General features: G+C 39.9%; 1 protein-coding gene across 1 annotated transcript; it reads right to left on the bottom strand.

Annotated features, from left to right (window-relative positions):
- Positions 1–66,835: 66,835 nt before the first annotated feature.
- LRIG3 (leucine rich repeats and immunoglobulin like domains 3) lies at positions 66,836–120,197 on the bottom strand. The gene is made up of 19 exons (XM_055395362.2): positions 119,656–120,197; positions 113,660–113,731; positions 113,297–113,371; positions 89,297–89,428; positions 88,674–88,817; positions 87,509–87,652; positions 87,060–87,203; positions 86,491–86,634; positions 85,180–85,260; positions 84,078–84,149; positions 81,869–81,940; positions 81,192–81,355; positions 77,289–77,609; positions 75,227–75,508; positions 73,334–73,786; positions 72,201–72,359; positions 70,453–70,596; positions 69,834–70,106; positions 66,836–68,585 (listed from the first exon to the last, which is right to left on the bottom strand). The coding sequence occupies exons 1-19, from the start codon at positions 119,889–119,891 to the stop codon at positions 68,341–68,343; spliced, it is 3,357 nt and encodes a 1,118-aa protein (XP_055251337.2). The 5' UTR covers positions 119,892–120,197; the 3' UTR covers positions 66,836–68,340.
- Positions 120,198–144,179: the final 23,982 nt, after the last annotated feature.

Raw genomic sequence — 144,179 nt, 5'->3', positions numbered from 1 at the left:
TGAGGGCACCATCACCCTAATCCCAAAACCTGGTAAAGATCCCACAAAAAAATAAAACTACAGGCCAATATCACTGATGAACATAGATCTAGCAATCAGAATCCAACAACACATTAAGAAGATCATACATCATGACCAAGTGGGCTTTATCCCAGGAATGCAAGGATTCTTCAATATCCACAAATCAATCAATGTAATACACCACATTAACAAATTGAAAAATAAAAGTCATATGATTATCTCAATAGATGCAGAGAAAGCCTTCGACAAAATTCAACATTCATTTATGAAAAAAACCCTTCAGAAAGTGGGAATAGAAGGGACATATCTCAACATAATAAAAGCTATATATGACAAACCCACAGCCAACATTATCCTCAATGGTGAAAAACTGAAAGCATTTCCCCTAAAGTCAGTAACAAGACAAGGGTGCCCACTCTCACCACTACTATTCAACTACTGGAAGTTTTGGCTACAGCAATCAGAGCAGAAAAAGACATAAAAGGAATACAAATTGGAAAAGAAGAAGTAAAACTTTCACTGTTCTCTGATGACATGATCCTCTACACAGAAAACCCTAAAGACTCTACCAGAAAACTACTAGAGCTAATCAATGAATACAGTAAAGTTGCAGGATATAAAATCAACACATAGAAATCACTTGCATTCCTATACACTAATAATGAGAAAAGAGAAAGAGAAATTAAGGAAACTATTCCATTCACTGTTGCAACGAAAAGAATTAAATACTTAGGAATATATCTACCTACGGAAACAAAAGACTTGTACATAGAAAACTATAAAACACTAGTGAAAGTAATCAAAGAGGACACTAATAGATGGAGAAATATACCGTGTTTGTGGATTGGAAGAGTAAGTATTGTAAAAATGAGTATACTATCCAAAGTAATTTATACATTCAATGCAATCCCTATCAAGCTACCAACGATATTTTCCACAGAACTAGAAGAAATAATCTCACAATTTGTATGGAAATACAAAAAACCTCGAACAGCCAAAGCAATCTTGAGGAAGAAAAATGGAACTGGGGGAATTAACCTGCCGGACTTCAGGCTCTACTACAAAGCCACAATCATCAAGACAGTATGGTACTGGCATAAAGACAGATCAATGGAACAAAATAGAAAGCCCAGAGATAAATCCATGCACCTATGGACACCTTATCTTTGACAAAGGGGACAAGAATATAAAATGGAGAAAAGACAGTCTCTTTAACAAGTGGTGCTGGGAAAACTGGTCAGCCACTTGTAAAAGAATGAAACTAGAACACTTCCTAACACCATACACCAAAATAAACTCAAAATGGATTAGAGAGCTAAATGTAAGACCAGAGTCTAGAAAACTCCTAGAGGAGAACACAGTCAAAACACTCTCCGACATAAATCACAGCAGGATCCTCCAAGACCCACCTCCCAGAATATGGGAAATAAAAGCAAAAATAAACAAATGGGACCTAATTAAAATCAAAAGCTTCTGCAGAGCAAAGAAAACTATAAGTAAGGTGAAAAGACAGCCTTCAGAATGGGAGAAAATAATAGCAAATGAAGCAACTGATAAAGGATTAATCTCCAAAATATACAAGCAGCTCCTGCAGCTCAATTCCAGAAGAATAAATGACCCAATCAAAAAATGGGCCAAAGAACTAAACAGACATTTCTCCAAAGAAGACATAAAGATGGCTAACAAACACATGAAAAAATGCTCAACATCCCTCATAATCAGAGAGATGCAAATCAAAACCACAATGAGATACCATTTCACACCAGTCAGAATGGCTGCTATCCAAAAGTCTAAATGCAATAAATGCTGGAGAGGGTTTGGAGAGAAGGGAACCCTCCTACACTGTTGGTGGGAATGCAAACTAGTACAGCCACTATGGAGGACAGTGTGGAGATTCCTCAAAAAACTGGAAATAGAACTGCCATATGATCCAGCAATCGCACTCCTGGGCATACACACCGAGGAAACCAGAATTGAAAGAGACACATGTACTCCAGTGTTCACTCCAGCATTGTTTTTAATAGCGAGGATGTGGAAGCAACCTAATGTCCATCTGCAGACGAATGGATAAGAAAGCTTTGGTACATATACACAATGGAGTATTACTCAACCATTAAAAAGAATGCATTTGAACCAGTTCTAATGAGGTGGATGAAATTAGAGCCTATTATACAGAGTGAAGTAAGCCAGAAAGAAAAACACCAATACAATCTACTGATGCATATATATGGAATTTAGAAAGATGCAAATGATAACCCTGTATACGAGACAGCAAAAGAGACACAGATATATAAAACAGTCTTTGGGACTCTGTGGGAGAGAGTGAGGGTGCGACGGTTTGGGAGAATGGTGTTGAAACATGTATATTATCATATGTGAAACGAATCGCCAGTTCAGGGTAGATGCATGTTACAGGATGCTCGGGGCTGGTATGCGAGGATGACCCAGAGGGAGGATAAGGGGAGGAGGAAGGTGGGAGGGGGGTTTGGGAGGGGGAACTCATGTACACCCGGGGCGGATTCATGTCAATGTATGGCAAAACCAACTAATATAATATTGTAAAATAATTAGCCTCCAATAAAAAATTTTAAAAAATTAAATAAATAAAAGGTGAATTTTATTATGTGTAAATTATAACTCAATAAAAAAAGAATTTTTACTGGTTTTCATCAAACTTTATGTTACAATGATATAGTTGAGAAACAGCTTAATAAAATTTTATTTTAAATAATTTATATAGTAGGCATCTTTCTTTTGTTTGATCTTTTGCTTTTGATTAAAAACCACATTTAATGTAATCATTGGCATTATTACTCTACAGTTTTCCACATAAAAGAGGTATAAGAAACTGTCTATAGAGCTTCCCTGGTGACTCAGTGGTGAAGAATTTGCCTGCCAGTGTAGGAGACACGGGTTTGATCCCTGATCCAAAAAGATCCCGCATGCCGAGAAACAACTAAGCCCTTACACCACAACTACTGAGCCTGTGCTTTAGAGTCCAAGAGCCACAACTACTGTGCCCATGAGCTGCAACTACTGAAGCCCACGTGCCCTAGGGCCCATGTTCCGAAAAAGAGAAACCAAGGCAAGAAGCCTGCTCAACTCAGTTAGAGAGTAGCCACTGCTCTCCACAATTAGAGAAAAGCTCACAAAGCAACAAAGATCCAGCAAAGCCCAAAACAAATAAATAAATAAAAATTAAGAAAGGGCTTCCCTGGTGGCTCAGAGGGTAAAGCGTCTGCCCGCGATGCAGGAGACCCGGGATCGATCCCTGGGTTGGGAAGACCCCCTCCCTGGAGAAGGAAATGGCAACCTACTCCAGTATTCTTGCCTGGAAAATCACATGGACAGAGAAGCCTGGTAGGCTATAGTCCATGGGGTCGCGAAGAGTCGGACACGACTGAGCGACTTCACTTTCACTTTCGGGACTTTCCTGGTGGTTTAGAGGGTAAAGCGTCTGCCCGCAATGAGGGAGACCCGGGTTCGATCCCTGGGTATAGACAATCTTAGACAAAACTGACAAAGCAAAACAATGTAGAATTAGTTAATTGGAAATTATAGAAGATATAAAAGAAACACATTTGTAAATATTAGTGATGTTTTCAGGTAAGAGTGTGTGTGTAGAAATGATAATGAATAAAATATGGTTTTCTCATTAACTTGGATGTATGCAACCAGAAATCTATCAGCAGCAGGGTAACTGGTAGATCACTTTTAAACCAGAAGAATCTTTGATGCCATGTTTTTTAAATAAGATATACTGTGATCAATCAGTTTTCTGGTATATACCACCCCCCACACCCCGCTTTATCGGAGAAGGCAATGGCAAGCCACTCCAGTACTCTTGCCTAGAAAATCCCATGGATGGAGGAGCCTGGTAGGCTGCAGTCCGTGGGGTCGCAGGGGTCAGACACGACTGAGCGACTTCACTTTCACTTTTCACTTTCACACATTGGAGAAGGAAATGGCAACCCACTCCAGTGTTCTTGCCTGGAGAATCCCAGGGACGGGGTAGCCTGGTGGGCTTCCGTCTATGGGGTCGCACAGAGTCGGACACGACTGAAGTGACTTAGCAGCAGCAGCAACCCCCTTTATAGGGATCCACAGGTCGATGTCTACAGGTCATAAATTGAGAAAAAGTGAATGGTGAAGAGTAATAACTGCTAAAATTTTACATCAAATCACCTAGTTGTACTAGGAAAGTTCCACTAATGTTGCTATAATATGATTTCTCCTAAAATAGTACTCGTTTTCAAGCAATGCTTGATTAATATAGTCATAGCAATTATTTCTATCCCTTTTCCACCCACACAATGTCAATGAAAACAATTAGATAACTTCAGCTAACAGAAGATTCTTTTTAAAATAATTAGTCTTTATTTTCACCATTAAATTTAAATGAAGAAATATGACTAATTCTTACAGTCATTTTAGTTCTAGAAAAGATGATGTCTATAAGTTAATTCAAACTTTCAGTGTTGTCACAAAGATTTCTCAATAATTTATTATTGAATATTAAAAAATATTTTGTTAGATATTAGTACAATTATATATCATGCTCAATTCTTAGTTAAATTATTCTTATTTATGCATGTTAAGATTTTGATACCAAGCTGTTTTAAGTTTCTAATATTTATTGTAAATAATTTTTTAAAATTTTTATATCAAATTTAACCATGTGATTATTACTACTGTTATCTATTTTGAAAGATATGTTTTTCTATTTCAAAGCTCTGAGGTGCCTGTGTTTATTCTTCTCAGGGAGTTGTCTGATAATTGTAAGGGACTGAACTAGTATATTATTCTTTTCAGAGAACAAATGAACTAAGACTTGCATCTTTATTTTCACTTATGCTATAATGTCTGATTTTAGTCATTGCCCATGTTACTACTTTTTATTATATGTTCTTGCTTTGGTTCCTGCAAAGGGCTTTGCTGGTGACTCAGACAGTAAAGAATCCGCCTGCAATGTGGGAGACCTGGGTTCAATCCCAGGGTTGGGAAGATTCCCTGGAGAAGGGAACAGCTACCCACTCCAATTTGGAATTGAATGCTCCCCTTCTTTTTTGTCTTATAAACTGAACTGCATCTTCGTACTTCATTCCACATTCAATCAAAGCAAGTGCAACTAGTACAGGTGCCCTTCCCAATCCTGCAACACAATGCACTGCAACACAGCAACCTGGTTCTTCACGAAATTTGGTTTTTAGTAGGTTTAGCCAATCATCTACTATCTGATTAGGGGGTGGTGCTCCATCGTCAAAAGGCCAATCTAGAACGTGGATTCCTTCTTTTTCAACTGGTGCTTTATCATATGTAGCATCACAAACTCGAACCAAAGTTGTCACTCCATACTTCTTAAGCTCCAGTATTCTGGTCTGGAGAATTCCATGGACAGAGGAGCCTGGCAGGCTATAGTCCATGGGGTCACAAATAGCTGGACATGACTGAGCAACTTTCACTTTCACTTGGATCCTGAATCCTTTGTGCTTGGGTATAAAATTCATGATAAATAAATGACCAGTATCTTCGGGCAGATAAGTTGAAAAGAAGAAGCAGCAGGTAAGTGAATTAAGGAGGTAGAGTGATTTATCGCACAAGGAGGGAAAAGGAGGAAGAGATATTAAGAATCAAATGAGAATTAGTTTACAATCAACTAAAAATTAGATGTAAAAGTACTTACAAATTTTAACCTTGAATTAAAAATAAAAATCTGTACTCAGGAGAGGCACATATTAATGTGTGTTGAACTTGTAGGTGATTTTCACAAATCTTTGGACAGCTAATAGAAATTTTGCCACCCAATATTTCAGCAGAACATGTGAGAAGAGGTCAATATGTTGCCTAAGCTTTGTCAGATTATTTGATCACTGTCTACAGGTCATAAATTGTGGATATTTAACTTCCTCTTCTTTATATTTGTGTGGCAGTTTAAGTTTTTCAGAAGTAACAGTCCAAAGAGTGAGGAGAGAAGCAATGAATAGACAAACCACGGAGGATTTTTCTGGCAGTAAGACTCTTCTATGATACCATAATGATGTCTATATGTCATACTTTTGTTCAAATTTTTAAAATGTAAAACCCCAAGAGTGTTCCCTAATGTAGACTATGAACTTTGGGGGAATGTGATGTGTCAATGAAGGTTCAGTGAATTGTAACAAATGTTCCATTGTGGTAGGGGATGGTGTTCATGGGGGAAACTGCATGTGTGTGGGTAGTGAGTATGTGGAAAATCTCTGTACTTTCAATTTTACTGTGAACCTAAAGTTTTTAAAACAAACAACTCATGCTGAAAACAAACTTTTGCTGCTGCTTTTATAGGAAAGCATTTAATTTATTGTGTTGCTAATCAGGTGAGTATCTATGCAATATTCTATATAATTGTTTTGCAGTCTTTACAAAATGATAAAGTTATAAATAAAAAACCATCTGGTTTCTCTAGGTTCACAAGAGTATGTTCTCAGTCTTCAAATGTATATTGTTATTAATGTCTTGTGCTATATTACAAATTACCTCAAACAGCGATCTAAAACAACAAAGAGTTTAGGTAGTCCAGAGTCTCATGTGGTTGTAGTCAAGCCATCAGCTAATACTGAAGTCATCTTGAGGCTTAATTAGAGCTGAAACACCTACTTCCAACCTCACCCATGTGGTTATTGGCAGGACTCTGAGAAAGGGCAGTGGTTCTGTAAAAGATCTGTCAAGAGAATGGAAAGACAAGAAACAGACTGGGAGAAAATATTTGCATAAGATATATCTGATAAAGGATTGTTATCCAAAATATACAAAGAACTTTTAAAACTCAACAATAAGAAAATGAACAACCTGATGAAAAAATGGACCAAAGACCTAAACAGACACCTCATCAAAGAAGATATGCAGATGGAAAATAAACATATGAAAAGATGCTCCACATCATATGTAATGAGGGGAAAGCAAAATTTTAAAAGTATTTAGGTGTTTTCATTCCTCAGATGGTATTTGCAGCTGAAACCTTTAGTTCCTAAATGTGTGAGCCTTTCCATTGTGTTACTGAGTGACCTCACGATATGTGAGCTAGTTTTGTCCAGTACAAGTGTTGAGTGAGATAGAAAGAGGCAAGATATAAGCCAGGCCTTTTGTAACTTAATCTTGGAGGTAACGTCCCATTACTTCTGCCATATTCCAACCAGTAGAAGTGAATCATCAAGTCCAACTACACTGAAGGTGTGGATATTCATAAGGGTGAGTAGCAGTGTGTGGGATCATTGATGGCCATCTTAGAGGCTGTGTACCGAAATATGCCAAAGTCACCTCAGAGTGATAGGATATCAGGATACATAGAGTTGTAATCTTTTCTTTAGAGAAAACGTTAGCTCCCAAATTTCCAATGGGAACAACTGGATAGATAGAAAGGTCCTTTATTAAGAAAGAGAATACTGGTGGAAGGCTGGGTTTGGGAAAGGAGAACTCAGTTATGGAAGCGGTTAAACTGGTTAAGCTTGTGGCTAATTTGAGATGGACAATGGGAAGTGCCAAGTCAACAATTTGTTAGATGTGTGTAGCTCAGAGGGAAAGTTTGGAATAAAGATATTTACTTGAAAGTATTCATCATATAGATGATAATTAACAATATGGGCATGGAATAAATCATAAAAGAGAGAGAGACTATAAAGTAAGAAAAAGAAGAGACCAAGTTCAAAGCCTTGAATAACTCAAGATTAAAAGCCAGTTAAGGACAGTGATCCTGCCAGGGACTCTGAGATAAACTAATGCCAAAGATGAAAGAACAGGGAAAGTTAGATCCTACTGAAGCCCAGAGCAGAGTGTTTCAAGAAAGACAGAAGAATCTACAACTTCAAATGTGCTGAGACGTCCAATAACAGGAAGACAGAAAAATGTCCATTGGCATGGCAGACAGAGAATTCACTGGTGACCTTTGCAGGAAGCCATGTGGATGAAGGAGAGGGACAGGAGCCCAGATTGGAGAGAGTTGAGGAATGAGTGGCAGGTAAGTGAATCAGTGAGTACAGGCAGTTTTTTCAAGGCTTTGCACAGGAGAGGAAAAATACAGCAACTATCAAAAGGAAAGCATTAATAGAGTCCAAAAATGGTGGTTTCTTTTAAATATGGAAGTGAATATTTCTTCACTTTTTAAATATGTGTATTATTTAAATAATGATGAGAAAGATGCCACAGAAAGAAATTAAAGAAACAAGAACAAAAAAGACTGGTGTGAGGTCCTGGGGAAAGCATGGGGATGTGAGACCGCTAACACAGTGGAGGGCTATCTATTGCACCGTAATAGAAGGGAATGAAAGCAGAAGAGACAAGAGATAGGGACGCAGAAAAGTTTACAGATTTGATGGCCAAAAAGTGAGGGCATTTTCAATCTGCTGGATATATTTCCTCCGTGAAGTTGAAGAAGTCATGTGTGGAGTGCATGTGTCTGAGTGTGTTCATGGAATGACACTTAGGTTAGGGAAGAGACACATAAGTAAAACAGTTGTTGGGAAATCTTCAAGTAAGCCGTAACAGGAGCAAATACAGTTTCCCTGAAATGGCCTAATCCTTCAGAGAAAGCCAGTGCTTGGTTAGACCATGGTGATGCACATGAACCACTCTACTCTCGTTTATAACCTTGTTTTCTCCATCATGGCTTTTGTGCATTCCTTGCTCCTTCTGTTACAAGGAGGGAATCTAGTGAAGGAAGTCTCCCCATGTGTCAGGAATTTGAGTGATAGTGACTGTTCGAGTGTTTGCTTTTAAAAGAAAGATGTCCGAAGAGGGTAATGACCTTTGCCTAATCCCAGAGAGTGAAGTGCTGATTAAGAAATACAATTCATAGCAGGGTCTGGGGTCCACAGCTCTACCACCTGTACTTCTGGGCCTCAGTACAATCAGCTGCAAGTAAAAATAATCATACTTAATTTTAGAAGTTTTAAAGAGATTTGACATGTTGTCTATCAAGTTCCTGACACTCAGACACAATTATTACACTCAGGCAAAATAGTAATAGCTGCCACTGCCACCAGCACCACTATTATCAATGTGGTTATTATCATCCATGTTGTATTTGTTGATCACAGGAACTTTCTTGGAAATAGTGCCCCCATAGACCAATACCTAAAGATCCCCTGGAGGAGGAAATGGCAACCCACTCCAGTATTCTTAGTCCAGTAAATAACTAGCACTTTCACACTTTCATACCAATACCTATTGGGAAAGGAGTCAATTTATTCATTCATTAAATAAATATTTCTGAAAGCCTGTTCAGTTCAGTTCAGTTCAGTCACTCAGTCATGTCTGACTCTTTGCAACCACATAGATAGCAGCACTCCAGGCTTCCCTGTTCTTCACAAACTCCCGGAGCTTGCTCAAATTCATGTCCATTGAGTTGGTGATGCCATCCAAGCATCTCATCCTCTGTCATCCCATTCTCCTCTCACTTTCAATATTTCCCAGAATCAGGGTCTTTTCCAGTGAGTTAGTTCTTCACATCAGGTGGCCAAAGTATTGGAGTTTCAGCATCAGTTCTTCCAATGACTATTCAGAACTGATTTCCTTTAGGATGGGCTGGTTGGATCTCCTTGCAGTCCAAGGGACTCTCAAGAGTCCTCTCCCACACCACAGTTCAAAAGCATCAGTTCTTCGGTGCTCAACTTGCTTTGTAGTCCAACTCTCACATCCATACATGACTACTGGAAAAACCATAGCTTTGACTAGACGGATCTTTATTGGCAAAATAATGTCTCTGCTTTTTAATATGCTGTCTAGGTTGGTCATAGCATTTCTTCCAAGGAGCAAGCATTTTAATTTCAAACCTGTGTGCCTCCCTAAATTCACCATCAGCTTGATAGGGCAGGAAGGCAAGTAGTCACATTACAATGTGCCAAGTGTGACATCCCTAGACAGAACCAATGTGCTGTGGGAACCAAAGTGAAAATGAGGTCAGTCAGTCATGTCCTATTCTTTGTGACCCCATGGACAGTAGCCCCCACAGGCTCCTCCATCCATGGGATTTTCCAGGCAAGATTACTGGAGTGGGTTGCCATTAAAAGGGGGGCAAAGCCAAATGTGCCTGAGAGAATGGTAGGAGCCATTACTAAGATGAAAAGTTTAAAATGGGTTTTGAAGAATGCGTAAGAGTCTGCTAGGTAGAGAGAAGGTACTTACGACAATGGGAAGAGTGTGGACAAAGGACCACTGATCAAGGAAAAAGGCAGTTTTAAATGCTCTTGGGTTTTGGTGATTTGAATCTATGAGTCAACACTTCACAAATATTGCTTCTGATATAGAAATTGGACTTTGATCCTGAGAAATAGTATACAAAGAGTGAAATTCATCTGGTCAGAAATAACTATTTCTTTGACACAAAGTTCAAGGATAGGGAGAAACTCATGAAAGTTGAAGTTTAATTTAATGAGTTACCAACAGGCAAACACATTCCCTTCCTACAAATGCTTTTTATTGTACGAACACCCCAGTCCACATGGAGTTCATGCATATCAGTTCTGTCAAAGGCAGTTAGTTCCCTCCTCTTCCCCTACCATAATAAAATCCCTCATTTGGGGTTGAGTATATCATCACCTGAACACAGATTTTACTTCTTCGGCTTTTCAGCTACTAGGTGTGGTAAAATGACTAAGTGTAGGGAAGTGATGTGGTGATTTCTGGCTTTTATTCTAAGTGCATTCCTTTCGTCCTCCTTTTTTGATCCTTGGAAGGCATGTGTGATGACTGGTGCTCTAATGATCATGATCTTGAAGTCGAAGGACCAAGATAGCTCACTTTTGAGATGGTGGAACAGAAAACTGTAAGTTCAGACGACCGTATAGTGATGGGACCAACCTTAATGGCCTATGCACAAAATTAAAGTTTATATTGCTGTAGTATCAATATTTAAGCAATTGCTTTTAAAATCTGTAACCCAACCTTTATTCTAACTAATACATCAACTAGCAAATAGCATTCTGCTTATTTTGTAAAGTTTTAGCTAGATTTTATATTTCTATGTTCTTATTTCTGCTCAAAGGGGTATCTTTTTATTTGGTATGTTTTTTCTTCTAAAGGGCATTGTGATAATTATTTTATAAGAGCAAAACAAAAAAGAGAATCTCTTTTAGTTCAACATGAAAAAATAAATATGTGCTTTTTACCCTGAGTTTCTCAAAAAGTATAATTAACTGCCTGCCTACTTGCTCTGAGTCTTCCAGTCTCTGGGTTAAGTTCTTCCAGTGGATTAACTCATTCAATCTTCCCAACAGCTCTCTGAAGTCGGTGTTATTTTCAGCCCCATTTTACAGTTCACAGAGGTTAAGTAACTGACTAATGCCTCATAGCTGGAAAGCGATGGATTGAGGCTTTTAGCCCAGGCAGTCTGACTCCACAGCTTAACTATTAAATACCACTCTCACCACTCCACATGTATGGATAGTCCTTTAAATTCTACGACCAGGGCTTGTCCTTGGCAGAAAAAATACAAGTAGAAACAAGCAAGTAAATGGCCTGGCATGAGGCACTCTTGTTGATCTATTGCTTAGTTCTTTTTAGACTTTATTCCTTGTTCCTGAGATGTTTACAGACTGAATTCCTAGTTGGCCTTTGGTGACTGAATTTTCTTTTGCTGAACCCAAAGTAAGTTTTCTGTAACCCTGTTCTGTATAGTCAGACATCTGGATCCAGAACATGGTTTTGACTATTCTGTCCACAGTGGTCTTCTTCCCATTCTTCCTGGGCTACTGTATCATTTTCTGTCCTGACTTTAGATTTGTGTTCTTGACTATTTTTAAGTTTCCTTATGGAAAAGTCAGTCACTGACTTAGAACCTTTGTTCCAATTCTTTGTGTGGCCTGGCTTCTGGATTTGTCTAAAATTTCTTTGTCTTGTCTCTTGGCCTTACTTCCAAACCCAAATTTTAAGCACTTAGGACTGAGAGCACCAATTTTGGTTTATAGTTAGATTCTAAAATAAAAGTACGATTAACTGTAGCATTGTTGGGCCACAATCTAGACACTCATTAGCTGGATCCATTCTCTCATTTATTCACCAAATATTCACTAAGCTCTAGTTATGTGCCAAATATTGTGTTCTGTGCTGAAATAAGACCTTAAATGGGTTGATTCCTACAATTATAGAGTAGTTACAAAGTAGTGAACAATATTTTCAATATAGGCAGTAGTTAGAGTGGTAAACAATAGTAACGGTAGCAAACAGTAGTCACAATAGTAAACAATGGTTACAAAATGGTAAACAAGAAATTAGAAAACTGAGTGATGAGGATGGAACCAAGGCAATATAGACCATCTGTGGTAAGTGGAGCTTGAGCTGGGTTTTGAAAGCTATATGGTTAAGGAAATCAACCCTGAATATTCATTGGAAGGATTGATGCTGAACTCCAATACTTTGGCCATCTGATGTGAAGAGCCGACTCATAGGAAAAGACCCTGATGCTGGGAAAGACAGAAGGCAACAGGGGAAGGGGGCAGCAGAGAATAGGATGGTTAGCTAGCACACCGACTCAATGAACATGAATCTGAGCAAACTGAGGGAGATAGTGGAGGACAGAGGAGCCTGGCATGCTGTAGTCCATGGGGTCACAAAGTCAGACACAACTTAGAGACTAAACAACAGCAATAGTTCACTAGGTTGACAAGAGGAGGAAGGCTAAGACCAAGGGGGAAGAATTTATACAGGCATAGAAACAAAACTGAAAGCTCAGGACAGGACAGAGGGAAGAGTTAGAGATGATGTGGAAGAGAGGTTTAGGTTATATTAGGAAATGCCTTATGTACCATGTAAAGGAGTTTAGGTTTTGAAGGGTTTTCAACAAGCCAATAAAATGATGAGATTTGCCAGCTTACCCACTCCTTAAGGCTTCTACACATCAACCAGCCACCAGGCTAGTGAACACAGAGTAGTGATTAATGAGCTTTGTGACCACCCAGAAAACATTCCTGGCAGCTGCAGGCCCCAAGATACATCTAAGAATCTGCTTCTCTGGCAACATTTAGGTCAGAGACAAGTCTGTGTTTGAGAATTCTGCTGCTGCCCGAGTCACATCTCTTTTCTGCCCTGTTGCTGTTACCAGAGCTGATTGCTTCTTCCTCCTTTAGGTTATTTTCAGGGGTTGATATATAGATTAATTGATACAAAGAAGGTTTTCATCTCCCTTGTTTTGAGATCAGGTGAGATCAATTATGCAAATGTAAAAATAATTTGGTAGCACATATAAATTCCTATTCCTAAGAAGGGCAATAACTTATTATTCTCCTGTGAAACTGTAGTTTATTGAAATGGAAAATGACAATATCTTCTTGAGAACGACATCCTGACAGGTCTTCTGATCCTTTCAGCCTAGACCTCACTGTCTGATGATGCCAGAAAGGGATGTTTCTAGAGAGGTCCTGGAGTTGCTCTTCCTGACTCCAAACTTTAAGGGTGATGGATAAAGACAGTCACACTTGATAGACTCATCACTTCTGTCTCCATGACCATTTAACTTCATGTGTAATTTTGCATATTCTGACAGCTTTGGAATATGCAGTGGATTAGAACCAAAGATTTATCAAGATGATGTTGTTTATTGATACAAGACTCCTTTAAATCAAGTAAGAAGTACTAAAGTCTAATTTTTGGAAGATGGAAAGATCTGTGTGGTCTTGTAATCACCACAGGCAGCTGTATAATATTCAGCTCATTTGGGCTTTCTAATCTAGGCTAGGGGAGCTGCTTCATGTTTCCATCTTTTAAACCATGAGAACAGTGTTTTTTTCAACTTTTACAATGATTCTAATTCCCAATACCTCAATTCAGTCCAAAGAGAAAGAGTACAAGCAGGAGGAGAATGTTCCAGGCACAGGATTCATATTTTTTCTTGGTGCAGCAGTACTAAGAATTGAATATCAAGACAAGGATTATCTTTCTGGATTTAAAAAAAAAAAAAACAAACAGAGAAGGTTACAAGGAGAAATGAACGCTGGCTAGCAGAAGCAGCAGAGAAGATTTCATACTGGACAGTAACTAGTTCTGAGGCATTTTGGATGTCTTCTTGCTGACAACTAATTGGAAATTAAACATTCCCTGGTGGCTCAGCTGGTAAAGAATCTAGGAGATCCCGGTTCAATTCCTGGGTTGGGAAGATCCACCGAAGAAGGGATAGGTTACCCACTCCAGTATTCTTGGGCTTCCCGGGTGGCTCAGCTGGTAAAGAATCTGCCCATAGTGTGGGAGACCTGGTTTCAATCCCTGGGTTGGGAAGATCCCCTGGAGAAGGGAAAGGCTACCCACTCCAGTATTCTGGCTTGGAGAATTTCATGGACTGTATAGTCCATGGGTTGCAAAGAGTCGTACACGACTGAGTGACTTTCACATATAAAAAAGAGATTCCTGCTTGCAGCTTTTTATTCTATTATTCCTTCTTTTCTCTTTTTATGCCTGACTTCTGCGTGCTTGGAATAATTCATGAGAATTACTTTAAAATTTCAGGAAAAAAAAGCAATAGGTAAAAGCTTGCTGACTACAAAAGTATTACAGAGATGATTCCTGAGATTAAAAAGAAATGTGGCAATCTTTTCCCCTACACTATCTTCAGGGGGAAGAATAAACCTGGTATCATCAAAAGCAATGATTTTATAAAACAACTATGCTCCAATAAAAACTAATTTTTTAAAAAAACAATGATTTTAGAGTCAGGAATCCTGGGCACAAGACCTCACTTCTATTGTTAAATAACTGCATGTCTTTAGACAAATTCTCTGAAACACAGTCATGTGGTCTGTAAAATGATGAAAAGTATTTGATAATCAGTAAGGGCCCTATGTTCAACAATCATTTATGTTGTTTTAGAGTAAGAAAATCTGCCTGCCACTGCAGGAAATGCAGGAAAAATGGGTTCAATCTCTGGGTTAGGAAGATCCCCTGGAGAAGGAAATGGCAACCCACTCTAGTTCTCTTGGGAAAATCCCATGGACAGAGGAGACTGGTGGGCTACAGTCCATGGAGTTGCAAAGAGTCAGACATGACTAAGCACACACACATTCACATACTAGAGTAAACCTCAAGAAACTGAGAAATGATGGGCACGGCCATTAACGTATTTAGAGGGATGGGACTCACACATGAAAAAAATGAAGTTGCTCTTTCCTCACACTTGAAGCTGGAATTAGCAACCATGTAATTTAAAAGAAAACTTTGGAACACAATGAAGCTAGCATGTAGGACTAGAGAAGAAACCAAGCAACAGCTTCGGAGAGCAGTAGAGGTCCCAATACAAACTGTACCCTGTGGTTATTCTGTATCTGGCACTTGAAGGGTGAGATTATAATTCACAAGGGGCAGCCTTTCCTCTCGCCTGCAGACCTCAGTTTCCACTAATATTCCAAATCAGTGGGAGTCCACCATGTCTGCCTTGGAAACAGCCAAGTCATTTCCGGTCTAGGAAGGAGTAGGTATCAACACTGAAGGCTTGAGTAATGAAAGAAAAATACATCTTCTAAGATCCTGGAACACGTGCCTCCAAGGAGGTCCAAGGATAGGATTCAGGGTTGTTCAAAATGAGTTTTCTTTCATTTTATTTTATGACTTTGAAAATTATCCTTTGGACAGATTTTTGTCAAATTAATAAAGTCAAATTATTACAGTATTTATTAAGGCAACTGTACAGCAGCTTGAGGCGCTGCTGTAGACAGTAAAATGACATGTGATTGTTGTGCTGCTATGTTATGATGTCCAGAATAATTTTTCTCTGATAAACATTAGGAAAAAATGAATCCTTGCTCTTATTAGGTAGTTCTGAGATCCCTTTCTTAAATGTATGCTTTTCTTAAATTCTTAATTACAGATCCAGATGCCGCAGAAGAAGGATGTATTTGTCATTTGGGGTTAGGTGTCCATCTCTTAGCTCAGTGGCTACGGCTATTGAATTGGGTCACATTACAGAATCATGGGAGCGCCTGTTTAACTATATGTTTGCAGGAAAAAAGAATTTTTAGAAAAGGTCCAGTAGACAGTCCTGTAAATAAGTCCCAGTGCAAAAGCTGAAGTGCTCTGTGAGTTTTTTATTATTCTGCCAAGAAGAGATGTGACACAAACTGGAGAGGCTTCAAGGAAACTGCTTTGGAAATAGGAGAAGTGATTTGTGCCTCAGCTTGCAGTTTGTGCCTGTCTGTATCATCCACTCCAGAAATGTGGATCTTTCATTTAATATTTTGAAGGAAGTCTTAGAGAAATTGGCGGGTATGGCCTCTTTCTTTGGCACAAACTGGATGGAATTACTGATGTCCTCAAATGCAGATAGTTCCTGGTTTTCTTCCCTTACAGCTCACTACAGGACTTGGGACCAGGTCTAGACGGTTTACTGCTGCATCCACAGTGAATGGCATACAGTAGGTACTCAGGATATTTGTTGAATATATAAATTATGATGCCATCAAAATATTTTCCTATTTTATGTCTGTTCTGGAAACTTCAAGGAAATTGATGTCTCTGGTTTGTTAGAAAAGAAAAACACAGTGTCTTTGACTGGAAGCAAAATGTTGGGACATTCTAGTTAGGTAGAGCATTTGAAAGATTTGGCAGTACATCTGGGGTGCTTTTTGTTGGCTACAGATAGAAGGCCTACACCACATTACAGCTCATTGCAATAATTATCTTTCCCATTCCTTGTTATATCCATAAAACCCAAGAGAAATCTTGATCCATAGTTGGTACCTAATAAATATTTTATAAATTAATTATTACAAATACATCAGAATGTAATGACATCAAAGATTTTTGCCAATTATCTTGAAATAAGCCATGTCTATTGCTATGATGCTGTTGCCTTCATGAAAAATAGAATTTCTTCAAGTTTATGAGAAATGGAAGCAGAATATAAATTTCTTTTTCACTATGTACAAAAATCTATTATTTTCCAGAAGACAAGTCACAAAAGCCTTGATTGAACCTGAGGAAGACATTTCATTTTCATTGAAGATTAGAGAAAGCCCATTCTAAAGCAGTTTGACAAGGAGAGACTCATTACTGACCTGGATTGTTTGCTGGATAATTTTAGCCAACATAATCAGGTAGCTTTCTGTTTTAATGCCCTGCAGTAACTAACAAGCTTTTACTGAAGGCCTTATAATATCCTTTGACCAAGCTGCTCCAGTAGAAAAGAAAATGGAGACAGAGTGAGCTGTCTAACACCAAAATAAATGCTTCTGTAAAGTGCAGTTTCTAAAGCAACAAAATAAACTGCAGGAAAATTTTCCGTACATAAGTCTTACACGTTTCAGGGGAGGCTGGTGATAGCTTTCAAAGAATTCTCAATGAGCTTTTGACTCCAGAATGTTAAGAACCACTGTTATCCCAATATTCAATTTACAGATGAAACTACACAAAGGTTAAAAAGCACTTTGTTATGGCTTCTGTGGATAATGTTCATTTTCCTCTCCTAGGAACGCCTTTAAATGAGGGTGAAGGTAGAAGGCTTTGAGCTTCATGTTTATTATCTCATTTATTTATTCATCTAGGTGTATTTTCAGTTTTGAGGCTGTGGCCAGAAGCATGTTAGCAGCTGGTTAAATCCACATCCCACACTCTTCCATTAAGTTCTCAAGTTCCAGGCATCAGCCCTAACTGTCCCTGAGGGCAGATGCCAGAGGACAAGGGACAGACCCTATACCTGGGAGCCTGAAAATTATTTGAATTAGCCAATTCACTGAAATTGTGCAACACCCTACCCATCCACACCTGACTCCCCATACAAAAGTTGTCCCTCTTCCAGCCCCCCGCATTCCAGCTTGCTGTCACCTTGTCTCTGGAAACAACCTCTGTGCTGTCATATGGAGTGGTCAATACTTCGAGTTCTGCCTTTCCTCTGTCCCTGTGTCAGCATGCTCTGTCCCACCACAAAGGTCTTTAAATCTTATATAATACTCTCACAATAATCCTGTGAAATAAACATTATGGTTTGTGCATTGCAGATGAAGTAACAGCCTCAGAGAGGTTGGTCCATAGCTCAAATTTAAAACTCTGTTAATTGATAGAGCTGATATCACAGTTCATATCTGCCTATTATGCTATTGCATCCGGTCCTAAGAATGTTTTAAATTTGCATATTCAAGTAACTCAAAATACTATATGTTTCAGTGATTGTCCTAAATTCCTTTGATCTTTAAACACAAACAAGAACAAGACAGAGACAAAAACTACCAATATATGGTTAAGAAAAGGTGACTAAAAATATGTAAATATCAATAATCATCACAAGAGACAGTGAATCTTTATTAGCAATTAAAAAAGAAATCAGTCATGGTGGAAGTACTTATACCATGGAATTTGGAAAACATTACAAATAAGCACTTTTTTTTAAATCCAGGAAGCATAATGTACCACTGTCACCGTATATATATAGTGAAAAAATGGTACTTAACAATTGAAGGTCAGTCAACAAATTAATAAATTAACATGAATTCTTACAAAAGAAATATTATAGCTGCAATAGATGAATATCAATATAGGGTAGTATACAAAATATATTGCTAATTTTAAACTGCAATTTGCAAAGATGAAGAATTACATAATCTATTTTTGTAAAAAAAATATGCAAGAAAAAAGTCTGCAAGATTATATATGTATGACTGAAAACTGGTTACATGTGACTGATGAAATCATGAGTGATTTTTCTGTTGTCACCCTAGATTTTCTAAATTTTCTGCATTTTGCATGAATTATTTCTGCAAAACTTCTGAAGTTCCCTCTAAAAGTAGGGTCTTGGTGCTATAAATCTGATTCCTTTTGTCTGATCATTGATCATGCAAAACCACCGGAACAGTCAAACACAATCAGAGGTAATACTAGCAGGTGAAGGGCAGGATATTGTCATGAAGCAGACACAGAGTAGATCTGGAGCCGGAAGTCTTGAGTCTGAGTCTCAGCATTGTTCCTTATTAGTTGGGTAACATTAGACAAGACAAACTTCCCTGTAAAGACAGAAGGGCCATGCCTGCCTGGAGCATTCCCGCAGGTTCGCTGTTAGACAATGTAACCTAAAGAATAAGACATTTTGTAAGCACAGAACAAAAGACATATGTATGATTAGGAAGTATATTCAAGAGTCTCTTACTTGATGTTAGATGACTTCATCTCTTAGCTGTTTTCAAAGCTCCACCCCTCCATTAGGAAACCTCCTCTGTGTTATCACCTTAACTACTTATTTACTTATTAACTCTTTTCTGGTTTTCTGTATTCCTCATGTACTGCACTGTTTAAAATTTCCTGTAATTTTATATTTTTGCAATGTTCTATTTAAAATTACATTTAAAAACTTAAAAAAAATCATACTCACAAAATGGTAAATCTGAGTTATATGAAATGGAGTTCTACTATGTACTAAAAATAGGAAGTAGGAATTCTGTATTTAATTTAATCAACAAATTATGATGCAAAATGATAATAAAGAAGCATATATTCAGGACAGAGAGCAATGAACACATAAAAGTGAGACTTCGAGAAATCACCCAAACTTTTTTTTTTTTTACACTACATGGCTTGTGGAATGTTAGTTCCCCAACCAAGGATTCAACCTGTGCCCTTAGTACTGAAAGTGCTAACCACTGGACAACTGGGGAATTCCCTCACCTAGTCTCTTCTGCTTTAGTGCCATCACCTGCAAAATTGAGCACTGCAGTTTGTGTATTGTACAGAAAAAACAGTATTATGAAAGAGACGTGTTTCAAAAGAAAACACTTTCCCCAACACAGGAGACTCACTATAATGTGCACTAATTTATTGCTGTGATGGTAATTCACATTTTAAATTGTAATTAATTTCTCATTTAATGGACAAGTTTCTCACAATAGACTCTTGCTTTTTGAGATTAGGCATGGAGTTTTCCCCAGCATCCAGTTTAGTTAGGAGTACATAGTAGCCACTCCAGAATAAAATTAAGGAATACATGCATTCTTAACAACTCAGAATGGATTCACAGAAATATGGAGACAGGTCTACATAAAGGAGAATATTTTTCTTGTATGAATACATTTAATTATGTCCTTCATGGCACTGAGGATGTACTGACTGCTTCCTTTCAGAGACAAAAGGGATAAGGTTTGACCTGGAGCAAGAGGAACTGATGGGCATAGAATGTATCTGATCAATATGGCAAGTCCATATTGATAGGTTCTCAAACAGAAGCCACCATATCCAGTGGACAGGGAAATGGGGGCTCTATTGGTATTAATTCAGTCTTCAAGATCCTTTGCTTCAGCTGTCCTTCCACGTCACATACCTGATGGGTCTGCCCCACTCTGCTACCACCAGCTACCATCTTCAAACTCTTGAGGTGTCCTAGTGGAAAATCTTTGTTCTTGGACCTGCCTTCTTCTTCTGTAGTCCTGCCCCTCACCAATAATTCTAATGAAAATTATTTCATCTGAAAGTATTTTTCCATTTCAACTTATGAGATATGGTTTCCCTCAAAAGCCACATTGCTCTTGTGTTCCTACCAGAGGTGTTTTCTTAGCAAGAATAGTCTGTGTATGTGGATGTTAATGACTTAATCACTTTCTTGTAAAGTTATGTCCATCTGTCGCCTAGAAGAACAGTACCCTTTAGAGAGCACTAAAGGAAACTAGAGGATGGGTAGGAAAAATGAGCAGCTATTAAAAGAGGTAAAATGCTGCCAGTGAGTCTAATTGATAAGAGCAATTAATAAAGCATTAAATGTAGAGTAACAAATATACAGCTTGGCATAAATTATAGTCACAGTTCATTTTTCTGTTGTTCCTAGAAGTTAACACACAAACCCCCGTGGCCTTCCAAAACAATCCATTCAGCTCTGTTGATGATGCTTGTTTCTTTGTTGAATGTAGTAGCTATCTCTCCAAGTGACTCAACTGTTTGGATATGATTAAAACTATGTCACAAAAGAGCTGAGGCAAACTAAAGCTGTAAGTGGGAGGAATGAAGAGCTAGGGTACAGAGGAATAGAATTTTGGCAATTAGGAGGAAAGAAAGGAGGTTATATAGTTAAAGCTATTCTGACCTTCTTTTCTAAAGTACTTGAATGTTTATCGGCGAATACTATCTCTCTGCCAGCTCTTTCACACAGCAATTATAACAATTTCTTAATCTCCAGAGAATGCTAGTATCTTCGAAGGCAATAAAACCTGTTCTAGAATGATGTCATTGGCTCGCAAAATACTTTTGTAAGCCTTCTAACAATGCCATCTCCAGAAGTTTCCACTTTAGAGATGATATCATACCCCACATATTTGACATTTTAAGAAGATCAGGGTTTTTAACTACAATTTATTTCTGATGAAGACAAAACAGAAAGCATGTTCTATATTGATTGAGAGGCAGCCATGAAAATAGGTTAGTTTCAGTACTTTTTGCTGTTATGATTAGAAGTCATAAAACCCTGAATAAAAGATATATGATTTTAAATCTGAGGAGGGCCAAATAAATCTGATGACTTTCTCTAAGCAAGAGGTGAGGACATGGCCTAGAAACCTGTTTTGTGTGATGATGGTGAGTTCGATCATACCAATTTAATTGATATAAAAATTGAAATAGGTGTGCAAAATTATTCCTCTGGGGTTATTTTATTCCCAAGATATTATAGATTTACACCCATCTAGGTAAAACTTCTTGCAAAAGGTAATTTCCATCCTGAACTCAAAGTCTAAAAAAACTTAAGAATAAATTCATGCAAACTTACAGTTGACAGTTGAAAAAAAAAATGCATCTACAGGGTATAAAGTGGCCCATGCTAATTGAATACAAATTCTGAATACCTCTCATGCATGGATTCCATTTCAATCAGCTATTAAAATGCATGATGATATAAAAATAAGACAGAAAAGGGATCTTAAAGAAATTGCATCCCCTCGGGCAGTTTGATAAGTGTCTGGAGGTGATCCAGGTCGTCCATTCACTTTGCATGAGATTGGCCAAATCTACAGAAGTAATGTGAAAGATTAATGGCATTATAATTCAACATTACAGGGCTCGCCAACCATATTTCATTCATAACCCACTAGATTAGCAATGCAGGGCGCTGCCAATAAGCAGGAAGACAACACAAAGGGAGAGAAAACTGGAGCCATGTTACTTGCTCACTGAATGCTAAAAAGAAACCTGTTACTGCATAGTTCAATACAAACGACATTGGAGCCAGATATTTTCCAAAGAACCCTAAAGTGAGTGAAGACAAGATACATTTTTACAAAGTACTATTTCCCAGGGAAAGGGCAGAGATTCTTTCTTTGATAACACACAGAACAATGATGGAAGTCTGTTCCACTTGGAGTTAGTTGCTCCCTCTATATGGAGAACCAATCAGTTTACAACCATTCATCTCGTTTTACTGACATAGCAGCTCTATGAGGTATGAATGATTGTCCTTATGTGAAAGACAAAGTTATAAAGTCTTAGAGAAGTTCAATGCCTTCCTCCACGTCCCTGGCTAGTGGCTGAGGAGCCAGAACCCGAGTCCTCTTAAGGCCAAGTCTCTGTATGGAGCAGGTGCTTCTCAAATTATGCATGTTGAAAGAATTTTTTAAATTCCCAATTTGTCATTATTTTGTGGTGATGCTTGGACTAAAAGAGAAGATTTTCCGAAAGTATTAATAGTTTTCTAAAAGTACTTCACAAACACTTATGAAGCACTTATAAATGTAAGATACTATTCTAAGTCCTTTGCACTTATTAGCTTAGTCTTTGTAATGGCCTGCCTGGTGGCTCAGCTGTAAAGAATCTGCTTGCAATGCAGGAAATGGAGAAGACATGGGTTCAATCCCTGGGTCAGGAAGATCTCCTGGAGAAAGAAATGGCAAGCCATTCCAGTACTCTTGACTAGGAAATCCCATGGACAGGAGTTTTGCGGGCTATGGTCCATAGGGTCCCAAAGAATCGGACACGATTGAAATGACTGAGCACACATGCAATGACTTTATGAACTAGTAGATCATTTGTATGATATTATGGTCATTTTAGATGGAAGAAATGGAGGCTTCTATTATATAATATTAATGACTTTTTCCTTGCTCCAGTCTGGACCACAATTATCTAGACTTGCTAAGCAGCCATCTTGGGCATTCCCTTTACTACTCTCTGGTGTGAGATCTACTTGAATCTGGTCTTATCCCCTTTCTTGATTTTCTGTCTTCTTTAACTCTTAAGAAAGGGTACACAGGATATAAAAATTTTTGACTTGCATATCTGAAAATATCTTTATTCTGCCTATATTATTGAGTGATAATTTAACTAGAAAAAATAATTTGATCTTGAAAAAATATTCCCTTAGACATTTGAGAGCATTGTTTGATTATCTTCCAAAAGCTTTTATTGCTGATGATAAGTCTGATAATTATCTGTTTCTTATTCTACGGTATGTGGTGTAGTTCTTCCTTACAATCTTCTAATCACTTTGACGTTTTGAAATTTTGTGTATAGGCCAAGTGTAGGTCTCTGGTAGGAAGAATTCTAAGATATCTTTCAAGGTTTTCCGCCACCCTGATCAACATGCTCTACACAATCCTAGGGTCTGTGAATCTTATAAGTTTTACTCTCATTAATGAGCTTAAGTTTATGGCACAGTTGAACTTAAGACAGGGGGATTAACTAGGAGCTTGAATTAATTACATGAATCTTTTAATAACAAAAAAGTTGATTTTGTCTTTTTTTTTTTTTGGTTTTGGTTTTTGTTGGTCACAGAAAAGAAAATCAGAGATTGGAAGCATAAAAATGATTCAATGCACCATTGCTAGCCTGAAAATGGAGGGGGTCACTTGTCAAAAAAGCAGGTGGCCTCTAGATTCTGGGAACTATCCCATCACGATTTCAGTCCTTCAACCACAAGGAACTGAATTCTGCCAACAAGAATAAAATTGGAAACAGATTTTTCTCAAGAGCTTCCAGGCAAGAACTTAACCTGGCCAACGCCTTGTTTCTAAGCCTTGTGCAGAGAACCTAGTCAAAGTACATTTATTCTGGATTATTTAAAAAATTTTGGTTTTACGCTTTCATGTTATAACTTTTTCATATATTTGATAATCCTATTAATATTGGAAACTACATAATTACAATTTGTTTTCTTTCCCACTAAGCCCTCAACAAATACTTGTTGAATTGAGAGGAGGAATGAACAAGATGATAGAACTTTGTGTACTGGGTAGAGTTTTAGTGAAAAAGTTCTGCTTTATGATGAACAGTCTAGGGGAAGGCTTCTTTCTTGGAGATTGACTCCTCCAATATTTTGCCTGGGATAAATGCATAGTCATGATGAACACAGAGATGATTCAAGAAAATCAAGAAGGGTTAAGACTCTGCATACATCTTTATTGTGTCTCCTTTTTCTCAACCCTTCTTAATGTTTCTGGACTTCATTGTACCCACCACCCCACAATGCCTACCTGCAAAGGTTCTCTAAGGTTGTGCTGGCGACATAGGTACCCTCCTTGACTACAGCCCCTTTCCTTCATGTTTAGTTATTTCTAGCTTCTTTTTCTATTCTTAATCAGTAAATGTTTTTCAAATTCACTTTCCAGAAATGTATTAATTTCCTTATCTGCTGAAGAGCCTCTCCATTCTTTTCATTGTGAGAATTTATAATATTTTATGCATTATATCATTTTAATATAATATTAAGATGGGGAGAGGAAGTGGGGAGATAAACACATGCTCAGCTAATAATCTTGAATCAAGAATTTGAAGAAAACATCCATTAAATTAAATTGATATATATATATTAAGCTCCGAGTAAATGATATTACTCTTTATTTGAAAAATGGTATTCGATTCTTCATCCAAATGGATACAATTGGTGGGCTTATACATTATTTTGAGCAGAAAGCCTTCCCTTAAAAGAACTCTCAATTATCAGTTCAGTTCAGTTTAGTTCAGTCGCTCAGTCATGTCCGACTCTTTGCGACCCCATGAACCACAGCACACGAGGCCTCCCTGTCCATCACCAACTCCTGGAGTTCACTCAAACTCATGTCCATCGAGTCGGTGATGCCATCCAGCCATCGCATTCTCTGTCGTTCCCATCTCCTCCCACTCCCAATCCCTCCTAGCATCAGACTCTTTTCCAGTGAGTCAACTCGTCGTATGAGGTAAGTTTCAGCTTTAGCATCAGTCCTTCCAACGAACACCCAGGATTGATCTCCTTTAGAATGGACTGGTTGGATCTCCTTGCAGTCCAAGGGACTCTCAAGAGTCTTCTCCAACACCACAGTTCAAAAGCATCAATTCTTCGGCACTCAGCTTTCTTCACAGTCCAACTGTCACATCCATACATGACCACGGGAAAAACCATTGCCTTGACTAGACGGACCTTGGTTGGCAAAGTAATGTCTCTGCTTTTTAATATGCTATATAGGCTGGTCATAACTTTCCTTCCAAGGAGTAAGCGTCTTTTAATTTCATGGCTGCAATCAGCATCCGCAGTGATTTTGGAGCCCCAAAAAATAAAGTCTGACACTGTTTCCACTGTTTCCCCATCTATTTCCCATGAAGTGATGGGACCAGATGCCATGATCTTCGTTTTCTGAATGTTGAGCTTCAAGCCAAACTTTTCACTCTCCTCTTTCACTTTCATCAAGAGGCCTTTGAGTTCCTCTTCACTTTCTGCCATAAGGGTGGTGTCATCTGCATATCTGAGGTTATTGATATTTCTCCCAGCAATCTTGATTCCAGCTTGTGCTTCTTCCAGCCCAGCGTTCCTCATGATGTACTCTGCATATAAGTTAAATAAGCAGGGTGACAATATACAACCTTGATGTACTCCTTTTCCTATTTGGAACCAGTCTGTTGTTCCATGTCCAGTTCTAACTGTTGCTTCCTGACCTGCATACAGGTTTCTCAAGAGGCAGGTCAGGTGGTCTGGTATTCCCATCTCTCAATTATACTTTCCTATAAAAGTCTTGGGAAAGAAATATAGGAAAATGAGTATTAGAATTCTCCAGTGCTTCCTGCTAGTGAAAAAAGACAAGAAGAAAAAAGGTTGAGAAACAAGCTCAAAGTTCACATATGATCTCTAAGTTCTTGGGTATGACTCTAGAGAGAAAGGACAAAGGAGAGTTGTTTATACCCAAATGGATTTCTCGTGTGTTTCAGACACTGTCAGAAATAGATGCCAATTGCTTTTAAGACAGGGGTCAGCAAACTATGGCCCATGAGACGAATCTGTACTGCCATCTGTTTTTACAAATGAAGATTTGTTGGAACACAGCTATGCCCATTTGTTTATGTATCATATATGGCTACTTTTTCACTATAGCAGCAAAGGTGAGTAGTGTAAAAGAAATTGTATGGCCCACAGAGCCTAAAATATTTACCGCTAGCCTCTTCCTCCCTGGTGGCTCAGATAGCAAAGAATGTGCCTACCAAGCAGGAGACTCGGGTTTGATCCCTGGGTTAGGCAGATCCCCTGGAGAAGGAAATGGCAACTCACTCCAGTATCACTGCCTGGAGAATTCCATGGACAGAGGAGACTGGCAGCTACAGTCCACGGGGTTGCAAAGAGTTGGACATGACTGAGAGGCTAACAGTTTCACAGCCTCTTCCAGAGGAAGACAGTCTACCTTGGTTTAAGGCAAAGAATAATCCCATTCCGTTTCTAGTAACTGGTTTAGGAAAGGGGGCATATGACCAATAATTGCCAGTGAGATGTGAAAGGAAGACAGCTTTGGGACTTTGGGAAAAGCTTTCCACCCTTTTAAAGAAATGCTCTTTTTTCTCCTGCTAGGTGTTGTGTCTGGAAATGTGGAAAGGGCCTGTTTCCTGGAAGATGTATTTGAATCATTAAATTAACCAATTTAGGAGCTGTTTTCCCTCAGGACTTCTTGTTTTGTGAGATAATAAATGTTCCTTGTTTAAATCATTTTGAGTTGCTGTTACAGGCAGCTCTGACATGCAGCTGAAAGTCTTCTTATTATAACACCATTCTGCTTCCAGTACCAAGGCCAGCAGGGAGAGAGGTAAGAAAAACTAAGGTTCTGTTTCCATTTTCTCTCCCACAGTTTTGAGAACTCTGCTGCTCTGGCTACATCACTGTTTAAAGAAGGAAGATCATTTCTAAATCAAGCTTCTCAGAACTGCAGCACTCTGTCTGTTCCAGGTCCCATTTGGATCCTTTCATCTGCTAGAAGCTTCTAGAACATTCATGCCATAAGGGAAACTCTTGCTTTAGAAGTAAGGAAATATGTCTATCTGGATTCTTTAAGATGTCTCTAAGTTACTTTACTTGAGGATTCAAAAAAAAAAAAAAGGCATTTAAATGAAAACATCAAATGGATCAAGTTTTCTAGTTTCTATAAAATTTTAACACAGTTGCAGATTTCAATTCATATTATGTGTATATATGTTTTAAATAATTAATTTTTTCTTCCAGGTGATGGTCTAAACTCATGATGGTTTCTAGAAGAATAACATGATTATTTTATTTTATCTTATAAATACTTAGTGAGTACAGTGTTTTATGCATTATCTCAAAGTACTACCTTAAACTTAATTTAATAAATCTAGTACCTTAAATTCCTTTGATTCATCACCTGGTCTACATAAGTCAAGGTTCCTCAGAGAACTAATTGAAGCTATTTTCCCATTTGTAGCTGAAACAAGTATTTTTTCAGTGCAACCCGGTTTCATAATAAAATGTTTTCTGGCAAATTCTCTTCTAGTATATAATTGTGATAGTCCTAAAGGCACTTTTAACTTTGTTAGCATCAAATTGTTCATGCCACTAGGTGTAAAACTCATAAAATAAAGATGAAATTCCCAAACAACATGAAAATTTGGATCTCTTTATTTATATTGCCGTATTTTGTCTGTTTAATCTTTTATATAGTTTCTTTTTCCTTTAAGGGGAAAAATAGACACTGACACCAAGGAGATTTTGAAGCACAAAGCAAATGCAAGTTAAAAAAATATGTTATATTCTTATATATAAATATTCCTTTTCTTGGAATCATTCCCCTTAAGTACTAAATTTATCTATTCCTTAGTCTGATTTGGGCAAAAAGAACAACAGTTATAATATTACATTCTTAATTTCTACTTAAAATTAAATACATAAATTCATTTAAACTTGATAATAATCCTATTGTTATTATCATATTATATTGCAGATAAAGGAACTGAGGTTTTTTGTTAGAGTGAGTAGTGTAACCAAGGGCTTCCCTGGTGGCTCAGTGGTGAAGAATCCGCCTGGGCAATGCAGGAGATATGGGTTCAATCCCTGGATTGGAAAGATCCCCTGGAAAAGGAAATGGCAACCCACACCTGTATTCTTGCCTGGAGAATTGCATGAACAGAGAAGCCTGGCAGGTTACAGTCCATGGGGTTGCAAAGAGCTGGACATGACTTATGGACTGAACAACAAGGCAGCCAAGGCCGCACAGTTCTTAAGTGGCAGTCAACCTACAAATCCAGTTCTGTCTGATCAGAGAGCCACTCTGCAATATTCATAAGCCATTCAAGATCAACAAAAAGAAATGAATCATTGATAAGAATTAGGCTAATAAGAATTTATTATAATAAGCAAAACTTTTATCATGAACAAAGCATAATAAGTCTGGATGAGTCAGTGTTGGAAGGGAAAATTTAGTTACCAGTTAATAGAGTTTCCATTCAACCCTCTCATTTTCCTAATTAAAAATAATAACAATGGTGAAATAACACCTATTTATTCAGAAAATCAAGGTAAACAAAACTCTTTTATCTCCATGTATATCAACTTCTCTAAAACTGATAGAAACTCATACATCTCAATTACAAAAAACAAAAACTTCTAATTAAAAAGTGAGCAAAGATTCACATTGTTGTATGGCAGAAAACAACACAGCACTGTAAAGCAATTTTCCTCCAATTAAAAAATAAAATTTTTAAAAAGTGAGGGAAGGATCTGAATAGACATTTTCCCAAAGAAGACGTACACTAGTCAATAGGTATAAGAAAGTGAAAGTTGCTCAGTCATGTCCGATTCTTTGCGACCCCATGGACTATACAGTCCATGAAATTCTCCAGGCCAGAATACAGGAGCAGGTAGCCTTTCCCTTCTCCAGGGGATCTTCCCAACCCAGGGATCAAACCCAGGTCTCCCGCATTGCAGGCAGATTCTTTACTAGGTGAGCCACTAGGGAAGCCCAAGAATACTGGAGTGGGTAGCCTATCCATTCTCCAGCCTATCCCCAGGAATCATTGCAGGTGGATTATTTACCAACTGAACTATCAGTGAAGCCCATGCGAGGTGAGGAATGTGTTAACTAACCTTATTGTGGTAATTATTTTACAATTTGCATGCTAAATCACTTCAGTCATGTCCAACTCTGTGCGAGCCTATGGACTGAAGCCCACCAAGCTTCTCTGTCCGTGGGACTCTCCAGGCAAGAATACTGGAGTGGATTGCCACTTGTTTTTGCAGGGGATCTTCCTGACCCAGGGATAAAACCCGTGTCTCTTAGGTCTCCTGCATCAGCAGGCAGGTTCTTTACCACTAGAGCCACATGGGAAGCCCATATTTTACAATATATATGTACAGAAAGTCTTCACATTGTACATCTAAACTTACACAGTGTTGTATGTCAATTATATCTCAGTAAAGCTGGGAAAAAGATAAAATTTGCCATTGTACAAGAAACCTGAAATATTGTGTTTCTTATAGTTCACAGATGAAGGAAATTATTGATAGATAAAGCTTATCACAAATTTGACAAGAGTCTAAAGATTTATTGACATTGTAATGAGTTGGAAGTAAATAAAAATTTTCTAAACTATTAATAATTTTTTAAAATCCCACAAATTTCTAGCAGACTGAATTGTCTTTCTTATCTCTCTATGGACAGATTATAAAAAAGATTTTGACTATAAAGAGATAGCTAAAAATTTAGGGTATATAAAGGTGTTGTAGGCAGTTCATTAGCAAACATTTTCTGTCATTTGTTTTTCTAGATTTTCTTATGTTTGTGGTATTTTTCAGCTTTTAGGAAATTTAGTATTTTATTAAGATTTGTTACTTCATTTAAAACAAGTATTCAGGGACTTCTCTGGTGGTCCAATGGTTAAGACTCCATGTTCCTAATTCTGGGGACACAAATTCAGTCTCTGGTAGGGGAACTAAGATCTCACATGTCTTGGGTATAGCCAAAATAAAATTAAATTTAAAAATACTTTAAAATAAAATAAATATTCAATTTACACTAAAAATAATAAATCAAGGGTTGTAGGTAAATATAAATTTACATGAAAATTTTGAAAAATAAAACCTTAATCTGTTTTATTCACCTTAGGCTTTCAATACATTATTGACATTGTCTCTTCAGATATCTGTCATATGCAAAGAGTCAAATTGAGCTAGCTAGGTTTGAGTATCAGAGAAGGCAATGGCAACCCACTCCAGTGTTCTTGCCTGGAGAATCCCAGGGACGGGGGAGCCTGGTGGGCTGCCGTCTATGGGGTCGCACCGAGTCAGACACGACTGAAGCGACAGCGCAGCAGCAGCAGCAGCAGCAGGGTTGAGTATATTTTTACAAATGTTTTAAAAGGATGAAATTAAAATAACTCAAATATGAAACAGGTGTAAGATATTAAGAAAAGTTATTATACCCTGTAGCTCTCATAACTCGGTTTAACTTCACTGGGATTTAAAGATGACACTATTTTTAATCTTGTAATATGAATGTAGTATATGCAGTTTAAGTAGACAAGCTTTACTTATCACTCATCCTTTTACCTTTTCCAGGGTAAAAAATGAGGGTATTGTTTGTTTATGTCTTCCTTGCTAAAGTATTATGATTAAAAAAAACTTCTATCGGCTTTCTTAATCAGTAATCCACGAATAAAAGATGCTTCCCCTACATGTATAGTTCAATGAAATTTCACAAGCTGAATGCCTCTGTAATCAGAAGTTATGACCAACCTTGATAATATATTAAAAAGCAGAGACATTACTTTGCCAACAAAAGTCTGTCTAATCAAGGCTATGGTTTTTTTCCCGTGGTCATGTATGGATGTGAGAGTTGGACTGTGAAGAAAGCTGATCGCCGAAGAATTGATGCTTTCGAACTGTGGTGTTGGAGAAGACTCTTGAGAGTCCCTTGTACCGCAAGGAGATCCAACCAGTCCATTCTAAGGGAGATCGATCCTGGGTGTTCATTGGAAGGACTGGTGCTAAAGCTGAGACTGCAATACTTTGGCCATCTCATGCGACGAGTTGACTCACTGGAAAAGACTCTGATGCTGGGAAGGGTTGGGGGCGGGAGGAGAAGGGGACGACCGAGGATGAGATGACTGGATGGCATCACCGACTCTGTGGACTTGAGTCTGAGTGAACTTCGGGAGTTGGTGATGGACAGGGAGGCCTGGCGTGCTGTGATTCATGGGGTCGCGGAGGGTCGGACACGACTGAGCAACTGAACTGAACTGACTGATGCTATTCAATATAGCCACATGCAATCATTTACATTTAATTAATTAAAATTAAATACAATTTAAAATTAGTTTTTTTTTAAATTCCAGACAAAATAGAGTAACAGGGGCCAGAGTCCCTTTTTTAAACTGAAATAACCAAAAGCCAGAAAAGCATATGAAATAGTTTTCATAATACTGAACTTTAGACAAAAAGAAAGGAAGTGATTACTGAAAGATGAAAACTAGCAAGGAGGGACCTCCCTGGTGGCCTAGTGGCTAAGACTCTGTGCTCCCAATGCAGGGGCCCCAGGTTTGATTCCTGGCCAGAGAATATCCCGTGTGCCGTAACTAAGACCCGGTGCAGCCAAATACATGAATAATAAATAAAATAAAAACAGTAAGGTGAATCCTGTCACTGCTATTGCTTACTGCATGGTGGTTTCCAGCAATCAATACAGCAAGGAGAAACTAAGGTAGAACCTGATAAGAAGGTACACCTCGGACCCATCAGTGTCCAGGATGACTTAAGTTTATAGGATGGAATACCAGAGAGAAGAAAGCTGCCCAGAGAAAGAATCCTGAGAATTTGCAGATATTCCTCTTTGAGTATTTAGTTGTGGAATTATCAGTACATGTGTGTGAGGAAATTACTTTAAGTCTGGAAAATGAACCACCTGAAAGAATCAGAGGGAACAGTGGCCATCACAATTTCAGGAATAGTGTTTGTCTCTTACAATCAGGGCAGAAATTTCATAATTGACAGGACTTGGGTTAGAGACAAGAAGTCTATTGGCTAAGTGGTGGGAAAAATTAACCCTAGACTAAAAGAGATCACCTCCAACAGACCTCCACAACCAGAAATGTTACAGGAAGTCCATCAAGCAGAATAAAAATGTTACCAGATGGAAACTCAGACCTTCACAAAGGAATAAACAGCACCATAAATGGAAACTACATAGATAAATGTAAAGTCTTTTCTTCTTATTATTTACATCTCTATAAAAGACAGTCAAGCATTTAAAACAAAAATAATAACAATGTACCATGGGATTGTGATATATGTAGCTGTGTTTGTGTGCCTAGTTGCTCGGTCCTGTCCAGCTCTTTGTGACCCCATGGACTGTAGCCGGCCAGGCTCCTCTGTCCCTGGGGATTCTCCAGGCAAGAATACTGGAATGGGTTGCCATGCCCTCCTCCAGGGTATCCTCCCAAACCAGGGATCTAACCCAGGTTTCCTGCATTGGAGGTTGATTCTTTACCTGTATGACCACCAGGGAAGCCCATATGTAGCAGTAAAGCAAATTAATAACACAATGGCTGGGAAGGTCGAAATGGAAACACTGTTGTATACTCCATATGAAGTGATGTACTGTTATTTGAAGGGAGAATATGATAAATCAAAAATATATATTATAAACTCCAAAGCAACCACTGAAGTAATATAACAAAGAGTTATAGCTAATAAACCAATGGCAAAGATAAAACGGAATCATGAAAAAGAACAAAAAGGAAACAGACAACTAGAAAACAAAAAGATGGCAAATTTAAATGCAACCATATCAATATTCACATTAAATGTTAATGGTTTAAGTATCTAAAAGGCAGAGGTAGGATTTAATTAAAAAGCAAGACCCAACTGTATGCCACTTACAAGAAACTCGGTGTATAAAGACAAAATTGGTTAAAAGTAAAAGGATGAGAAAAAACATACTGTTAACACTAAGCAAAAGCTAGAATGTGCTGATTGATATTAGACAAAATTTCAGACAAGTACATTATCAAAGAAAAACAAGCAATTTCTTAATGATAAAGGGGTTAATTTATCAAGAAGCAATAAGAAACCCTAAAGGTTGAAGCATCTAATAACTGAGCTCAAAATAAATGCAGCAAACCAGTAGGAATGGAAAGAGAAATAGACAATCTAAAATGTATTTGAGAGTTCAACACTGTCTCTTCATTAGTAGTAGAACAAGTAAATCCCAAAACAAAAAAGCAGAGTAAGTGACAATTATAAAACATTCCTATTCTCCATGCTGTTTCCTTACCTAGCTGTTCCTTGCCTACAATTCCTTTCCTTTCCTTTACCTGATTGACACATAAATATTTTATGTTCTCAGTACCTCTGAGAATCTTACCTGTATATCTTTTGCAACTTTGGGCCTAAAAGTTCCTTTTTAAAATTTCCCAATTTCCCTGTTCTATATTGCTTTAAAATCAGCTCATTTTGAGACTGTCTGGAGGGTATGGACTTTGTGCCACCATTCATACTATCAACACATCGAGAATGCAGCAAATATTTTGTGTTACATGTGAACAATACAGCTGTGTAATTTATAAAACATACATAGATGCGAATCTTTATCTGGAATGCTGATTGTGAGCAATTTATAGAAATATAAATTATCTTTGGGGCAAACTGTTGTGAACAACACCAAAGATGCAATTATATTCTATAGAAATATCAATCTCCATCACAGATTGAAATATATATATATAGTATAATATTTAAAGGGGAAATGGCATTTTAAAAGCTATGTTATAAAGATTAATTTCTTTAGAATTCTAGCTAGACATGGCTGTCATTATATTCATTATGTCTTGTAGGAGTACTACACCCATTTCAAAATACACATACCATTTCACCTACATTTTGACATTGGATCTGCTCAACAGCACTGTAACAAAGGTAAGACAGGTATTGCCATATTATATTGTTGTATCTGCCTCAAAGAATAGTGAAATTTTTGCCACTACAGGTATTGCAGCTCAGCTGGTAAAGAATCTGCCTGTAATGCGGGAGCTTTGGGTTCGATCTTTAGGTTGGGAAGATGCCCTGGAAAAGGGAACAGCTACCCACTTCAGTATTCTGGCCTGGAGAATTCCATGGACTGTATAGTCCATGGGGTCACAAAGAGTTAGACACGACTGAGTGACCTTCATTTTCACAGGTATTGAAGTCAAGGCTGGATGACAAACTATCCCCAGTGGGCCCTTCTCCATATTAAAAAAAAAAAAAATTCACCAAATAAAAGTCAGTGTCCTCTTGGCTGTTGACAATGACCTTGTAGGAGAAGTTATTTTTTATGTAGGTCACATGTAACATAAAACTTAAGCTTTACTTTTTGTCTTTAAAATTACAGATCTATAATTTTATCGAAAGAAGTCATATTTCACCAGACACATTTAAAGGAATCACTCATGCTTTTCTTTAGTTATTTAAAATAAACTGTCTTCACTGTGCTTTCACAAAGCTCTTCTTCCATCTTTATGACTTGCTGTTTAAATGGGCACGGGTTAAAATATGTCTGCTGGCCAACCTGTGAAACAGCAGAAACGAGACAAGTCAAACAGTTTTCTGGTATCAGATGTCTAGTGCTACAAAAGTCTGGCAATACCATTTTGCATTAGGCACACTTTTATTTACAGTTTATTTTTTGACACAGGCAAGAGTCAAATAGGAGGTAACGATGAGAAGGACCAGCAAGCATCTCCTGAACAATAGGTGTCACTCTTCCTCCTAACTCTGGATCCTATTTGCTTTGGAAGAGCTAAGGGGTTTAGTTTTGTCATTCACTGTTTGTAGATACTGTCTTCATAAGTCAAGTCTTTTATTAGCATGAATAGAAAATAGCGTCTCCCCTGTTACTTAGAGACAATAATCACCCACTTTACAAATTGCTGATTGAAAAGATCATGGCCATTAACATTTGTTGAGCAGCCCTTGGGTACAGTGGGGCTATAACAGGAAGAAGAGAAAGGAGAAATGAATGTAAAGTGAAGGGCAGTTTTCCGAGAGATTTTAAGCTGCCTATTAAGACTCTTAGACATACTATGTGTCTAGGAAGGCAATTTAATTAAGCAAATATTTATTTAGTATTAGCAGAAGGACAGATATAGTTTTAAAAGATGATTTTAAAAGGCCCAGAAACAACATGAGGGACTTCCCAGGTGACTCAGTGGTAAAGAAGCCACCTGCCAATGCAGGAGACATGGGTTTGATCCCTAGATCAGGAAGATACCCTGGAGCAGGGCACAGAAACCCACTCCAGAATCCCATGGAGAGAGGAGCCTGGCCTACTCTCTGTAGTGTTGCAAAGTATTGGAGATGACTAACATGACTTAGCATGTACATACAGATAGGATATAAAATTGTAAAAGGTAACTTATAATACAATTCAGTAAATTAGGTTCAAATGAGTAATAAAAAGCTATGGATATGAACAACTGTATAGAAGAAAATATGACTTCTCAGAAGAAATCTATTTTGAGATGGATATTTAAAACTTGGCAACATTTGCTACATGCAGGAGAAAAAGGGAGCCTGTACAGAGAGTCAGTGATAGGATCACACAACTCTTCATGAGAATTATGCTGAAGAGAATGTAAAAGTTGTTGCAGAATAAATCAAAACTACATGAGTTTTCACATCACTTCAATCAGAATGACAATCATTAAAAAGTCCATAAATAATAAATGCTGGTGAAGGTGTGGAGAAAAAGGAACAATCCTGCACTGCTGGTGGGAATGTAAATTGGTGTAGCCACTATGGAGAACAAAACTGGAGCCTATTATAGAGAGTGAAGTAAGCCAGAAAGAAAAACACCAATACAGTATACTAATGCATATATATGGAATTTAGAAAGATGATAATGATAACCCTGTATACGAGATAGAAAAATAGACACAGGTGTATAGAACAGTCTTTTGGACTCTATGGGAGAGGGCGAGGGTGGGATGATTTGGAAGAATGGCATTGAAACATGTATATTATCATACGTGAAACGAATTGCCAGTCCAGGTTTGATGCATGATACAGGATGCTCGGGGCTGGTGCACTGGGATGAACCAGAGGGATGGGATAGGGAGGGAGGTGGGAGGGGGGTTCAAGATGGGGAACAGATGTACATCCAGGGTGGATTCATGTCAATGTATGGCAAAACCAATGCAATAATGTAAAGTAATTAGCCTTCAATTAAAATAAATAAATTAAAAAAAAATAAAAAGAGAGTTACCACACGTTCAAGCAAGTCCACTCCTGGGAATATATCTGGAGAAGACCATAATTTGGAAAGACACATGCACCCCAATGTTGATAGCAACACTATTGACAATAGCCAAGACATGGAAACAACCTAAATGTTCACTGACGGATGGATAAAGAAGATGTGGTACCTATAAAGAATGGAATATTATTCAGCCATAAAAAAGAATGAAATAATGGAATTTGCAGCAACCTGGATGGACCTAGAAATTATATTAAGTGAAGTAAATCAGACAGAGAAAGGCAAATATCATATGATATCCCTTAGATGTGGAATCTAAAAAAGTGACACAAATGAACTTATTTAAAAGTCAGAAGTAGACTTGGAGACAGAGAAAGCCATCTTAAGGTTACCAAAGGGGATAGCAGGGGGAGAGATAAATTAGGAGTTTGGGATAAACATATACACAGTGCTATATATAGAATAGATATCCGACAAGGACTTACTGTATAGTACAGGGAGTTATACTCAATATCTTGCAATAACTTATAATGGAAAGTATCTGTGAAAGAATATATATGTAAAAGAATCACTTTACTGTACACATAAAATTAACACAACATTGGAAATTAACTATACATCAATTTAAAACAAAGAAGCTCTTTTAGGATAATGGGAGGCAAGCACAAGAAGATGATTTGGGTCATGACTGTGGTAAACTTAGAATAATAATAACTATATTTTTTAATGGATTCTTCATGCCAAAACCATGAGGGAGATAAAATTTTTTAATTCTTTTTTTCTTTTTGTGCTTGGAGAACTTGTTCTCCTATATTTTTAAATAACTTCCCCACATTCTGACTTTTATTTCATTTCAACCAACACACGTACATTGGGTAATGACTCTAGGAAAGGCTCTGGGCTAAGGTCACAAAACTGTTCAAGAGCTTACCCTGGAAAAACAGAGACCTAGAACATAAATGAGTCTAATCTAGAGGAACGCATACTTCTCTACATAAGAGAAGTTTCAGGTGAGATGGGATTCAGATAAGGAAAAATTTACATATCACTAAAGGTAACAACACAAATATATTATAATCGTTTTTGGTCATGGTGCCTAAGATGGCACTTGGGTTTGAGGATTTTTCCAAAGGTTCTTTGCACAACCAGAAAAGAGCTGTCAATCCCCAATAAGCAGTGCAGTTTCAGGTTTTATGCCCAAAATTTGGGATAAGTAAAGTGAGGATGAGCATCAGGATGTTTGACATATTTCTCATCAGATGACTGCCTCTCTGTGTGATGAGACTCATGGGAGCACAAGGAATCCTTAATTCAGCATGCTATAAAGAGTGGGTTGCAGATAGTTGAGCAAACTGTGGGGCTCTGAGCCATGCACATGGGTAAGACCATGGATCTCCAGCTCACAAAGAGGGGGAGTCTGTACAGATACCTCTCAGGGCTATTGGTGATCTTCTGGAATCAATATCTATTTTGGGGGGAAATATCCACACCTGCTTTCATATTCAGAAGAAAAGTATACACCTGACTTTTCAAAGAAAATTATCATGAAAGTAAGGTAATGAGGAAAGCTGGTTGTCAAAAAGACAGAAGGGAAGACCTGCCCCTGTGTGTTAAAAAGGTCTTCCTTTCTTACAGTGAATGAAACTGTTGACCTGGTTGAAAAGTAGTACTGCAAACTAAATGTACATTTACTAAATGTAAATCGACAAAAATAATTTATATTTTATTGAAGTTAATTTTAGTAAGGAACTCATTTTTTACCATTAAATGATGATGATTCAATGACTGTCACATACTATGGTAACTGAAAAATATCTACAGAGTGGTTTTTGGTTAACTAAATATATTTTTAAAATTTGTTTTTGATGCATCCCTAGTGGCTCAGACAGCAGATAATCTGCCTGCAATGCTGGAGACCCAGTTCCGATCCCTGGGTCAGGAAGATCCCCTGGAGAAGGGAATAGCTACATATTCCAGTATTCTTTCCTGGAGAATTCCATGGACAGAAGAGCCTGGCACGATAACAGACCATGGGGTCACAAAGAATTGGATATGACTTAGCAACTAACTCGATGGACGTGATTTTGAGTGAACTCCAAAAGTTGGTGATGGACAGGGAGGCCTGGCGTGCTGCGATTCATGGGGTCACAAAGAGTCGGACATGAATGAATGACTGAACTGAACTGAACTAGCAACTAACACTTTCACTTTTTTTTTTTACAACCTTAGCTATAGGTTGAGCAAATGTTATGCTTTCTCCTTTTTCCAAAAAAAAAAAGAGGACCAAAGAACTGTCTAAGAAGTCCAAAGCCCATGTTCTTTCCAAATTACAACACTAAAACTCCCATAAAATGGCTCTTTGAAATACACCTTTCCAAAATTAAGGGAGGTTAAAAATCTAGAAACGGATATGAGTAGACATAAGAATTTAGTATACAATAAAAGAAGGACTTTGTATGAGTAGAAGAGGAATGAATGGTTTTATGCAGGATCTTGGAACACTGTTAAATCATCTGAAAAAAAATTAAGTCCTTTCCTTACATCAAAATAAATTCCAGATGGACCAATAATTTATATAAAATGTGAACCCCTGAAAAAATCAGAAGAAAATATAGGTGGACTTTCTATACCTTTGGTATAAAGATGACTTAGGATAATTTACAGCAAAACAAAAGCTAGGAAAGAAGCCAGTGGTGTATTTCATTACATCAAATATAAAACTTCTTTAAGTCAAATTACAACAGAGTTAAGATGAATGAACTCACCTGAGTTGATACCAGAGGGAAAATTTCTGGGTCAGTGGCCTTGAGAAGGCAAAGGAGTATCTAGTGCACAACAAAAAGGTATCTTCATGGGTTCCCAAGACAAACAAAGCTTCACTGGCAACATTTCATTGGGAGGGTGAAGTCACAGGAAGCAGAAATGAGGAAAAAGGGAGGGTGGTGGGAAAGGAAGGGAAGAAAATATAAGAGAATCATATTGATCTGACTTCAGTTTGTGAGACTGATTGCTCAGTCTTAAGGGAGATCTTCAGAGATGCCATATCACAGATGTTAGTAAGTTCTCAGAGAGACAAGGATTTATTCAACAGTTCACACCTCCCATCTGTCAAAGTTGTCTTCCTTTAGGGGAGACCCAGGGTAGGAGGTGTGTGGACCTAGCAAAAGAGTAGAGAAGATGTCAATGGGTTGTGCTCACAGCAACTCTGAGGCCTGCAAGCCATGCCCAGAATGGGCCCTTTGTCCTGCCACAGCAATGGCAGCAGCATACACCTAGATCTTGGGTGGTATATGCTTAGGTTGCTCCAGGTGGAGGACAGGACAGTGCACTGGTCTGGTTCAGGCAAAACCTGGAAATAGTACAGAAGGATAAAGCCTTTGGCTGAAGAAATGACAGGTCAACTAAAACAAGAGAGATGGCTAGTCATTTGAATATTGATGCAGATAGACATAGCAGTGGAGTTTGTGACAGTTCTGTTTGCTTCTATTTACTCAGTAAAGCTAGCTGAGTTGCGAACAGGAGATCAGGGAGTCTTGTGGACAAAAGAAGTTAAAATGATCATTTAGGAGAATGGGAGGACTTGTCCTGTCCATAAAAACTTCCTGGAGAAGAGGATCTTGAAGCTGAGACCTTAAGAATGATCTGGAGTCAACAGAACGGACAGAGGACTTATATTCTAAAAAAGGGAATATAGCATGTGCTAAAACCTAGGGACTAGGAAAAGCATAGTACAGTTGCATGTAAATATTGCTGAGTGTAACACATGATGAGGAAAAATAAGAGTCTGTTGAAATAGATAGGTGGAAGATTTACTCTTCTTTCCTTATATTTCATGGGATTATATAGATAATATCTATAATAAGAAGGAAATATTAAAATATATTAACAAATAGATAATTATTCTTAACTCCTTAATCACTCAACTGGGTAGGGATTTGGTCTTGTCTGATATTGATAATAAAAATACTTGGTGAGTTAGGATCCTTGAAGTGCAAGTCAAGAGTTAAGGAATTTATAAATACTTAAGAAATTCAGATACACTGGGAATTACTGATATCACGAATAAAAGTCACAGTTAGTCCCAGGAATAGAAAAGTATGCATGACTGTGAAATACAAATATGAAAAGTATTAATCATTTCACAGACAGTAGACTATATTATCTTCAGCTCTGTAATATCTTTATAGCTATTACATCAGAGAGGAATTTAGTGGTATACTTGTAATACTTAGTATCATTAGTAGAAGTATCCTAAGAGCATACTCAGAATTTCACAAACACACATCTAGCAGATAGATAGATATTCATAAGTTTGGCAGGGAAGCTACATAAAATATGAAATGGAAAACCATAAAAATAAAACCAATTACTATCTTGGCTATAGAGTTATTTTTCTCTACTTAGGCATCTCTGGAAATAAGAGTATGCATTAACGTCAATTCAGATAGTAATATGTTTTGATACTTATGTCTCTAAAAGTTTTATTCTTCCCATAAATAATCAAAATACACTTGGACATAATGACATCTAAAACTATAAAGAATTAAGAGCAAATTTGACAGAATAATGAGACTCAGACAGTTAAAAAAACTCATGCTTGGGGTATGTTCAAATTTTAGGTGTTCAGCTAAACTTGCTAACACTGACCTACTCATCTTGTGTGTCCTGAAATAATGCATCTTTGAGGACACTCCTTTCATTTTATTAATTATTCCTTGAAGTATTTTTGTGTCTACTATGCACTCAATTTGCATAGTGCTTAGTCATGTCTGACTCTTTGTGATTCTGTGGATTACAGCCCGCCAGGCTCCTCTGTACATGGGATTTTCAGGCAAGAATAAATACTGGAGTAGGTTGCCATGTCCTCCTCCAGGGGATCTTCCTGACCCAGGCATCGAACCAGCGTCTCCTGGGTCTCCTGCACTGGCAGGCAGGTTCTTTACCACTGAGCCACCTGATAAGCCCCCATGAACTCAGAGTTATACTCAAATCAATGGCAAATACTAAAAGAAGTATCTACCCTTGGGGAGGTTCACAAAGAAAACTTGTGAGAACTACCATTCTCCCTCTATCCTCCACTCAGATAAGTTGATTGGTTTAAATCCATGAGGCCTCTCCAAGTGGAAGAAGGGTCAGGTATGACCACATGAATCGTGTGTGTGTCCATCATTAGCCATTAAAACACAGTGGAACATGGTATATTTCTCCATCTATTAGTGTCCTCTTTGATTACTTTCATCAGTGTTTTATAGTTTTCTATGTACAAGTCTTTTGTTTCTTTAGATAGATATATGCCTAAGTATTTAATTCTTTTTGTTGCAACAGTGAATTGAATCCGTTCCGTTCCGTTCAGTCGCTCAGTCGTGTCCGACTCCTAGCGACCCCACGGACTGTGGCCTACCAGGCTTCTCCGTCCATGGGATTCTCCAGGCAAGAATACTGGAGTGGGTTACCATTTCCTTCTCCAGGGGATCTTCCCGACCCAGGGATCGAACCTGGGTCTCCTGCATTGGAGGCAGACGCTTTAACCTCTGAGCCACCAGGGAAGCCCAGTGAATTTAATAGTTTCCTTAATTTCTCTTTCTATTTTCTCATTATTAGTGTATAGGAATGCAAGGGATTTCTGTGTGTTGAATTTATATCCGGCAACTTTACTGTATTCATTGATTAGCCCTAGTAGTTTTCTGGTAGAGTCTTTAGGGTTTTCTGTGTAGAGGATCATGTCATGAGAGAACAGTGAAAGTTTTACTTCTTCTTTTCCAATTTGTATTCCTTTTATGTCTTTTTCTGCTCTGATTGCTGTGGCCAAAACTTCCAGAACTATGTTGAATAGTAGTGGTGAGAGTGGGCACCCTTGTCTTGTTCCTGACTTTAGGGGAAATTAGTATACTACCCAAAGTAATTTATACATTCAATTCAACCCCTATCAAACTACCAATGATATTTTTCACAGAGCTAGAACAAAGAATCTCACAATTTGTATGGAAATACATAAAACCTCGAATAGCCAAAGCAATCTTGAGGAAGAAGAATGGAACTGGGGGAACTAACCTGCCAGACTGCAGGCTCTACTACAAAGCCACAGTCATCAAGACAGTATGGTACTGGCATAAAGACAGAAATATAGATCAATGGAACAAAATAGAAAGCCCAGAGATAAATCCATGCACCTATGGACACCTTATCTTTGACAAAGGAGGCAAGAATATAAAATGGAGAAAAGACAGTCTCTTTAACAAGTGGTGCTGGGAAAACTGGTCAGCCACTTGTAAAAGAATGAAACTAGAATACTTCCTAACACCATACACAAAAATAAGCTCAAAATGCATTAAAGATCTAAATGTAAGACCAGAAACTATAAAACTCCTAGAGGAGAACATAGGAAAAACACTCTCCGACATAAATCACAGCAGGATCCTCTAAGACCCACCTCCCAGAATATTGGAAATAAAAGCAAAAATAAACAAATGGGACCTAATTAAAATCAAAATCTTCTGCACAGCAAAGGAAACTATAAGCAAGGTGAAAAGACAGCCTTCAGAATGGGAGAAAATAATAGCAAATGAACCAACTGACAAAGAATTAATCTCCAAAATATACAAGCAGCTCCTGCAGCTCTATTCCAGAAAAATAAATGACTCAATCAAAAAAATGGGCCAAAGAACTAAACAGATATTTCTCCAAAGAAGACATAAAGATGGCTAACAAAATGAAAAAATGCTCAACATCCCTCATAATCAGAGAAATGCAAATCAAAACCACAATGAGATACCATTTCACACCAGTCAGAATGGCTGCTATCCAAAAGTCTACATGCAATAAATGCTGGAGAGGGTGTGGAGAGAAGGGAACCCTCTTACACTGTTGGTGGGAATGCAAACTAGTGCAGCCACTATGGAGAACAGTGTGGAGATTCCTCAAAAAACTGGAAATAGAACTGCCATATGATCCAGCAATCACACTTTTGGGCATTTACACTGAGGAAACCAGAATTGAAAGAGACACATGTACTCCAATGTTCATTGCAGCACTGTTTATAATAGCCGGGACATGGAAGCAACCTAGATGTCCATCTGCAGATGAATGGATAAGAAAGCTCTGGTACATATACACAATGGAGTATTTTTCAGCCATCAAAAAGAATGCATTTGAATCAGTTCTAATGAGGTGGATGAAATTGGAGCCTATTATACAGAGTGAAGTAAGCCAGAAAGAAAAACATCAATACAATATACTAACGCATATATATGGAGTTTAGAAAGATGGTAACCTTAACCCTGTATATGAGACTGCAAAAGAGACAGAGGTATATAGAACAGTCTTTGGGACTCTGTGGGAGAGGGTGAGGGTGGGATGATTTGGGAAAATGGCAATGTAGTATGTATATTAACATATGTGAAATGAATCGCCAGTCCAGGTTCGACGCATGATACAGGATGCTTGGGGCCGGTGTGCGGGGATGACCTGGAGGGAGGATAAGGGGAGGAGGGAGGTGGGAGGGGGGTTCAGGAAGGGGAACTCATGTACACCCGGGGCGGATTCGTGTCAATGTATGGCAAAACCAACCAATATAATATTGTAAAGTAATTAGCCTCCAATAAAAAAAAAATGGAAATAAACCACAGTGGAAAATTTTAGTCACCGAATGCATGACACGCTGTGGTCCACAGAGGGGGAGAAATGGTGCACCTCCTTTAATTATTCCCATGGAAACGAGCACACGTCTAGCCATGGTCTTTTCTTTTACTATTTTTTCAAATAATGAGTCCTCTAATTGCTTCAGCTGGAGCAGCCTTGCTCATTTTCGTACTTGGCTGGCAGTGCTCTTTTCCTTTCTTCCTCCCTCTATTCTCCACACACATTCTCCTCTCCCTCTCCCCCGCCCTTTTTTGGTCTGCATTTGACAAAGGTCTGGTTTTTACCCCCTGAAAGTTTAAGTGGTTGAATGAAATCACAACTTGCTCTGGTTAATCATTGTGGGAGCTCTTTAGGAATTGGGGAAACATTTTATTTATGACTCAGCCTTCCACCTGTGCTGACATGGCATGGAATTTACAGCTATAGTGAAAGCATTATAACCAGCACCTCAGAAATTCCACATTCTCTTGAGCTTCATTATTATGAAACATTTGTCAGGCAGCCAATTGCTGTGTCAGCCCTTAATTGATTTATATTAGCATCTGTAGGAAGGAGGTGGAGTGAGGGTCTGGGGGAGCCTGGGTCCACTTCAGATTACCCAAGTCCTGAATTTCCTGTGGATATGAGAGGTTTGCAGACAAAAATGAACATAGCCACCATGTTTCTCTGTTTTATTTTTACACGACATGTTTAAAATTATAGGCATTAACCAGGCCAGTATAAACTTTTATAACTTTGTAAACAGTTGATGGAGCTTAGCCTCTTCCTGCCATGCTATCACTTCACTGAAAAGAACACCTGGTCCTAAAAGCTGGGCTTCATTTTTCCCTGAGGGGTGAGGATAAAGAAACCAAGAAATTCCTTCAAAATGTTTTCCTCTGACAGACTTCATTTACCAAAAGAAAAAGAGTAGTTAGTTTTAATAGCTCTTTTTTATACTTAGATTCCACTCTTCCTGGATTAGAAACATAAATCTATATTACTCATTTGGAAACACCTGGCCTGAGGTTGGGTCCAAGTGGAGAGCAGCTGGAGAAATCAGACAAAGGGGATCGTGGTGAGAATGCCCATGGCATTCTGTTCACTGCAACACTTGTTTCTTGGGCGTACATGGTTTGTATAAGAGCTCCCAAATAGTGCAGTTCCCAGACTGTCTTGGTCAACAAGTTTTTAGCTGCTTGCATCCTTGATGGACACCATAGTCCTTCCCACAGCCTAATGTATCCTATCTGGCTCAAGCACACACTTAGGTTATGTGCCTGGACTCTGTTGGTATGTGAGTTTGCAATGATTTATACACCTTGCCAGGTGTTGAGAGCGGTAAAGAACCCGCCTGCTAAAGCAGGAGATGTAAGAGACAGGGGTTCAATCCCTGGGTCAGGAAGATCCCCTGGAGAAAGGCATGGCAACCCACTCCAGTATTCTTGCCTGGAGAATCCCATGGACAGATGAGCCTGGTGGGCTATGGTCCATAGGGTCACCAAGAGTCGGAAATGACCGAGGTGACCTAGCACATACCCACACATACACTGCCATCTTGAAACTTCTGCAGGAGATGCATTTCAGGGGGTGGGGATGAAAGGAGATAGTTATGACACTAGTGTGGAGACTCAACAGCTCTATGATGGAAGAAAGGAGCTACTTAGGTTTACTTAGGCCTCCAGCTGGGTGGCAGCCACGGCTGAGAGTAACTTTACAGAAGGGGACTCTTTCTGCTGCTCCCAGGGAACAACTGGCTGGTCAGTGGGGTCCTGGTGGCAGGCTGGGTGGAACCAAAATAGCTCAGTTGTGAGACCGTTAGACTGAAGACCTAAAGGTCTCTGGTTCAATCCCAGGTTTTGCCAGGCAAACACCTTTTGGAGTTTTCCTGGTGGCTCAGTTGATAAAGAATCTGCCTGGAATGTGGGAGACCTAGGTTTGATTCCTGGGTTGGGAAGAACCCTTAAAGGAGGGCATGGCAACCCACTCCAGTATTCTTGCCAGGAGAATCCCATGGAGAGAGGAGTCTGGTGGGCTACAGTCCATGGGGTCACAAAGAGTCGGACAAGACTGAGTGACTAAGCACAGCACAGGTGGCAGGCTGGGAGCACAGCTGTCCTGAGTCACAGAACTTCTGGGCCACAGCAGATTGGGGCTACAGTGTCATTTGATCCCCATGTGCCTGGGTTACACTGGGCCATTACAAAGACAAACTATGTCAGAGGAGCTCTGTGCCAATATGCTAGGACCAAATCCTATGGGGAGCAAAAGCACTGTAGCCCAAGCACGGTGTGACCAAAAAAATGCATTCTAACTAAAGATATGACAGGTCTAAGGAGTCTGTAACGGCAGCAAGTTGCAATCAAAGTGTGCTTTGGTTGTACCATATTTTGGCCACAGCAGGCTTGCTTTCTCATGCAGGTACCTATGTGGATGGGGCTCACTGGCCTTGGTTATTGAGGGTTTCTATCTCCATGTACTTGAGTCACAGAGTGATTAGCATGCCTTGGTCACTGCTTACACAATGGTCACCATGTACCTGGGTCACTATGTGCCAAATCATAGCTCATCTGGGTCACAGCATGATATGGCTACTATGTGACTTCTGTGTGCAAAGTAATGGAGAAAAGTGAAAGTGTTAGTGGCTCAGTCAAGAAAAAAAAAAATCAGCTCTAATACAATAAGAACATGAAATCCATTTTAAATTGTGGGGTCCTGAGCCCTTACACTCAATCTTTATATAGGGCACCATAGTCTGAGTGTTTTCAGATATGTCATTTCCCTAATCTCCATAACATTCCTGTGATAAATACTAATTTTAAAAACAACATTTTAAAAAGTGAGGAAATGAAAACTAGTTCCACAAAACACTCAAAGTCTAGTTTCAGGTCAAATGGAGAACCGACTCTTTGGGATCCCAGGGACTATAGCCAGCCAGACTCCTCTGTCCATGGAATTCTCCAGGTAAGGATACTGGAGTGGGTAGCCAGTCCCTTCTCCAGGGGATCTTCCTGACCCAGGGATTGAACCTGGTCTCCTGCATTGCAGGCAGATTCTTTACTGTTTGAGTCATCAGGGAAACAAAGTAATGGTAATTACAAATAATCTCTTTCTTAGAGCATGGAGGTGAAGTGTGATTCCAGAAGTGACAGAGATGTCATATAGCCAAGAAGATAGATTTGACTTAAAATCAGATTGCAATACATAGTGAGAGATATGTAGTATCTAAGTTGATACATAGTGAAAGAATTTGTGTGCATAATGTTAAAATAGGCATTTTGGACATATGTCTGCATATACACAGAAGACAGATGCAGGATTTACACCTAAATGGTAACAGTAGTTCTCTGGGGAGTAGTATCACAGTCCTCTTTTATTTTTTATTCTTTGTAAACTATTTTTTTTCAAAGTTCTTGTAATTAATTTACTTTTAGGAAAATAAATCCTTTTATTCTTCAAGACTCACCTCCAGTATGACCATCACTGGAAAATCCTGCCAGATGGTTACCAGTCAGAATCAATCTCTTCTCCCTTTGGCTTCCAGACACTGGCTCTGCCATTGTCATGTATCACACTGAGGCAGTGGTGGGGATGGGCAGGAATCTATCCCTTCGTCTTATTCATCACTGAAAGTGAAAATTGCTCAGTCATGTCTGACTCTTTGTGACCCCATGGACTGTAGTCCATGGAATTCTCCAGAGCCACAATACTGGAGTGGGTAGACTTTCTCATCTTCAGAGGATTTTCCCAACCCAGGGATCGAACCCAGGTCTCCTGCCTCGTGGGTGGATTCTTTACCAGCTGAGCAACAAGGGAAGCTCAAGAATACTGGAGTGGGTAGCCTATCCCTTCTCCAGTGGATCTTCCTGACCTGGGAATCAAACTGGGGTCTCCAGCATTGCAGGTGGATTCTTTACCAACTGAGATATTCATCATTATCTCTTTAAAAATCCACCTTTCCTTTGCCAACAGAATATAACAACACATTTCTATTCACAAAGTACTCAGTGAATCTTTGTTAACTATCTGTATAAATTCTATAAATATGTCATTTCCCTGATCTCCACAACATTTCTCTGATAAATACTTTACTAATTTTAAAAACCATATTTTAAAAGTGAGACAATAAAAGATAGTTCCCAGAAACACTCAAAGTATAAAGTGTTAGTCGCTTGGTTATGTCCAACTCTTTGCGACCTCATGATTGTATGTAGCCCGCCAGGCTTCTCTGTCCATGGAATCCTCCAGGAAAGAATACTGGAGTGGGTTGCCATTTCCTTCTCCAGGGTATCTTCCCAACACAGGGATCAAACCCAGGTCTCCTGTATTGCAGGTAGGTTTTTTAACGTCTGAGCCACCAGGGAATGTATAGTTTCAGGTCAAATGGAGAACCCAAATCTCTGTCCTTAAACATAGGGTTTTTCATTTACATCTACAATTTCAGAGTGAGATAAGTATAGGAGCAGGTCTTTTTTCTTTCTTTCCTCAACAAAGAATTTGTCCAAGATTTTCACTGGCAGAAATGGAGCCAGGTTTCCTATCTGCTCTATGTTGTTCAATAATAGTAATAGTAAGAGTAAAATGAAAAAATAGTAGATATTTTTATTTAACCAAGTGCTTGGAACCATATTCTTTTGTATTACTTATAACCTTCACAGAAACTCTTGAAAGTAGGTGTTATCATCAAATGACATATAGGGAAACTGAGGCTTGGAAATGTTAATTTCCATCTTAGGTAATTAGATCAGGGATGTCTGACTCCTGAATCTAGGACTTCATTAAACTGACATGTCCCATTTAATTATGAATACTTCTTGTTTTATTTGTATAATAGTCTTATTGTTTGTTCCACAAATAAGTACAAGTCACATATGAGGTTCAATCTATTTGTATAGAAAGTTTCTCTCTTATTCTCACCCCATTCACACACTTATCACTCACTCAATAGTGAATCTGGCCAACATATCAGTATTTTTTCCTCAAAAATATGGCCTCCCTGAAAATAAACTGAACATGAATACTAAAACATTAGATAGGTCTCATCCATACATTTCTTTCCAAGTTTTCCCTCAGAAACTTGTTGAGATTTGGTTATGGAAACGTAGACACCTAATTTGACCACATTGGTCATCCTGCTTTTCAGGTCTACTATATCTTTCTAATTTCCTGGCTACTCATTCTATTAATTTTTGAGAGTTTGATACTGAAACTCCAACTAAAAATCTCAATTTATCTAAATAAAAAATAATTTTAATTTATAGTGGAATTATATGTAATTTTGCTTTGTATTTTCCAAGTCTCCTGTAAATGTATTATCATACTTTCATGATCTAAAACATAAAAAATAATTTGACCACATTTACCGATATGTACTAAACTGGTCACAAAATAGTAATTTAATTATACAACAGTTCAGTTCAGTTCAGTTCATTTCAGTTGCTCAGTCGTGTCCGACTCTCTGCGACCCCATGAATCACAGCACGCCAGGCCTCCCTGTCCATCACCAACTCCCGGAGTTCACTCAAACTCATGTCCATCAAGTCGGTGATGCCATCCAGCCATCTCATTCTCGGTCGTCCCCTTCTCCTCCCGCCCCCATGAACAGTATCAAAGGGCAAAATGATAGGATACTGAATGAGGAATTCCCCAGGTCGGTAGGTGCCCAGTATGCTACTGGAGATCAGTGGAGAAATAACTCCAGAAGGAATGAAGGGATGGAGCAAAAGCAAAACCAATACCCAGTTGTGGATGTGACCGGTGATAGAAGCAAGGTCCGGTGCTGTAAGAGCAATATTATATAGGAACCTGGAATGTTAGGTCCATGAATCAAGGCAAATTGGAAGTGGTCAAACAGGAGATGGCAAGAGTGAACATAGACATTCTAGGAATCAGTGAATTAAAATGGACTGGAATGGGTGAATTTAACTCGGATGACCATTATATCTACTACTGTGGGCAGGAATCCCTTAGAAGAAATGGAGTAGCCATCATGGTCAACAAAAGAGTCTGAAATGCAGTACTTGGATGCAATCTTAAAAACGACAGAATGATTTCTGTTCGTTTCCAAGGCAAACCATTCAATATTACAGTAATCCAGGCCTATGCCCCAACCAGTAATGCTGAAGAAGCTGAAGTTGAATGGTTCTATGAAGACCTACAAGACCTTTTAGAACTAACACCCAAAAAAGATGTCCTTTTCATTCTAGGGGACTGGAATGCAAAAGTAGGAAGTCAAGAAACACCTGGAGTAACAGGCAAATTTGGCCTTGGAGCATGGAATGAAGCAGGGCAAAGGCTAATAGAGTTTTGTCAAGAGAACTCACTGGTCATAGCAAACACCATCTTCCAACAACACAAGAGAAGACTCTACACATGGACATCACCAGATGGTCAACACCGAAATCAGATTGATTATATTCTTTGCGGCCAAAGATGGAGAAGCTGTATACAGTTAGCAAAACAAAAGACCAGGAGCTGACTGTGGCTCAGATCATGAACTCCTTATTGCCAAATTCAGACTGAAATTGAAGAAAGTAGGGAAAACCACTAGACCATTCAGATATGACCTCAATCAAATCCCTTATGATTATACAGTGGAAGTGAGAAATAGATTTAAGGGACTAGATCTGATAGATAGAGTGCCTGATGAACTCTGGACGGAGGTTCGTGACATTGTACAGGAGACAGGGACCAAGACCATCCCCATGGAAAAGAAATGCAAAAAAGCAAAATGGCTGTCTGAGGAGGCCTTACAAATAGCTGTGAAAAGAAGAGAAGCGAAAAGCAAAGGAGAAAAGGAAAGATATAAGCATCTGAATGCAGAGTTCCAAAGAATAGCAAGGAGAGATAAGAAAGCCTTCCTCAGTGATCAATGCAAAGAAATAGAGGAAAACAACAGAATAGGAAAAACAAGAGATCTCTTCAAGAAAATTAGAGATTCCAAGGGAACATTTCATGCAAAGATGGGCTCGATAAAGGACAGAAATGGTATGGACCTAACAGAAGCAGAAAATATTAAGAAGAGGTGGCAAGAATACACAGAAGAACTGTACAAAAAAGATCTTCACGACCAAGATAATCACGATGGCGTGATCACTGACCTAGAGCCAGACATCTTGGAATGTGAAGTCAAGTGGGTCTTAGAAAGCATCACTACTAACAAAGCTAGTGGAGGTGATGGAATTCCAGTTGAGCTATTTCAAACCTTGAAAGATGATGCTGTGAAAGTGCTGCACTCAATATGCCAGCAAATTTGTAAAACTCAGCAGGGGCCACAGGACTGGAAAAGGTCAGTCTTCATTCCAATCCCAAAGAAAGGCAATTATACAACAATTACATCTTTAAAGAGTTAGCTTACCCTCTCATTCATGAAGCTTTAAAATGTGGACAAGAGGAATCCAGTTTATAAGCCATCGCTTCAGGTTCTTAAAAAGTGTTGTGTTGGTATATGTGTATTGTCTGAGATCAAATTGTTCTCTAATACCTCCCCCTTTATTTCAATCTCAGCTAACTCCTTGTTCACTGAGAAGTTAGAAGATATCAAAAGAGAACTCCCACTATCTTCCACCACCATGTACCCACCTTCCAGTATCAGTGTCCACATGGTCCACCTTCCCTCCTGATAGCAGACTGGAGCTGTGACCCATGCTCATTGTTAAGGCTGCTCACTGGTCCACTGAACTCTGATCCTGAGATTCTCTCTATAACCCTCTCTCTTTTGTGCATGAGCAATTTTTATTTCTCCACTAGCAATTTTTAATTCTCATAGCATAAAATGTACTAGGACTACATCAACCATCTTATAAAACAAAATCAAACAAATAAAACTCTCTACCTGGGTTTTCTCTTGAAGAAGTAGTCCTATTTATCTTTCTGTTACAGAAGGACGCCCTGGAATAATAATTTATGCTTTCTGTGTCTAAATTCTTTCTTTCAATTCTCTCTTAAATCTACTCTAATTGAGTTTTCACACACATGACTCCACCAGAACGGTTACTGTCAAGGTTACAAATGATCCCCATGTTACCAAATCCAACGATAAATTCTCAGGCCCGCTCTTCCTTGATCTGTTAGTAGATTTTACATGGTCAGCTATTCCCTTCTCCTTGACATGGATTTTACATGGTCAGCTACTCCCCACTTTAGGAGGAGGAGCGGGGGGCTTGGCTTCCAAAGACACTGTCTTTGTGTCTTTTCCTCCTACTTAACTATTGGTTTCTTCTTAATTGGCATATATGGATTCTTCTTATCTTCCAGACCGCATTATTGGAGAAATCCAGAGCTCAGCCTTGGACCTCCTGTCCATGCTTACTCCTTAGGTGAACTGATTTGGTCCAAAACCTTCAAATGCTATCTCTATGCTAATGACTTCTGAATTTATAAATTTGTCCAAGACTCATTTTCAACTACCAACCTGACATTTCCACTTAGTCACTCAGAGTTCATGGATCTACACAAGCCCCAGCTGATAGTCCCTAACCTGATCTTCCCACAGCCTTCCCCATCTGAGAAAAGAAAACTCCATCCCTCAGTTGTTCTGACCAAAGTCCTTATGGTCATCTTTGTTTCCCCTTTTCCCTCTCATATGTCACATCCAACCCATCAGCAATTCTGTTGACTCCAAATTCACAATATATAAACAATATTATCCTTACTTCCTTCACACTACAACTTTAGCCCAAAGGACTATCACATCTTTTCTGGATTAATAAAATGGTCACATCATTAGTCTCTTCACTTCCAACATGCCCCCCTTAGTCAATTATCAACACAGCCGTGAGAGCAATCTGTTAACATAGAAGTCTTTCCTCTGATCAAAGCTCTTTGAGGTCTTTGCCTGCTCCACTGAGAAAAGACCAAAGTCCTTGAAATGGCCCTGTGATCTGAGCCATGTGTTTCCTCTCCAGTATCATTTGCTACTCTTTTCTCCCTTGCCCCTCTATCCCTATTTGTCATCCCAGTCAAAGTCTCCTGCTTCAACACCTTTGCACTTTCAGTCTTTCTACTCTGAGTGGTCAGCTCTGACCCAAGATATCAACATGGTTGGATCCCTTACTTTTTAAGACAACTCAGATGATAGTGAATTTTCTTTGGCCACCCAATATAAGGGATTCCAGGTGGTGCTAGTGGTAAAGAAACTGCCTGCCAATGCAGGAAAGGTAAGATATACGGGTTAGATTTTCCGGGTTGGGAAGATCCCTTGGAGGAGGGCATGGAAATCGACTCAAATATTCTCGCCTGGAAAATACCATGGACAGAGGAGCCTGACTGGCTACAGTCAATAGGGTTGCAAAAAGTTGGACATGACTGAAATGACTTCTCATGCTCACCCCATGACAAATATTAGCCCCCACCCCTCATTCTGCTAAATACATTTGCTTCATTTTTCTTTTTAGTATTTTCACTATGTAACATACTATATATTGAACTTATTTTGCTTATTGTCTGTCCTTCACATTAAGTTCAATGAGGGCAGTGACTTTCATTTATTTTGTTTGTCCTCATATTCCCTGTAAGTAGAATAATGCTTGACATACAAAAAGTAGTCAATCAGTTCAGTTCAGTCACTCAGTCGTGTCTGACTCTTTGCGACCCCATGAATCACAGCCAGGCCTCCCTGTCCATCACCAACTCTTGGAGTTCACTCAAACTCATGTCCGTTGAGTCAGTGATGCCATCCAGCCATCTCATTCTCTGTCGTCCCCTTCTCCTCCCGCCCCCAATCCCTCCCAGCATCAGACTCTTTTCCAGTGAGTCAACTCTTCGCATGAGGTGGCCAAAGTATTGGAGTTTCAGCTTTAGCATCAGTCCTTCCAATGAATATTCAGGACTGATCTCCTTTAGAATGGACTGGTTGGATCTCCTTGCAGTCCAAAGTAGTCAATACATGCTGGTTAAATAAATGAATGAATATCAGGAAATGAATGCATTTTAAGTCTCCTCTTTCTTCTTTATTTTTCTTCCATCTTTCTGAAAACTCTTTCCAGGCTTCATTGCTAATTCCACTTCATTGATTTGTTCCCTGTAATTTTGGCTGTCTTATCTACTCACCTTCCTAGCTTTCTTGGTCTCATCACCTCTCAGGGCTGAGACTAACTCATGTGATAATGATTCACACTTCTAAATTTTGAGCATTTTTCAGATTGATTATATTCTTTGCAGCCAAAGATGGAGAAGTTCTATAGAGTCAGCAAAAACAAGACCAGGAGCTGACTGTGGCTCAGATCATGAACTCCTTATTGCAAAATTCAGACTTAAATTGAAGAAAGTAGGGAAAACTATTAACCATTCAGGTATGACCTAAATCAAATCCCTTTCTATTTTACAGTAGAAGTGAGAAATAGATTCAAGGGATTAGATCGGGTAGACAGAGTGCCTGAAGAACTATGGATGGAGGTTCGTGACATTGTACAAGAGACAGGGATCAAGGTGATCCCCAAGAAAAAGAAATCCAAAAAAGCAAAATGGTATTTTTAATAGTTTTTCTCCTGTAATTGAGATCTAGTCTTACTGCATTGTGGTCAGAAAAGATGCTTGGGATGATTTCAATTTGTGTATTATCATATGTGAAACAAATCTCAAGTCCAGGTTCAATGCATGATACAGGATGCTCGGGGCTGGTGTACTGGGATAAACCACAGGGATGGGATGAGGAGGGAAGTGGGAGGGGGGGTTCATGATGGGGAACACATGTACACCCGGGGCAGATTCATGTCAATGTGTGGCAAAACCAATACAATAATGTAATTAGCCTCCAATTAAAATAAGTAAATTAAAAAAAATAAAAGTAAAAAAAAAGATAAAGGTATAGGAGGTAAAATTCAATACCTCCTATTTATAAAATATCTCTGAATAATGCAAATAGAAGCAGTCTCATTCAACACACACACACAAAAAGCAAAATGGTTGTCTGAGGAGGCCTTACAAATAGCTGAAAAAAGAAGAGAAGTGAAAAGCAAAGGAGAAAAGGAAAGATATACAAATTTGAATGCAGAGTTCCAAAGAATAGCAAGGAGAAATAAGAAGGCTTCTTCAGTGATCAGTGCAAACAAATATAGGAAACAACAGAATGGGAAATACTAGAGATCTCTTCAAGAAAAATCAAGATACTGAGGGAAAATTTCAGGCAAAGATGGGCACAATAAAGAATAGAAATGGTATGGCCTTAATCAGCAGAAGATATTAAGAAGAGGTGGCAAGAATACACAGAAGAACTGTACAAAAAAGATCTTCATGACCCAGATAACCACAATGGTATGACCACTAACCTAGAGCCAGGCATCCTGGAATGCGAAGTCAAGTGGGCCTTAGGAAGCATCACTAAGAACAAATCTAGTGGAGGTGATGGAACTCCAATTCAGCTATTTCAAATCCTAACAGATGATGCTGTGAAAGCGCTGCACTCAATATGTCAGCAAATTTGGAAAACTCAGCAGTGGCCACAGGACTGGAAAAGGTCAGTTTGCATTCCAATCCCAAAGAAAGGCAATGCCAAAGAATGCTCAAACTACCGCACAATTGCACTCATCTCACACGCTAGTAAAGTCATGCTCAAAATTCTCCAAGCCAGGCTTCACCAGTATGTGAACTGTGAAATTCCAGATGTTCAAGCTGGATTTAGAAAAGGCAGAGGAACCAGAGATCAAATTGCCAACATCTGTTGGATCATGGAAAAAGCAAGAGAGTTCCAGAAAAACATCTACTTCTGTTTTATTGACTATGCCAAAGCCTTTTACTGTGTGAATCACAACAAACTGTGGAGAATTCTGAAAGAGATGGGAATCCCAGACCACCTGACCTGCCTCTTGAGAAACCTGTATGCAGGTCAGGAAGCAACAGTTAGAACTGGACATGGAACAATAGACTGTTTCCAAATTGGGAAAGGAGTACGTCAAGTCTGTATATTGTCACCCTGCTTATTTAAAATATATGCAGAGTACATCATGAGAAACGCTGGGCTAGATGAAGCACAAGCTGGAATCAAGATTTCTGGGAGAAATATCAATAACCTCAGATATGCAGATGACACCACCCTTATGGCAGAAAGCAAAGAGAAACTAAAGAGCCTCTTGATGAAAATGAAAGAGGAGAGTGAAAAAGTTGGCTCAAAACTCAACATTCAGAAAACTAATATCATGGCATCTGGTCCCATCACTTCATGTCAAATAGATGGGAAAACAATGGAAACAGTGATAGACTATTGTTTTGGGCTCCAAAATCACTGCAGATGGTGATTGCAGCCATGAAATTAAAAGAGGCTTGCTCCTTGGAAGAAAAGTTATGATCAACCGAGACAGCATATTAAAAAGCAGAGACATTACTTTGCCAACAAAGGTCCTTGTAGTCAAAGCAATGGTTTTTCCAGTAGTCATGTGTGGATGTAAGAGTTGGACTATAAAGACAGTTGAACGCCAAATAATTGATGCTTTTGAGCTGTGGTGTTGGAGCAGACTCTTGAGAGTTCCTTGGACTGCAAGGAGATCCAACCAGTCCATCCCAAAGGAAATCAGTCCGAATATTCATTGGAAGGACTGATGGTGAAGCTGAAACTCCAATAGTTTGGCCACTTGATGTGAGAAACTGACTCTTTTGAAAAGACCCTGATGCTGGAAAAGATTGAGGGCAGGAGGAGAAGGGGACGTCAGAGGATGAGATAGTTTGATGGCATCACCGACTCAATGGACATAAATTTACATAAACTCCAGGAGTTGGTGATGGACAGGGAGGCCAAACGGGCTGCAGTCCATTGGGTCACAGAGAGTTGTACACGACTGAGCGACTGAACTGAACTGAACTTCACTCTCCTGAGCTATATGCTCTTTCAAACAGCCTCTTGAAATTTTCACTTGTTTTTCTGGTTCAGTTCAGTTCAGTCGCTCAGTCGTGTCTGACTCTTTGCGACTCCATGAATCACAGCACGCCAGGCCTCCCTGTCTATCACCACTCCCGGAGTTCACTCAAACTCATGCCCATCGAGTCGGTGATGTCATCCAGCCATCTCATTCTTTGTCATCCCCTTCTCCTCCTGCCCCCAATCCCTCCCAGCATCAGAGTCTTTTACAGTGAGTTAACTCTTCGCATGAGGTGGCCAAAGTATTGGAGTTTCAGGTTTAGCATCAGTCCTTCCAATGAACACCCAGGACTGATCTCCTTTAGAATGGACTGGTTGGATTTCCTTGGTCCAAGGGACTCTGAAGAGTCTTCTCCAACACCACAGTTCAAAAGCATCAATTCTTCGGCAGTCAGCTTTCTTCACACCACCCTTATGGCAGAAAGTGAAGAGGAACTCAAAAGCCTCTTGATGAAAGTGAAAGAGGAGAGTGGAAAAGGTGGGTTGAAGCTCAACATTCAGAAAACGAGGATCACGGCATCTGGGCCCATCACTTCATGGGAAATAGATGGGGAAACTGTGGAAACAGTGTCAGACTTTATTTTTTTGGGTTCCAAAATCACTGCAGATGCTGATTGCAGCCATGAAATTAAAAGACACTTACTCCTTGGAAGGAAAGTTATGACCAAACTAGATAGCATATTAAAAAGCAGAGATGTTACGTTGCCAACAAAGGTCCACCTAGTCAAGGCTATGGTTTTTCTGGTTAAGTTCCACCAAATAGTGTAAAATAAAACTCATTATCTTTTCTCTCCAAACTTACCACATTCTGTATCTTGGTTAACAGTGCTTTGTTGTTGTGTTCAGCTGCTCAGTCGTGTCTATTTGTGAACCCATGAACTGCAGCACACCAGGCTTCCCTCTCCTTCACTATCTCCCAGGGTTTGCTCAAATTCATGTCCACTGAGTTGGTCATGTTATATAACTATCTCATCCTCTGCTGCCCTCTTTTCCTTTTGCCTTCAAATGGACAAGTTACACCAAGCAAATGAAAAATGTAATTGGTGTAGACTAGACAGATTGACATTAGGTGCTCCAATCAGGTTAAGCCCTGAGCAGCATTGTTTTTTTCATTTAAAAAAAAAAAAACTTTAAATTTTATATTGGAGTACAGCTGATTGACAATGTTGTGAGTTTTAGGTGGACAGCAAAGGGACTCATCCATACATACAAATTTCCTTTTAAACAGGAGCCTTTCTTTTTTATCTTGAATCTCCTTGACACTTAAGCCATGCAGTACAAAGTTCCGTGAAGAGTGACGAGGAGAGATTAAGATGCTCAATGTCACTCATTATTAGAGAAATGCAAAGATGGGAATGCAAACTAGTACAGCCACTATGGAGAACAGTGTGGAGATTCCTTTAAAAACTGGAAATAGAACTGCCATATGATCCAGCAATTGCACTCCTGGGCATACACCCCGAGGAAACCAGAATTGAAAGAGACACATGTACTCCAGTGTTCATCGCAGCACTGTTTATAATAGCGAGGACATGGAAGCAACCTAGATGTCCATCTGCAGACGAATGGATAAGAAAGTTTTGGTACATATACACAATGGAGTATTACTCAGCCATTTTTAATGCATTTAAATCAGTTCTAATGAGGTGGATGAAACTGGAGCCTATTATACAGAGTGAAGTAAGCCAGAAAGAAAAACACCAATACAGTATACTAACGTATATATATGGAATTTAGAAAGATGGAAATGATAACCGTGTATACGAGACAGCAAAAGAGACACAGATGTATAGAACAGTCTTTGGGACTCTGTGGGAGAGGGTGAGGGTGGGATGATTTGGGAGAATGGCATTGAAACATGTATATTATCATATGTGAAATGAATTGCCAGTTCAGGGTCAATGCATGATACAGGATGCTTGGTGCTGGTATGTGGGGATGACCCAGAGGGAGGAGGGAGGTGGGAGGAGGGTTCAGAAAGGGGAACTCATATACACCTGGGGCGGATTCATCTCAATGTATGGCAAAACCAACCAATATAATATTGTAAAATAATTCAGTTCAGTTCAGTTCAGTTCAGTCGCTCAGTCGTGTCCGACTCTCCGCGACCCCATGAATCACAGCACGCCAGGCCTCCCTGTCCATCACCAACTCCCGGAGTTCACTCAAACTCATGTCCACAGAATCGGTGATGCCATCCAGCCATCTCATTCTCCGTCGTCCCCTTCTCCTCCCGCCCCCAACCTTTCCCAGCATCAGAGTCTTTTCCAGTGAGTCAACTTGTCTCATGAGGTGGCCAAAGTATTGGAGTTTCAGCTTTAGCATCAGTCCCTCCAATGAACATCCAGGATTGATCTCCTTTAGAATGGACTGGTTGGATCTCCTTGCAGTATAAGGGACTCTCAAGAGTCTTCTCCAACACCACAGTTCAAAAGCATCGATTCTTCGGCGATCAGCTTTCTTCACAGTCCAACTCTCACATCCATACATGACCACAGGAAAAACCATTGCCTTGACTAGACGGACCTTGGTCGGCAAAGTAATGTCTCTGCTTTTTAATATACTATCAAGGTTGGTCATAACTTTCCTTCCAAGGAGCAAGCGTCTTTTAATTTCATGGCTGCAATCAGCATCTGCAGTGATTTTGGAGCCCAAAAAAACAAAGTCTGACACTGTTTCCACTGTTTTTCCATCTATTTCCCATGAAGTGATGGGACCAGATGCCATGATCTTTGTTTTCTGAATGTTGAGCTTCAAGCCAACCTTTTCACTCTCCTCTTTCACTTTCACCAAGAGGCTTTTGAGTTCTTCTTCACTTTCTGCCATAAGGGTAGTGTAAAATAATTAGCCTCCAATTAAAAAGAAAATACTACAGTGATGTATCACCTTGCACTGGTCAGAATGGCTATCATCACAAAATCTACAAACAATAAATGCTGGAGCGGGTGTGGAGAAAAGGGAACCCTCTTGCACGATTGGTGGGTGTGTATATTGGTCCAGCTACTATGGAAAACAATATGGAGATTTCTTTAAAAACTAGGAATAAAACTACCATATGGCCCAGCACTGATTTTTAAGGAGTGATTTTTTTCAGTGAAAGAGACCAAGATAAACTGATCAGCAAAACACAAGTAGAACTAGAAGAAGGTAGTGATTCAGAAAGGAAGAAGCATATAACAATGTATTGGTCAGGTCAATAAGGACTGTAAAGAAGTTATTAGATTTGGAAGTTGGGGTATTGGTGATCTTTTATGGTGATCTCAGCAAATTCAATTAAAGCTGAGCAAATTCCTGTCTCCCAAGTCAAACAGGAATTCTGGTTTTGAGAAGATTGAGGGAAAACAGGAGAGAGGACTACCTAAAGGTGAGGTTAGGAAAGATGAATATTGCTTTACAATAGGACTCATGCAACTACAGGGTGAGAATGAAGAGATCAGCATGGAGGGGTGGCAGCTTCTCTTTTCAGCGACATCTCATTACTCCGCCACATAAGTCTGAACATGAGAGTTCACATTCTCCTGAACATGAGGCCTCTCACTGGCCCCTGAATAACCTTATACCTTCACCTCTTTTTGATATTGGTTAGTTTCCAGAGCCTTGAATTTCCTTGCCTCTTTTGCCAGTTCTAACCTACTCCATTTATTCCTGCCTGGAAAATTCCATGGTCAGAGGAGCATAGTGGGCTAAAGTCCACAGGATCGCAAAGATCTGGACATGACCGAACACATACACACACCTATCCCTCTAGACTCAGCTCAAATATGCCCTCCTCTGGTAAACTTCTGACCTCTCATAGGGAAAAACCCTCCTTCTATTGTATCCATTACCATTCAGTTCAGTTCAGTTCAGTCGCTCAGTCATGTCCGACTCTTTGCGACCCCATGAATCACAGCATGCCAGGCCTCCATTACCATTAAGTTGGTAAAAAGGGTCCATTTTCCTATAATAATGCAAGATATTGATTATAGATGGGATAGGAAACATCCTATCTACTATTTTTATGTGTCATTTCTAGATATGCTTCAAGCCATGGATTTCCCACCTTATAATGAGTCATATTTTCCTGCTTCTTTGTATGCCTGGTAAGATTTTATTGTCTATCAAATAGCGTGAATTTGACCATGTTCAGTGCTGGATACATTTCTGAACTCCTGTAAATATTCTTGAGCTTTGTTTTGAAAGACACAAAAGTTACTTGGAAATAGGTTGCTCCTTTCAAGGCTTGCCATGAAGCATTTTTAGGTTGAACAAGAGCAGTCTTCAGCCTGTGGTTAATTGTGTCCCACTCCTGATGCAATGTCCTTAGTACTCAACCTGCTGCCCACTGAACCATGAGGTTTTCCACTCTGGTCAGTGGGAACAACTACTGCCCCTGTGGGAGCTTCAAGAATTGTTCCTTATAATCCTTTCAGATGATTTTTCTTTCCCTGGGTGTAGGTAGTTGCCTCAAATACAGATTCTGATTGGTATTCAACCAAATACTGAAGGGGGGCCCTCCACAGATCTCCAGGACTCCCTATCTGTGCAGTTCTCTCTTTTGTCGTGCCCCAGTGGCCCTGGCCTTCCCAGACTCCCAGCTCTGCATCCTTGACTCAGATAGTTTTTTTCCTCTTCCCTGTGCTACAACCTGGTACATGGGGTTCACCTGGTATCAAGGGCTCATTTGTTTCCCTTTTCTTGGGTATCACTGCCCTGTGATGCCTGATGTGTAAAATCTGAAAACAATTGTTTCAACTATTGTTTCAATAATTACATTTTAATGAGGAAAATCAGTGGAGGTCTAGTTGTTTTCAGATAATAAAAAATGTCAATTATAAAGTTGTAAAGTTATAAATATATAAACTATAAAATTTAAATATTGTGGAGAAAATTCTAACTTTTGATCACAAGGAGATTTTGCAGATTAATGGTTTTTCTTTTCCTATACTGCTGTTATTATAATCAGAGTTGAGTTTCTTAGATATTAACATCCATGAAATACACGTGAATTATAAGGCTACTTAAAGGAAATATGCTGTGTGGGCAACAGCACATTTAATTTTTATTGTTTTTTGGGTAATGATCAGTTGTGTCATAAGAAAGGCAAATCACAATCACTAACTGTTGTTTAGTTGCTAAGTGGTGTCAGACTCTGCAACATCCACTAATAAACTGATTATATTAGTATTTATTATATTAATATCTGGCTCTAATACTTTGGCCACCTGATGCGAAGACCTGACTCACTGGAAAAGACCCTGATGCTGGGAAAGCTTGAAGACAAAAGAAGAGGGTGACAGAGGATGAGATGGTTGGATGGCATCACTGACTCAAAAGGACATGAGTCTGAGCAAACTCCAGGAGATAGTGAAGGAAAGGGAAGCCTGATGTGCTGCAGTCCATGGGATCGCAAAGAGCAGCACGTGACTTAGTGACTGAACAACAACATCATCTTTTATTGTGAAAACACAGCTGCTCAGTAGACCTTTAGTAGATTGAATGTAAGTTGATTTTCCGGCTTAGTGATAGACCAAAATACCTGGTGATTTTTTTGAAAAAAAATCCACTGATCTTTTATTTCTTCCTAGACAATGTCCTATTGACAGACAAGTTAGCTGTTCTTAGTATTTCCCATACAATGACATCACAGCTGGCTCTGTAATTAACAGCTTCCCTGTGGTTTTTCTCAGGATGGTTCATATAAAGTCCTAAGGGAATAAGTTGCTATGCTTGGGATAAAAGGAAACGCTTGGTTTGGGAAAGGAGCTGGATTCTGCCAGATAAGAGAAAAAACATTTCAAGATAGCAATTTTGCCGTCTGTCTAGGAGCTTCTTGGGAGAAGACTTTGTTTTAATGGTGTTACATACCGCTCAAGCATCTAAGACAGAGCCTAGTGTAGTAGCCACTTAAAATTGCTGAACCAAAGATAAAATATGCACAAGGACAACCGATATTTGTTTAGGTTGTATTGTTACCAAGTTCCAAATCTGAGTTGTGCAGATGTCAAAATAAAGCCACAGAGGGGCATGGGGGCTAGTCACAGGTATGCACTGTACAAAAATTGGGAGTGGGGAGGAGTCATGGTTTGAAAGGTGGGCTGGGAGCAATGTGTAAAAGGTCTTATACGTTGTAACTAGGATTGAAAGTTTAGCCATCAGAGGTTTTTTAAACAGGAAAGTGACCCTTTCAGATCTATTTTAGAAAAATAGTTCTGATAACGGTGAAACAATGAATTGGCTAAGAGAGTCAAGGGACAAGAGGACACCACTGCAAGAGACAGATAAGGGTCTGAGCTTGGCTGTGGCAATAGGATAAGAGGGAAGATATAAATTTTCTCACAGCCTTGAGAAAATTCAGGTGTGAAGCAACAGGAATGATGACTGATGATTAAACAAGAAAAAAGCGTATGGGATCTGCAATTGTTCTGGGACGCAGGTGGAAAAACCAGGTAATCAGCTTGTTCTATGACATGCTGAGAGACTGCATGTAACATATTGAAGTAGTTCAGTTAGAATAAACACAATCAGTGCCTGTGCCAGGTGTCCTACTAACCCATAGCATTCAATAGCATTTAACACATTGAATTGTAAGAATTTACTTATGAATCTGCTTCCTGTCCCACTGGTTATTAGGACGAGGATCATTTTTATCATTTTACATCACCTGTGCAAAATATATAGCTAAATATGTTAAAAAAAGTTTGACAGTTAATACTGCACTGTTATCAAATTTCAACTCTTTGTCAGTTAAGTCCAGTTTAGTTGCTCAGTCGTGTCTGACTCTTTGTGACCTCATGAATCATAGCACGCCAGGCCTCCCTGTCCATCACCAACTCCCGGAGTTCACTCAAACTCATGTCCATTGAGTTGGTGATGCCATCCAGCCATCTCATTCTCTGTCATCCCCTTCTCCTCCTGCCCCCAATCCCTCCCAGCATCAGAGTCTTTTCCAGTGAGTTAACTCTTCGCATAAGGTGGCCAAAGTATAGGAGTTTCAGCTTTAGCATCAGTCCCTCCAATGAAGGACTTTGAGTTGTAGATAGGTCCAAATAACGCTATATGCAGGGGTGAGGAGGAATAAATTAAGAATTTGGGATTAACATATACACACTACTATAAAAAAAAAAACAAACATATACACACTACCATAGATAACCAACAAGGAACTATGATATAGCACAGGGAACTAAACTTAATATTTTGAAATAATGGGAAAAGAATATATGGGAAAATAATATGAAATAAACATGTATATGTATTAATAAATCACTTGCTATACACTTGAAACTAACAAAACGTTGTAAATTAACTATACTTCAATTAAAAACTTTTTAAGAAGATGGAGCTGTACATGACTCATTAGAAAATATGGATACATAAATCTATTATATGTTGTTTTATTCTGTACTATTATTTAAAGAAAAACACAGAAGATAAAATGAGTGGGGGGAAAGTCATATGCAGAGATACTATAAAACCACCACTAAATCAATGACAATACTCTCATGAAAGCAGTAGGTGTTATACTCAAACATGCTTTAAGAGAAAAGTTCAACTTATTTTTTAAAAGCCAGAATCAACCATGAAGCCCAATAAAGACAGAAGAGAAAAATCATTGGAGAAGAAATCCAATAATGAAATTGTGTACATTTGTGAATTGCTTAGATTTATGCTTTAAAATGTATTCTCAAAATTCTTTAATTAAAAACATAATTCTAATAAAAAGCTACATATGAATATTGTAATTTCTGTGTTCACAGGTATCTATCATCGCATGGAAAGATATGAAATTCAGGATATAGAATTCAGATCCTTGATACTAAATAGAAAGAAATGGGAAACAGAATTTGCAATTTTTGCAATAGTAAGAATGTATTTGATAAGATGTATACATTTCGGTGGCTCAGAGGTTAAAGTGTCTGCTTGCAATGCGGGAGACCCGTGTTCAATCCCTGGGTTGGGAAGATCTCCTGGAGAAGGAAATGGCAACCCACTCCAATATTCTTGCCTGGAGAATCCCATGGACAGAGGAGCCTGGCAGGCTACAGTCCATGGGGTCACAAAAAGTTGGACACGACTGAGCGACTTCACTTTCACACATTTCAAAAAATTTAAAACATTCAAAAAACTAAGATCATGGCATCTGGTTCCATCACTTGATGGCAAGGGGAAGGGGAAAAAGTGGAAGCAGTGACAGATTTTATTTTCTTGGGCTCCCAAAATCACTGCTGACAGTGACTGCAGCCATGAAACTCAAAGACACTTGCTCCTCGGAAGGAAAGCTATGACAAACCTGGTGGTGGTTTAGTCGCTAAGTCAAGTCCAACTCTTGTGACCCCATGGACTGTAGCCCGCCAGGCTCCTCTTTCCATAGCATTTTCCAGGCAAGAATACTAGAATGGGTTGTCATTTCCTCTCCAGGGGATCTTCCCGACTCATGGACTGAAACCAGGTCTCCTGCATTGCAGGCAAATTTTTTACAGACTGAGCAACCAGGGAAACCCTAGTGACAAACTTAGACAGTGTTATTAAAAAGCAGAGACATCACTGTGCTGCTGTGGTTTTTTCCAGTACATACGTATAGATGTGAGAGCTGGACCATAAAGAAGGCTGAGCGCCGAAGAATTGATGCTTAACTGTGGTGCTGGAGAAGACTCTTCTGAGTCCCTTGCACTGCAAGATCAAACCACTCCAACCTAAAGGAAATCAACCCTGAATATCCATTGGAAGGACTGATGCTGAAGCTGAAGCTCCAATACTTTGACCACCTTATGTGAAAAGACGACTCTTTGGAAAAGACCCTGATGCTGGGAAAAACTGAAGGCAAAGGAGAAGCGGGAGGCAGAGGATGATGGTTACATAACATTACCGACTCAATGGACATGAATTTGAGCAAACTGGGAGATACTGTAGGACAGGGAAGCCTGGGGTGCTTCATCCACTGCATATTCCAAGAGCAGGAGACAGAGCAGGCATTTTGTAATGACATTTGGTTCTTATTCTCTTTGAAGAATACTAGGGTAATTCATCTATTGTTGTAATGTTGGTTATAAAGTACTTCCTATCACATTAAATCAAAAGGACCCTTCATGTGTGTACAAATACCAAATCACTCTTTTTTCTATCAAGTTTTTCAAAAAGTACCTACCACTGGCTTTATTCTGAGAAGTAACTTTTGGTTTCTTTCTGTAGGAACACTGTGACAATAGATGGTGATTCTCCACAGGAATTTAGTATTTATAAAGTGTTGCCTACCACAATTAAGGAATATTTATCCCTCAATATCTTAAAAAAAAAATAGGTAAGATTATACTCCGTAACTGTCCTTTCATTTTGTGTCAACAGTGGAATTGAGGTAAAATATACTAAAGTTGTGAGAGTATCTATAAAGACATGTTATAAAAGAATTAGTCTTGTATCAGAAAGCACAGAAAGATTAAACTGAAAATTTTAAGCATTCTCTGTCATAAATAAGCCAAGTGATTTGATATTTATATACATCTCTAATGAAGTCTGTGCTTTCTTAGGATATCTTAATACCTACTAGATTCACTTTGTTAACTCAATCTGGAGTCTCAAAATTATATATATATGCATATTTTTTTTCAAATGTCAAAGAGAAATTAAGCTCCTGCTGTTTCTCCAGACCACTAAGATTATATGTAATCCATAAGTTAGCAGCATGCAAGAGTTAAAAAAAAGATAATCATGTGAATGGAGAGTGAATCTAATTGTTGAATTTCAACTGTGAATGATTTAACCTTTGCATTTAAGTCTGGAAAAATTAAATCCTTTAAAAGAAGTTCATAAACCTTGAGGAAACCCCTTATCGATGCTTGGATAACACCTGGTAATAAAGAAGACAAATTAACAAGATTTTGAAAATTTGGCCATAGGATAAAGCCAAAGCATAGGAAATCACTTTTCTGCTCTTAGTCGCTGGTTGTCCCAGGAAGGATCAACTTCCTGTCTTGGACCCTGGTGCCTAAATTAAAGGAGGGAAGATATCATTCCAGTCTTCCGGCTCACAAAAAACAAAATGCAAAACTCACTGAAGAGGAAAACGTCACCCCCAACATATCCTGTGAGATGAATCTGCTTTTCTAATATGTGTTTTTAAATTTAGTTCAAAGAACTGACAATGACAAAGTCACATCTTCAACAAGTTAGTAGACTTTAAAGTTTAATGTACTATATTAACTTCTTCAATGCCAATCTTAAAATTTGCTAAGGGGAAAAACAGTTTGATCATTTAAATTATTAAACTTAATGCTTATTTCAATTCCTTCAAACTACATTATTTAATTTTGGAAATGTGTAATTTTCTGTATGTGTGTGTATATATGCCAGTCACATAACAACATGTCACCTAAACACTGCTTAAAACAAGTATTTAAAATAATTGTATATGTTTAAGTAACAGATTCTATACTGAGTTTTTAACAAGTAGAGCCATGATGACCAAATTATAAAAGTATTTTAATTCTTAAACAGCGTTGCTTGAATAGCTGAAGAGTGCCTTTTCTCTAAGAACTGCTTGTCCAGCAGAAAATCAGTAAGAACAGGAAAGAATTCCACCAGCATCCCATTACAACCTGGAACAGACGATGAAACCCCACATCTGCTACAGACATTTTAACTACAGAAATGGGCAATAAACCACTGTCTTGTTATAATTAAAGGGATGGGGTATGTGAAACTATCTGGAAACGCACAAAGCATTAGACCACATAAAGTATTATGATAATTAAGGAAACATGGCTTGAGCAGTGATTTAAGCAACGGCGGTTGTACTATATAACGCTGGACTGCAACAACACATCTTTTTGTTTGTAGACTTAAGAAAGAAATGAATGTACCTCAAACCTTCGTAGCTCCCTCTCCTTTTACAATGGGCTTTCACATACACTAATTTGATTTGTGTCTATATTACAACAACCCTGGGAGGTATGCAGAATGATCATTTGCTCATATTTTAATGTGCTGAATGTAATTTCCACCAATGTGAGACATGATATGAATTAATTATGCCTAAAACATGCTGAAAACAATGAAGATTGCTATTGGATAGATGGGGTTTGGGATCAAAATGAGACATTTTATTAAGAAGAACGTGCAAAATAAAATGGAGTGACCTCTATTCAAAAAACGTACAAGACAGTTATTGTTTAAAATGCTTTAGTACTCATTTTCGATAAAAAGGAATCTGGCATTATAAAAATACATAAAATAGTCATGGATTTATACCATTAATTTACATAAGATATTTTCTGTATAAAGCAAAGTTATAAAATAGTAAAGGTATTCCTATATGAAAGTTACTCCCAGTATAAAATTTTTATGCCTTTTTGTAATTTTTGTCTATCTGTATAAATAAGACATTTTATCCTTTTAAAATTCATAGTTCCATTTAAAAACATAGGCTTTTCTCTCTCTTTTAAATAAAAGTCCACTTGAGGTAGTATGTTAGAACTCGTCCTTGGTCTCATTAGTTTATGTGTCCAAGTCATAAGACTGAAAATTTGAAGTCCTGTGGCTTTCTAAGGTCTGTTTATAGGTACATGGGTGATTTTCTTGCTGAAAATCTGTCCTTTCTTTCCCATCTTCCTCTGACTCATAGTCCAAGTTCGGGGAAGAACGAGCTTTCAAGTGAAAGGCTCTTGGCTGACAATCTGATGACTGCCCAGAGCTTGAAAAGGCATCCAGGTGAGGTCTCCTCAAAGGCTTTCCAAATGTTCCTGAAAAAAAGAAACCCCTTGAGCACATCGGGCCTTTTGGAGCAATCAACAGAATGAATTTCAAATGAAGGGGCATCTTTCCCCATAAATGTGGGGGAACTTTCAAGTCCATGTTATGGGATTCAGGTAGATGGCGATATACTTGTGTTATGGAGGGAGACCTTACAGAGTGGGGCTGAAGGCATGTGCACCCCTCTGACACAAACATCCACTGAATACCAGCAGCCCTTCTTCTCCACTTTCAGGACCTATAGTAACATTATCAGCAACAAGTTCCCTGACAGAAGTTCTTCCAAATCCTGTATTCACTAAAAGCCCACCGTTCTCCACAAAGTGCATTTGGATAGTCATGTACAAGTAAAATGTGCCTCAGTACAGTAAGCCTCTTTCAAAATAACCCATATGTCTTGCCATTTCTTCCTCAGTAGCAAACAATAATTCTGTTGACTCAAATTATCTCTGAGGGCCTATAAAATTATTATTCATATTTTTAAAAAGGGATATAAATAATTATACCATGAGAAAACATGACATTTCTTAAAAGTTGGGTAAAATACTTAAAAATTCTACTTTTTTTTTTTTTTAGAAGACAAGATGTGGTTCAGTTTTCCATATTTCCATGCAGCAAAAAGATGATCTCAGTTCTTCCACTCAATCGTCCTCATGCACTAGACTAAAAACTTCAGAAATGAATCTCAGTGTCAGCCAGTGTCCACTGCCACCCCTGTGGGCTTTAGGATTCCAACAGCCTCCTCTGTAGGAGGCAGCCCAGCCTGGCTGATGAGCAGCTGCTGCCAGGTAGGACGCCGTCTGCTCTCTGACTGTGGGTTTAGTTATAAGCCAGCAGACATCCCAAACCGCAGTCATGCCATGCACACAACTCCACCCCAGAGGCTGCTGTAGCCCAAAACCACGTTTTCCACATGACTGACAAACTGTGCTCCTCAGTCACTTCCAAAACTCTTGTCTTCAAGGACGATGCCACACACAGAGTTGCCCAGAAAGTTCCTAAGGCTTAGCGTTGGATTAAATACCTAATCAAGTAAAATCCCCATGTCTGCCTCTGCTTTTAGAAACAAGGATACTAATTAATAGGATGTCACGACAGCACCATTAAAAAAGATACATATACACACCAGAAACTATTCTTCACTATTCAGTCTGGCGTTCAAATCCCTCATGGCTCTCCCCCATGCAACTTGCAATGTGGGTCTGGAGTCAAGGTACCTAATAATTTAATAAACTTACCCATGAAAGAATTACTCAGAGCAACTGATGGTGGCTCTGGACTTGGACTAAAATCTGCAGAAGACTTGTTCAGACATAAGTTGTTCATTCCAGGTCCTTCGTGTTGAGAATAAGAGCTGAGTAACTTCTTCGCATGAGAAGGCCATCCTGTATCACTGACGCTCTGCTCGCAGGATTCCTCTGAAGGATGAGGACATGGGTAGCACTCTTTCTTCTTTATGTAACTGGGCTCGTAGTGGTCCATTAGAGCTGATCTCAGGTCAGGACCACAACCTTTTAAAAATGGGAACAATATTGGGAGACAGAGTTAATGCTTCTAGAGGTCTCTCCGCATATATATGGAATTTAGAAAAATGGTAACCTGAACCCTGTATAAGAGACTGCAAAAGAGACCTAGGCATTTAGAACAGTCTTTGGGACTCTGTGGGAGAGGGTGAAGGTGGAATGATTGGGGAGAATGGAATTGTAGCATGTATATTATCATAAGTGACCAGTCCAGGTTCGACGCATAAATTTTCCTCTGTTCATTTCTTTGCATTTGTGCTTTTTTAATAAAAATACTTTTAACTGTAAAGAAAAAAAAATTATAAAAAAAAAAAAAGAAATGAAAACCAGATACCTGTATGATAGGCTTCAAAAGGATCTGAGCCATACACACTCCCCTTCAAATACACAGGGCCTGAGGGTCCCAAAAAGGGACACAGGAATGGGTCTGTGGCAGCTTCCACATCAGCTTCACTGCTGTTGTCAACATGGCATGTCCCTTTAAAACACATGTTTTAATCAGTGAACTGTAAGTTCAATTACCATTCAGCCGTCTCTTCACTTTTGACAGTTTCCATATTTATAGATGAAAAGTTCAGACAGAATATACTAAGGAAATACTGCAGAAATTTATGGAAGGGTTTTTTCAAAATTTAATGATGCCCAGAGATTAGTGATTAAATAACCTTATGATATCTTACTAAAAGAGAACTTGATGAACTAGATGTGTTAACCTCATTGCTGACCCCGCTCCCTGGTTTCCAAGAGAAATCAATCTGTGCATGGACATTGTGGATGAAGCAGTGATGATTTGAACCACATGATGCTACCAGCACTGCCTGCTTCCTCCAGAAAGTCACTGATGACCAGGATGAGGTACTGGCTCTTAACCAATGACCTCTTAATGCCCGGCTCAAAGATGAAATCGGCCAAAAAGAAAAAAAACAAACAGAAACCTATCATGAGTTATCTGCGCTAAGCAATCCAGAAATGATATTCTGGTTAGCAGGGGACACAGCAGCTGAAGGACAAGAAACATCATGAGGGTTAGAGATGCCACAACGGACCATGTACCTGGGCAGCAGGAACTGGGCAGTCCTTGTGAGGGGTGGTCTCAGCAAGAAGCAAATATGTAGAATGTGGTTCAATACCACTGGCTATCTCTAGGGCTATTCTGAGAGAGGCCTGATCTCCAGCCACAGCACCCAGCAGACATGGCACTATTATGCTCCAGTTCTGTCCCTTTACTTTTTAAAAAGGCTTTTCAGTAAACCTGGCTCTATTCAAGTGAGCTTGGGCTTGTGCTCTTTGCAAGCAAATGAGTCTAATCAGAACAACTGCATTTATGCTCAAATCGTTTCTTCTATCTCTGTACCCTCTGTCACTGCCTTGTCAAGCTCTTTGCAATTATTTGTTGAACTTTTTGTCTCACTGCTGACTAAACTGTAAAACTGGAAACATTCTTCCCTCCAAACTATGGAGTCCACCACAGAGCATATACTTAATCAACACTCATGAGAAAAGACGGTAAAATATCTATAGCTTCTACTTAAGAAGCACTTAATATGTGTCAAGCACCATATACTATCATTTTATCTAATGTTCACAACAACCTAATAGGGAAGAATTGTAATTGCCCAAGGATACACAGGGAGTAAGTGTCAGAAGTGGGTCTTGAACCAAGCTGATGCTCTTATATCATGCAGCCTCCATTATAATTCTTTATATAGTTCTTAAAGTGAGAGTCAGAATTATAAGTCTCTAATAGAATGATTTTAAATCATTTGACTTTTGAGACCATGCATGAAACCAGTTAGTATCACTGAAGTTAAGAAGAACATTCAGGGCCAAAGAACATTTACGACATAAAGGAAATACTACATAGCATGGAGGAATTAAATTTTACCTAACCTACTTGTCTTCTTTTATTGCTAGAAACAAAGATTTTTCTTAGAACTATTTACTATCAGCTTTGCTAGTGATTTTGGGCCAGGTCCTAAATATATGAGTGTATCAATTCCATGTGGAAATTAACATTGTATTTGAACTTTCCAAAGGGTTATTTCAAAACGCCAATAGCCCATGTTGGTTTTAAACACGTACCATTACTATCGTGCTGTGGTAAGAAAAATCCGCCTCCAGAAGAAGTGACGAACTGGTGGTGGCTTCCGTTTTCTGAGGAGATGTACCCGTCCTGTCTGTCCGCTAATGTTCCCTGAGATGACAAATAACTCGGGATATCAGCTGGCAAGTTGGTCTCATCTGTAATCAACAACAGTGTTCTATGAACCAAGAATGGTCACAACTGCCACACAGGCTTCCCTGATGAATGGTATATGCCCTTTTGTTTTCTGTTTAAATCAAATCAATCTACCCTTGCAAAACCATCTTGATGTACAGCACACCAGGGCTCTGCTGCTCTGGGGCACCTCAGCTGATTTTCTGCTTTGTGGCCTGTGGGATACTCCTCTCAAATTTCTTTACTTCTATTTTTATTTTTTTAAATCTTTGTCTGCACTGGGTTTTTTCTGCAGTGCACAGGCTCTTTGGCGTGTTGCCCAAGCTTCCCTAGTTGCGGCACATGGGTTTAGTGGCCTGCGCCATGTGGGGATCTCAGTTCCCCGACCAGGAATCGAACCCGAGTCCCCTGCATTGGAGGATGGATTCTTAACCTCTGGACCACCAGGGAAGTCCCACTCCTCCCAACTTTCAAAGACAACAAATGCTTACAAAGATAAAGATAATTTTCATGAGACAGTATTTTAGATACTATCTAAGCTTGATTTCTGCCATATTCTTGACTTTGTATCATTCACTGATAGAGGAGTTTGCCTACACAATCAAAGCCCCTTTCTCCTACATGCCTGCATACACACACACGCACACATGCTCGCAAGGGACAAGACAACGGCCGAGCATAAGCCTCATGACTGAAGGCCGTTTCTGGCCGTCCACCACCATCTGAGGGTGTGCGCTACCCGAAGCTCTGCATGGTCTCTCACAGCCAACATGCTGTTCTGTTGAGGTTCTGACAAAAAGCACTCATCTTCAACCATCAGCTTTATTCTGGGCCGGGATGTTATTTTTAGCTAACCATAGTTGCCCAGCTTGAAACAAATGAGTCACCCTCGTGACGTGGCCTCAGATTGCGACAGACACACTCAGAAGCAAATCTCGGCGGGACCACAAACACACACACGACCCCTGCGCCCCGTGCCAGGCTTCTGTGGACACACCTGTGTTGGTGATGCTGCAGTCTTCGTTCCTCCGCCGTGTGTGGTAGATGATGACCACCCACACGAGCGACGTGCCCACCACGCAGCAAACCACCGCGATGATCACGATGCCCACGGTGGCCCAGCCGTCGTCATCCAGTGACGAGGCCGTCATCTGCGGGGAGTCGCAGGTTGGGGTGGGGATCACGCTGAGGCGCACGTGGCCTCTCTCGGTGCCCAGGGTGTTAGACATTTCACACGTGTACTTCCCAGCATCGCTGATGTCAGAGTCCACAATGATTAGTAGCTGGTTGCCGGCTGCGAAAAAGTGTCTTTCGGTGACCACCAAGGGGCTGTCATCCTTGGTCCAGTTCAGTCTCGGGGGAGGGCTCCCCCCTGCAATGCACTGCAGGACGGCCGTTTCCCCCTTGGTGACAGTTCGATCTAACAGGGGTCTCAAGAACGACGGGGTCTCTGAAACGACAGGTTATGCTTTTTAATCTGTGACATGAAGTTAGGGTTTACACAGCATAAGACCTTGTGCTTCGATTTATTCAAAGGGGAGCTGAAACTGGATTCTCCCACAGCTTCACGCCCATGCCTCTTTAAAACCTGGAACATGGATACGACATCTGGGCTTTCATCATTTGGCTGTCATCTCCTTATAACACCAGTTAAGGATAATATTTACTGTTTCTCTCACTTAGTCTCCCTCATTCTTGGCAAGGTTGGGGAATGATGGAAGTCGGGCAAAGCAAAACATTTTAGACATATTTCAGAAATAGAAAATGTATAAAAATAATATTAAGCACAAGAGTGTGTTGATGGATGAAAAAAATCAGAATGTTTAAATTTTTAAAGGAAAACTTCCTAGTGCTAGATGTCCCCACCTGTATTAAAAGTCTGAAAATAATTTACTTTTATTATTTGGTGTTCATAAGGTTACCCTGATTTACTCTTTCAAAGATATACATATATGATTAATACACTCACATTTTTATTTTTTGCTTAAATTTAACATTTTGTAAGTATTAGTTTGTTTGTTTTCCTTTTATTTTTTATTGAAGGATAATTGCTTTACAGAATTTTATTGTTTTCTGTCAAACCTCAACATGAATCAACCATAGGTATACATATATCCCCTCCCTTTTGAACCTCCCTCTCATCTCCCTCCCCAGAGGGATGATATGGGGAGGGAGGTGGGAATGGGGTTCAAGATGGGGAACACATGTACACCCGGGGCGGATTCACGTCAATGCATGCTTACATTTTTAAAAGGCATCTATTTAGGTAAATGATCCTGAAGCTGGGAGAGATTGAGAGCATGAGGAGATGGGGAAGACAGAAGATGAGATGGTTGGATGTCATCATCAACTCAATGGACATGAGTTTGAGCAAACTCTGGGAGATGGGGAAGGACAGGGAAGACTGACGTGCTGCAGTCCATGGGGCTGCAAAGAGCTGGACACAACTGAGTGACTGAATAACAACAAAGTAAATGGTAAAGGATGACCTCATTTCCAGAGTACAGGAGGCTGAGAGAGAGCCAGGCCTCTGAATTTATTCAGATACTTATTTTTTTAATATCCTTTATACTGTTAAGACTTTAAGTACAGATTGTATAATGGAAAGAGTAGAGAAAGGTAATTCTAGCAAAAAGGGAGAGCATCAAAGCATTACTCTTCCCCCTCCTCAGAAAGGAGGGGGCAGGTTCATCTCACTGCCCACAGGTCTGAAGGTGTGATGTATTCCCTGACCTGAAAGTTTCTGAGAAGCCACTGTCGCCTCCAGGAAAGGTCACTGTCCTACAGATCAGCCCTCACCCTCATGAGTTCTGACACTACTTAGGGCCTTTGGGTGAGCTGGTATCCTAAAGACTAACATGTATCACAGAATTGGAAAGCATCCACTCACCGAGGACAGTGAGAGTTGCGTTTGCAGAAATGCTGCCGGCGCTGTTTTGAGCGGTGCAGCTGTACACCCCGATGTCCTCTATCTTCACGTCCACGATGAAGAACACGTCATCTTCAGGCATCACGTGCATGCGTCTCTCCCTCGCGGCCGGGAAGTCCGTGCCCCCGTCTTTCTGCCAGGCAATCTGAGGGGCCGGGTGTCCCAGCGCAGCGCACTCCAAGCGCGCCATGGCCCCGGCACGGATGGTGAGGTCCATGGGGGTCTTGGTGAATGAAGGAAGCACTGAAATAAGAAACACAACACGGGGGCATTAGCGTCCTGGAGTTAGGAGGTTCATTTTCATCCCCCCCACCCCCGTTTTCTTGGATACTTACAAATGCCCCTGACATAGTAAGGCAGGGGTTGTTTCCAACTGCAAGAGATGGAGTGATCAAGAAGCTCCTCAAGGTTACACAGGTACAGAAATGACCGAGTCAGGATGAAACAGGTCACCTGAGCTTCACACTGATGGTCTTTCTGCTATTTTCCAGTCACTTTTTAGTTTCCTTAATAATTACCTGTGAGACCTTAGGCAAATCAGTTCATCTGTTTGTACCCTGGCTACTCCATCTTTTTATTTTTATTTTTTAAAGTTCCTCCTGGCTCTAACATTCTATGACTTTAGACATGTGTTTTGGCCTACAATTTTCTGTTCTATGTGTCAGGCCTCAGCAGTTATTTGTGGCATGAACACATTAATGAGCCATATCTTCCACCATGGACAATAAAAACAATGAAACGATAAACTGCAAAACTGTCTACCTGCCACACAAAGCACAGGATGAGACGCCTGCATCGGCAGCAGCTGCTGCTTACTGCATCTACCGAGCACTTACTCTACTCCAGGTGTTCTGCTGAGTCCTTTACACAAATTATTTCATTTCACAGGTATACCTCTGTAAGGGAGGTATCATTATTCCTATTTGAAAGATGTAGGAATGGAGACACAGAGAGGTTAAGTAACTTGCTGAGAGTCCCACAGCTGATAGCAGGAGAGGCAGGACTCAAACCGAGATCTCTAAGCTAAAGGTGGTGTGCTTTCTGTTGATGGGACTGTAAACCAGTGCAGCTACTACAGAAAACAGTATGGAGGTTTCTCAAAAAACTAAAAACACAGTGGCCTTATGACCCAGAAATTCCACTCCTGGGCACATGCCTAGAAAAGAGGTAAATTTGAATTCTAAAAGATATATGTACTCCAATGTTCACAGCAGCACTATTTACAATAACAAAGACATAGAAACAAGCCAAGTACCCTTCAGCAGATGATTTACAAAGGAATATGAGTCATAAAAAGGAATGAAATAATGTCATTTGCAGCAACACGAGTGGGGACCTAGAGATTCTCGTACTAGTGAAGTGAGTCAGACAAAGACTATATCACTTATATCTGGAACCTAAACAAATAATACAAGTCAATCTATGTGTATAAAACAGACTCACAAACACAGAAAACAAACTTATGGTTACCAAAGGGGAAAGGGGCTGAGAGAAACTAGGAGAATGGGATTAATAGATACCAACGACATAAAACAGACAAGAATCTAGGATTTCCCATAAGACACAGAGAACTATATTCAATATAGTGTAATAACTTATAATGGAAAATAATTTGAAAAAATATACATATAACTAAATCACTTTACTGCGTACCTGAAACTAACACAACACTATAAATCAACTATATCTGAATTAAAAAAAAAAAAAAAGGTGATACTCTTTACCTCTTTTCTTCATGGTCTTCCTCATCAGACCAAGCACACCATGAACTCTCAAAGAGCAAAAAGTGTCCGGTTTATCTGGGTTACCCACCATGCTAAGCATGGGGTCTTCAACACAATAACAGCTAGCTTAGGTACACATAGCCAAGAATATTAATAGTGTGCAGTGAGAGGTAGGGAAAGGCAGGGTTTAGGTGGAGAACTCTGAGAGCAGAGGACAGCATTGGCAATAAGAGAAAGAGAAGAAATCTGTTTCATAAAAACATATCTTTAAATGCAAGAGGAAAAGTCAGATCACATACTATTTACTGTGAGCTTAGCTTTGACAGAGTAGGATGAACCGAAGTGATTGGAGATGACACACTGGTATTTCCCTTCACTGGTAAATTCCACGTTACGGAGTCGAAGAATGGTGGTGTACTCCATCACCTCGCCACCTTGGGCCCGGAGGTGTGCATAATTTTCCATTTCAGCATCGTGCAGTAGCTCATTGTCTTTTTTCCAAGCGAAAGTCATTGGGGAATCACTGCTGCTGGCAGCCGAGCAGATAAAACTCAAATTGGAACCTTTTATTGCCGACTGCGTTTCTGGCTGAACCGTGATCTGGGGTTTAGGAAAATCATCTGTTCAAAATGGAGAGGAGGAAACAAAACAGCTTTAAAGCTTGAGAGTCCAAATGCTACTCAGATTGGAATACCAAGAAACTCAAAACAGTGGCTTAGGTTTTACACTTTGTGTATGTTTCAGATGGACTAGCAGTCCCAGTGTTGAAACAATAGACTGGGAAAGAGTGTATAAAGTCAGTCATTCATTCTGAATGGAGACTGAGGCCTATTGACACATCACTAACTGAGAGGAGGCTGATATTGTGGAATACGGTTTACTCCAGACCTCCTGTGCTTTTTTTTTTTTCCTTACAGACGTACAAGAAGAAATTGATCAAGACACGTTCAGGCTCATGGATCACCTTTAAATGCTACTATCAGGAACTGCATTTTTCCCCATGTTCTCCATAAATAAGCAGAAAAATAAATCTAATGTCAATAATGATACTCAATATCACTAAAGACAGCAATAAACATTCCATTTACCAAAACTAGAACTCTTAGTAAGTGTTAGTCACTCAGTCGTGTCCAACCCTTTGAGACCTCATGGACTGTAGCCTGACAGGTTCCTCTGTTCATGGAATTCTCCAGGCAAGAATACTGAAGTGGGCAGCCAGTCTTTTCTCCAAGGGTCTTCCCGACCCAGGGATTGAACCTGGGTCTCCTGCATTGCTGGCAAATTCTTTACCATCTGAGCCACCAAGAAACCCAAAGAGCAGTCATTTTTAGGTAGAGCAGGAGAAAACAACCCTGCAGTGAAAGACAAGCATCCCTCAAGCTCTCTGTGGGCCCCTGGTTCCAGCCTGGAGTTTAGGGTGGACAATCCATCAGGTCACTGTGCTACACTGTCAGAGCTACATTATAATTACAGATAAGCAGCTCTGTCATTCCTAACAGTTATATTTAATTCTGTTACTTTTTTGGAAAAGTTACCTTTCTGAACTTCAGTTTCTCAGAGATGGTCTATACCCAGAAAAAAGCATCTTAAATCAACCAAAAGGTATTATTTGGGTGCACTGAAAAAATGATGCACGCACGCGTGTGTGTGTATGTGTATGAACAGGGTATGGAGGACCCTTTGACAACTCCAATGCAGCTAATTTCCAATGCCACACCTGTATGTTGTAACCAGGATGGTTTCTTTTTCTGTAGGACTATTCTAAAATTCTCATCCGGTAAATCAAGGTTGATTCACAATGAAGGGAGTGAAAAATCCATGGATGTGACACATACACAAACACACACCTACACCTACACATATATATTTCTCAAAGTAACAGAGAGTTGTATCTTGAGACTGCTGCTGCTAAGTCACTTCAGTCGTGTCTGACTCTGTGTGACCCCACAGACGGAAGCCCACCAGGCTCCCCCGTCCCTGGGCTTCTCCAGGCAAGAACACCGGAGTGGGTTGCCATTTCCTTCTCCAATGTGTGAAAGTGAAAAGTGAACGTGAAGTCACTCAGTCGTGTCCGACCCTTAGCGACCCCACGGACTGCAGCGTACCAGGCTCCTCCATCCATAGGATTTTCTAGGCAAGAGTAATGGAGTAGCTTGCCATTGCCTTCTCCGTATCTTGAGACTAGAGAACTAACAAAGACCATGGAAAAGGAATAGCTCAGGCCCTTACAAATGAATGCCAAATGCTTATTTAGATTCAAAAGCTACATCAGATATTTTATTTGCAGAAACTGTTGGTACCACTTAATGCAGCAATGTAAAAAAAAATATATATATGTTTTTCTTGTCCTTAACTAAACAATTGTAGGCAAAGCAGTTTTAAATAAAATTTAAAGACAAATGTAGAATTGGGCTCTGTAATATCTTAACACACATACTAAAATTCAAGTGAATTTTGATTTCATGTTCTATATGCAAATTTAGTTTTGCAAAGGTCTCCATGACATCAGATAGTAAACAGCAGAGTAATGCAGTAGACTTGCCGGGAGAAATATCAATTGCCAGGAGAAATATCAATCGCTGGGAAAAATATCAATAACCTCAGATACGCAGATGACACCACCCTTATGGCAGAAAGCAAAGAAGAACTAAAGAGCTTCTTGATGAAAGTGAAAGAGGGGAGTGAAAAAGCTGGCTTAAAACTCAACATTCAGAAAACTAAGATCATGGCATCTGGTCCCATCACTTCATGGGAAATAGATGGGGAAACAATAGAAAGAGTGACAGACTTTATTTTTTTTAGGCTCCAAAATCACTGCAGATGGTGACTGCAGACATGCAGTTAAAAGACGCTTGCTCCTTAGAAGAAAAGTTATGACCAACCTAGACAGCATATTCAAAAGCAGAGACATTACTTTGCCAACAAAGGTCCTTGTAGTCAAAGCTATGGTTTTTACCGTGGTCATGTATGGATGTGAGAGTTGGACTGTGAAGAAAGCTGATCGCCGAAGAATTGATGCTTTTGAACTGTGGTGCTGGAGAAGACTCTTGAGAGTCCCTTGGACTGCAAGGATATCCGACCAGTCCATCCTACAGGAAATCAGTCCTGAATATTCATTAGAAGGACTGATGTTGAAGCTGAAACTCCAATACTTTGGCCACCTGATTTGAAGAACTGACTCACTGGAAAAGACCCTGATGCTGGGAAAGACTGAAGGCAGGAGAAAGGGATGACAGAGGATGAGATGGTTGGATGGCATCACTGACTCGATGGACATGAGTCTGAGCACGCTCTGGAGTTGGTGATGGACAGGGAATCCTGGTGTGCTACAGTCTATGGGGTCACAAAGAGTCAGACACGACTGAGTGACTGACCTGAACTGAATGCAGTAAACAGGAGACTGCACCAGAGAGACGGAAGCCTGGGTGTCTGAGCCAGATCTGCTAACTAGCTCTCTGAAGTTGGGTAAGCAGACTTCTACGCTGAGAGGCTTGGATGATAAAACAATGAACCTTAAATTTATTTACAATACACTCAAACTTTCTGTTACTTGTTTTTACTCACCAACAGTAAAATTTTAGATATCAACACTGACTCAATGGACAAGAATCTGAGCAATCTCTGGGAGACAGGTGAGGACAGCGGAGCCTGATATACTGCAGTCCATGGGGTTGCAACGAGTTGGACTCGACTTAGCAACTGAACAACGACAATAAAATTTTTAGTAGTCTATAAATCCACTAGCTAATAATTGTCTCTTTCTATTCCCTGTAGCATCTTGTAGCATCTGCACAAGATTCAAGTCAGTCTCTTCACTGAACTCAAGAGAACCTCTCAACAACCCCTGGATTGGGGGGGGCAGACAGCAGTATTCCCATTTCACAGATTAGAAGACTGAGATTTAGGGACTTGCAATTAAGTAGCAGGGCTGCTGCTATCCTCCAATGCTCTCAAGATAACAATGTCTCTTTCCACCAGACCACCCTGGTGCCAACACAAAGAGGAAGAAATTACAGAAAAAAAATGTTTTCATCAGTAAAAACTGCAATCATCAGCAAACTACAGATCCATTCTCCTCTACCCTCAGCAGAAATAAGAGCTTCATTTAGGGTATATAAATTTATGCAAATCCATTCTTTGGACAAATGGGAGAAAAAAAAAAAGAAAGATGAATAAAAGGCAAAGACCACAGTTCCACTCACCACACACAAAGCCATCTGGACTAACAGCAAAAATACTTCTTCCCTTCAACAGCTGAGGATGGGCGCAACTGGCATTTACGAAGTTCTGAAAGTTGTTTTCTGCCACCCACTGTGGGAGCCATTTCAGTTGGCAATCGCACAAAAGGCTTGATGTATTTAAGTGCCTGAGGAGAGTAATTACATTCAATCTGTTTTGTATGAAATGCAGATTTCTACAAGTAAACTAAACTCAAGTAAATATTAACAAAGCATTGAATGGAGAAACCAAATACACACATCCCATGGAATAAATATTCTATAGCGCATCTTAAAATGCAAGACAGGGAACTAGCACCATTTTTTTGTTGTTGGTGGTGATGTTGTTCTTACTGACGGGAGAGACAGAAGTATAGCAATGCTGAAAATATCTCAGTACTGAAAACTGGTTACTATGATGAGGCACTGCGTTATCCTGGGGCTCACAAATTTAAATTGCATATCTAAGAAAAAGAAACTCCTCTTTTCAATAAATGGAACAAAAATCCCACTCCTCCTGCTTTCTGGTAATAAAAAAGTTAAGTAATGTGATGAACGTGCCACATACTTTCAACAGATACATAATCCAGGATGCCCCATCCCTTGACAGTTGGCCCCTCAATGCTTTATGTGAAACTCTTGGAAAGAAAAGAAATGCTTACAGTTGTTGAAGCTTCTTCATTTGTGAAAAAGCATTGCCTTGTAATGACATGATTGCGTTGTCACTCAGGTCTCTGGAAAAGCCACCAAATCAAATACATTAGAGGAAATTATGGTCACTGCGTACCTTCAGGCACCCCCCAAATATTCCATGTGCTGAAATGCACAGATAGGGTGATCAGAGAACTCATCTGGAGGCTTGTGTTCAAGAACAAGGATATCTGACTCAGAGGCAGATTCTGTTACGGTGAGAGAGATTTTATATCACCACATACAGATTTTTTGACTCTTAAGGGCCTAAGCCGTTCTGCCGTGTTATTTTCTTGTATTTCTCATTATTCAAATTAGTGAACTTTAGTAACTTAAATACATATATAGAATTCCTCACAATTATGCTTTTAAAAAACCATCACATATAGAATATCTTCAATGACATGCAACCATGTTAAAGTGATTTTTGTTTACACATTATTACATTTTATTCCTCACAGCAACACAAAAAAGAAGATGGTATAACCACCTTGGCTGGGCATGAAAGGGGCAGATAAGATTTGAACTCAATTATTTTCAATTTCAAAGCTGATGTTCTTAGTCACTAGCCTCTCCTGATACATACAACTTACCAATGGGAAGACAGGTAGGTGTTCAGACAAGAGGTACTTACTAAAACAAACAAACCAATAAACAACCACTTCAGGCAGGACGTTCATAAAATGAAAGAATATTCTGGGCTGATTTTTTTTTTCCACTGGTGCTAACAAGCATTCTGAATTAAAGTCATCCCCGCCTGTACTACTCTGTTTTCCTTTACAGGATTCAGAGTGGACAAAGGAGATTCTGAATGGGATGAGGGGCAAGAGAAGACAGAATCAAGGTCCCAAACGTGGGCAAAGAAAGACGCTGGGGGAGTTATGAAGGTTTGGGAAACTAAAGGAGAAGTTAATGCTCCACGGATCCACTAATTTCACTTTCCCAAAAGTTAAAGGGTCAGATGACCAAAGCCTTTTGGCTAGTTTCCCTTTGAAAACAACTTGTTTCAGGAAGCCCAGCAATACTGTCTTGCCCTTCGAAATTTTGCTCTGCCCAGTCACCCCACTGTAACCCGGACTGCTGCACTGCTGCCATGGCTGGCCGTCCACAGCTTTCTGCAACCCAGGGCTCAGTGGGAAGATGACAAGGAAGCAGTGCACAGATAATAACTATGCACACAGCACCAGTGGCGGTACAAACCGATTGTGTGTTTAAATGGTAACTTCTACTGTCCAGGCTAATAGATAATAAAACCTTTGGCTATAAACATTAAAAGTCAGGCTGGACACACTGTATACTGCTCCAGATTCCCACTGTGCATATCAATATATACATGCACCCTGGTTGGCTCTGAGCTCCTGCAGGTGTTGACTCCCATTGAGGCTGGCTAGCTTCCGCTCTTCGTACCTGAAAACATCTGAGTCCCTAACTGTCATTTCAGAAATGTGTGCCCTCTCCCGGGCAGGCAGAGGTTGTGAAGGAGACAGCTGCTGTGATGGGAGAGGCTGCCCTGGTTTGAGCCCTGCTCCTGCCAGCTGCTAACCTCTAGGTCAGTAGCAAAAGAGGATGAGAAAGAATAAAAGGAGGAAAAACAGGCTGCATGCTTTTTATAATTAAACAACAGCAACAACAAACAAAAGTTCTCCAAGTAGGGTTACAACTCTCCAATCACTCTTAGGAACTGGGGTTGAGGGTGGGGGCGATTGTCTTTATTGATCTTGCAAGTCACCCTCTTAACTGTTCAATTTAAGCAAGGAACTCTTAGAACCTCCATGTCTTAACTTAAAAATTGAGATAACAATAGCTATTAGTTTTCTCATGAGGATTGAGAAATATAAATAAACACCTGACATAATGTTTGATGTGCAGTGGGTACAAAAGAAATAGTAGTTTAAAAAAAAATTAAATATGCCACTGCTTGAGAAACATAACTAAAGAAAACCCCAAAATGATGGAAAGAAACCCTTAAATGCAAAAGAAACATGTATCTGTGCCCTTACACTTTCATACAGGTAGAGACAGATAAGTAGGTAGGTAGACCGACAAAGGACGGATAGATGTGCACACTGTACATGAGAGGATACCAACAAAATTGTAGTCTAGTGTATGTTATCGTCCATGACAAATAAGGGGATAACCATTGTGGACTGTCTTTAAGGTAACTAAACTCCTGCTACTCACAGATGTTCTAATGCATCCAAACCAGTGAAGGCTTTTTTGGTAATGGATCGAATCCGGTTTCCCTGGAGGATTCTTTAAAAAGAAAAGAAAAGTTATAATAGAACAGTTAGTAAAAAGACATTTTGGAGTGCCATTCTCATGAAAAGAACTGCTTTTTAAAACATCTGTGAATATTCTATTTTCTTCAATTAAACAATACATTCTTAAAAAACATATCCCTGACACTGATTTCAGTTCAGCATGGTTGCAAAGCATTTGACAGAGAACCCAGCAAAAACAGGTATTCAAAAGTTACTCTGATGGGTAAAGTAAAGCAGTGATTTTTTTCAAAGAGGCGGAAACCTATTTCAAGTAAAATGTCTCAGAACACTCATAAATAAAACAGTGGAGACTGTCTCCTTACCCACCCACTCCATGGATACCTTCATCACTCACAGAAGTTTAGAACTAAATGGATGTCAATTTGAAAGTTACTCATTTAAAATACAGAATTTGGCCATCTGCAAGGCCATTTTGTGGCCAAATAGAAACATGTTTTTATCCTGTACTGCTTAGAATCCACTGATAACCCACCAATGATCACTGGTCACTGGATTACTTCATTTAAACATTGCTGTGACATTGTGACATTTCAAATGCTGAACTTAGTAAGTGCACTAACCTTTACACAACAGTAATCCCAAGAGTCTAAGCTCTCAAGACAATTGAAAATTCTTATCTGGATATTAAAATCAGCTGCAATAACCCAGTTGCAGAGTAAAAGCACTATAACCAAGAAAGAAAACCTAATTAATACACTTCTTGTATAACAGTAGTCATTTGGGGAAATGACAAAAGGTAGCAACCAGATTAAGCACCTTTTCCCACAACTCTTTAAAGATGTCAACTTGTATGTGGAACTGAGTTTGATTAAGATAAAATGTTTGGGGAACACCCTGGTGGTCCAGTGGTTGGACTCAGGGCTTCAAATGCTGTGACCCCAGGTTCAATTCCTGGTTGGAGAACTAAGATCCCTCAAGCCATGCAGCATAGTAAAAAACAAACAAACAAAAAAATGTTTGGGTCAAAGAGTGACACAAATTATGAAGCAAATCATACTCACAGGCGCCTCAGTTTGTCAAGCCCAGAGAAAGCACCATTCATGTCCTCAATGGTCCAAGAAATTTCATTATTCTTCAGATCTCTAGTTAAAAAGGAAAGATACTGAAACTGGTACCAGATATGTAACGAAATATACAGGCCTTTTTTTTTTTTTTTTTAAATCAAAGTGGCCCAGATGAGATTGGTTGTTATTTATGTGATTCATTAATTAATTTACAGTTGCACTGGGTAGGTCTTCACTACTGTGTCTGGGCTTTCTCTAGGGTGTGTGGGCTTCAGCAGTTGTGGTCCTCAGGCTATAGAGCATGGGCTCAGTTGTTGTGGCCCACGGGCTTAGTTGCTCTGTGGCATGCGAAATCCGCCTGGATCAGGGATCAAACCAGTGTCTCCTGCATTGCCAGGTGGATTCAAACCACTGTGCCACCAAGGAAGCATTCTTTATTAGAGATATGCTTAGAAAGCTAAGATCATGTAATTTCTAATAAATCCTTCATAACTCCCTATATCATCTCTGCCCCTTTCAAAACAATAGAAAACTCTTTCTCTCCTCAACATACTTCTTACCTCCTCCCTCAACATTTTATACTTTTGCCTGAAATTAGGATAGTTGACTCTGGCCCAGTGAACTCCTCTATCAAGATGACTAAATTCTGAAAGACATGAATAGCCTGAAAAATACGGTGAACTTTAAAACCACCATTCCAACCACACAAGGAGCAGGTTGCCAAAGCATACAACATACTTTTCAATTATGTAATGCTTCAAATAGTGAACAGAGCAAAACTTTCTGACAGTGCAAAAATCCAGAGCCCATTGCACAATATTCAAATGAATATTTGAGAGCTTGTTCAAAGGTCAATTAATCCCAGTCTCTCTTCCTTCTCTTGGGACAGAGATCAAGTCTGGATAGAACTGGTTTCACAAACAGGCATCTTCCTTTGCTGCCTTTTATATATCTTTCATGCTCTGGGTAATTTTTAATCTGCATTTTTACGAAGAAAAAATTAGTGGATTTAAAACTGTTTGCCTCTTGAGCAGTTACTAACTTCCTGGAGATTCTGAGAAGGTTAAGTGTAATCACCTCACCAATCTGATCACTGTTCCCTTCTAATCCCTCTAAGAAGCACATATGGATGAAATGGACTGATTTTAATCAAACTGATCTGGGAAAGATTAAGACACTACTTCTGAGGCTGTACACATTTCCTTCACAACAAAGGAAATCTGCTTGGAGAAAAGTAGGTATGCTTAGGAACCAATTAGCTTCATGCACAGAGAGCAAAATGTGTAACTTGCAAAATGTGTAACTTACAAAGTCTTCAAGCTGGAAAGCCCCCGGAAGGCACAATCAGCAATGTAGCTGACTCTGTTATTCCCAATGTGCAATGTATTTAGCAAGCTTAGGCCCAGGAAGCTTGAATCATCCAATCTCGATAAGTGATTGTACGTTAGGTCCCTGTAAAGAGAAAAGGAACAACAGCAGCAAAAAATCAACAATAGCTTTTATTTTCCAATTCAAAGCAGTGATTTGTAGGGAAAAAAAAAAACAAAAAAACAGGTAATATATATTGCCACAATAATCCTTATTTTAAAACTCCTCCTTCTTAATAATACTCAGGTAAACATTATTTCTAATCCTAGTAATTAAAATCTTTTTATTTGAAAATCACCACCATTGCTTTAGCCGCTGTGCCACAGAACTGAAACAGCTAGCTTCAACTTCTCACAAAAAAAACTATGCCTAGGTTTCATGTGAAAAAAAAAGAAAAAAGCTGTCACCTTGGAAACTCTGTTATGAAAATTTCACAGATCAATGGTAAGAAGCTCATGCTCTGGCATGATTCCTGCTCTCAAACCTGAGGAGAATAGCAGGCTACTCACAGCTCACTGAGTTTCTGGCAGAACTCCCAGGCATCAGGGCTGATCCTGTTGATGGCATTCTGACTGAGATGAAGTTCCTGCAGCATCAGCAAGCCGTAAAGCCAGCCTTTGGTAATCTCTGTTAGGTTGTTATGGTCCAGCTGCCTACATTGACAACAAGAGTCAAAACCAGGATCCTAAGTTTATTATCGAGACTCTTCAAAGGAGACACGATTACGGCCTATTACATATGCCTATTGAGGTGTGTAGCCTTTGTTATACAAAGATATCACCAGAAAATACTATGTTTCTACATTCCCAGTCATAACACCTGAAACAAAACTAAATAATAAAGTATAAGATTATCAATGATGAGGCTGTAACACAGGATTTCAAAGAAAAGCTGCTGAATGCTTACTGAGCATTTCAGGATCACACTGCCTGAGCAGGAACTGACTACCCACACTTACAAGATTTCCATGTTGCTCAGTCCCCAGAAAGCTCCATCCATAAGTCTTGTCACTCCATTTCTTTGCATTTTCAGAGACTTCAGAGCACCAAGCCCTTGGAAAGTGAGCCCATCTACGTTTTTAATCTTGTTTCGGTTGAGTTCACTGCATTGGATATTAAACAGTTAGCTTATATGACAAATTCTGGAGGCAGTAATAAAATGTGACATTACGACAACACAGTTAAACTAGCCTGCATTAAATTACAGAAGATAGTTTAAATTTCTAAACATTTTTATTGAGAAGAATTTTGATTTATTAGCAGTGAACAAATTTCCTTCCAACACATGGGATGCATTTTCAGAATGATAAAACATGGACACCAGACTGCACCTGAGTTTCTAAACTGTTGTCCATTCAGTGTAAAACTAAACATATTAATATTGGTTTTTAAAGTTATCCAGAATGGGAGTACAGAATATCATGTTAAAACACGAGGTCTATTCAGGAGCAGGACCGTCAAGCTTATCCTGTTCAACTGCTTACAAAAGTTGATTCCCCTCTGTCACGATTTGCCCTGTGTTTAATGCTTTGTCTTTGAGGCAGTCACTCTTAATCTTGTTGGCACCCTGGAATTACCTGGGGAGTTTTAAAAAATTATTGAAGCCTGGATCCTACTCCCAGAGGTTCTAATGTAATTGGTGTAGGGTGTGGCTTGGGCACTGGGATTTTTAAAAGCTCCCCAAGTGTCTGTAATGTGCAGCCAAGGCTGAAAACCACTATACGGTACGAGCCTGTTCAGAGGACTCCACCGTTATTAATGAGACAGTTCTTTATAGCTCCTTAAGCTACCAGGGCCCCTGCAGTCAGTTGTTGGTATTATTCTTGCCGTCCGCAGCTCTGTGGAGAGTCACATCTTCAGTGCCATCATGATGTCTTTGTATGGAGGCTGTTCAGTGACTATACTTTCCACTCTTAGGAACACCCAACCTGCCTTCTCAGGCAGAAGACTGCACTGGGTGACTTCTAAGGCTCTTTCTGATTCAGATTCTACACTTCCGGCTCTCAGAGGAAAGGTAGCTACATCCTTGCTTCTAAACTCCTTCTGTCATGTGGTGGATTTTAGGGGGAAGCCAAGGGTTTAGAGGAGGTGAGGACACTGTATCTGAGAGAACATTTTACTTACAGGTGTTGCAGTTGGGGCAGTTTAAACATCTTGGGTGGAAGAGATGAGATTCGGTTCCTGTTCAACTTCAGCATCAGGAGTGTGCCAGCCAAATTGTCAAAATACCCAGGTTCCATGGATGTGACTCGGTTGCTGTTAATATACCTGTTGAAAGTCTGAAGCTGAGTTTCTCTTTGGGAAGTTAAAGTGCATGTGTTCTCTGTACAGAAACACTTTTTCAGAGGGCTGAGCCATTATTTGTTATGATGGACATTAAAATAATTAACTCTTTAGGTCACTCACCGAAGGCCAATATCAACCATGATTCACATATTTCTAGGGAAAGAGTGACTAAAACATTTGAAGACTGTCTCTGTTAGAGACACTTATCTAATTTTTGTGAAATTCATTTATTAATAAAACACACCAGTGGCTTACTTCTGATTAATTTTTTAAAGAAGCACTTGGTTCCTCTATAGTAGTCAAAGGAGATCTCATTTTTTTGCAATCCAAAAGTGTAAGAATTAAACGAAGACAGTGGTTTACAAAAGTCAGAATTCTGGTCTCTATCATAAAAGTTGTTTCTTTTTTAATATAGCACAATATTTTCATCACAGGTGAAAATTTTGTTAAAAACGACTTACAGATATTTGAGTTGTAGGGGTGGAAGTGCTGTTTTAAGTTCTGAAATATTATTGCCACTCAGGTCCAAAGTTTCAAGGGATTGAAATTGTCTCAGATGTTCAGGTAATATTTCCACAATTTTGTTTCCAGCTCTGGATTGAAAGAATGGCACAGATATCAGGATGAATAGTACAAGAATCTGAAAGGTGAAAAATACTATTTCTAACTTGTTCTTCACAAATATGGAAAACTGATTGCTCTAAAGAGCACTTTTAAAACAGCAACTTTTTAGTCACTTCAATGTTTTGCTAAATAATGGATCATAAAGTTAGAAATATGAAAAACATTCCTATATATAAATCTGGGTGTGTTTAACAGCTGTGGTTATCTAATGCAATGCCTTTAAACTGATTTTTTTTTCTTTCTGTTATTTTGTTAATGGTCTTTCTTCCTTATCATTTTATGAAATGAGATGTGAAATGACTAGCACGAAGTTGGCGTTCTGGATACTGGTCTGTTAGTTCCCTATGAATCCATCTCTACTTCTTCTCTTGAAAAGTATACATACTATATAGGTGCAAATGAACTTAAAATACTCAGTTTGGGCTTTTCAAAAGCCATCATGGACAAATCTCTTTTTAAGAAAAAGCAAGTTTCAAAACCAGTGGATATACTCCAAGGTTTTGAATATTACAAAAGTATTAGTTAAGAGCACGCCAGTCTAAACAATCCCTGGGAACAAGGAGATTTTTAAAAAGCTTGACACTGTCTTAAACACCAGATCATGGTGTCCAATATGGAAGCCACACAGTTACTATAGCTCTTTACACTAAAATTAAAATTAAATGTTAAAGTTCAGTTCCTTAGTCACAGTACCCACATGTCAGGTCCTGAATAGCCACATTTGCCTGGTATTGGTCAAATGGATCAGTACACATACAGAACATCCCCACTACCGTGGAAAGTTCTACTGAAGATCACTACACTAGACCACAAATGAAAAAACAAACATAAACAAGACAAAGGCCAAGTCAAAGCTATTAAAAGGTCATCAATACAACAGTTTTCAAGGGGGAGATTCAACATTAAATGACAGTCTTGCTAAAAAAGAGAAACCAGATTGATTTGAAAAAACCATCTTAACTGTCGTATCAGACCAGGCAGCTTGGGTTTCTTAGATTATCTACTAGGCAAGAGAAAAATAAAATGTCAAGGGAGAGAGGCTTGGATGATGGCAGAGGTACCTAAAAAGAAGGGTCTTTTCTTTAGCCCAAGGACAATGAAACAATCTGAAGGTTCTAAGTGGAACCTTGTATGTCATATAAGTCACATTGCTACTATTTCCAGGCATTCAGTTCAGTCCCACAATCATGTCTGACTCTTTGTGACCCCAAGGACTGCAGCACGCCAGGCCTCCCTGTCCATCACCAACTCCCGGAGTTTACTCAAATTCATGTCCATTGAGTCGGTGATGCCATCCAACCATCTCATCCTCTGTCACCCCTTCTCCTCCTGCCTTCAATCTTTCCCAGCATCAATGTATTTTCAAATGAGTCAGTTCTTTGCATCAGGTGGCCAAAGTATTGGAGTTTCAGCTTCAGCCTCAGTCCTTCCTATGAATATTCAGGACTGACTTCCTTTAGGATTGACTGGCTGGATCTCCTTGTAGTCCAAGGGACTCTAAGGAGTCTTTTCCAACACCACAGTTCAAAAGCACCAATTCTTTGGTGCTCCCCTTTCTTTATAGTCCAACTCTCACATCCATACATGACTACTGGAAAAACCACAGATTTGACTAGATGGACCTTTGTTGGCAAAGTAATTTCTCTGGTTTTCAATATGCGGTCTAGACTGGTCACAGCTTTTTTTCAGGGAGCAAGTGTCTTTTAATTTCAGGCTGTAGTCACCATCTGCAGTGATTTTGGAGCCCCCAAAATAAAGTTTCTCACTGTTTCCATTGTTTCCCCATGTATCTGCCATGAAGTGATGCTGGATGCCATGATCTTTGTTTTCTGAATGTTGAGTTTAAAGCCAGCTTTCTCACTCTCCTCTTTCACTTTCATAAAGAAGCTTTTTCAGAATTTTCACAGTTTATTGTGATGCTGATTGCTGCCATGAAATTAAAAGACGCTTACTCCTTGGAAAGAAAGTTATGACCAACCTAGATAGTATATTAAAAAGCAGAGACATTACTTTGCCAACAAAGGTCCGTCTAGTCAAGGCTATGGTTTTTCCCGTGGTCATGTATGGATGTGAGAGTTGGACTGTGAAGAAAGCTGATCGCCGAAGAATTGATGGTTTTGAACTGTGGTGTTGGAGAAGACTCTTGAGAGTCCCTTGGACTGCAAGGAGATCCAACCAGTCCATCCTAATGAAGATCAATCCTCGGTGTTCATTGGAAGGACTGATGCTAAAGCTGAAACTGCAATACTTTGGCCACCTCATGTGACGAGTTGAATCACTGGAAAAGACTCTGATACTGGGAAGGATTGGGGGCGGGAGAAGAAGGGGACGACAGAGAATGAGATGGCTGGATGGCATCACCACCTCGATGGACATGAGTTTGAGTGAACTCCGGGAGTTGGTGATGGACAGGGAGGCCTGGCGTGCTGTGATTCATGGGGTTGCAAAGAGTTGGACACGACTGAGTAACTGAACTGAAAGAAGCTCTTTAGTTCCTCCTTGTTTTCTGCCATAAGGGTGGTGTCATCTGCGTATCTCTAGACATAGTCTTAGGTAAACCTCACTTAAGAGGAAAATTTAGAAATAAGATTGTATGTGTATCTTTGTTACCAATAGCCACATTCGTAGAGTGCTTTATTAATATATTTCAGACCAGAGGATTCTTGCAAATTCTAATGCCCGTGGCCAGATATTTGTTAATACTGAAACACTCCAGTCAATAATGTTCAGGTAACAAAAGACACATTAAAATGTTTCTGGGTCTGTAAGTTGTTCTTTTGCATTATTATGATTCATGTGCCTCTCACCACAAGAGCACCTCTCGTGTATTTCCACAAAATCCTCTGCTGCATTTGACAGAGCACTTTTTATGCTGTTGGTCTCTTCTGCCATACTGTGAGCTCCTTTGAAACTGTGTCTCTACCCCTCAGTTTTGGAATGTGCATGTGTGCGTGCTAAGTCGTTCAGTCGTGTCTGACTCTTTGAGACCCTATGGACTACAGCCCACCAGGCTCCTCTGTCCATGGGATTGTCCACGCAAGAATACTGCAGTGGGTTGCCATGCCCTCCCCTCCAGGGGATCTTCCCAACCCAGGGATCGAACCTGCGTCTCTTACATCTTCTGTGTGGGCAGGTAGGATGAGAAGCCCGTTTTAGAACATACAAGGAATCTAGTAACACTGAGGACATATTAAAAGCCAAGACCTATGCTAGACATTTTTCATATATTATGCCATTTAATCATAACAACATCTCTCTGGTGTTTAAATTAGGAAACTATAGCTTTTAACTTAAGAAGCCTAAGCTCTCCCACCTTGCAGAGTAACTCCCTATTGGTCCCGAAGCACTCCCTGAAAGCTGTTTGATTGAATACAAACATATTTTTGTATGAAAGTGCTTACATGAAGATGCACCTCTAGAAGGACCTGCAACTTCTCACGGCTGCAAAAATGCTGAACTACTGATTCCAAACTCCTCTGGGGATGCACACCAGCTCACTGAGCCATCATCATGCCAACACTGTGTGCCCAGTCACTCATTTGTGTCTGACTCTTTGTGACCCCATGGACTGTAGCCTGCCAGCCTCCTCTGTCCATGGGATTCTCCAGGCAAGAATACTGGAATGGGCTGCCATTTCCTTCTCCAATGCCAACACTAAGGAGGCCCTAAAAACGGGGTCTCCCAAGGATTAAGAGGAACTCAGGTGTCTGCATGTGTTTGGCACCCAACAGAGTAGAAAGCTAGCTTTGCAAATACCTGCAAATGCCAGGTGTTGCTTTTCCCAGTAAAAGGAGAAAACAGGCCATACATTTTAAATCTATTCCAATAACAAATAACTAACAGAACTCTCAAAAGATTGTTGAAAAATCTCCATGTGTTACCTCTAAGGACTGTCAGCGAATTGTCTTTTTTTAACCCAAGTCATCTGAAAACCTAACGCCATTTTAAAAATAATCATACACAAGGCAACAGGCATGGGTGATTTATATCCTAACAGCTGAACTCTGTGAAAATAGTAAGGTTCAGCAAAAGGCGGGGGCTTAGCAGTCCCATGTATAAGTTACAATTATCAAGCTCCTGAGATTCCCATAAAGTGTTAACAGACTTTGTTTAGAGTTAAGTCAGCCACGACCTCTGATTCTGACCATTTCCCGCATCTGGATTCATCATCATGTAAACCCCTTGATCTAGCTGTGAGGTACAGGGCAAGGCAAGTGAGACAATTAGTCAGTTTCTACGTCCCGGAGATGGATTCAGTCCAACAGACAAGCCACAGGGCTGCAGGGTCAGGGTGTGTGGGTTTAAAAAAAACCACATTTTGGGGGACAAAAATGTTCTCTTAAATGCATTTAGCCCAAATGTTTGCATTACCAGGATGTCTCCTCCACCAAACAGCACAGTAATCCTGAAGCACCCCCTTCTCATCTCCTTCCCTCCCTGTCTGGTCTGTAGGCACTGCCTCCCATCAAACTCTGCATCTGGTTTTGGTCCCCAGGTTGTTTGGGGCGAGCTAGCAGAGCTACGCTTCTATTTAACAACAGCAAGAAGAAACAGCCATAGGTTCGCAATAAATGGAGCAAACTAGTAATTGGTGGGAGGGAGAGGGAGACCCACAGGTGTCTATCCCGTTGCTCAAAGAAGGCTACAAGTTAGATAACAGGCCACACAATCTTTGGTTTGTATATTCGTTTGTTTATAAGGTAATTATGAACAAGGTATTAAAACTGCCAATTACTTGAGTGACGAATAAAATTTTCCTTGCAGTTAAAGTGTGCTCCGGCCAAAGCCAGCAATTTCCTGAGCTGCACACCTCCTAAATTGCAGTGTGAAAGTACTCAGTTATAAATGGAGCTTGTACAGTAATGTCTTTGTCAGCGCTGCGTCCCAGTACAAAAATCCCTCACAACTGCCAGGATAATGGGCCCTGTATCACAAAATTTTAACTCTGTTCTAATGGAACTGAATTAAATCCAAATACCAGTTTCATATTAGCTTTCAGATTAACTGGCAAATAACCACCTGATATGTACCAGTTTAAAAAAACAAACAAACTTGTTCTCTATCAAACAAGAAGGGTTTTTGAAAAGACAACTATATTAAAAAAAATTAGTTTAAAAAAATCTTTTTAATCACTTAAAACCCTCAAAATAAATATATTTCATAACAGAGTGGGGTCACAAATAACCACTTTTAGGAGACAAAGACTCAATTCAACTCCAAGTTTTAATTTTTCTCCAAATATGGAAAAATGCCAAAATTGATGAACACATTAAAAGCACTGCAGCTAAGTAATATTTTTGGCAGAAGATGTGTAATATTTTAACAAAACTGTGTATCTTTTTCCATTACTTAAGTTAATGTGGAAATGCCATCCTTCCACTGTTCAAAAATCTGTACTCTTAGCAATGGAAGGCATCCCAGCCTTGTGCAAATCCATCTTAAGGACCACGAATATTTTGGTTATTTATGCTTGTTGATAGTACAAGGCGTTCCTTGGTCACATCACTGCTGAGGTCAAGTATACTCAGTCCCTTGTGGACAAATACAGACTTGGGGGCCAGGTCAGTTGGAATGCAGATGGTGGCCTTAGGCTGCTCAGAGGCCACGGGAAAAACAGGAGGCCCAGGTATTTCAGCCTTGGCTTTTCAGGTCCAACAATAATGGTTTCATTCTGTTGCTAACTTCATTTTTCAGCCTACTTTGCCAAATACCTTTAAGCAGAACCAAACCCAACTTACCATTTTTATATGGTGGTATTTGCTCTGAGTGTGCTGATGACCTGGCAGAGAACAAGACAGATGTCATCCCTGACCTCACAGCACTGAAATTCTAGTTGGGGGAACAGGCAGGCAAGAGGAAGCAACCACCACAGGGACACGTGAAGACGAAAGGACAGACTCCTAAGAAGCTGTGGGAGGGGTATGGGCACCAGCAAACTTCCCCTGGCAAAGGGGAGGCTAGTGTTCTGAGTAGAAGCAAGGGACCTAGAGACTGTCAACAGAGTGAAATAAGTCAGAAAGAGAAAAATAAATATCATTTATTAATGCATGTAGGCGGAATCTAGCGAAATGGTACAGATGATTTTGTTTGCAAAACAAAACAGAGTCACAGACACAGAGAGCAAACCTGGATACCAAAGGGGAAGGGGAGGAGGAGCAAACTGGGAGACGGGGCTGACACACTTACGGTACTGTGTGTAACAGATGACTACCGATAACCTACTGCACAGCACAGGGAACCCTACTCAATGCTCTGTGCTGGCCGAAATGGGAAGGAAATCCAAATGGGACGGACTATATGTATATGTACATCTGATTCACTTTGCTGTATAGTAGAAACCAACTCAACACTGCAAAGCAACTATACTCCAATAAAAATTAATTTAAAATAAAATATAAACAAAAGGGAATATTAAGAAAGGAAGTGAGAGCAAGGTAAAGCTTTTCCCCCTTAAAGAAATGGAAGAAAGCCTTGATGGTGGGAGGTCCTGAGTGGAGACGGGAGAAACAGGAAGCACAAGAGTGAGGAGATGATAGTAGGTCAGGTGGGACCCTGTAAACCACGTTAGTCACGTGGCCTTTATCTCCAGATCACTCATGTAGAGGGGGAGGACAGAGGATTTCAGACGGTGGCTGACAACATCAGACGAACATGTTGGAAAGGCTACTCTGGCAGCAGTGGGGAGAAAGATGGGGTTGGGGACAGGCAGGAGGAGGCGCAGAGGACAGAGGCAGCACGGTGGGGAACAGTGACAGTATGCCTGGACACCCATTTTGTGGGGGATAGCCCCATTCTTCCTCTGGTTTGCAGGGCCAAGGCTGTGCTTTCTCCTCCCGACATATGGGCTCAGGTTTCGAGCTCTGCAGCCTCTGGACACTGGGACCCAGTTCCCCTCCGAGTGACTCGCTGCCCCTGTGTGTTGTCTGTGTATACGAGAGTCCTCAGGGGGTCCCCTTCGAAAGCAGATAGGGCCCCCTCTTGCTCAGATGTGAGATGCCACTGACCAGAATAGCCCAGTTCTGACATTTCCATGTCTGCAATCCCTAGGAACATGGCAAAATGTGTAATTCTCATGTGTGAGAAGTGTGTCCGTTTGTTCTCATATTCTGAACCCTGCAAAGAATGTTAAGGTGTGAAAAGTGTTAGTCGCTCAGTTGTGTCTGACTCTTTTGAGACTCCATGGATTGTAGCCCACCAGGCTCCTCTGTCCATAGGATTTTCCAGGCAAGAATATGGAGGGGGTTACCATTTCCTTCTGGGGGATCTTCCCAACCCAGGGATTGGACCTGTGTCTCCCGTGTTGGCAGGCAGATTCTTTAGCATTGAGCCACCTGGGAAGCCCTCATGCAGTCTTAAGTGGATATAAACTATGTTAGTTTATTTCCAAAGTTGGAGAGGAGAGTCCCAGACTGGAAGACTCTTTATGAGGAACCAGAATATCAAGTTTTATCACACTGGAATTCCTGAAACCAATTAAACTGTAGCTTCTTGGTGAATAAGAGATATCTGTCAATGGTCTCAACTGTCTCCTGCCTGTTGGACAACATAAAGGCAGCTGAAGGTTCTGCAGTTTGTTGTGTAAAGTCATGCAAGCTTGGCTGTTTGGAGAAGGTATGCACATGTGGCATTTTCCTCTTAGAGAGGGTATGTGCAGTGAAATTTAATTTGAAACCATTTTTTTTTAAAAAACATCCTGCAATGCCCTCTTTTCTTAGAATACATTACTTTGACCACATCCACGAAGTCCAGTTCAGTTATTACAGTCGACAAATTGCAGAGTCCATGGTCATTCCATACAACTATTAAGCAAGCAGATTAATTGTATGAACTGGGACAATCGGCCAGGCCCCAAGGAAGTGTTGATTGCTATATGTAACTTGTAAGTCACCAGTTTAACACCATTTATAAAGGTATTACAAGCTGCAAAAGAAAACATTACATTTGCAAATACATTAAAGATCATTTGTATTTCCAAAAATAACCTCTCTTCTCTCCCCATCTCCACTTAAAAAAAAAAAAAAAAAAAGGCTTCCTTGAAAACTACCTTGGCTGGAATAACTAACCCCGTAATATTAGGCTTCTTTTAGCACAGAGACTTGGCAAGCAAAGAGCCTCTCCTGTGCAGATAAAAATAAACTGTCTGCTCATCTTTTCTCTAAAAAGATAATTAAGAAGTTTCATTAAAAGAACACATGTTTAGACTGGTCCACTGGGTCCTGTAGCATCAAAGGATAAAGCCAATTGAGGAAGCTTCTGCAAGGAGACAGATTCCTGATGAAGCATTACTGATCTGTAAGGAGCACAGAATCCATTCTTTCAGCTAAAAGACAGTTCAACAGAAAAATATAATTATCTTTGGGATCAAGAACACGATAAAGATGTCCACAAAGTTTTAATAAAGAGATCCTTCAATAATCAGGGCCTCGGTGGCTCTGACGGGAAAAAATCTGCCTGCAATGCAGGAGATCCAGGTTCAGTCCCTGGGTTGGGAAGATCCCCTGGAAGAGGAAATGGCAAACCACTCCAGTATTCTTGCCTGGAGAATTCCATGGACAGAGGAGCCTGGCAGACTGTAGTTCATGGGGTCACAAGAGTTGGACAAGACTAAGCAACTAACATTTTCACTTTCACAAGCATGAAAAAAGAAGTATAGGTAGAAAACACCCTTGTGCCACACACAAAACAACCCTTTTTTTGATCCCCCAAATATACATTCTATTCAGTCCTTTCATGTAAACAAAGTTTAAGGACAGGTCCTAGAAGACAACATGATCCTAAACAAGATACTTACTGAACAATTGTTTGAAATTGAAATAATTGAAATATATATGATGAAAATTTAATAAAAATATTTTTCCCTACCTCTCTTTTGAGGCAAGGTCCTCCACAGTCATTTTCACAGGTCAGACCACTGCCGTGACTAATCTGCGATTTTAAGTCTTCCCACAAGCTTGTGGTTTACTTGTGATAGAAGAAAATCTCTGACTCATCTTTGGTTCTCAAAAGTCAGAATTAAATAAATGGGTTCAAGACTATGAAGTGACCAAATAAATCTTGATCAGTCTTAAAACTCTAGATCAAGCTTTAAATTGGCCAGTAAGGAGGTACCTAAACTGTGGTTCAAGATGCATATGTACATCAGAAAGCAGTATCACCACTACAGCTTCCAGTCAGAAAAAGTAAACATACACTGCGAGGCCACACGTCAATCAACCTGCCAAAAGTAGGATCTCTTTGAAGCAGCAGTTCATACTACAGTTCCCCAGCAAGGAGACTCTGATTCTGTTCCCACTTGTGTGTCTTGATCTACCATAGTGTTTGAACTGATTTTCTCACTGTCAGTGGGAGGAAACGGAAGGAAAAGTACTCTTCCAGCTCTAAGGAGTTGTGGATTGGGATGACAAATTCTGCAAATGACCAGATTCGCTACAGAGGCTTCACACAATCATCCTATAAAATCATAGCCTCTTACAGAACCTGGTCTCACTTTGGCAGGGGACTTCTTTCCTGTGGGAGTCCCACTGCCTGGCTGCCCAGTCTTTCTTGGTTTATTCTCATTTTCCTGGAGTATATCCTTCACTAGCTTTCTAAAAAATCTAGTGTAGAGACATTTTCTTTTTTCCTACTTGGTAATGTCTTTATCGACAGCTAGGTGTGGACAGAGTTGAGATGAGAAATCCTGTTCCTTAGGATTTTGAAGACTGTTTTACTCTGTCACAACACTCAAGGATGTTAAGTCTGGGGAGCAGAAGAAACACTGCTTCTCAACAGCAGTGTTTCTTAAACTGCAACAGGCATCAAAACTGGGGCAGAGGCCTGCTGAGGTACTGATTGTTGAGCCCCACACTCAGTGTTTCTGTGTTAGTAGGTCTGAGGGTGACCTGAGAATCTGCATTTCTACCAAGTTCCCAGGTGACACTGATGCTGTGAGGTTCGCACTGGGAGGACCACTGCTGATCCTTACAGGTGACCTGCTTTGCATTTTAATTTTCCTCCTCTCAGAGCTTTGTCTCAATTGTGATATTCTAAAATTGCACAGTAAGATTCCCTCAGTATATGTCATTTTAAAAATTTCATTTGCGGGCACTCAGTATGGTCTCTCAAGTTAGAAATGTGTGTTCTTTGGCTCTGGGAAATTATTTTGTCTCTTTGATAATTTCATCTTTGCTATTTCCATATATGTCTCTTTGTGAATTCTAATAATACAGATTTCCTAGTTGATCCTCTAAGTTTCTTATTTTTTCCTCTCCTGTTTTCCATCTTTTTGTCTTTTGGTTCTTTTATAGAGTTTTTCAACCTTCTTCCAACATTTCTATTATCTTTTTAAAGTGTCTGTTATACTTACTTTTTTATAATTTCCATTCTCTCTTCAGTTTCAGTCTGTTATTACATTTAAGAGTCCCTCCCGTTCTTCTTTTCTGAAATATTTATTATTATTTACCATACTTTTGTTTGTGGATATAACATGTTCTCTCTTCTTTCTAGAGATACAGGTTGTTTCGAAGTTCCCATCTCCGTCCATTGTCCCTGGTTCCCTTTTCCCATGTATTTCAGACTCTATTTATAGGAATTCTATCAATGATTACTATGTATAAAGTAGATAACTAATGAGAACCTACTGCACACCTCAGGGAACTCTACTCAACGTTCTGTGATGACCTAAATGGGAAGGAAATCCAAAAGGGAGTGGGTATGTGTATACATACAGCTGACTCACTTTGTGCACAGCAGAAACACCACACTGTAAAGCAACTATACTTCAATACAAATTAATAATAAAAAAAGTCAGTGATCACTGGCAGTCTGCTCTTATTTAGTGAAAAGCAGCCCCCCAAAGCTGGCTGAGCAGGGTCTGTTTCACAATGGATCCACACACATCTGTCTGATGGCTCAAGCCCTCCAGCCTCAAGGCTGGTGTAATAAGCCTGACGGCTAGTCTCTAGGAAGGTGAACACAAACATAAGCTGAGAGGAGAACTGTCACCCTCCCGTTTAGACTGGACTTAACTTCCCTGATTGCAGGAGATGCTATCCTCAAGCCTCACCCCTCGTCCCAGCTGGGCCTGTGCCCCATATGCCCCAGAAGTTAGTTTCAACTCTCTAGAAAGTAAACTTCCAGTTTTCTGCCTTCGTTAAAGGAAGGGCAGTCACTTGGCTTTAAGTTCTGGAGGGGGAATCTGGAGGTCCATTTCACCAACCCCCCATTTTCAGTCCTATCCTGTACCCCTTTCTTGACCGGCTTTGAATTCCTGAAGCATTCAGAGAAGCATTTTTGCAGCAAGAAAAGTGTTTGTTTATTTTGGGATCCACTCTCACTAAGCCATTTACAATTCGTGCTCTTGCTTGAAAAATTGTTGTGGCATCTTTTGTTTGGACTGTCTCCCCTCCTGTTTGTCTTTATTCCTGTCTGTGTGCACTTTAGTCCTTTATTTTCATTTTTAAGGGGGTTCTTGATTAGAGCAGAGTGAAGCAAAAGTGCTCAGTCCACCAGGCCTTATAGGATGTCTTCAATAGGCATCTGATTGGTGAATAAAACCAGATTTTCTCTAAAAACCAAAATAAAACCTTCCCTCATAAACGTTACTGTAACTTTTTTAGCAAAACATCATTCAACTTAGATATTCTAACAAAAATATTAGCCTATGTAAATTTTACCTTAAGATGATACTATGAACCAGAAAACACGGCATCATTATTCTGAACATCAAATTAATAAAGAGCTATCATAGAGAGGATTCATCCCTATGAACATAAAAGGCTAAATAAAAGTCACTTTATTTTTTCTGATATGGTCCACAGACCAGTGGACTAGGAACATCACAGAATGTCTTGGTTTAATAAAGTACTTAACTTGTCCTTGTGAACAAGAGAAAGTACACGTGGTGGTGATGATCCTATAGGCAAGCGAGTTCACACGCTGAGTTTTTAGTCACAGACTGGCAGGGACCTTTGGGGAAGATGCTTCGTGGCTCCTGCTAAGTCTGCTGTCCATGTTTGTATGAATACAGATAGCGATGTGAATGATCAAGTGCACACACAACAGGACTGCAAGTGTCATGATCCCGAGCCTCTCAACAGACTAAAATGATGGTCTAGAAGCAACTGAGACATTAAGCTGGGGAAAGGCAGTGTTTCGAATTTTTAATCAAGCATTTATAAAGGCCTACTTGGAGGCAGTTCTTAGGAGCATGACAATAGACGTGGGGATCTTGGCTGACCACAACTCAATATGCGCCAACAATACATCACAGTCCTTAAAAAGGTAATTTAATCTTACACTTCATTAACACCCCATATTCTGGTCAAGAGACACGGTCCACCATATTCTGTATTAGACCACACCTCAGTTATTTTGCCCTGAGCGCTGGGTTTTAGCGTCATACTAGAGGATGAGTGTGAGGGGAAGACTTCCAGAGTCTAGATCTGCACTATCCGGCATAATAGCCATGGGCCGCGTGTGGCTTTTTAAATAAAATTTAAAATTCCATTCCTCAGTCACACCAGCCACATTTCACATGTGCAATCTCCACGTGTGCAGTAGCACACGGCCACATGGAGGACACACCATGGTGAACCACACACGCTTCCATTATCACAGAAAGTGCTCCTGGACCGCACTGGTCTAGACCCCATGTCATCCCAGAAAATGGGAATTGGAACTTGTGCTGGAAGAGAAAGCTTTAAGCAGTCCTGATAAGTTAAGACTTGTAAGTGCTAGAATGCAGAAAATAGATTGGAGTTGTTCTCCCCAGTGCACAGAACTAGGAGAAGAGGCAGAAGCTGTTGAGAGAAAGAGCCCAGCTTAACAAATAGAGTCCCAACAATTAAAACTATTTCAAATGGAATGGCTCCTCACATAGGAGTGAGCTTTTGTCCCTGAAAGTGCTGAAGAGGAGGCTGGATAATCTCTCTTCCAGAGATCTCTCCACAGGAAGAAATGTCTCTTCTAATTCAAAGTTACAAGGATTGCATGCAAACACTCAAGACTAACAAGACATGGGTTCTGACCGATTATATAATCTAGCAAGGCATTTCCCTCACCTTTTTACTGATGTTTACATATGGATGGTGATGAAGTGAAAGCAAGACAGATAGGAGGAGGAGAATAAAAGAATAGAGGGATTTATATGGTGAACTGACGAATGTCCTGATTCTGTAAATATGCCTTTGTCTTTAAAGAGTACTGCCCTCTCTCCCAGGTCAATACCTTGTGCAGGACATCACAGCCATCGGTGATGAAATACAAAAGCATCTTGTTTTTTCTAAAAAAGTTATGCTCATTTTTATTCTAACTCTATGTTTGTTTTGTTATAAAACCATTTAAAATTGCTTACCCACAGTAAACCTGACAGTCCAAGAATGTATACCAGGCTTATCCTGCGCTAGATGGTACTTGCCGTGAATATTACCTTCATATTTTACGCTGCCTTCAACCTCACTCTAGAGACTACTCTATCAGCTAAAGGTTTCTGGAGAGGGAAGGAGAAGCAAGGCAGTTGCTTGGAAGTGCTAGAAAGGAGGTGCTAATATTTATAACTGCCCCTTTTCTCATGTTTTAAATTTAGTACTTAAGCAACTTGCAGACAGAGAGAGAAAGGGAGGTGCTGGTTAGAGCCCTGTGTCATTGTTCTGGTCTCTCTAACCAACAATGAGAGCCTGAACCTCTTGACTATGGAAGACAGCACAGACTGTGAAAGAAGGAAGAAAAGGAGGAAAAGTAATGAGGCCAGGATAGAGAAACATGTTCAATCTTGTCTCTCCAAACATGAAAAGCAGCAGGCTGTAAGTTTGCTGTTTTGTCTGTCTTGGCAGCACAAGCCTCATTCAGCAGAGAGAGGTCTCTGGCAGGAGCTGCATTTGATACTTCAAAGCAGCCAACAAAAGGCTAATGTGAAATTGAGGGAAAGGATGAGAAAATGATATAGGTTCAGGATAAACACCGGTAATACAGAAGCTCTTGCAGCAAGCTATACTGGAAAATCAAGTTTGAGGGCTAGGGGGTCAATTTTATGGGCTCCAAAACCACCATTGAAGAAAGGTGTCCAATGGGCCACCAAGTCAAATCTAAGAATGTTGTCACTTTGGAAATAAGTTCTGTTAATGAACACAATTTTAAGTGTGTGCAGAGAGATAAGAACAAAAAGATTAACTGACTAGTTTCTTCTGCAATTAACTATATGTTAATTTGGACTGGGAAACTGATTCAGTCATTCATTCAACAGACATGGACTGTTTACCACATGCCAGGCGCTGAGCTCCATAGCAGGGCAACGATGGGGATGAAGAAAGACATGATCTCAGCTTTTATAAGGTTTCACTCTGATGGTGGAAATGGATATGAAAGAATCACAAATATACAAGGGGAAAAAAAAGAGACTGAATATATACCAAGGTAGACACTTTAAATAGAGCAGATATAACAATGCGGAAGGTGGACTTAGCAGAAGCTGGGGGAGGGTGAATATTCCAGGCAAAGGGATTTGAGGCAGGAACAAGCTGGTACATTCCTAGAAGTGAGCAATGATTCTAGAGAAGGCTCAAAGGGAAAAGAAGACTCAGGTCATGCAGAGCATTGCGTATCTTGAGAAGGATTTTTGCTCATGACCTAAGAGCAATGGGAAACTCCTAAAGGGTTTAAAGAGCCATGACACAATCACAAATTTATGTTTCAAACACAGCCACTGTAAATCGAAATTCAAAAACCTAGCAAATGCGTATTCTTGGGATCAGTTTATGACTAACAGTGAGGATAAACTTAAGAGTATTACACATATGGCTCTGTGTACAGTAAGCTCTCTTGTGTGCAAAATAACATATAAACATTTTAAAATCTAATAAAAGATTACAACTTATCATATTAAAATGCTTATGTGTTTGTTTTATAAGACTTGGGCTTAGGGAGCTCATTGCCATGAAACAATACTGTCTGGTTTGTTTGTACTGGTGAAGGTGGTGGTCCTCGAATGCAACATCCTTCACATATGAAGACACTAGTCCTTTTTATTCTCATCTGGAGAGCACACATTTGAGGATGAATTTTTCAGTTAAGGTGCAAATTCCTTAGGCTTATCTACACCCACATGTGGGTAAAGATGGGATACAGTTTGCGTCCACTTTATCAGAAGCCTGACTCCCTAGAAATTTAAGTTCTAATTTTGACTGAAGCTTCTCCGCAATTTCCCTTAATTTATACGAGAAACTGATGACCTCGTTTCAAATACTAACTTATACAGACTTTGATTTAAAAAAAAAATACAAAAAAACCCTGTTTTTACCTTTGAGCTTTTACTGCATGGTTATAAAATTACTTAGCTAAACCATCCCTTGAAAACATACAAAAATGCTTGTCTTTCCCGCATGCAGCTTTATTTCTGAGCTGTGGGCTATTAAAATATCAATATACTTTAAAACTTATAAACTGAATGTGATGAATCATTTAAATAAACTCTGTGCCAAGAAACCAAGCAACAGTCTCTTAAGTCTCCCAAACTGATTTTTCATTAATCTGATTTTGGGAATATAACGAGAAATGCATGCTCGTGGACAGAATTCCCACTTGATACAGTTTTGGATTCAATACACAAATAACGTCATACTGCATTATCTGACATCTAGTCATTAGCTCAACTCTACTCCTTTCAGCATACAGAAGTCAAGGCTCACATGATTCCCACTCCATGTCAATTTCCTTCTGTGGAAAAATAGATGTGTGGCCCTAGCACCCAGCAGGGCTCAGGGGACAGAAAGCCCTAAAGGTGGAAGGATAACAGGTATTTGGCAAGTCATAACTGTTAATTATCAAAGCTGTGTTATTGACTATGGCCCTTGACTCTGAATATGAACACTGCTTAATGACTACTTGAAAAACAGTAGAGAAGAAGAATCCGTGCTAAATTGAACAGTAATTATTTCATTCCCCTGCTTTAAAAAAAAAAACGTCAACTACTCCCCAAACCTGTAAAACACTTGAGCTGATCCCTGTCAAAGTACCCAAACTCCTTTCAGGTCTAGACCTCACTCACCCTTTCACTAGTCTACACACTGAAAGGACAGCCTTCCTCTGCTTCTATCATCCAGGGCATCTCCTCCTTGGAGATGTCTTTATTCTTTACTGTGTCTGCGCATTACATTTATTCAAAGCCCCTGGACATCAGAGGCCAAGTGCTATTTTCTTTGTTCTCCAGCATTAAGAACATAGAGCTTCCTCAGTAGCTCAGAGGTAAAGAATTCACCTGCTAATGCAGGAGACGCAGGTTTTATTCCTGGGTCAGGAAGATCCCCTAGAGAAGGAAATGGCAACCCATTCCAGTATTCTTGCCTAGAAAATCCCATGGACAGAGGATCCTGGTAGGCTACAGTCCATGGATCACAAAGAGTCAGACAAGACTGACCCGCTAAACAATAACACAGCACATAGGAATGCTCCGAATCCATCTTACAGTTATGTAAACCTTCAGGCTGGGAATATTGCTCATTTATTAATTGTAGTTGAGTGGTGGTCCTGGTTTAGTCATTAAGTTGTGCCCATCTCTTGTGACCCCATGGGCTATAGCCTGCCAAGCTTCTCTGTCCATGGGATTTCCCAGGCAAGAATACTACAGTGGTTGCCATTTCCTCCTCCAGGGGATCAGACCTGGATCTATTGCATTGCAGGACAATTCTTTACCAACTGAACCACGAGGGAGGCCCTTATTTGAGTGCTAGCAAAAGTTCTCCTTGACCATTCATCCCAAATGTCAAGCTCTCTCCCCCTCCCTCATCCATTGCCTCCAGGATAATGTTTCTAAATTCTTCCTTCCTCCTGTGACCCTCCTGTTTTAGAATCCATGGCGCACGGGCCACCCCCCGCTCCCCAGTGCACTCTGACTGTATCAGCAGCAGCTGCGGCCGCTCACGCTGTCCCGAGTCCTTTCATGTACAGCCTGACACTTGATCCTTCACCGGAACCACACAAGGTGGACTGGCAGACATCTACACTGCTCCTCCCGATAAACAAAGCAGAGGTCATTAGCTCTGCTTCAGGTCAGGTGGGTCATTAGCGTGAGTCAAAGGAAACCTGGGGGCCCCATTCCTTGCTCAGATCTCTACTTCTGCACAAGGGCCCGAGATCTATCATCCACTGAGATGTTTAATCAGGACCTCCTATGTGGCAGAGAATGCACTGGGCTGCTGAGAGAACAGACACGAGTCCTACCCTGGAGTGAGACGGGTGACAAATGCCAAGGGAGAACCACACAGACTGCACTGGTGGGAGCTTCATATCTGAAGAAAGAAAGGTCATCACCCTTTTCCAAAGTCTACGAGAACAACTGTTCATGCCACTCAAATTGTTAATACTCCCTATTACCTCGGATTATTGTCTGTAGCATATAAATCTGACTAGACCTCTGAGGGAAGGTGGGACTCTCATACCTTCTTGCATCCCAAAGCATTTCCCATGCAGGAGGACATGTGATGAGATGGTACCACATCTCAGGCAGCATCAGGTTCTGAAGCCCGTGGCAGGGGGTTGGGAGGGGGAATCATCTATCATTGATATAACCCTGAACCCTTATCCAAGTGATCCAATCCAATCCACAAACACCATATGCTTGTGCATGCATGTGCCAGCTCGCTTCAGTCATGTCCAACTCTTTGTGACCTTATGGACTATAGCCCGCCAGGCTCCCCTGTCCATTTTATTTATTCAAGAATAAATACTCCAGGCAAGAATACTGGAGTAGGTTGCCATGCCCTTCTCCAGGGGATCTTCCTGACCCAGATATTGAACCTGTGTCTCTTACATCTCCTGCATTGGCAGGCAGGTTCTAGCGCCACCACCGTGGGCTCAGTTGTGTTCAACTCTTTGTGACCCTAGGGACTGTAGCCTGCAAGGGTCCTCTGTCCATGGAATTTTCCAGGCAAGAATACTGGAATGGATTTCCATTTCCTACTCCAGGAGATCATCCCAACCCAGGGATCGAACTCCATCCTCCTGTGTCTCCTACATTGCAGGTGGATTCTTTACCACTGAGTCACTGGGGAAGCCCTTGAACCCTTGAACCACTAGCAAAGGTATTTTTATGCAGACAGGTATCTTGTCTCTCTCAGTAATTCTTGTAGGGCCAGTTTTCCCTTTGGTGTTTGGACAGATCAATTTTGTGTTTTGTGGTTTTGTATTCTGAATTTTTAGTTTAGGACCTGATTAAATAGTTCATTCACATGCATTTCAGGCCCAATGGGCTAGAAAACATCTCTATTTCTGAAGACCAAAGTCATCCTCCGTGGGCTGAGATAGACAAGCTTTGAAAGACAAACAGAAAGGGAGCTTTTATCTACTGCACACTTTCATTTCACACACTCTCCAGGACATGTGATCACCACGTAAGATTGGTGAGTTGAATCCTTTGGCTACTTAAATTACTTCTCTTGTGTTTTTCTTTCCTTTAATCATTATTATTGTGGTTGTTATCATTTATTTCATTCATTGCCAAGCATGCATAACTGAACACTAGTAAGATACAGGTACTCTTTTTCTCCACTGTAAATTTTTAGCCTCTGCTATGGACTAAGTCTCTAGGAGATTTGTTTGAATAATACTAAGTATAGGTGCTGTTCCATAAATACTCCTTAATTCAATTCATATGTTAATTAAACACTGACTGTATGCCATAGGGGATTCCCAGGTGGCACCAGTGGTAAAGAACCTGCCTGCCTATGCAGAAAACATAAGAGAGGCAGACTTGATCCCTAGGTTGGGAAGATCCTCTGGAGGAGGGCATGGCAACCCACTCCAGTGTTCTTGCCTGGAGAATCCCCATGGACAGGAGCCTGCCAGGCTCCAGTCCATAGGGTCGCAAAGAGTCGAATACGACTGAAGCGACTGAGCACGCATGTGTGCAATGTATGTATGCCATAAACCTGTATTAAGTGCTAGGGAAAATAAGAGTCAACCCCAGAGGCGTCATGATAGAGGAGGAAAATAAGATAAAATCATTTTATGGTCATGTCACAGGTGAATATACAAGGCAAGAAGGGATTGGAACAGGACAAGGGAGGCTTAAGGAAAGGACCCCTTCCCCCTCCAACATACCGCTCAGGACACTTCTCATGACTCCCTCCCTCACCTGCAGGCTCTGAATCAAGTGCTACCTTCCCAGTGAGCTGCTCCCTTCAATCCCGTTTAAAACCGTAAACCCCACTCCTTGTCTACCACACACACTCCTTTACATCCTCTCTCCCTGGCACTTAGCATCTTCTGACCACACCTTCCACTCAGTTCATTTCCTTTCTCTTTCCCTGAGAAGGTCAGCCCCAAGATGGCACAACTTTTGATTTGTTCAGTGTTGAACCTCCACCTTCGAACAGCACCGAGCACAGAGCAGGTCTTGGAAATCTTCAAAAATCAGCCTTCCTGACTACCCTAAAGGGCAGCTGACCTAGCTCTCTATCCCTTTGCCCTTTCTTTTTCTTCACAGCCATTATCGAAGAACTGAAGCTATCTTTTAAAGTTTGTTTACTAATTTTCTCTTATCCCTCCACTTGGATGGAAGCTTCATGATAAGAGGAAGACTTTCTGCTTTGTTCATTGTCGTGTCCCTGGCACACTAAACAGAAGCTGGCAGTTTGTTTCTTCCATAAATTCTGGCTGAAGGAATGACTCATTCCCATGCCTGTGACTCATTTCCACTGAGCACTCAATCTATGGCAGGCAGGTTTCACTGTATTCTCTCCCCCAGTCTTCACAACAACCCAGTGAGGTGGGCGCTATTCTCCTCATTTTACAGAGTAGGAAGTACAGACTGTGTCCTGCCCAAGGCTGCAAACTGGCAAGGAGAAGACCTGCCAATTAACTGCAAGCCATTCAACTTGAGTTTTGCATCCAATCACTGTTCTGCTGAATTGATGGCAGCTGCACTGCAGGAGAATGGAGCCACCATCACTGCAGGGCAGCAGTAGTGGCTTCTTCACCGCCTGGCTCCTTTAAGCCCCTCTCTTGGCCACTGTCATTCTCCACACTAGTCTATGAGTGATACTTTCCAATGGCAAAACTGATCATCTCACTCTTCTTTAAATCTCTTCAATGGCAGTCAATCATCCATACCTCACACATGTTGAGGTCCCACTGGTAAATGTGATCAATATTTATGATAACCTCCCTAGAAGGATGATACTTTCATCTCTGGAAAAATGACAGGTTATGAAGAAAAGGATGGACTTCAGAGAAATGATCCACTTTTGAGATGATAATGAGAAAAAGACTTGTTTGGTCATGATAAGCTGAATTTATCAGTAATTCAGAAATATTTATGTAATAGCAGAGTCTCAGCAAGGTAGATGTCTTAAAATGGATCTACTTGGGCCCCACCAAAAAGCATTAATCTAGGTACATCTTTGACATTACTTAAATCTTTTCAGGTCTTAAGATACCAGGCAAAGCATCTGCATTTTGGACAGTATCATATAAACCACTGTCAAGATAAGACCCAACTAGCTCTACTGAATGACCAATAAGGCCTCTTTGGTTCAACAGTAATGCTACATGACTTAAAGATTCAAATCTGCCCTAATTCAGGCCACAGGTTTAAAAAAATGTCCAATGTGTGACTTCCCTGGCAGCCCAGTGGTTAAGAATGCTGCAATTTCCAGTGCAGGGGCATGGGTTTGATCTCTGATAGGCAAACTAATAAGATCTCACATGTCTGCTCCCCCCAAAAAGAGAAAAACAAAAATGTCCAATCTTTGGACAGCTTATGCCACATGACAAGAAGCCAGAAGAACTATTACATCTGATAAAATCACCTTGCTAATGCCAGGTCAACAGTTTTAGTACAGAATATGCTCATTCCAAAAATTATTCCATTTCTTCCCTTAAAATATACCATCCTGCCATGTGTGGCTAGGAAATGAGGAAAAGTAAACACAAAACACAAACCACATTTTGCTCCTAGCATGTCAGCCTTTTAAACGAGGGCTTTGTGGGGTTCAGAGGAAAGCAAGCCTATGCAGGTCTCTCACATACTGAAAGCTCCCTAATATGGTCAGAGATGAGTTTTGCTAGTGGGTAAGGTCAATGCTCATCCACCCATCATCCCAAGATGCTGGCATTTTACCAGGCTTCCTTGACGTTACCAGAACTGGTCCCTGACTGAAATAATCTCTGGCCAAGAGGCGACAGTTGACCCAATGTTAGCTTCTGGCTCTTGCGGCTGAGAGAAGAGGAGGGTCTTCTCTGCACAGTCTCCCCTGCATCCCACCTCTCCAGCTAGGAGAAGCCCCCACCACAGACAGCAGCAAGTGAATGGGCGCCGACGGTAAACCTCAGGCTCAGGCTTCCCTGGTGGGCCAGCGGCTGAGAATCTGCCTGCCAGTGCAGGAGATACAGGTTCAATCCCTGGTCAGCGAAGATCCCACATGCCATAGGGCAACTAAGGCCACATGCCACAACTACTGAAGCCTGACCACTCCAGAGCTTGTGCTCTGCAACAGGAGAAGCCACCACAAGAAGCCTGAGCACCACAACTAGAGACAGTCCCCGCTCAGTGCAATTAGACAAAGCCCATGTGCAGCAACAGAGAACGAGTGAAGCCAAAAAATAATAAATAAAAAGTTTAAAAAATCTTATGTTCAAGACTACAAATGAGTTTCTTTTTTTTAACACATCTTCAAATTATTTAACTTGCACAAATTACCCAGAAAAATGTTTTCCCTCACAAAATGTTTTTTAAAAATCTCGACAAGTCAAACAGTCTGGGGACCTACTGAAAAGATATGGGATTTAATGGTGGTGCCATAGCAAATTTCTAATCTGAGCCACGTTATGTAGTGTAACAATTTTTTTTTTTTTTTTTTGAAATTTCAGAAACGTATTTAAGTACTGACTTTCAGCTCTGGTTATTTTTCAAGTGCATCTATATAAACTAGAACAGTCTATCCTACACCAGACAGAAATTAACAGTGCTTTAGAAACAATGACTATGTATGACAAAATCCCCCCCCCCTCAAAAAAAGAGAACCCTACAGAAGAAAACAAAACATTTATAGAGGAGAACAGCCAGGAAAGTAAATTTTTCAAGACACTCCATAGGTATAAAAACAATTTTTACTATACACATTGAATTAGCAGACCCATGAGATAAATTACTCTTTACAGAGTCTATTTAATCTAGGTAATAAATAGGATCTACCATTTTATTAGAGGAACAAAGCAATCCCTGATTAGATGCACTACAACAAATTAAGGGAAAAGAAAGTGAGATTATTCAAATTCAGGGAAGATTACTCATCATTCACTAAGGTGAAAGGCAAACAAAAACATGGAGAAGAGCTCAAATATTGAAGGTTTCTAATTTTCCAGATGTCATTTCAGTTTTCTAATTACAAAATCATAGCTTTAAAATGTAAAACCACCGGGTTACTTACTTCTGATAGACCTTTCTAATTTCCTTACAAGTTCTTTCGCTTTCAACTCTATATCATGCCCAAAAGAATACTGTTTTTTCCTCAACCCACCCAGATTCTAAAACCCCACTGCAGACCCTCTCAGCCATGAAGCATGCAACGACCCTCAAGACCCTTTCAACATGCTGACAGGATCTGCCAATACACAGGGCCAGGACAGGGGGGCGAGGAAGTGTCATTCCCTGGGATTTAAATGGGCCCCTTGGTCAAAGGAGAACAGCTAAAGATATTAAAGATACCAAAAGTCTGCTCCATTCAGATGCCAACATTTTAAGCAACTGGGAAAGACAAAACAGGTATGAACACTAGCATAAAAATCTTTCTTTAAATTCAGTGTTTGTCAAATACCAACTTTTTCTTTTATTCCTTTCTGTTTCTGATCTTTGGAAAAACCACATCAGTATCAAATGTCACTCAGTTCTTATTCAAACAGAGGAAAGCAGACACAGCGGCTGCACCCATGACTTAGCTGACCTGGGCTCTCAGTAAAAACAAACCTGTATAAATCACCAGATGTAAGCAATTGGGTAGTGATCACTTTAATTAATTGAACAGCTTTCCTGAAATTTACTGTATAATTTCAACCCTCCCAACACCTTTCCCAGATGCAACTAACAATGGTGTTTTTTTTTCCCTTAAGTTGTTTAAAGGAGGAAAACATTTTTAACTTCAGTGGCTTAAATGTATTTTTAAATTAATCAAGATGGATGTGGTAAACTATTTCATTTTAGAAATCAAACCATGCTCCTTCGAAATGACTTTAAAGGCTGAAAGTCAAAATTATTCTAAAACATCTCCAATGTGTAAATATAAACACATCATCTGACCTAATAATACAGAAAAATGTAACACAACTTAATCTTATTTGAAAACTCAGATATGCAAAAGGACATGCAATGATACTTCTAACTTCAATCACCTATTGAATTTTAACTGTATGAAGTGGATAGTTTGATTTGATGTTTCTCAACTTGATTTCCACTGCAGGTGTCACACTTAAAAGAGGATACCCAAAGCTTTCTTATCAACTCCATTTCTCCTCCCCAAATAGCTTATTCTCCACGGAACTATATAATACTGAATCCATAGATCCCATGCCAACCATTGAGTGATACAAGAATTTAAGTCCTAGTCTACCATAATCAAATACATGTCTCTGTCATGTGAAGGTGGCTTCTCTGAATCTTGGAGGTCACAGCAGCAAAGGATGGCAATGTATAAAGCATCCTTGCTACAATGATACTGAAAATTTAGGAGAGAGAAAGAGAGGCTAGGAAACAAGTTAACCAGTTTATAGGAAGCATATTGTGCTTGTAAGATCTGTAGTCTAGCCCATATGAAACTGCTCCCCATGGTCCATGCAAACATACATGTGAAATCCTTCTAACATCCACTTACAAGGAGAGAAGTGTAATATTTGTTGTAACTGGTCCTAAATTTGGAATGGTCTCCAATTCATTGTTGTTCAGTTTCCTATAAAGCCAAAGAGAGAGAGAGAGAGAAGCTGATTACACAATCTGTATTCCGTAAAGGTGAAAACGTTATAAATTCATTTAAAGATCCCTCTCCCAAGTTAAAGGTTTTAAATATTGGGTTGGCCAAAAAGTTCACTCCAGTTTTTCCATAAGACGGTATGGAAAAACCTGAATGAACTTCTTGGTCAACCCAATAATTATTGTAACCCAAATGCTCTTTACAATCAAATACTGTGATGGGTAATATATTTGATTCAAACCTCAAACAGGAAAGAGCTGAACTCACACTTCTCGAAGGCTGTGAAGGTGGCTCAAGGAACTTGCCTTGATGAAAGACAATCTGTTGTGACTTAAGTCTCTGTGGAAAAAAAAAAAAAAAATAAAATTGTTAAGTAGTTTCCAAAAATCACTAACAGTGCTTAATGATGTGCAGGACAGATTGGATTTATGAACTCTCTCTCTCAACACCAGCTACAACATGAGAAATAATTGGTCTATCCTGTCCATAAACTAGAGGGCAAAATCCAAAATACAAACTCTGAGGACAAAATTAGTTTAGGAGGCTGGCAGATTCAAATGCTCCAAGCCCACAAATGTTTTAGGAGATGGTTTTTGGCCCAGGGTGAACAGATCTTTGTGAACTGGTTGTTTTGCCTCACCCTCCCTACCCCCTGCCATCTCCTCACTTCCAACTTGATATGATGAAGTCATAGCTTATGAAAAGTGGCTAATTAGGCAGGTTGCTGAAACTAAAATGTCTAAAGAAACCTTTTTATTATCGTAAAACTAAGTATCAAAGTCCTTATTACAGTCAAAGAAAGTAGAAATTGCTTTTCATACATATTTGTTTCCCTGGATTAGGGCACCAAATTATTTAAAGTACTGGGGTGTGTGTGTGTGTGTGTGTGTGTGTTGAGAGGGTAGGAAACAACCCAACTTCTGTGTGTGTGTGTGTGTGTGTGTGTATTGCGAGGGTAGGAAACAACCCAACCTTTTTCTGAATTTCCCCAAATCTCAATATCTCAATATAATGTGTAATTTAAAGCACATCAACCACCTAACACAGTTAAGCAGACTGTTCAGAACCTGTGATCAGGTTTCTTTTCAATCATTAAAATAAATCTGCTTCTAACTCAGAGATTCCTTATAACTTAGTAACATTTCTACAGGACATCAGTATTTAAAAGAAAGCAAAACCAAACTCCTACATGTTCAGTGTTCTAGGACAGGCCATCAGCTCAGCATTCAAGAGTCAAAATGTGAAACAAAATCTAGCAAAATACTTGGTTATACTGACTATATGCCTTCAAACTGGCCTAAAGAAAATGACATGGCTGAACATCTACTGAAGACCAGCCTGACAAATAGGATGGGCGAAAGCTCTCCCACTGAAAAATGTGTACCCAATCCCACCAGATTAATTTCTTCAGTGTTTAAAAGTGAAGGTTTTTAAATAACCCAAGTTAGAGATAACCAAACTTGACTGGAGAAGAGCAGGAACCATGTGCTCCTAAGTATGCCACTCCCTCTGCCTGCCCCCTATGGGAAAAAAAAAAAACCTGCAGAGAAATCACATTCAGAGAAGCCCAGTGTTACTCTGTGTACATCTATTAAGTAACAATTAGAAATTAGAGATCCTTTTTCAGTCTTTGCATTTTTTGTTTTGAGAATAAACCTGGATCTATTTCATCAAAAAGGAAAAAAAGAAGTAATTTTTTTTTTTTGCAAAGGTTTTATTTGAAGCATGTTTGCCTAAAGACCTACCAGACAGTAACAGACATGAGTAGATTTGTTCTGGTAGAGTTATAACATGAAGGGAAAAAAAAAAAACCTGGCACAGTCTTTAAACTATAAAAGTCCTGCAATTACAACCACTGCCGTGCATGCTCCCCACGCTGGAGCCACTTTCCCTCACGGCCCAGCTCGAGTCCATCTGGAGTTCATCAAGGAAACCGTGAGCCCAACAACTCACGTTCGGATTCAGACAAAAACCTGTGTGCTTTTAGCACCACAGACAGTCACAGATTTCCCACGGGCTTTAAAAAAACAACCAAGAAAAAGAGGCCTTCACCTGGGAGGCAGCCTGAATCAACAGAAAGGCTCATTTGGACTCACTTAGCTAAAGAACATTGCACTCGGCCTATTGGGCCGCATCCCTATTGTTCAGAGGAAAGGTGGCACCCATCTGGCATTTCCAGCTCACACAGGTGATTTCCTTTCTAATGAGAAAAAAACAAAAATTCCTCTCTCTCATTTTTCTCAGGGCCACGCTGTGAAAAAAATAAAAGTTAAAAAAGATGGAGTGCTTCAACTTTTTCCCTCCTCCCTACCAGTAGTGGGATGAAATCTCCAACAAAAGACCTTTAAAATGAGAAACTGCCTTCAGAGAACAGGGCACATGCTGGGGACCCCTCACTTCTGATCCATAAGCAGGAGCAGGCAACCTGAAATAGTTCAGTTACTGCAACACACTTCCATTCCTGAGTTTTGCATACTATTAAAACCACAGTATATGTGGGAGAGAAAAAGAAACACCCCGAAGTGACTTTATTGTTAAATACTTGAAGCCTTAAAACTTTAAATGTACTTAAATTTAGGTTTCATACAGTTTATGTTTCAGAAATGATCCAAGGACGTCACATTTTTGTAAATCTTCCCTTGTATTGTTTTTTATGGCTAGATCACTAAAAATACCACAAAAACAGATTCAACTTGTACGATGTCAATGTTTTCTGAAATCCCATTACAGTCAGTAAGGCAGGCAGATTCTTCGTTTTTACAGTTCCAGTAATGAACATCCGATTCCCCAGGAAACCTTTTCTAAAAAAACTTTTTGTAATGAGGTTAATAAATGGGAAAGGTGGTGAGGCAGAGAGGTGTTAACTATTTACCCAAAACTCAGCTGGCCAAACACTTGAAAACCAAACTCTACACAGGAGAGAGAAGTCTCTCTTCCTGCATATTAGTAAGTGGATAAATATATATGAAAATAATTCATTTACAACATTTGGTCCCAGTTCTCAATTTCTTTCTTTTAGCATTTGGAAATCTGACTTCCAAGTCAAATTTTAAAATGCAAATCCGGCACAGCTTCTTAATCAATCCCACTGGGGCCTGCAGAGCTGCTAATTCAGCAGAAATCTGGAAAGCCGAAAGACAAAAAGCCAGGCTGTAGCTGTTTCAAGACACTGATCCAAAGTGACTCATAAATCAGCCTGCTATGTTCAAGTTTTTGTCTGGAAAATACAGAAAAACAGCTGTGAAAACCAGAAGGACTATTACCCCCCAACCCCAGCCTGAGTTCTGGTATGGACCAGAGGATTTATAACAGGCAGATACTAAAGAAGTCACACCAGCAGAAAGTATCTTCCAGACTTTTTTTTTTTTTTTTTGGCCTGAGCTCAGCTAACCCAAACCTTTCTATTGTGATAAGACAAATAATTCTGAAATTCCAGTGAGGTTTTAAAACTACTTGAAGCTCTTACTGACAACTGGGCAACTTTTCCCTCCTTTGGCTAAGTAAACATATTCTAACTAGCCCTCCTCTTTGGGTTCAGAACTCCTTGCAAGCACACAGTCTAGATGTAAACTCAAGTCTGCCTTTAAAGACAGTTGTAAGGAACGTTTCAAATAGTGACCATTTTAAGAGCCACTTTCATTAAAGTATTAGAAGTCCCTTTTTTTTTTTTTTTAAGAGAACTGTGATATTATTATTTTACAGCTCAAACAATTCAACTTTTCATGTATGGGATTCTTATGGCCCTAAAATCACAACTGAATAAAGTGGAAAAAATACATACACACATGTGTATTATAGAGATTAAATTTTTAACTTGCCAATTCAACAAATGAAACAAAAGCTATGCACCAAACTTTTCTGAAGAATGCTCTCATGAAATATTCCTAAGCAAACTTTTACTTTCTTAATTACCTCATGTCAATGTATGGCAAAACCAACCAATATAATATTGTAAAATAATTAGCCTCCAAAAAATAATAATAATAATAATAAAAACAAACAAACAAAAAGATATGGGGAAGAACAACATGCATTTTGCTATGTATTTCTAAACTCGGGGCCAGTCTACCGAAAAGCTTTTCTAATTAAGTAAAATTTAAGCAGCAGCTATCTTCGCCTCCTGTTCCAAACACCAAATAACAGAGAAGTTAAAGCTCAATTCTATGAATTCTTCTGCTCATTTCAAAGGTGAAAAGAGGAGACCTCTAGAGCTTTAGGCACAAACAAAAGAAACATTTACAATAAAGAATCTGGACCACATGGTTTGGTGACAACTACAAAGTTGGTTAAAAGTCACACATGTACAAGAATGACAGAACTGTCCAGTGAGTGATCACGGTGGGGCTTCTGACAACAGACTGAGCGCTTATTTGCACAAGTGGAACTTATTTTCACATACGTTTAAGGAATGTGGACTTGTATTGAGACAATTGACTGCTGGCGGAAATGTAATTAAAGATTGTGCTAACCAAATAAACTGTAATTTGTTTTTAGTGTGCCACCAAATTATCTGGAAAACAAAATCCTAATTAGGTCAACTACTTTTAAGACAACGTTTAAATAGGTATCAAACCCCTTTTGGTTTAACTCAACTTCTAATCAAGAGCACTACAGTTTTTTTTTAAGACGTCCAATTTTTAAAAAAGACATTCACACAAAAATATATTGCATACTGGCATGATCCGACAGGCCACTTAACTCGGAGAAACTACTGAAAGTTAGAGCACGTGAATGATCTGAGCCATTCTAAACACACCCCAGGAAGCACGGTGTTCATTCTTTCTCAACCCTCTATTATTCATAAGTGTTCACCTCCAGTCATTCAAATGTTCAGTTCCACATGTTGTCAATAGAGCCATTCACATCTCATGAATAAGGCAGCATGACCTCCACAAGAGGCAATTGAACAGAATTAGCCACAACTAATTGAAAGTCTCCCTGTTTTAGGTTAAAGTCCTTATCTCCTTCTTCAATTGTAATAAAAACTACTAAACAAGACATCCCACGATAAGAGATTACATATCAATCTAAAACTCTCTTAACTTTTTAAAAAATTAAGGCACATCAACACAAAGCATATGCTTTTCCGTAGTTGACAATTCTACATTTCACAAAAAAAGACTGGTGAGCACAGAGATTTAAAAGCAGAGTTTTTTAAACAACCTATCCAAACTTTCTACCACTACTATTTGGAATGTTAGGATAGTTGACTAGAAGTTTCAAGAGTTTCAAATCTCCACTACTACTCGGTTAGGCCCAAATCTGAGTATTAACGATAGACTGCACTTTTGCTTCTTTTCAACAGGATAGCTACTTTAAAAAAAAGAAATACAAGTTTTGACTGTTAACATTTTGCACCAGTCCTCCAATTTTAACAAAACGAGGGCTCGGAGAGAACAAGGAGACGACATTTGGAAAAAATTAGCCTTTCCAACTAAACGACATTTTCTTCCTTGTTCTTTCACGCAGTTGGCAGTGATTTCAGGTTTTTCAGACTTCACAGCTAGCGTCCAAAAACTTTTATAACAGCACCCAGCGCTCTCTCCTAAACCGCCCGGTCGCGCTGAGAAGCCACAAAAATCACGCCTTCGGTTCTGAAAAAAAAAACTCTAGTTCCTTCCCTTCCATATCTACTGCTCAGTCTTGCCAACTTCTTGCCGGAATGGGGATGTGCTACAGTTTGGTCGAAGAGGGGAATTTACGGAATTTACTAACGCGAAATTAAGCGAGGGTAAAGAACAACAAAATGATGTCTACCATTGCTTGGTTAGTGACCTAACTGCTCAAAGGGCTTCCCAAACGAAAGAGAGCGCTGGATTACTATAGTGTTGGGAACGCAAAAGGTGACTTGAACCTGTTAGAAACTATAGTTGAGCCGCGGGATCATACTCGTAAAGGGAGAACAGAAAACTCAGGGCGGCCGAAGCGTCAGCTCTGCCGCCCCGGACTGGGAAGGCGCGCATCTGAGACCCCTGGGCGAGCTCCGCGCGGACGCGGATTCCGTCCCCGGGAGTTGTCAGCGGCTCCATCGCGTCGCCCAGGTGCGGCCGGGCGGGGCAGGCCGGGGCCCACCTGCGCGGTCCGCCAAGCGCCGGGGGATGGAGAGGGACCGAGGCCCTTTTCCATCCCCGCGGGGCGCCGCTCGAGGCCTGGGAAAGAGGAGGTGCCCCGGAAAAAACTGCTGCGCGCCTAGCATCCTGGCCCCAAGCTTGCAGTCCCGAAACTCACGCGGTCCCTCCTCCGCCGGTTGGAAGAATACTTACAGCCGAGCGATCCAGGACGGAAGCGGCTCGGGAAGGTGCGCCAGCCGCTGGCGACTGCAGTCCAGGAGGTCCCCGAGGCAGCGGCACTGAGCGGGACACTGGTGCTCAGCGCCGACCCCAGAGGGCGGCCCCAGCGCCTCGAGGCCGCCGCCCTCGGCCGGGCCCGCGTGCCCCAGCACCTCGCACAGCAGCAGCCCCAGCGCCGCCGCGAGCGCGCGGAGCCTTGGCGCGCCCATCGTGGTCCCGCAGCTTCTCGCTCGGCCCGGGTCTCCGCACGCTCGGGGCCCGGCACCAACTTCCAGCCGGGAGTGGACGCCCGCGCTCGGGGCCGCGTGCGCGCGCCCCCCTCTCGCGCCCGCAGGTGAGCCCCTTTTTTCTCAATCCACACAGCAGAGCTCTTTCGTGCCCCCGGGCAGCGACAGGGAAGCCGAAACCAACGGCCAGCTGTGGCAGAGTTGCAGCAGGAGCAGCGTCCGCGCACCCAGGCCCTTCTTGCCCGCAAAAGAAACTTTTTCGCCTCCTCCTTGCCGCTGAGCGCCAAGTCCCGGTGCGCCGGAGCCGAGGGGCGGTGCTGCCCAGACCCGCGCGCGCCCATTGGCCAGCCCGGCCTGTGGCCCTCGCGGCCACGTGACAATAACAAGGTTCCCGCCCCCGGCCGGAGCGCGGGAGAAAGTGGAGCTGAGATTGTAGGAAATTCGGAGTTATATTTTCCAGCCTCTCGGGCCACAAGTCTCCACTACGTCCTGGGAAACATATATCAAATGGAGTTGAAGAGAAAAAAGGAGTGAGCAAACAAGTGAGCACATTTTAGGCCAGCTTTCGGAGTAGGAGGTATTTCGGGGCACTTCAGGGGAGCAAAGTTAAGTTCTATTATTAGGAGACCTTGCATTCCAAATTTTAAAAAGAAGTATAAATTATCTTACCATTCACACAGGAAACAATGGTTTAAATAAAAATACAGGTTGTTTTTTTTTTTTTTTAAGTCTTAAACACTGGTTGGGCTTTTTTCCCATACGTCAGCTCCAATAGTAAAACGAATTGTAAAATGTAAAAGTCATGGTATTAGAAACGGTATACTGAGTTACATACAAATAGCCAGCCTTAGTGCTTTGGATAGAACTGGGTGGAAAGTGTGGGAAATGACCTTCTCGTATACCTCAGTGGCAATCATAGATTGCATGCAATAAGTAAATAAATAAAAGTAGTCACCATAATGTTTTAAAGCCAAATGAAAACAAGGACCTTGGAGGAAAAATTAATATATGCACCATGGTTCACCTGTGCCTGAGTGATGACAAATTGTGATTGAGAATGCTACCAGACTCGAAGTAGTACTTGCCTGTTCCCTCTGCTGGGGGATGATTCAGGCCTACAGGACTTACCAGTGAAATCTGTACTTTGACTTACCCTTGCAGGTGACTGTGACCACACGAAATGATGGAGACCTCAGAGACCAAATGGGAATGCCCTCCTACTCTGGGGGAGGAGATACACCCATGGAAGGTAACTAACTTCTTTGTAGCAAAAACTGAAAGCTTACTTTATACTTTCAGGAATTCCCTGGCAGTCCAGTGGTTATGACACCATGGGCTTCCACTGCAGGGGGCACAGGTTTGATCCCAAGTCAGGGAACTAAGATCCTGCAAGCTGTGTAGCCATGGTTAAAAAATAATATAGTACCACCAAATCAGCAGTGAGTTCACCATGTGGACTTCCCTGGCAATGCAATGGTTGACTCCACATTTTCAATGCAGTGGGGGGGTGGGCACCAGACTGATCCCTGGTCAGGGAAATAATATCCCACCTGCTGTCTGAGACAATCAAAAGCTAAAGAGTGAAAAAAACTCCCAAAACCGTTCACCTCCACACACTGTTTCTTGAGTGTCTGTCATCTGCCAATGCATCCCTTGGGGCTGCTTAAATTGCTCATTACTGAGGAGTGGAAGCCGCTGGGAGAGGTGAGTTTAACTGCAACTCACACTCATTGATTTCCACTGTAGCCAGTTACCTGAATGAACACTCAGATTCATGAGTGTGGGGAAAGATTCAACTCGGAAATTGAAAGCCACCACTTTAGATGTGACATCCCTTTCTCTTCTGTCCAGCTACTGTTGACATCCAGCCCACCACTTTTTTATTTTTGATGATTACAATTAGAAAATATTTATAATGAAGGCACTTCAGTTTTGAGTGATTATTTTGCCTACTTGGGAATGGTCAATGCATACCCCAGTTATGGTATAGATTTCCTAGCTCAGTCACTCTTGTCTATTTTATATATGGACAATCAGGCTTAGTGAATTGAATTGGAGTTTTTAAAAAGAAGAAAGATGCCATTATACACATGCCATTAGGTGTAGGCATCGTGCCACCAGTATGGTGGCTTGCTCATTGATGTGTCACATCTGTGACAGATAGCTACCTCTTGGGGGTGGGTTGGCTCATTTTCCTTCTGCATTCTCTACTCTCCTTGTATTATTTCATCTTCTTTTGTGGAATTCCATTTATATCCACATGCTGATATTTACCACATCCATATTTCTAGCCCAGATCTTTCTCCTAAACTCCAGACCCATATATTCAGCCACTCATAAGGTGTCTCAAATTGGATATTCAAATATAACAACGTTTCTAGAATTGAATTTCACCAGTCTTGAAGCGTATTCCTTTTCACCTGAATTTACTATCTCAAGGAAGGATATCTGCCTCCATTTAGATGACTCCTGCCCTTTAGATATCCTCATTCTCACCACCACCCCTGCAGTCAATCAATTAGCAAGTCCTAATGAAACTAGCAGCTAAATACATTTCCTATCTCCATAGACATTATGCAAACTCAACCCTCATCAGCTCTTGCTTGGTTAACTGCTACAGACTCTTTCCCATCTGGCATTCCAGTCCTTTCTCCACAGTGCAGTCAAGTGATATCACAAAAGCTCAAATCTGCTCCTGTAATTCCACTGCCTGGTTCCTTTCTCCGGCTCCCACTGTCCTCAAGTTCAGTTCAGTTCAGTCGCTCAGTCGTGTCCGACTCTCCGCGACCCCATGAATCACAGCACGCCAGGCCTCCCTGTCCATCACCAACTCCCGGAGTACACTCAAACTCATGTCCACAGAGTCGGTGATGCCATCCAGCCATCTCATTCTCCGTCGTCCCCTTCTCCTCCCGCCCCCAACCTTTCCCAGCATCAGAGTCTTTTCCAGTGAGTCAACTCGTCTCATGAGGTGGCCAAAGTATTGGAGTTTCAGCTTTAGCATCAGTCCCTCCAATGAACATCCAGGATTGATCTCCTTTAGAATGGACTGGTTGGATCTCCTTGCAGTATAAGGGACTCTCAAGAGTCTTCTCCAACACCACAGTTCAAAAGCATCGATTCTTCGGCGATCAGCTTTCTTCACAGTCCAACTCTCACATCCATACATGACCACGGGAAAAACCATTGCCTTGACTAGACGGACCTTGGTCGGCAAAGTAATGTCTCTGCTTTTTAATATACTATCAAGGTTGGTCATAACTTTCCTTCCAAGGAGCAAGCGTCTTTTAATTTCATGGCTGCAATCAGCATCTGCAGTGATTTTGGAGCCCAAAAAAACAAAGTCTGACACTGTTTCCACTGTTTTTCCATCTATTTCCCATGAAGTGATGGGACCAGATGCCATGATCTTTGTTTTCTGAATGTTGAGCTTCAAGCCAACCTTTTCACTCTCCTCTTTCACTTTCATCAAGAGGCTTTTGAGTTCCTCTTCACTTTCTGCCATAAGGGTAGTGTCATCTGCATATCTGAGGTTATTGATATTTCTCCCAGCAATCTTGATTCCAGCTTGTGCTTCTTCCAGCCCAGCGTTCCTCATGATGTACTCTGCATATAAGTTAAATAAGCAAGGTGACAATATACAACCTTGACGCACTCCTTTTCCTATTTGGAACCAGTCTGTTGTTCCATGACCGGTTCTAACTGTTGCTTCCTGACCTGCATACAGGTTTCTCAAGAGGCAGGTCAGGTGGTCTGGGATTCCCATCTCTTTCAGAATGTTCCACAGTTTATTGTGATCCACACAGTCAAAGGCTTTGGCATAGTCAATGAAGCAGAAATAGATGTTTTTCTGAAGAGATTTTCCACTGTCCTCAAAGTAAAGTTTAAATTCCCTAGAGTGACTTAGGGAGTATTCGTGTGTGCTTGGCCTCTGCTTGCCTCTAACTCATTTTATTTGCTCATCTCTCTTTTACTCTAGGATCTACTTGCAGTTCTCTTCCTGTGCTGTGCTTTTTGCCTTTGGCCTTCCTTCACATACTGGTCCGTCTGTCCAGATCACTTTCTGCCCCTGTTCTGTCTGATTGGTTGGCCCTTCAACTTAAGCATCCTTCTTTTGGAGACGGTTTCCATGAGTCCTGTTTTGGCTGTCCCTCTAATGCATTCCCAGAACATCCAGTATTCACTGGAATGTAACTGGCCATTTCTACTCTAGTACTTCCTAACTAATGCTTAGAATTATTTCCACATAACCATGCTTCCTATATATCCTTTAAGGGTTTACCAAGTTTGTGCTGTTGATTAAGTTACTTAAATTTTCAGTACCTCAGTTTCTTCATCTGTAAGTTGGGAATACAATAAACACGCTCTTATTACCTGATTTCCATTCATCAGTTTACTGCATTAGCTGTCATTCTCTGCCCTCCTCTAAGATTTATGGACTAAGGCCCAAGACAAGCGGAAATCCAGTGGCTCCTAGCCCCTCCCCAGTACTCTGTTTGCAAGTTTGCTCCTACTCATTGTAGTTCTAGACTTGTTCATATCTATAATTACTCAATTAAATTAAATATTGCATCAACCACATACAAGTGCAACCAGAAAGTAACTTCATTACTATGATAATGAATTTGAAGCTTGGGAAAGATTCTTTACAGATAATAACTAATATCCAGTGCTATCAGATTAGATTTGCATGAGACAGTTGTAAAAACTGGGGAGAAATTAGAAATCTAGATTTCTTCACACAGATTGCTTTGCAAGCATCAAGTTCTTGTTTCACTTTAAATTTTAAATTGGGAATCAATTAGCAGGGGGTGTTTTATGGGTGTGATTTGTGCTTATTCAGAACTTCACATGGTTTTTGAGAAAGTGGACTATGATGCTATGGAAAGGATGTGTTTCACATTAAATATGGCTATTCTCCATCTCAATGGGCTTCCCAGGTGGCTCAGGGGTAAAGAATCTGCCTGTAATGTAGGAGATCTGGGTTTGGTTGCGGGGTCAGGAAGGTTCCCTAGAGACGGAAATGGCAACCTGCTCCAGTATTCTCACCTGGGAAATCCCTTGGACAGAGGAACCACAGAGGAATCCCATGGAACAGAGTCCATGGGATCACAAGAGTCAGATATGCCTTAGCGACTGAGCAGGAACACCATCCCAGTATATCCTGAGCCATGCAGTCAATAGAAAGTGGGACTAGTCCTAAGTGGAAACTTTAAATCAACGTAATGTTTTCACCAACTTCCCAAACCCTTCACAAAGTACAAGGCAGAACCTTCATGGCTTGTCTCCCTGAGCAGGTGAGAACAGATTGTTTTTGAGGTCTCTTGCAGCCCTGTGTAGCTTCCTTTAGTACTGATATCTGAACAATAGGGATGAAGGCACAGTGCCAAGAAAAATGGTCTGTATTGGCGGGAAAAAAGAAACAAAAAATTTTGTGTAATTTCCCAAAATTTATCAGTGAATAACAATGATCCCCAAAACACCCTTTATGTGTCACTGAATTCTCTGACCCTCTCATGGTGTTGTTATTCTGTACACACACACACACACACACGTGCACACACACACACACACACACAGAGTATTGTAGTATCAAATGGCAATTCTCAGCTCCTGTGTCTAATCTTTCATAAATAAGGATTTAGTGTGAGGTTTTCAGATTCATTTTGAATGTAGGTCTTTTAACATTTGGATTAAAACGTTCAAGTGTTGAATTTCTCTACTCCTTAGAGGTTTATACTGGTTAACTAGGCAGTTGAAAATTGACTCTCCATTGGAAATGACCTAAATCACACCAGACAGTTTCTCATTTATAACTTTGTCCTGGAGAATGGCAAGGCCCATCCATTTTCAAAACAGCCTCCTACCGTCCGTTCTGTGGTTAGTACAACTCAGCCCCAGTGCTCTTTTCAGTTTTCCTGTTGTTTTTTTCTCTCCCTCTGGCAAGTGTGAGACTTTCTTATCTTGAGTGCTGGCAAGGGCAATGACTCACCGATAAAAAGTAATAGAGGTGCTAAGCTGTCAGTTTTAACATCCAAGGACAAGAATGAAAGCTAAACACTCAGTACTTGCTTTATCATTACAATGAATGACACAGTTTGTGTAAGTGTGAACTGTGAAAAGGGGAAAGAGATAAGGCAGAGGAGGAAGAAAAGCACAAAAATCCCCAGATAATGATGCCAAGAAGCAAATGTTGCTGTACTCTGTAACCTAAACCATATCTTTTCCCATTCATTAAGGCATTTTAGAAGAAATAGATAACCTCCCTTTTCTCACAAAAAATGCCATGCTTTGCTTAAAGAGCAGGAGAATAAAATCTTACTTTGCAAAACCCCTCCAAGGAACATGTCTGAACTCTTTAGAAAATATTTAGAAAAATGAAGATAGCCACCCATCTGTTTCTCTCAGTTGGCCAACTGTATGATTTTGCTTGAATTGAAAACAAACAGTGTTATCTGCATGGTCATTCAACTATAAATTAAACATATGCTGGCTTTTATTTTACTTATTTCTCAAGTCACCCTCTAGGAATAATATGTGCTCTGAGGAAAACTCCTGTGGTGGGTGAAGCTGGGGTTCCCTGGAAATGACCACAGTGGATGCTAGATCTGCTGGGAGCTGGGAGCCCTGGAATGGGGGTTGGGGATGGGTGAAGGCTCAGGGCAGCGGTGACCCTCAGATTGTCTTCAATGGTGAGTGTCCTTCCCCAGCTCAGACCTTTCTGCTCTTTAAGTTTCTCCACTCATTTAAGGACCTCAGGATATTTTCTCTTCTTCTTCCAAACATGTTCCATGTATTTCTCTAGCTGATAGCAATAAGACTCCCCTGAGGATCTCAACACATAGGTAATAACCTACCTGGTCAGAAGTGCAGAAATCCAAATGCTTGGGAATTTGTTACAGAGGACACAAGGTGGTCAGCAGTCTGACACTGAGGTCAGAAACCCTATAATCTTGGTTGACTGAACAACTCTATACTTCATTTTCTTTACCTGTAAAACAGGGTGAAGAATGATACATGCTACACTATGAAGTCCCTGATAGATTCTAGTTCCTATTACTTAACTCTCAAATTGTTGTTTTCTTTTCATTATTCGGGGAGATAAAGTGAGTTAACCACAAAAACATTCTCCTGCTGGGATTATTGACTGATGGAATGTTGGAATTAAATAAACCCTCAAGTATTTGTCCTAAAGTAAGAGGAAAAGAATGAATGCTAAGATGGAAAAAAAAGCATTTTATAACTTTTATATCAGACCTTTAATCTGTGTATTAAAACAGCATACTATACAGATCCTGAGATTTCTTAACAGGAATTTTATGCCATTTCAAAGTTACTAACTCAATTTGTTATGATTTATGCCATGAGGTCAAAAAGAATGATTAGGCATATTTACTAAAAATATTCCCATCTCCCAGGAACTTTTCTGCAGAATATTTTTCTACCACTTCTTAGATGAACAGTTGGCTACAGACTCTTCTAAGAATTAATTTGCATTTCCAAACCAGGAGAGGGCTCATAAATGAGGTTCTTATTGCTTTTATTTATGGTTTCATTCTCTTGTATGTTGGATATTTATGCAGACCTGATTATCAAATTATTAAGGTCACTTTGTCATGAATAATCTCACAATCAGGTCCCTTGCATTGAAAATTTTGCTTCTGTTCCTAAATCTCAGGATCACTATTAAGTGACAGAATTCACAATATCATTCTGCCTAAGTATTTTCAGATAGAGAATGAGAAGGATTTTTGGCTGTATGGGGTTTGTTTCAACGTGACATGTACTCTTGTTACACTGAAGGCAGGACAAATACTTTCCTGCTAAAATTTCAAGTTTTTAGCCCAGAGCTTTACACATTTCTATTATGTTTAAACACACATACAAAAGGATTTCCAGGGAAATACTGACATAGAGCATGAAGAAGCTTTCAAGGGCACCTTGCTTATCTGCTTGCCCCGGGCACAACCTTGTCTGTAGAAGGCAGCCTCCTCCACTCCCACAGCAGTGATTTCAGACTTGAACAACTTTTTCAGTCTGAACATTCCTCTTTAGAGCCCAGTTAAATGAATTCCTCCTGCTCTTTTGCTGCCGTCTGAGCTTTTCTACTTCTTCTGGGAAAAACAGAAATGATTGCCAGAAATATTCCTTAGCCTTTTTTCTCTGGAGGTTAAATAATTGCAGTTTTTTAAAATTTAATTTTTATACAATTTTATATTGGAATGTAGTTGATTGACAATGTTGTATTAGTTTCAGGTGTACAGCAAGTGATTCAATTATACATATACCTGAATCTATTATTTTTCAACTTATTTTCCCATTTGGGCTATTATAGAATATTGAGAAGAGTTCCCTGTGTTGTATAGTAGGTCCTTGTTGTCTGTTTTAAATATAGCAGTGTGTATACATCAATCCCAAACACCCAATCTTTCCGTGCCCCCTGCTTCTCCCCTGTTAACCATAAATTCATTCTCTAAGTCTGTGAGTCTGTTTCTGTTTTGTAAATAAGTTCATTTGTATCACTTTTGGTAGATTCTGCATGTAAGTGATATCATATGATGTTTGTTTTTCTCTGTCTCACTTAGTTTGATAATGTCCAGGTCCATACATGTTGTGCAAATGGCACTATTTCATTCTTTTTAATGGCTGAGTAATGTTCCATTCGGAGAAGGCAATGGCAAGCCACTCCAGTACTATTGCCTAGAAAATCCCATGGATGGAGGAGCCTGGTAGGCTGCAGTCCGTGGGGTCGCTGAGGGTCAGACTTGACTGAGCGACTTCACTTTCACTTTTCACTTTCACACCTTGGAGAAGGAAATGGCAACCCACTCCAGTGTTCTTGCCTGGAGAATCCCAGGGACGGGGGAGCCTGGTGGGCTTCCGTCTATGGGGTCACACAGAGTTGGACACGACTGAAGTGACTTAGCAGCAGCAGCAGCAATGTTCCATTATATATACATACCACATCTTCTTTATCCATTCATTTGTTGATGGACATTTAGGTTGCTTCCATGTCATGGATATTGTAATCAGCATTCCTGGAGAAGGAAATGACAGCCCACTCCAATATTCTCGCCTGGAGAATTCCATGGACAGAAGAGCTTGGCAGGCTACAATCCATGGGGTTGCAAAGAGTCGGACACAGCTGAGCACGCACACACACTGCTTTTCACTGGCATCAGAAGAAGTAAGGGTTTCCCTTAGTGCTCAGGACAAGCAGGGAAACCTGCCTAGTAATTCTTGAAGTTGATCAATTGCAGTCACTCCCTATCCTTTCCTTCATTCCTTCTTCCTTCCTTTCTTCATTGATCCAAGTTTGGGATGCATAAATCAGTCTTTATACAGATGTGTGAATTAGTCACTTAAGGTTCTGATTTGTAAAGATTGATATCCCTGCCTTTTTGTCAGTGTGATGCTTGAGATCTCACTGTTAGAGATTAACTGTATGTACGCAGGCGTGACTGTATGCCTAAAGTTCTCTTCTGTAATGTTGATACATTCCCGCTTCCACGTATATTGCATAAAGTGGCATTGGCATTTAGGGTCGGTCTTCTCTAAAACTATATATGGCTTGTGGGAGACCACGTGTGATTAGTAGTCAGAAGAGGAGAAATGATGTATAAAGGGAAACAGGCTTTCTTTACAATTTTGTCTAGTGCTGTACAAATTAGGGGAACCATGAATGGAATACATGTGATCCAAGAAAGCCAGAGAAATAAAATGTTAATACTAGAGATTATGGTTTAATTGTTGAGAAACAATCGTTCTTCTACCTGTGGTAGCAGAATTCTCTTTAGTTTTTGGTTTATTAGCTAATGCTAATTATTATGCTCTTCTAACAACTCTTGTACAGGATAAGGAGAAAATTTTTTTAAGTGTCTCAAATTGGCTAGTTTTGAATTCTGGTTTTCCCGAAAGCCCTTTGAAAATAGGTTACCCTCTAAAATCCATTGCTCCAGGATAACTCAGTCTTCCTTTAGGGGACTCTGCCCAAGCCCTTTCACTGCTGACTGAGTTAGCTAGTTTCTCACAGTCAATAACTTATAACCCAATTCAAGTTATAAGGTAGTAACTTTTACTATGTTAATTTATACTTATTAAGCCATCTATCACCATGACAAATGATTTTATTATAAATAATATAGTACCATGAAAATGAACTTACTGACGTTCTGATAAAAATCTACATTTTCTAATATTGTAAGAGAAAATGCTAGAGATACAAGATACCCAGTGTTGAAAGTTGTGAATTAATTATTTTTAATGATTTAAGGGGTTTCATGCATGATTTAAAAATAATTTATTTAGAAGTATGTTGATTTTTTTCAGATATTTCTTAAATATGTTATTAAAACTAAAATTTATCTGAGTAGTTTGTCCTAGAACATTGAATTATTTAGTGTAGTGGTAAAATTTTTAAAATCCAAGATATATCTTCCCAAGAGAATTTTGGACAAAACTTTTATTTCACCTAGTAAAAGTACACAGAGGAAGTTAATGGAAACATACTATTTAGAGATTAAGTACTAATGGGTCTGTTTCAAAAGGATTCTATAGCATTAGAAGTTGATGACCATTTTCATTGAAGTTTGTGATTATTCATTGAAAGTCCTATGCATGTGAAGGGAACAATAAAATGTAGTGTATCTTTTTCCTTGTTACTTTGGATCTTTTCCTATAGTGTTAGTGACAGTAAGTGCTAAATGTTTCAAGGTGAAGGTAGGATTCTCCATCTTGTTAGTTTCTCAGTTCAGTCAGTCAGTCAGTTCAGTTGCTCAGTCGTGTCCGAATCTTTGCGACCCCATGAATCACAGCACGCCAGGCCTCCCTGTCCATCACCAACTCCCGGAGTTCCCTCAAACTCATGTCCATCGAGTCGGTGATGCCATCCAGCCATCTCATTCTCTGTCGTCCCCTTCTCCTCCCACCCTCAGTCACCCCCAGCATCAGAGTCTTTTCCAATGATTCAACTCGTCGCATGAAGTGGCCAAAGTATTGCAGTTTCAGCTTTAGCATTAGTCCTTCCAATGAACACCCAGGATTGATCTCCTATAGAATGGACTGGTTGGATCTCCTATAGTTGACTTATTGTGATCCAAAATGAAAATGTTAGAAACACAATTATGCATAATATGAACATACTGATTGCAGTCACAAAAGCTCCTCCTAAAAGTTTTCCCCTAGGCAAAAAAAAAATAAAAAAAAAAAAAAAACAGTTTCTATAAAATCACTCAAATGTAGCATGCTTGACTCCATTAAAAATGAATGAAATATCCTAATATAATCTATGTTTGGGAACTCAGATGTGTTTTATATGTGTAGGTCTGAAGTTAAGGGCATTTAGCTTCTTGAAATTCTGGTATTTAAATGAATAAAAGGAGGTTTGGGTCATAGAATCTTTAAAATAGCATCTTTTATTTTCATTAGCTCTAAAACTTTATATTGAATGTGATTCATCTGTCTGCCATATAGCAGGCATAGGATTCAACGAAACAATTAATAGATAATAGTGTTTTTTTCCAAGGGTGATCAGTGTAACTCTAGCATCAGATACAGGGGAGGCTTATTAACATTAGGACTGTCTAGACATTTCCCAACTTATTGGGCTTCCCTGGTGGCTCAGACAGTAAAGAATCCATCTGCAGTGCAGGAAACCTGAGTTCGATTCCTGGGTTGGGAAGATCCCCTGGAGAAGGGAACAGCTACCCACTCTAGTATTCTTGCCTGGAGAACTCCATGGACAGAGGAGCCTGGTAGGCTACATCTAGTCCATGGGGTCACAGAGAGTCACACAACTGAGCGGCTTTCACTTTCACCTTATTTAATCAGAAGTTCTTTTTTTTTTTTTTTTCCTACAGATGGATTCTGTTCTCTCTTCCTACCATCCTCTGTCAAATGTAGACGAATCTTTTTTTTTTTCTAAATTGGAGGATAATTTCTTTACAATATTGTTGTGTTGGTTTCTGCCATACATCAATATGAATCGGCCACAAACATACATATGTTCCCTCCTTCTTGACCCTCCCTCCCACCATATCCCACCCTCCAGGTAGTCATGGAGCACCAGGTTTGAGCTCTCTGCATCATACAGCAAATTCCCACCAAGTATCTTAAGGAGTACAGACAATATGATTCTATTCTGAGTGATCAAATTTGCCTCGGACTAGTATGAAAATTTTGGAAAAAGAGGTGTACTTTCCCATATGTTACATGGATAAGGAGAATACATTCTGTAGTGCCAAGCAATAGATATTTAGATGATAAAGAATAATAAAAAAATACGCTGCTATACAAATTTGTATGATTAGCCAGGACTAGAATACCAGATATCCCAACACGCCACGCTATTCAATTGTCCATGCTAATGACAAATCAAGAAGTGCTTAAATGAAAGTTGTGGAAAATCCAGAGATCAGGAAATTTCTGAGTATATTTCTCTCGCAGAACTTGTCAGAGGATATGTGACTCTGTGTTTGTGTGTGTTGGCTTCTTCCCCATGATGGGAGCTCCTTGAGTCTTTGAGGCCCTAGACAGAGTGACGGTGACCCCGGAACACCCATCTTTGCTGGTAGCACAACCTGCCCCCTAGTCACTTATTCCTCCTAGACTCTTTCTCTGACAGCTTACAACCTACCTCCCCCATCAGGAAGTCCCGTCAGCTGTGTTTTCAGGATGTGTGTGCTTCTCACTAGTCTCAGCGCCTCCACTCCCACTCGCCTGTTCCAGCCATCATCCTCTCTCACCTGGATTCATGGAAGAGCTTCCTACTCATCTCTGATGCCACTCTTGCATTCCTATAATGAATTCTCCACAGAGCCGCTCAAATCTTCATTTTAAACATAAACAAAATTCCTCTCCTCTCTTGCTCAAATTCCTCTCATGGTTTTTCTCACACTTGGAATGAAATCCAGAGTCTTCACTGTGGTTCATGAGGTGCCACAGAATCTGCTTTCTTCTCCAACCTCCCACCACTCTGCTGACCTGATCCACTCTTCCTCTGGCAACACCATGCTTGCTTCCTTCCCTTCCTTTCATTTCTGGAACACACCAAGCTTATTCTCACCCGAGGATGGTTTCAGCTGCTGTTCACTGGACCGGGAACGTGCTTTCCTGATTACCCACTAGCTTGTTCTCCCCTCATTAAGGTCTCCACTCCAATTTCCCCTCCCAGAGAAACTTTTCTTACCACAGCTTCAAAGTAGCTTCCCTTCCCTCTCTGCCCTCAGGTAACTCTAGTCCTTACTGGACCTATTTTTCTTCTTTGAAATTACATAGTGTATGTGTGTATGTATATATATATACATATATATATATATATAATTTTTCCCGCTTACATTCTCCATCAGAAAGTAAGTCCTCTGGCTAAGTAGGAACTTGGTTCTGTTGACCACTGAAACTCCATGCTAGAACAAGGTCTGGCATGGCTTAATAATCAATCAGACTTCATTGAAGGTTTCTGCATCTCCAAAGCTATCACATAATCTGAGATGTGTATACCTGGCTGAATGGCTCAATGAATGACTATTAGAAACTTTGTGTTTCTGGTTGCAAATATTTCCCTTGAGCAGAATGTGTTCCCTGCAGTTGAGTGCTTTTCCCCTCTGTCTTCTTGATCTTATTCTCCCATCAGAACACACTTCTTTTCTCCTGTTTAGATGAAAGAAAACAAGGAGAAGGGTAGTTCCTATTAACTAAAAAGCAATTTGGGACTTATTTTATCCGGTAAAATAATCTGAAAATTAATGTTGCCCAATGGAAGGATATAGAGTGACATTTAGTTTATCATGAAACAAGTCAATATCAGAGATAACAGAGATTTAATAATGGGCATTTTTCATTTATTTCTCCTCTTCTTATACTATGTCATTGAGAACCCAAATACCCTATAAAAATCCACTTGTTATTGGTATTCTTCCTGGCACAATTTCAGATTTCTCATCAAGATTCTTAGAGGATACTGGTTTAGGTTTTAGAATCTAATAGCCTCACTGTCACATTTCTAAACATAAAGTCTTTATGGGACAAAAAATCTTTAGAACAAGAGTAATTGAAAAGCAGAGGAATCTTGGATAGTACAGTAGTCTTATGAAAGGTGTCTTTCTGTTAATACTCTAAGAATTATCTTGAAGTTATCATCTGCCACCACAGGGAGAGGAGTATGGCCTTTGCAAATCTTATCCAAAATATTTGGAAAGTGACATTAATGGTGAATGCAAATTAAATTTTAAAATGATGTTTCAATTCTCCCGTATCCTTAGAATCAGTCTGAGTTTAAGCTCACACTGGTAGACAACTGCTTCCCACATGTGAAGTACGGTTAAATTATACCAGTGATGTCATTGATGTGGAAAAAGTGCTGTGATTTTTAGTGATGGATATTTCACCACAGCTGTGAGCAATGTGTTCCATAAAGACTGGTATAATTCTCCCAGGAGCCATGTTAAAACCTTATTCTTGCAACTCTTTGGCAACATAATAATGATTAAAAATGAATGCGAAAGTCATTTACCCACAAGGTCAGTATTTTATGTATTTCCTAGTTAATAAGTAAGAGAAAAGGTTCCGATACTATTATACACGTGATATATTAGGCTAAAGTCCAGCATATGCTTTATTATTACTCAAGTGTGCAAATTAAAATAAGAAGGTGATCAAATACAGTAAGAGTGACTTTCTGGTTTGAAGTAAAAGTACATGGTGCCTTTGAACTTTAAATATTTGAAGAAAAATAGCTTGGGTCAAAGGTAGAACTAGATTTTTTGTTTTTATTTTATTTTATTTTTTTCTTTAAAAGCTTTAAGACTGCCTGCTCTTATTTTGGTTGGATTAAAGCAGATCTTTAGCATTACTGTAACCTGGGTCAGAGCCGGCCTGGAGGGGATGGCTGTGTGCCCAGCAGACCCACTCTGTGGGAACTGCCCTGGTGGCCTCTTCACAGGTGTCCTTCACCGAGCACAGTTCTCTCCTTGTGGGGTCTCAGTGATTCACCATTGAATTTTCACTGAAGAAAGAGAGTTTCTCAAAATGGGAAAAGGAAAGCAACACCCAGCAACTAAAAATGAGCAGCTGTATTTAGCACAAAGAAAGTGAAGTCATTCTTTATATCTGTCGTCCTTCACCTGTATGCCCACGTCAGACGTGACGTGACTTTGAACAGAAGCAAACCCTTGCTCAAGACAACTATCTGTCTGGGTCCTACTTGGCCACATTTTCAGAAGGACTATTTATTTGAATCATTGTAGAAATAAAGACTCCTGGGTTGGAGTTGTCTGGGGAGCGATGATTATCCAGGATGGTTGAAGGCTCAAGAGTCTGTATGGATAATGGTTTTGCATCTGTGTTCTGAGTGCATGTATTCTTGAGTTTGGAGAATGCACAAATCATTTCTGAATGATTTAGCACACTGAATCTAACCAAGTGCCTAGCACCTAGAACATGTTATGTTCTCAAAAAGAATGTGTGTGTGTTGAAATGAATACAAGGACAAAGAAGAAACTTATTAAGTGAGAAAGTGAAAATGATGCTGGGTATCAGGCCTGAAAAGTAGTATGTGGCTATTCTCAGAGAACTATAGAGAACTCTGAGCTGGAAGAACGAGGCTGTTGAGCACAGGAGGGATCAGTGTGGGTAATCAGGACTAATATGTGAAGTTTACAAAGTAAGTATATTGGATGCTTTCTAGAAGGTCCTCATAGTGTGGAAAAAGGGTGGCCTGACAGTTTATAGAAACCATGCATGACAGCACAGATTCCCCAATGGATGCATTTCTTCCTGTGGTAAGTCCCACCCAGGAACCCCTACCTCCCTGCACAGGACACTCTTGCCTTGTGACACCCGCTCCTTCCATTTTCCCTACCAGAGAGTACAGAAATCTTCAGAGCACCATGGATTGGCCTCCAGGCCTGGAAGATGTAAAATGGTTTCCAAAGACACTTAATTTGCAATCAGTAAGCAGCTCAGACATCCAGCTATTTTGGCTTAATTACGAAAAAAAGACCTTTGACAGCTGCAAGTGGAAAGTTCTTGGGATGGGACAGTCTTTAACAGCCCCAGATTTGGCAACCTTCAAAAAAAAAAAAAAAATACCGCCAGTTCTTAACTTTAAAACTAAGGATGTATTTATGTAACATTTAAACAACTGGTTGATTCAGTGAAACTCTCTCCAATTTATTTGGATGGCATGTAGATGAATTCATGCCATCCAATCACTTGTCATCTTCCAATCACTTGATTAATTCATCTTCCAATCACTTGTCAAGATGTTGCAAAAGTGGGCTGATTTCTGTTTCACACAGCTGAGATTTATGATATCATTAAAGAGCTAAGGTTCAGTGACTTTAAACTATGCTTGAATTATGACTTAAAACAATGTCTACTATTAATAATAGTAGGATATGAAGATTTGCTTTCAAACTTAGTGTGACTCTTTTTGGCTTTTATTTTAGTAACATGTTTATCAAGGATAAATAGGTGCTGAGTGCTCAAATATACTTTAACCATCTTTTTCTCTTATGCTTAGAAAACTACAACAGCCTCTTTATTTTGCATTTTATGATGCTAATCTCTTTCTTCCAATCTATCCTATACTGTTAAGGAAATCTCCTTAAATATTATTTAATAGTATAATTTTCCTCCTCAAAAAACTTCAACACTGTATGTGTGTGTGTACAAATCTCACTGTAGCCAATCTAAGTGAACATATGAAAAATAATAAAAGTATGGACAGATATACTTGAAAGTAATGAATATGGAACATTTGGTTGCATTTTAAAATTCTTGTTCCTTATCTGTGTTTTCGTTTTTTCTGCAGTGAGTATGTTGTGCCTATGCAAATTTTTTAAAATTTCCTTTCATATTTTTAAAGGTTTAATAATGCCCATTTCCTCGATTAAAAAAAGAAATAGAAAAAGTAGAAAAAGTGGAAAGTGTATAAGAAGAATGAAGAAAAATCCAAATACATTAGTAATCATGATCAGTATAAGTAAATTCAGTTCAGTTTCAGTTCAGTCACTCAGTCGTGTCCAACTCTTTGCGACCCCATGAATCACAGCACGCCAGGCCTCCCTGTCCATCACCAACTCCCGGAGTTCACTCAAACTCATGTCCATCGAGTCAGTGATGCCATCCAGCCATCTCATTCTCTGTCATCCCCATCTCCTCCCACCCCCAATCCCTCCCAGCATCAGACTCTTTTCCAGTGAGTAAATTAAGCTCCCCCAAAACAAATGTCAGATTGAATTTTAAAACAGAAAAAAAATTAGCTATTTTCTACTCACAGGATATAAAACGTTTGTATAAAGACAAAGTCAGAGAACATAAAGTGTTTATCAATTCAGTGGTAAACAAAGTTGATATTGTTATTTTATTATCATAAAAAATAAACTGGAAGTCAAGAGGCATTGCTAGGGTTGAAGACTTTAAGTCATCCTTAAGATATAACAGTATTGTTTTAAATGTACCTTATAATGTAGTCTGAAATTGTATTAATATTAGGAGATCAGTTCTTAGGGCTCAGTGCTCAGTTGTGTCCCACTCTTTGTGACCTGCCAGACTCCTCTGTCCTTGGAATTTTCCAGAACAGAATACTTGGGTGGGTTGCCATTTTCTCCTCTAGGGGATCTTTCTGACCTAGGGGTTGCACCTGTGGTTCCTGAGTCTCCTGTATTGGCAGCCAGATTCTTTACTACTGTGGCACTTGGGAAGCCCTTATACATTTCTCAGTAATTGATAAATCAAGCAAAATATAGAAGATCTGAACTGATCTGCCTCTTGAGAAACCTGTATGCAGGTCAGGAAGCAACAGTCAGAACTGGACATGGAACAACAGACTGGTTCCAAATAGGAAAAGGAGTACATCAAGGCTGTATATTGTCACCTTGCTTATTTAACTTATATGCAGAGTACATCATGAGGAACGCTGGGCTGGAAGAAGCACAGGCTGGAATCAAAATTGCTGGGAGAAATATCAATAACCTCAGATATGCAGATGACACTACCCTTATGGCAGAAAGTGAAGAGGAACTCAAAAGCCTCTTGATGAAAGTGAAAGAGGAGAGTGAAAAGGTTGGCTTGAAGCTCAACATTCAGAAAACAAAGATCATGTCATCTGGTCCCATCACTTCATGGGAAATAGATGGGAAAACAGTGGAAACAGTGTCAGACTTTATTTTTTTGGGCTCCAAAATCATTGCGGATGCTGATTGCAGCCATGAAATTAAAAGACGCTTACTCCTTGAAAGGGAAGTTATGACCAACCTAGATAGTATATTAAAAAGCAGAGACATTACTTTGCCAACCAAGGTCCGTCTAGTCAAGGCTATGGTTTTTCCCGTGGTCGTGTATGGATGTGAAAGTTGGACTGTGAAGAAAGCTGATTGCTGAAGAATTGATGCTTTTGAACTGTGGTGTTGGAGAAGACTCTTGAGAGTCCCTTATACTGCAAGGAGATCCAACCAGTTCATTCTAAAAGAGATCGATCCTGGGTGTTCATTGGAAGGACTGATGCTAAAGGTGAAAGTGCAATACTTTGGCCACCTCATGTGATGAGTTGACTCACTGGAAAAGACTCTGATGCTGGGAAAGGTTGGGGGCGGGAGGAGAAGGGGACGACGGAGAATGAGATGGCTGGATGGTATCACCGACTCTGTGGACATGAGTTTGAGTGAACTCTGGGAGTTGGTGATGGACAGGGAGGCCTGGCGTGCTGTGATTCATGGGGTCGCAGAGAATCGGACACGACTGAGCGACTGAACTGAACAATAATAACTTTTATACTATTTAACAGTATCAGAGAACATTTTACTCTATAACTGAATTTTTTAAGCACACAAGAGCATTATGAAAACTGACTACATTCTAAAGCTTAAAGATACTCTCAACAAATGTCAAAAGATTAATATCATATAGCTTATATTTCTTAAACACAATCCAGTGACGTTAGAAATCGATAAGTTTGAATCTAAGTTTCAAGCTCTTAAAACATGTAAGACACTTAAAAACACATTTGCAAAGAACTAATAGATTTAAAAATCATAATTAAAAAATATAAGTATTTAGAAATAAGTGATAACAAAAATATTTATAACAAAACTTTTGTTAGAAACTAAAGTAAATTTTGAAATGAGTTTTATCTCCTTAAATACTTTCATCAGAAGTAGGTTCAAAATTAGTGAGCTAGATTGTCCATCCAATAATACAAAGTTTGTTTAATAGTAGAAGTTAATTAATATAATTCACTATATTAACAGATTAAAGAAGAAAAAGTTTTTAATAACATTACTAAAAACAGTACAGAATTTGGCATTCATTCATGATAAAAGGTCTTAGCAGGCTTGGAATAAAATTGAACTTTCTTAACCTGAAAAAGGTCATACATAGAAATGTACAGTAAATGTCATACTCAATGTGAAATGTAAGAAGCATTTTGGTTTTTTTTAATAACCCAGAACAAGCCCAAGGTGCCCATTATCATTGCCTATAACCAGTAATAAATCATTGAATTTTGCAAGTTTAATATCAAAATAAAACACAATTCTATATCCACGTACCTGTAACAATCATGAAAGGTAGTTAAAATAGAAAAATAAATTTTTTTCTAGTATCTCCCAAATCAGCAGTAATAACTAATCACTACCATCAAAACACCTGTCAAAATTATGCACACCTTTTATGGAGAAAATTATAAGATTTTGTTGTAAGATATTAAATAAGACCTAAAGAGAAGGAAATGGCAGTCCACTCCAGTATTCTTGCCTGGAGAGTCCCATGGATAGAGTGGAGCCTTGCAGGCTACAGTCCGTGGGGTAGCAGAGTCAGACACAAAGAAAGCAACTTATCAAAGGCTTCCTAGGTGGTGCTAGTAGTGAAGAACAGCCTGCCAATGCAGGAGATATGAAAAGACACAAGTTAGATCCCTGAGTCAGGAAGATCCCCTGGAGGAGGGTGTGGCGACCCACTCCAGTATTCTTGCCTAGAGAATCCCTTGGACAGAGGAGTCTGGAGAGCTACGGTCCATAGGGTAGCAGAGAGTTGGGTGTGACTGAAGCAACTCAGCACGTAAGCAAGCAGAAACATACATACTATGTTTTCAGGTCCTGTATTGGGCTTTCCAGGTGGTTCTGTAGTAAAGAATCCACATGCCAATGCAGAAGACACAAAGGATGTTGGTCAGGAATATCCCCTGGTGCAGGGAATGGCAACCACTCCAGTATTCTTGCCTGGAGAATTCTATGGACAGAGAAGCCTGGCAAGTCGCAGAATTGGTCATGACTGAGTAACTAAGTGCCTAGCACCAGGTCCTGTATTGTAAAAAAGTGAATTGTCTCATTTTATTTAAAAATTCAAGGTAATTCTAACTTCCTTTTTTATGGACTTGAATACACTAATTCTGAAATATATATGGAAGATCTGAGATGATCAGTGTGGTGTTACTTGTTCAAACAGATGTTGACACAGTGTGTATTTTCATAGAAAAGGCAATTAGATCAGTTGGAACAAGGAAAGAAACTGGACAGATCCTTGTCTATTTGAAATTCAAGTTTTAGAAGAATAGGCATTGTAAATTAATGGGAAAAGAAAGAACAATGTAATAAATGATGCTGGGAAAAGTGATAATCTCTGTGGAAAAAATAAAATTGGAGCCCTATCTCATCATACACAAAAATTAGTTCCAGGTGGATTAAATGAAATGCAGTATTTAAACAACTACTTGGAGAAGACAATGTAACAGAGTATCTTTATATTCTGATGTTTGAATATGGAAGCATCTCTTAAGATATTTAATATCAATTTAAATTAAGTACTTCTGTCTAGCAAAAGATAATCTTAAATTAAAAGGGTAAAAGATAAGTTGAGGACTGGGACAAAATGTTTCCAACATTATGTCACTAAATGTCACTAGTCAAGGCAATGGTTTTTCCCGTGGTCATGTATGGATGTGAGAGTTGGACTGTGAAGAAAGCTGATCGCCGAAGAATCGATGCTTTTGAACTGTGGTGTTGGAGAAGACTCTTGAGAGTCCCTTATACTGCAAGGAGATCCAACCAGTCCATTCTAAAGGAGATCAATCCTGGATGTTCATTGGAGGGACTGATGCTAAAGCTGAAACTCCAATACTTTGGCCACCTCATGAGACGAGTTGACTCACTGGAAAAGACTCTGATGCTGGGAAAGGTTGGGGGCGGGAGGAGAAGGGGACGACGGAGAATGAGATGGCTGGATGGCATCACCGACTCTGTGGACATGAGTTTGAGTGTACTCCGGGAGTTGGTGATGGACAGGGAGGCCTGGCGTGCTGTGATTCATGGGGTCGCGGAGAGTCGGACACGACTGAGCAACTGAACTGAACTGAACTGAATATGTATAAGGGCTTTGCTCGTGTCTCAGTGGTAAAGAATCCACCTGCTAATGCATAAGACTCAGGTTCAATCCCTGGGTTGGGAAGGTCCCCTGGAGAAGGAAATGGTAACCCATTCCAGTATTCTTGCCTGGGAAATCCCTTGGACAGAAGAGCCTAGAGAGCTACAGTCCACAGGGTTGCAAAAGAGTCGACAGGACTTAGCAACTAAACAACAACAGCGAGTATGTATAAAGAACTCTTATGGCACAAGAAAGGCAGAGGGAAAAGTCAACAAAAGTTATCAAAAAGTTGGCAAAAGGCATGAATAACATTTCACAGAAGAGGAAACAAGAAAGACTCATAAGCATATGAAAGGTGATAAACATCATTAGTAATTACGTTCAGTTTGATATATGTATGTGTTAAACTACAGAGAGATATTTCATATGCATCAAACTGGCAAAGACTTTAAAAGTCAGAAAATACCAAATATTTACAGGCATATAGAATAGTGGTTGGCAAACTTTTTCTGTAAAGGGTGGATAGTAAGTATTTCAGACTCCGCAGGCCAGGAGGTCTCTTGTAAGGACTCAACTCTGCCATTGTTTCACAAAAGTAGTTGCAGACAGTATGTAACCTGTTGGTGGCTGTGTTCCAGTCAAGCTTTATTTACCAAAAAAAAAAAAAGAAAAAGTAGCAGACTTGATTTGTCACATGAGCCATAGATTTCACATCCTTGATGCACAAGAATGATAAAACACATGGGAGTGTACATTTTTGTAAACCTTTTGGAATTATCTACCAGAGAAATCCATGCCCAGTCCACTCCCACATATGTTACTGTAGAGGTACTCCAGCATGTGTACACCAGAGGCCTCTGAAAAAATGTTCATAATAGGATATTCATGATAAGAAAATGTTAGAGTCCTCTCAGATGTGTATCACCAATAACATGGAGACACATTTTTAAATTGTTTCAAAGAAATAGAGAATACGGATGAAGAGAAGGCAGAAAAGGCGGGAACAGATGCACCTCAAAACATAGTGCTGAGAAAAAGGAGCAGGTCACTGAGGAATGAAAGAGGCAACACACACACACATATTTTTCTTTCTTTTAGAATGTCATTCTAGGTGGCAAAAGTAAATTGAGTAGCCATAGAATGATCAATACAAAATGCAGGACTGTGTTCCCTTCTTGAGGGAGGGACAGAATGTAATAATCTAGGAAGGTCATACAAGGGCTTTTAAGTTACTGGTGCTTTTTTCTTCTTCAATCCAGCTGGTAGATTCTTTAGGCTATCTCTCATTTTATTATTTAAATACTAAATATATTTTCTAATAAAATATTATTATTTTATTAGGTTGGACTATAAAGAAAGCTGAGCACCAAAGAATTGATGCTTTTGAACTGTGGTGTTAGAGAAGACTCTTGAGAGTCCCTTGGACTGCAAGGAGATCCAACCAGTCCATCCTGAAGGAGGTCAGTCCTGCATGTTCATTGGAAGGACTGATGTTGAAGCTGAAACTCCAATATTTTGTCCACCTGATGTTAAGAGCTGACCATTTGAAAAGACCTTGAGGCTTGGAAAGAGTGAGGGCAGGAGGAGAAGGGGATGACAGAAGATGAGATGGTTGGATGGCATCACCGACTCAATAGACATGAGTTTGAGTAAACTCCTGGAGTTGGTGATGGACAGGGAGGGAAAACTGTCATGCTACAGTCCATGGGTTGCAAAGAGTTGGACAAGACTGAGCGACTAAGCTGAACTGAATGAAATATCAATTCAGCTACAGAGTGTGATCAAGTTAATGTTTTTAAAAAATTATTTTATGTTGAAGTAACATTGGTTTATCCCTGGAGTAGGACATGGTAACCCACTCCAGTATTCTTGCCTGGAGAATCCCCATTAACAGAGGAGCCTAGCAGGCTACAGTCCATGGGGTCACAAAGAGTTGGACACGACTGACTGACTAAGCACAGCACAGCACAACATTGGTTTATAATGTAAGTTTCATGTGTGCAACATTGTATTTCTACTTCTATATGCCCTACAGTGTGCTTACCTCCCCTAAATTTAGTTTCCATCCCTCACCATACAGTTCATCCTTTTTACCCATTTCCCCCTCCCCTCTGTACCTTCCTCTCTGGTAATCACTACTCTGTTCTTTGTACCTACATGTTTGTTTTTGTTTGGTTTGTTCATTGAAACTTTTTTTTTAATATTCCACATATGAGTGAGAGCATACAGTATTTGCCTTTCTCCATCTGACTTATTTCATTTAGCGTAATAACCTCAAGTTCCATCCATGTCATCAGAAGTGGCAGGATTTCGTTTGTCATGGCTGAGTAGTATTCCACTGTGTATATCTTCCACCTCTTCTTTATTCATTCATCCACTGATAGGCCCTGAGGTTGTTTACATATTTTGCTGTTATGTATAATGCCTAAATGAACATGGGGATGCATATATCTTTTTGCATTAGCATTTTTATGTTCTTTGGATAAATACCCAGAAGTGGGATTGCTGGATAATATGATAGTTCTGTTCTTAATTTTTTGAGGAATCTCTGTACTATTTTCTATAATAGCTACGCTAATTTATATTCCCACCAACAGTGTATGAGGGTTCCCTTTTCTACACATCCTAGTTAACACATTGTTTTTTTTCATTTTTTATATTAGCCATTCTAACAGGTGTAGGTGATATCTCACTGTGGTTTTGGTTTGCATTTCCATGTATGGATGTGAGAGTTGGACTGTGAAGAAAGCTGATTGCCGAAGAATGGATGCTTTTGGACTGTGGTGTTGGAGAAGATTCTTGAGAGTCCCTTGTACCGCAAGGAGATCCAACCAGTCCATTCTAAGGGAGATCGATCCTGGGTGTTCATTGGAAGGACTGATGCTAAAGGTGAAAGTGCAATACTTTGGCCAC

This window comes from Moschus berezovskii, chromosome 6 (genome assembly GCF_049115385.1).
Source record: "Moschus berezovskii isolate FMDL1 chromosome 6, NW_MosBer_1.0, whole genome shotgun sequence".
In the NCBI taxonomy this organism is placed as follows: Eukaryota; Metazoa; Chordata; class Mammalia; order Artiodactyla; family Moschidae; genus Moschus; species Moschus berezovskii.
This window is presented reverse-complemented; position numbering and strand designations above follow the sequence as displayed.

What these genes read in the sequence shown, in the direction of transcription:
- LRIG3 (XM_055395362.2), bottom strand. Translation starts at nt 119,891, where the DNA reads ATGGGCGCGCCAAGGCTCCGCGCGCTCGCGGCGGCGCTGGGGCTGCTG. An exon ending in CCCCTACAACTCAAATATCT is followed by an intron (nt 88,818 to 89,296) that starts GTAAGTCGTTTT and finishes GACTTTCAACAG; the next exon opens with GTATATTAACAGCAACCGAG. An exon ending in CTGAGCAACATGGAAATCTT is followed by an intron (nt 87,204 to 87,508) that starts GTAAGTGTGGGT and finishes TTGTCAATGTAG; the next exon opens with GCAGCTGGACCATAACAACC.